The 142346-nt window shown below is 50.1% G+C and overlaps 2 protein-coding genes and 1 non-coding gene across 10 annotated transcripts; 2 read left to right on the forward strand and 1 right to left on the reverse strand.

Annotated features, from left to right (window-relative positions):
• Positions 1–25457: 25457 nt before the first annotated feature.
• Positions 25458–54026, forward strand: LOC143836516 (ammonium transporter Rh type A-like). 8 transcript variants are annotated; one of them, XM_077335882.1, is made up of 3 exons: positions 36264–36445; positions 40615–40689; positions 52193–54026. In XM_077335882.1, exons 2-3 carry the CDS (start codon positions 40684–40686, stop codon positions 53684–53686), a joined length of 1500 nt encoding a protein of 499 aa, XP_077191997.1. In that variant the 5' UTR covers positions 36264–36445; positions 40615–40683; the 3' UTR covers positions 53687–54026. The 8 variants fall into 8 exon arrangements, with proteins under 8 accessions (XP_077192004.1, XP_077191997.1, XP_077192002.1 ...); XM_077335885.1 differs by lacking the exon at positions 36264–36445 and adding an exon at positions 36537–36560; XM_077335886.1 differs by lacking the exon at positions 36264–36445 and adding an exon at positions 38973–39214.
• Positions 43549–43623, forward strand: TRNAV-GAC (transfer RNA valine (anticodon GAC)). Its single transcript has one exon. It is a non-coding gene; the product is annotated as a tRNA-Val (tRNA).
• Positions 54027–65725: 11699 nt separating the features above from the next.
• PRPF6 (pre-mRNA processing factor 6) lies at positions 65726–110294 on the reverse strand. Its single transcript, XM_077335890.1, has 21 exons — positions 110148–110294; positions 103901–104069; positions 101325–101443; positions 100389–100467; positions 98986–99162; positions 97783–97938; positions 97460–97554; positions 96578–96734; positions 93282–93444; positions 84342–84460; positions 81988–82206; positions 80082–80204; positions 78635–78756; positions 76936–77074; positions 75857–75976; positions 74728–74904; positions 72792–72925; positions 72255–72346; positions 68732–68846; positions 67488–67614; positions 65726–66841 (listed from the first exon to the last, which is right to left on the reverse strand). The coding sequence occupies exons 1-21, from the start codon at positions 110216–110218 to the stop codon at positions 66689–66691; spliced, it is 2826 nt and encodes a 941-aa protein (XP_077192005.1). The 5' UTR covers positions 110219–110294; the 3' UTR covers positions 65726–66688.
• Between the last annotated feature and the right edge of the window lie 32052 nt (positions 110295–142346).

Here is a 142346-nt window from a genome sequence, read left to right on the forward strand (position 1 = left end):
GGATCTCAGTATGGGGACCCAAGAGGCAAAACTGAATGGAAAAACCCCTCAAAAACCCGCAAATACATCCACTCACAAACCATGTATCTTCCCTCCAGAGTACGCTCTTGGTCAATTTGGGTTTAAACGGGCTGGATCCTGAAACCGGGAACTAGCAGCGCCTTGGTCAGTTAGATTCAAGTGGGTAGCCGTGTTGGTCTGCACAACAAAATCAGAGTCCGGTAGCACCTGAATAAATCTTTGTTGGTCTTAACGGTGCTATTGGACTCTGATTTTATTGGTCCGTTCTGTTGTCCACTTCTATCCTGCTTTGGACCTGAAGGTCGGTCCTCTACAGACTCACTAACAGAACCACAAACACATCAGGGTTCACCAGCTGAGACTGAATACTGAGTTTCTAAGGCACAGAAGCAAGCTTTAAAAAAATTATTTATAGAATCATAGAATCCTAGAGTTGGAAGGGGCCACACAGGCCATCTGGTCCAACCCCCTGCTCAACACAGGATCAGCCCTAAGCATCCTAAAGCATCCAAGAAAAGTGTGTACCCAACCTTTGCTTGAAGACTGCCAGTGAGGGGGAGCTCCCCACCTCCTTAGGCAGCCTATTCCACTGCTGAACTACTCTGACTGTGAACATTTTTTTCCTGATATCTAGCCTATATTGTTGTACTCGTAGTTTAAACCCATGACTTTCTGAGCACTTGGCAACCCCTGAATCAATGCTGGGGAAGGAGCTGCAATCGAATGGAGGGATTCTTCCCCCAGAACACAATTCCAGAAGGTTGGGTGGCAAAGCAGAGAGAGAGAAGGCAGTTAAGAGGAAAAAGGCTATTATAAAAACACACACAACACCCCCCCCCCCCTTTATATCTATGCTGGAATGCAGGAAACAATACCTTTTTTATTCCTCTCCTTTTCTGGAGGAACTCCTGAGTGTCACTCAGGCGTCGAAAAGGGTCACAAATGGACGGGGTTGGGAGCGGGGATGATTTCACCACCATTAGGACTCTACCTGCAGCTGTTTCGGGGCAGACTCTTCCTGGTTTTACGACTTCTGCGCTCCAAAGTGAGGCGCCTGACGGCCTAATGCAGGGAGAGAACAGCGCTCAGCTCTTAACAGGTCGTTACCGGAGAAAGATGGGGAAGGTATTGGGCAGGTACTTTTCTGAAAAAAAATATCGACAGAGTCATCTGGTCGACGGTTGTAAGAACGGTTAAGATGTGGGTGTAAGAAGGGGATTGGAACCTGTTTGGTTTCAGGGGCAGCTGTGCTGTCCTTAACAGTGTGGCAGAAAAGAGCCGCGGGGGTCCCCAACGGAGTGCCTGTGGGCGCCAGGACAACTGCCCACAACTTGCCTGCTGCCCGTTGAGTGTTTTAAAAACTGGATGTGGGCAGGTGGGACTTTTGCCCACTGAAGATTTGATAAGTTGGGCAGTGTTTCCCCCCCCCAAACATTCTTTTGGCAGCTGCTGCTGCCACAGCCCAAGGAACTAATCCTGCGTTGAGCAGGGGGTTGGACTAGATGGCCTGTATGGCCCCTTCCAACTCTATGATTCTATGATTCTATGGCCTGTATGGCCCCTTCCAACTCTATGATTCTATGATTCTATGATTCTATGATTCTATGGCCTGTATGGCCCCTTCCAACTCTATGATTCTATGATTCTATGATTCTATGGCCTGTATGGCCCCTTCCAACTCTATGATTCTATGATTCTATGATTCTATGGCCTGTATGGCCCCTTCCAACTCTATGATTCTATGATTCTATGGCCTGTATGGCCCCTTCCAACTCTATGATTCTATGATTCTATAACTTCGTGTGGCTGAAGGGCAGAGGTGGCAGCCATTTTGTGGCACGTAAGAACCGGCTCTTCTTCTCTTCTGACGACTGGCTGAAGCATGGCCAGAACCTGACGGAGGGATCCGGTTGGTTTAAAGTACAAGTGTCCAATAGTGCACTCTGGCAAGAACCATCTTTTGTCTGTGGTTTGTATATATTGGGATATTTTCTGGGGTGGGGTATTCCAGTTCAATTTGAGTTTGCTTGGACACTTTGAGCCGCGGTCAATAAAGAACTGAAATGAACTCACCATGTCTGTGCTTCCTGAACCCACAGATGTAGCAATGCACACGACAGATTTTGCATATTCCAACATTCTCAAGGTCATTTTCTCTGGGGAGGGTCTGTGGCTGCATGGCAGAGCCTATGCTTGGCACACAGAAGTCCTGAGGTTCAATCCCTGGCATCTCTAGCCAAAAGGTGAGGTGAAAGTCCTACACTTGGGACCCGGGGGAGCCATGGGTGGTCTGGGTAGACGAGCCGGATTTTGATGCACCAGAGGTCGGATTCTGTACAATACCATTTATCACATCTCCGGTGCAACACTTGATCTGCCGGACATCTAGGATGAAATTCACCAGGACTGTGTCCCTCTTTCCAAGGTTATCTCTCCCAACTTCCAAGCTGAGAGCCAGTTTTGTGTAGTGGTTAGGAGTGCAGACTTCTAATCTGGCATGCCAGGTTCGATTCTGCGCTCCCCCACATGCAGCCAGCTGGGTGACCTTGGGCTAGTCACAGCACTGATAAAACTGTTCTGACTGGGCAGTGATATCAGGGCTCTCTCAGCCTTACCCACCCCACAGGGTGTCTGTTGTGGGGAGAGGAAAGGGAAGGTGAATGGAAGCCGCTTTGAGACTCCTTCAGGGAGAGAAAAGCGGCATATAAGAGCCACCTCTTCTTCTTCTTCTTCTTCTTCTTCTTCTTCTTCTTCTTCTTCTTCTTCTTCTTCTTCTTCTTCTTCTTCTTCTTCTTCTTCTTCTTCAGTAATCTCAGGGCTCTCTCAGCCCCACTTCCCTCACAGGGTGTCTGTTGGGAGAGGAAGGGAAGGAGATTGTAAGCCGCTTTGAGACTTCTTCGGGTAGAGGAAAGTGGCATATAAGAACCACCTCTTCTTCTTGTTCTTCTTGTTCTTGTTCTTCTTCCTCAAATCGAATGTTCATTTCTGCACTGCCGAAGAACGGCAGAGGTCAAAGTGAAGCCGCTGTGATTCTAAATGTGAAACAGAAAACTCCTTACGTCCCTAAAACCCAAACCACACACAACACACACACACACGGATGTTTCAGTAACGTCAAACCCCAACTCTGTATGTTTTCTTGGCCCGTTGTGCTGGGCACATGCTGTTCCCATATGGAACTCTGACATCAGCCTCTGCTCTGAAAGGCCACTAAGAACACCCGTAAACCTGACCCATAATTGTTCAATGGAGCGAACACAGAGACCACACTTCCCACCCATGCACAGCCCGTGCCACATGCCCCAAGCACAGTGAAACGTAGGAAAGACACACAGTCAGATTGCCACGACTCAAAATCCGTCCTCAAGAAGAAGAAGAGTTGGTTCTTATATGCCGCTTTTCCCTACCCGAAGGAGTCTCAAAGCAGCTTACAATTGCTTTCCCTTCCTCTCCCCATAACAGACACCCTGTGAGGGAGAGGAGGTTGAGAGAGCCCTGAGATTTCTGAAGAAGAAGAAGAGTTGGTTCTTAAATGCCGCTTTTCCCTACCCGAAGGAGTCTCAAAGCGGCTTACAGTCGCCTTCCCTTTCCTCTCCCCACAACAGACACCCTGTGGGGTGGGTGAGGCTGAGAGAGCCCTGATAGTCCTGCTCGGTCAGAACAGCTTTATCAGGGCTGTGACTAGCCCAAGGTCACCCAGCTGGCTGCATGTGGGGGAGCGCAGAATCGAACCTGGCATACCAGATTAGAAGTCCACACTCCTAACCACTACACCAAACTGGCTCAAGGTTTCCTGCTTTCTTGCCATCAAGTAACAGCTGACGTGGTGGTAAAGAAGGCAAATGCAGCATTGGGCTGTAGCAACAGAGGCATCCCATCAAAATGCCAAGATATCGTAGTCCTGCCGTACGCCGCTTTGGTCAGGACAGATGGACAGAGGTTGATTGCCACAGCTTTCCTCTGCACAACCACCACAATTTTCCTTGGTGGTCTCCCATCCAGATATTGGCAGTCTTCAAGAAAAGGTTGGATGCACACTTTTCTTGGATGCTTTAGGATGCTTAGGGCTGATCCTGCGTTGAGCAGGGGGTTGGACTAGATGGCCTGTATGGCCCCTTCCAACTCTATGATTCTATGATTCTATATTCAACAGGACCAGCCGTGCTTAAATTTCAAAGATTTGCCAAAGAGCTGTTTTTTATACCCTGCTTTTCACTAAATGAAGGAGTCCCAAAGCAGCTTCCAATCGTCTTCTCTTCCTTTCCCCACAAAAGACACCTTTATTTATTTATATACGTTGATATACCACCCTTCCCAGAGGCCCAGGGCAGTTACCTACCTTGTGAAGTAGGTGGGGCTGAGAGAGCTCTAAGAGAACTGCTCTGGACTGGCCCAAGATTCTAGGGGGTTCCTTGATGGTCCCTGGCCCCAGGGAAGTCCATTTGGTCTCAACCAGGGTCAGGACGGTTTCAGTCCTGGCCACTATTTGATGGAATGAACTCCTGGAGGAGATCCGGTCCCTGTCCGAGCCGACTCAGTTATGCAGGGCCTGCAAGACGGAGCTCTTTCACCAAGCCGTTGGTTAGAACCAATGACCCTGTAATATCTATGCCCCCCCCCCTTTACAAAACACCCCCCACAGAGACATCCACCCTGGGCAACGGAGGGATGGACCAGAACCAATGGGATGAAATGAATCCAAAAGAAATTCTGTCTAAACTTCCGGAAGAAGTTCCTGACAGTGAGAGCGGTTCCTCAGTGGAACAGGCTTCCTCGGGAGGTGGTGGGTTCTCCATCTTTGGGGATTTTTAAATAGGCTGCATAGCCATCTGACGGAGAGGCTGATTCGGTGAAGGCTCAAGGGGGTGGCAGGTGACAGTGGATGAGCAATAGGGTTGTGAGTGTCCTGCATAGTGCAGGGGGTTGGACTAGATGACCCAGGAGGTCCCTTCCAACTCTATGATTCTAGGATTCTATGAAAAACCTACCAGCAGTGCCCAGTTTCTGGTTGATACGTTGATAATTGATGCCGCTAAACAATAGGCTTGAAAATATGGGACTGCTGTTCATGTTTTATTGTTGTTTTCATGGCTGTGATTGATGCACACACCCCTGAGCCAGTCTCGGGAGAGCAGTCTGGAAATTCGATAAATAATCATAATTATGATGATCTCCAGGCCCCACCTGGAGGTTGCCATCCCGAAGAAGAAGAAGAAGAAGAAGAAGAAGAAGAAGAAGAAGAAGAAGAAGAAGAGTTGGTTCTTATATGCCGCTTTTCCCTACCCGAAGGAGGCTCAAAGTGGCTTACAATCCTTTCCCTTCCTCTCCCTTGCAACAATAGACTTGCAACAATGGTGGGGCAGCCACGGCGACGTGGAGTTGAGACAGGACAGGGGGAATTCCTTCCCCAGCCTGGGAGGCTCCCTTCTTGTTTGACCCTAAACATGCCCCGTTGCACACGATCCCTTCTGTTAGCCTCTGAAACTCCCATCTCATCGATGCGGCCTGTGAGTGAAAGAGAGCAATCTGAACGCCAAAGTGGTTTCAGTTCTCGTTGGCAAATGCGGACAATGAATCAACAGGACGCGTCTTCGTCTTCTGACCGTGCTGAAAAGTCTAAATCGGTTGCGTTCGCAGGATTCATGTTGTCGAGGAAGACGGGCCGGTAAGATCCCGATTAGCAACCGTGTTCTTCGTAGGGGAACAATCGAGGCCGATAATTTATTCAGTGGAGGAAGCAACCGTTGCTGCTCGACGGATCACCTGAGCCGCAGATGTTTGCAAGGAGCTCGGATGAAGGCGAGCCAGAACACACGGAGATCCTCGAAGAGGCGGGGAAGACTATCCGCTGGAAACTGCTCCAGGCTGAAATCTCTGCATGAATTGACTATGGTGCCGCTTGGGATGGGTGGCGATGCTGGGCAATTCTACCCGCTCCCTCCTTCTTGCCCTGCACTGCCATGTCCTGCCCCAGTTCCATCTCCTCTGACCTTTCTGACCATAGGCCTGTCGGCAGAGAGGAGTTGGTTCTTAGATGCCGCTTTTCTCTACCCGAAGGTGTCTCAAAGCGGCTTACAGCAGTGGTCCCCAACCTTTTCGAGGCTGGGGACCGGCAGGGCAACTGCCCGCCTGCGCATGCCGTGCATGCGCGGCCACGCCCACACACCGTTCATGCGCGACCGAAATCGCGCATGTGCGGCACTTTCGCGCATGCACAAAAGTGCCGCTCATGCGCGATTTTGGTCGCGCATGGCACATGTGTGCATGTGCAGCGCAGCCGCACATGCATGATGTGCGGGCGCAGCCCTGATTCCCTCTCCCCCCTCTCCCGCAGTAAGAAGCTTCCCGGGCTGCAAGCTTGCGGCCTGGGAAGTTTCTTACTGCGGGAGGGGGGGCGGGGAGAGGGAGCCGCGACCCGGCGCCATGGCCTTCGCGGCCCGACACCGGGCCGCGGCCCGCAGGTTGGGGACCACTGGCTTACTGTTGCCTTCCCTTTCCTCTCCCCACAACAGACACTGTGAAGGAGGGGAGGCTGAGAGAGCCCTGAGATTACTGAAGAAGAAGAGTTGGTTCTTATATGCTGCTTTTCTCTACCCGAAGGAGTCTCAAAGCGGTTTACAGTCACCTTCTCTTTTCTCTCCCCACAACAGACACCCTGTGAGGGAGGTGAGACTGAGAGAGCCCTGATATTACTGAAGAAGAAGAAGAGCTGGTTCTTATTGCCGCTTTTCTCTACCCGAAGGAGCCTCAAAGCGGCTTACAGTCACTTTCCCTTTCCTCTCCCCACAACAGATACCGTGTGAGGGAGGGGAGGCCAAGAGAGCTCTGAGAGAAATGTGACAGGCCCAAGCTCACCGAGCTGGCTGCACGTGCAGAAGTGGGGAATCCAACCCAGTGGTCCAGATTAGAGGCTGCCGCTCTTAACCACGACACCACACTGACTCTCAAAGACAACGTATTCAGCTGATAGTTTTCCCCACATGGCTTGGAAGCCAGGGCCGGACAATGGAACCTCGCCTTCCTTGAACAACATGGGGGTAAATGCTGATGGGGGTAAATGCTGGCAACCACCCGCATTTCTGCTGGAGCCGACGGCCTGAAACCCATCAAGAAAAAGCTGGTCCGGGATATGATGGGGCCGTTCTGGGAAAAATTCCAGCCATCAGTTTTGAAGAACGTTCCTCAAATTAAAAAACACAACACACACACACACACACACAAAACACCCAACAGCCCTCTTTCTCTTTGGCTGCTCTCCATTGGCCGACCGTCCCATATGGAACTTATGTACATTTTTCCATCCGTTCTCTCTCTCTCTCTCTCTCTCTCTCTCTCTCTCTCTCTCTCTCTCTCTCTCTCTCTCTCTCTCTCCTTCTCTGTGTGTGCAATTTAAAGACGATGCCTCTTTTCATTCAATTAAGAAAAAGAAACCCCAACCTCACGCTGTGCGCGAATGGATAAAATAACCAGCAAGGGGGGATCGGACCCATCAGAAGGGAGTTCAGGGCTCTGGCAGTGCGTGGGACGGAGAGAACGCTTGAGCCGGGGTGGGACAGGTTTGGTGGTCCCTGCATCTGTCCACGCAGTTCCCCAAACCTTGGCGAGCGTGCCTGGGGGAAGCCAGCGATAGGAACACTTTGCAAGCGGGGAGCCAAGAGGAGCATGTGCGCAGACGGAGAAGGGTGTGAGCCAAGCTCGGGAGAACAAGGAAATGATGTGACCGGTGCCAGAGCTTTGGGGAGGGCGCTTGGAACGGAGGTGCCAGCTAGCACGCTAGCACTTCAGCCCAACGGCACCATTGGGGCCCGGTGCATGTCTTTGCCTTGTTTGGTCTCACGGTCTAGATCGGGCCACAGGGGAGCCAGCTGCATGACCGACGTCTGGGGCTATACAGTGCGTTGCGCATAACTCGTGTTTGCCACAGGGATGCACAACCCGGCTAAAGTTGTGACTTCCTGGTGACACGTGTGTTTATCAGTGGCACAGGGGCCTGATTCTGATTGGGACCACAGCATGGGGAAAGAGGAGGAGGAGGAGGAGGAGAGTTGGGGTTTATACCCCGCTTTTCACTGCCCAATGGATTCTCAAAGCGGCTTCCAATCGCCTTCCCTTTCCTCTCCCCACACCCTCTGAGGTAGGCGGGGATGAGAGAGCTCTGAGAGAACTGTGACTGGTTTAGGTTCACCCAGCTGGCTGCATGTGTCTCAAAGAGGTTTATAATTGCCTTCCCTTCCTCTCCCCACAACAGACACCCTCTGAGGTAGGTGGGGATGAGAGAGCTCTGAGAGAACTGTGACTGGTTCACCCAGTTGGCTGCATGTGTCTCAAAGAGGTTTATAATCGCTCTTCCCTTCCTCTCCCGACAACAGACACCCTGTGAGGGAGGTAAAACTGAGAGCTTTGAGAGAACTGTTCTGTGAAAACAGCACTATCAGGACTGTGACGAGCCCAGAGTCACCCAGCTGGCTGCATATGGAGGAGTGGGGAATCGAACCCAGCTCACCAGATTAGAAGCCACCCCTCTTAACCACTACAACGCTCCTGCCTCGGCCCTCCCCAAAGTCTTCCTCCAAGCCGAAAGAGGGCCGAAGGGTGTTATTTTCTGTACATGGAGGAGAAAGAGGGGAGTGACATAGGTCAGCCACGTCCTTATCCCACCCATCTTCCAAGGACCTCAAGGTGGCAGGCTGGTCTCCCCTCTATTTCAAGTTATCCTTGGGACAGTCCTGTAACAAAGATCAGGCTGCAGGGATGCCAGCCTCCAGGAAGGACCTGGGGATCCCCTGGAATTATAGCTCATCTCCAAACTACGGAGACCAGTTCTTCTGGCGAAAACTTCAGCTTTGTGGGGCGGACCCCGTAGCATTATACTCCATTGAGGTCACTCCCAGACCCAAATGCCACCCACTCCCGGATCTACCCCCAAAGTCTCCAGGTCTTTCCCAACCCAAAGCTGGCAACCTTATCAAGCTGAGATAGAATGGATGGACTGAGGTCATGCAGTTCACATCCAGGTTGAGCAGGGAATTGAACCTAGGTCTCCTTAGTTTGAGACCCATATCCTAACCATTATCTTGCTCTCCATACGCTAATTGTACCTAGATATGGCTGGCGGAGTTCAAATATGCAAACAGGGGTCAAGTATCAGGAAGCTTAAATGAATAAAACAGTTTCATTAAGAAGAGAAACAAATTTTGTATAGAAAGAGGGAAGAGAGACTCAACAGACTGTCTAACTGTTGTTCTGCATTCATTCAGTCATTTGTGGGGGCCAGCAGGGAGGAAGGGTGATCCAAGGAGCAGGAATTCTCCAAACCAGCCAATCAGGACACAGGACACAGACTATTTGAAAAATACCAGGAAGTTCCTAATCTAACTATGCTAATGACACATCTCCTCCGATCCCCCCTGTAGGGTTTTCTTCACATGCTTTTAAATCATGCACACTACAAATCTTGCATATTCTAACAGATGTTAATGGTTTCTACTGGGCTGAGAATTCCCAGGTTTATTAGACGTGCTGGGTCTCCTGCCAAAGCAAGTGATGCCTCACTGCCGGCCACCAATAATTTTTTTAATTGCCATGATGACAACATTGTGAAGCCATTTCTGGTTGGAACCTTTAGGATTCCAGAGAAACTGTACAGCCAAACTTGACAGCAAAACTCTATCTCCTGCGGAATCCTAGAGCTTACCCTGGAGTTTCCACAGAATCCTAGAGTGGCATGACATCACTTCCGGGTTTTGCCTGGAAATGATGCCACAATGGTTCCTGGCAGCCCCTCCTCCCATGTCTCTACCTTGTAGTTTCTTGCTGGTTTCTAACAGATAGAACATATGGGGAATTTGATCTGGCAAGATTTCAATTCATGTCCTGCCTTCTGATCCCTAGGTAGTCCAGAGCAATTTGCACTGTCAGCCTCAGTTGCCCATCTGTCAAATGGAAACAATCAACTTCAGAGAAAGGCTACCATATAGAGGATGGAGCAGAGTTGTTCTCTCTTGCCCCAGAGGGACAGACCAGATCCGATGGGATGAAATTAATGCGAAAGAAATTCCGTCTAAACACCCGGAAGAAGTTCCTGACAGTTAGAGCGGTTCCTCAGTGGAACAGGCTTCCTCGGGAGGTGGTGATTCTGTGAAGGCTTAAGGGGATGGTGGTTACAGTGGGCGAGCGATAGGGATGTGAGTGCAGGGGGTTGGACTAAATGACCCATGAGGCCCCTTCCAACCCTATTAATATATGATTCTATGATTCTAGAGGCTCTGTGGGCAAATGCTGCCAGTTTCTGAACATCCAGCAGATCCTGCATGGAACGTGACCGGTGCCATAGAGAACAGCTCAGCTCAGCCCACTCCAAGACGGTGGTGACCTCCCGTTCCCCCCTCCCCTGTCATGTTCCCTGTGTGTTCTCCCTGGGGGGGATCCCCACCCCAAAGGAGGCTTCTGTTTGAAATCCGGTCCGAAACATGTCTGGCAGCAGATGTAAAAACCAGACAAACCCACTCAACAGCCCGATCAGTCGGAGGAAACAGCATCTGTCGAATTTTGAAAGCATCAAAGCGGACGAGGGGGCACATCCTAAGGACCCCCCCCCCACCTCCAGGATGAGGCTCTCTGACTCTCCACCACACTTAGAAGCACCAGGCTTTTCTCATCAGAAAGACAGAACACAACTGCCTTGCAATATTCCTGACCGCTTCTTGGCCACAACAAAGCATTTCTACGAAACCGTGACTGTTTTGAGCCTCTTTGGTCAGAACAGATGTGACAGGATACACCTTGACCAGGATGGCCCAGGCCAGCCTCATCTTGTCACATCTGAGGAAGCTAAGCAGGGACCAACCGGGTTAGTACTTGGCTGGGGAGAGGAAGGGAAGGCAATTGTAAGCCACTTTGAGACTCCTTCGGGTATTGAAAAGCAAGGTATGAAAACCAACAACTTCTGAAGGTCTTGGCCTCTGTGCCCATTTGTTGTCCCTCCAGAGGAACATCCTGGTGTGAGACAGGAGGCTGGACTAGATGGACCCCTGGTCTGATCCAGCAGGGCTCTTCTTATGTTCTTAGGAAGGCCTCAGCCTCTCTGCCCTGTTGTTGGCCCTCCAGAGGAACTGGTTGGACACTGTGAGACAGGAGGCTGGACTAGATGGACCACTAGTCTGATCAAGCAGGGCTCTTCTGAGGTTCTTAGGAAGTTCTCGACCTCTATGCTTGTGAGCCCCTGCTTGGCATGAGGGAAGGGCCCTCAATCCAACCCTAGCGTTGTGCAAAACAAAAAGGAGAAAATATCCTGACCCAAATCAAAGTCAAGAACCCAACGAATTCAAAACATGGGGAATGAATTTAAGCTTCTGTAGGGTAGAACACAATTTTTAAAATCTTGTACTAATCTTTATTGAAGTCAAGAACCCAAGGTTTATTTCATAACCTCAATAAAACCAGCGCATCCATGCATTTTGTTGCCTCCACTGACTAGATGCGTTTCGGCGTTGCCACCCTTATCAACGGTCAGGCATGAAATAAAAGAGCAGGGGTAGTCAAACTGCGGCCCTCCAGACGTCCATGGACTACAATTCGCTGGCAGGAGCTTCTGGGAATTGTAGTCCTTGGACACCTGGAGGGCCGCAGTTTGACTACCCCTGTAAAAGAGCCTACATAAAACACAAGAATTCCAAGGATTGTTATAGAACGAATTTAGAGTCCAGCAGGGGCACCTTTAAGACCAAAGGTGGGGGGGGGGGGTCACACTGGGAGGGATTCTGGGGCTCTGGCCCCACTGGTGGACCTCCTGATGGCCCGTGGGTTTTGGCCACTGTGTCACACAGAGGGTTGGACTGGATGGACTGTTGGTTTGGTCCAACATGGCTTCGAACCAACAGAGAAAGGAGAAAAGAGTGGAACATACTCCATTTCTCGCAGTCTCTCCTCTCCCCCACTGTGTGGGGCTCAGCAACTGAAGCCCCTCCTCATGGTGGTGGTGGTGGTGGTGGGGCTTACAGACTGTTGGAGGGAGGGCCAGGGCATTGGACACTTGCTGCCACCCACTCCAGCGATGAGTCCGCACCAGCTTTCCTCTCCCCCGCCCCACTTTCTTCTGTTCCTCGAGCTGCAGTGGGAACCCAAACGCTCTCGTGTCCTGCAAAACTGGCACGGAAAGGAGAAGAGGGGTGGAAGCGTTCCAGATTGGAAAGCAGGCCTCAGGACCCCTTCCAGTCCCCCCCATACACACACACACACACTTCCCCCGTGGATCCTGCAGGGCACCCCCCACCCCCCCAAAAAACCAAGTAGGATCCAAGAAGACGGACAGAAAAATAGTGTTTGGGGCGCATTCTCCCCTGCCTCCCCCCCCCAAAAAAAACTTTGGGAACATTCAAAACCGATTAAGTGCGGTGGGGGGCATGGCGGAGCAGCTGGTTTTAATATCGTGCTCTTCCAATTGTATTTTTTTTATATTATTTCTTCTCTTGAGCCCTTTAAGTGACATGGTTACATGCATTTGATTAAAAAGCTGTAATTCAGCGAGCACATTTCCACCCGGCCCCCCTCCTCCCCCGGCAGTGTTCGAAATGGCTTAAAGACGTTTATGGAGGCTGGCCATGGATTGTGCTGTCTGGTTTCCAAAATAGGGGGGGGGTATTTATTTATTTATTTATTTATTTATTTATTTATTTATTTGGCAGGGCGACACCTCCCGCATGGATGCCCTGAACACCCCTTTGGTGCGGCGCAACTAACCAGTGGCAGGCCAGAGGGAAGGCACCATGACATGGTTGGAACATGCATGCTCAATCGGCCCGTGTGCATGCTTCAACAGCATAGGAAAAGTATCCTGCGGGGGGCAGTGGAGGAGAGGACTTTTTAGCATAGTTGGATCTGGAACTTCCTGCTGTTCTTGAAAGAATTTCCTCCTCTGTCCTGATTGGCTCAGGGGAAGACTTCCTGCTCCTTGGAGCACACTTCCCCCCTGCTTGCCTCTAGAACAGCGGTAGTCAAACTACGGCCCTCCAGATGTCCATGGACTACAATTCCCAGGAGCCCCTGCCAGCAAACGCTGGCAGGGGCTCCTGGGAATTGTAGTCCATGGAGATCTGGAGGGCCGCAGTTTGACTACCCCTGCTCTAGAAGAACAGTTAGTCGGTCAGACTGCTAGGGCTATCGCTCTCCTCTCTTACCCGCTAAACATGTTTCTCTTCTCAGCAGAACTTTTTTTATTATTTAAAGCAGCTCGTTCTTAACTCCTTTGCTCGTTTAAACTCTGTCTATCATCATAACCTCTGGGTTAACATGTGTGCTACTGTTCTCCAGACTAAGATGGCACATGGGTGGCAGTGCCTTCTGGTGCTCCAGGGTGGCTCAAGAATAATAGAATCATAGAAGGGACCTCCTGGGTCATCTAGTCCAACCCCCTGCACTATGCAGGACACTCACAACTCTATCGCTCATCCACTGTCACCTGCCACCCCCTTGAACCTTCACAGAATCAGGCTCTCTGTCAGATGGCTCTCCAGCCTCTGTTTAAATATCTCCAAAGATGGAGAACCCACCACCTCCCGAGGAAGCCTGTTCCACTGAGGAACCACTCTGACTGTCAGGAACTTCTTCCGGAGGTTGAGATGGAATTTCTTTTGCATTAATTTCATCCCATTCGTTCTGGTCTGTCTGTCCCTCCGGGGCAAGAGAGAACAACTCTGCTCCATCCTCTACATGGCAGCCTTTTAAATACTTGAAGATGGTTGCCAGATCCCCTCTCAGTCATCTCCAGGCTAAACAGACCAAGCTCCCCCAACTTTCCCTCCTACATCTTGGTCTCCAAACCCCTCTCCATCTGAACTGTCCTGGGACCCGGGGTAGCACGCCTGGCTTCGACCAGGGCCAGAGCCTTTTTGGTCCTGCCCCCTACCTGGTGTAATAAGATCCCTGAAGAGCTGCGGGCCCAAACGGACCTCTGGGGTTCTGGAGGGCCTGCAAAACGGAGCTCTTCCACTAGGCATTCGGATGAGGAGGGGTTGAGTTCTCAGGGTTATAAGGACAGGTCTCCTCCCCCCACCTGGCTCAGGATTGAGCATTAGACCTGCCCATAACCATTGGGCCATCTGCCCCTGCGTTACCCATTTTTAGTCATCAGTATTTTACACCATCGCCAAGGACTTGAAATGAGATTTTGTAATATGGTTTATATTGTATCGCCACTTGTTAATATTAATATTTTATTGTTAAGGTTTTATGGGATGGTTATGGGGGGGGAGGTTTTATGGCAGGTTTTTTATGGATGTGATATTTTGTGAGCCGCCGCAAGCCAGCTGTGCTGGGAGCAGCGGGATAGAAGTAGAATGAATGAATGAATGAATGAATGAATGAATGAATGAATGAATGAATGAGAAGATCGCCTAAGGAATAGGTGATCACATAATTGAAGGCCCCGGTTCGTTCCGTCTGTAATGTGGCTTATCTTATTTGATCGCATTTGAATCCTGCTCCCTCTCCCCTGAACTGCTAACAGCATCTAAAATGCACTCAATATTATTTTATTGTATGGTGTGTGTGCGTGTTCGTGTGTGTGTGTCCGAGGTTTGTCTGGCAGCCTGCCAAGGGATGTTCGGAGTTGGTTTGCCATAGCCTGCCTCTGCATGATTCCCCCTCGTGTCCCTTGGAGGAGCTGCCACCCAAATCCTTGGAGGTCTCCCATCCAAATACCAGCCGGGCTTGACCCTCCTTAGCTATTTATCTATCTAATGCAGCCTTTCTCGACTTTTTTTTACCACTGAGAGACCCCTAAACCATTCCTCTGGCCTCAAGAAACCCCAGAAGTGGCACCATCAGGCAGAATATGGTGGAGTAGCAGAGCTGTGGACACGCCCACCCGGGGCCCCTCCCCTTCCCACCCCCTCCAGGCCCATCACTGGCCATTTCGGGAGGGGGCGAGTAGGTTGACATGACCATATATGGTCATAACACCTGATAAATGTTTAACACATTTAAAAATTAAATTTGTTCATCCCCGCTTTCAAAAATGAAAGCTGGTTTTCAGGGGGTTCCTTTCCTGCAGGGCAAGTGAAGGGGTGATTCGGGTCTGAGCCCAAAGAGGCAAATTTCAGTGCAGAAATGGACAAAAACCTTGACCCTTTATAAATGCAAATCTGAACGATATTCCTTTGTGCGGAAATGGCAAGAAGGTGACTTCCACCAGGCAAAACGAGAAAAAGAAACACCAAATGGAGCCCTGTTCTCTTCTCTCTGCTTCCCCTCCATGTGTAATCAGGCAAATTACTGGAGCCCTTGCTGGTACCTTAGACTTTTACCTACTACTGGTCTTATGTATTGTTTTATAATTCATAATTTATGGCAGGGGTGAGCAAACCCTGTCCCTCCAGATGTCCATGGACTACAATTCCTATGAGCCCCCTGCCAGCATTCTAAGATTGCTACACTTGGATAGCCCAGGATAACCCGATATCAGAATCTAAGCAGGACTGGTCATAAGAACAGAAGAGAAACCATGTTGGGTCAGCTAATGGCTCATCCAGGCCAAGATTCTGGGTCACACGGGGGCAATTAGGAGGTGTTGGCAAGGGCTCATGGGAATTGTAGTCCATGGACATCTGGCAGGCCACAGTTTGCCCACCCCTGATTTATAGTTTGAACTTATATATATATGCATTTGATGATATGATGTTAACCACCCCAAGCCTGATTTTCAGGGAAGATGCAACTCTGCAAATTAAACAAACAAACAACTAAACATGAATAAAATGGTTACAAAATAGCATTTTACACGAACACGGCATCGTTCCAATTGTTGCAAACTCTTGCAAATCCCTAAGAGCAAACGTGCCTCTTACTTTCGAGATCTCTAACAATCTGATGATGATCGTCCGCTTCAGTCTGGCAAATGTCTCTCCCCTTATTTTGCAAAACCACAAATCATCAACTCATTCTTTGTACTTTCCCACAAAAAGTCAGCGGGGGGCTTCCAATTAGCAATAGACGAAGTTTCTCTCATCAAAGAAGGAAGTGTAGCGATCTCTGCAAGTTCCACTGTCAGCCAGATCTCTGCTGTGGGTGTTCTCGAAGTCTTCAGATTTTGAGCATCTATTTTGAGCCTGTTATTATAGGGTCAAAACAGAACCATTTCCGAGCCCTTGCAGATTGTTCTGGGGATCAACCGTACTCCCTGTTTGCCTATTTAATTGAGAGGTTTTCTAAAATTAAGCTCAGAAGTGATGCATGTGTTTCTGGGGTGGTGTCTCTTAAATGCACATGTGCAGTGATTCGATCACAGGAACTCTGAAGAGTTGGTTCTTATATGCCACTTTTCTCTACCCGAAGGAGGCTCAAAGTGGCTTACATTCGCCTTCCCTTTCCTCTCCCCACAACAGACACCCTGCGAGGGAGGTGAGGCTCAGAGAGCCCAGATATTACTGAAGAAGAAGAAGAAGAGTTGGTTCTTAAATGTCGCTTTTCTCTACCCGAAGGAGTCTCAAAGCAGTTTTTGTTGCCTTCCCTTTCCTCTCCCCACAACAGACACCCTGTGAGGGAGGGGAGGCTGAGAGAGCCCTGATATCACTACTCGGACAGAACAGTTTTATCAGGGCTGTGACTAGCCCAAGGTCACCCAGCTGACTGCATGTGGGGGAGTGCAGAATTGAACCCGGCATGCCAGATTAGAAGTCCGCACTCCTAACCACTACACCAAACTGGGTTTAAACTAAGTGTAGAATATTGGCTAGATATCAGGTTTAGCACTGGAATGGGCTGCCTAAGGAAGTGGGGAGCTCCCCCTCACTGGCCGTCTTCAGGCAGAGGCTGGACAGATCCTTCTCCTGGATGCTGGAGGCTGATCCTGCACTGAGCAGGGGGTGGGACTAGATGGCCTGTGTGGCCCCTTCCCACTCTAGGATTCTAGGAGTCTAGTTCAGCCGTGGAAGGGGCTGCCAAAGGAGGTGGGGAGCTCCCCCTCACTGGCCGTCTTCAGGCAGCGGCTGGACAGATCCTTCTCCTGGATGCTGGAGGCTGATCCTGCACTGAGCAGGGGGTGGGACTAGATGGCCTGCATGGCCCCTTCCCACTCTAGGATTCTAGTTCAGCAGTGGAATGGGCTGCCTAAGGAGGTGGGGAGCTCCCCCTCACTGGCCGTCTTCAAGCAGCGGCTGGACAGATCCTTCTCCTGGACGCTGGAGGCTGAACCTGCACTGAGCAGGGGGCTGGACTAAACAGCCTGTAGGGCCCCTTCCCACTGTAGGGCTCTATGATTCATTCCATCACTGACTAGGGGCTACACTACCACCTGCTCTTCTTAAACCTTTCCCTTAGGCCTTGCGTTGTCAGCTCTGGGCTAGGAAATATCTAGACACTTTGGGTTATGTGTGGCTAATTTCTTATTCCCGAAGCGACAGCTACCGAGGGCTGAAGCTTCCGGGAGGATGGGGTGTGCCCGAAGGACAAGCCGTGAGTTTGTGGCTGTGGGAAGATCCGAACCAGCAATTTCACGGTTCACCGTTCGGCCTCTCCCGACTCTGTTCGGCACTTCGCTGGCTCATAAATGCGGAGTTGTAAATTGTTAAGGAAACATCATTTGGAGCGTTCCCTTCATTCGAAACAGATTGCCAGCGGTTGTTTACATGGCTCTTAGAAAACGCTGGATCTGTAGGGACGGGAGACCCCCCAGAATTACGGAGGGGGTGTGTGGCGGTGCTGAAGTTGTCATGCATCGGAGCCGTGCACACCTTGCAAAGGGGGGTGTGTGTGGCTGCCAATCATCCGTTTCATCGGAACCAAATGCTTGTCTTCGAGGATGAGAAACGCAGGCGGGAGATCCCTTACGCAATTTGGGCCACCAGATTCCCACCCACAAGACGAGACGTCCTCCTGCCCTGCTGAGAAGAGAGAAACAGAGGCTGCGAAACAGATGGGGGAAATCGCCCAGGCAGAGGAAGATCCCCCACGAACACCACCTTGGTGTCCTCGTTTGCACCAAATTCGGCCCTAGCTGAGAGCCACCCCAAGGATCTAGCTCTGGGAACAGCCCCAGGGTCCAGGGATGAGTTGGGAAACGGGCTTGCCGGGCCGCTGGTCCTGGTTGCAATTAGCAACAGAATTCTTTCTCGGGTCAGTTCCAAGGGGTGGAGTGTGAAAAAAAGGCCCTCCCGTTTAGATTCTGGGGATGTTGTTCCTTACGGCCTGAGGATCGGAGCATCTGGAATTCTAAGGGAGCAAAGCATGTCAAATTTCTAGCACTGATGGGGGACCTTCAAAGTTTCAAAGAAGAAGTTGGGTTTTATACCCTGCTTTACACTGCTCGAAGGAACCTCAAAGAGGCTTACAATCGCCTTCGCTTCTTCTATCCACAACAGACACCCTGTGAGGGAGGGGAGGCTGAGAGAGCCCTGAGATTACAGAAGAAGAAGAAGAAGAAGAAGAAGAAGAAGAAGAAGAAGAAGAAGAAGAAGAAGAAGAAGAAGAAGAAGAAGAAGAAGAAGAAGAAGAAGAAGAGTTGGTTCTTATATGCCACTTTTCTATACCTGAAGGAGTTTCAAAGTGGCTTACAATCCCCTTCCCTTTCCTCTCCCCACAACAGACACCCTGTGAGGGAGAGGAGGCTGAGAGAGCCCTGAGATTACTGAAGAAGAAGAAGAGTTGGTTCTTATATGCCACTTTTCTATACCTGAAGGAGTCTCAAAGAGGCTTACAATCACCTTCACTTCCTCTCCCCACGCCCTGTGACAGCGGAGAGAGCTCTGACACGACTGCTCAGTCACAACAGCATTATCAGGACTTTGACTAGCCCAAGGTCACCCAGCGGGCTGCATGGGGAGGAGCAGGGAATCAAACCCGGCTCGCCAGATTAGAAGCCGCTGCCCATCCCCACCTACTTTCCAAAAATATTGGTGGCCAACTGGAACAGTTTCAGCTGGTGGCCCGGAGCCCACAGGCTCCATGGTGGGGAACTCTGCTTTTACCACTATATTGAAACATGAACAATTTAAAAGGCTTTTTAAAAAGAAGCAGACAAGGTCCCAAAATGCAAACCACTTGAAAATCATGGCTGGTAAAAGCTGCTGGGTGGGGAGAGGCATCATCTGGGCATGGGATTGGGGTCACTGTGGGTGGGCAGGTAGCTATGATATCCCTGCATTCTGTAGGGGGTTGGACTAGATGACCCCGGAGGTCCCTTCCCACTCTATGATTGTGCGAAATAAATGTCCTGCCCTTGGGGAACAGGTGGGTCCGGTAGGTCCAGAGGCACTGACCCCCAGGTCTGTAACAGCAGAGGCCAGTTTGCCCTTCAAATGGACCAAAGGATGGTCCAGTCTCTTTCCCTGAATCTGGCCAACGCATCCGCCCTTCCTTCCTTTCGAGTCAAATTATTTGTCTGATCAGAATTGCTCATTTTATTACCTTCTGGTTCTTTTAATAGGCTTTTTCCTAGGCTTGATGTCAGCAGTTCTATGATGTTTGTTGTCTGGGTTTCTACGTACGATTCTCTTTGAACTTGATGTATTTCTGGGGGGCGGGGGGGGGGCTCCATTTTTGCTGCTGCCAGTTCTGACAAACCTTACAGGTGTTAGGGCTGAATTTGGATGTTGTGACACAGTTTACTAATTCAACAGAATTGACTTTAGCTTTATATTCCCACTGTTATGATGGTCAGTTCTTAGTCTGAGGAAGAGTGCTTGCACTCGAAAGCTCGCGCCTTGAATAAATCTTTGTTGGTCTTAAAGGTGCCAGTGGACCCTGATTTAGGTGTCTCACAGGTAATTCTGCTGAGAGGCAGAGTCCTTTAAAAAACAACCCACTGGCCAATGACAGGGGTAGCCAACTTCCAGGTGGGGCCTGGAGAGACAACTGATCTCATGACTACAATCTTCCTGGAGAAAAAAGCTACTTTGGAGGGGAAACTCTATCGGAGGGGTGGCCAAACTGTGGCTCTCCGGAGGTCCATGGACTACAGTTCCCATGAGCCCCTGCCAACACCTCCTGATGGCCCCTGTGTGACCCAGAGACTTGGCCTGGATGAGCCATTGGTCTAGCCCAACATGGCTTCTCTTATGTTCTTATGTTCTTATGACCGATCCTGCTTAGATTCTGATATCCAGTTATCCTGGGCTACATCCTTGGTGGTCTCCCATCCAAACACTAAGCAGGGCTGGCCCTGCTTAGCTTCCAGGACTGGTTGAGATTGGGGGTAGCCTGTCCTGTCCAGGTCAGGGGGTATCATGAAATAGACACAGGCTAAAAATGAGATAGGTAGACTGAGGCACAGCAGCCCTGCGGGGCCTTCAATCAGCAACTCAAAGCCTTTGTTTTCCCTCCAAGCTACTATTATTGTTGAAGTTGTTGTTATTGTTATTATTATTGTTATTGTTATTAATTCAACTTCTTACCCGCTAATCCCAGGTGGCTCGTGGTGGGTTACAAAGTCTGTATAAAACCCCAGTGAAAACTTCCCCTTAGTACCACAGATATATTTTACAATCAAGTAAAATAAAATGAAATATGGAGGAAACCCAATTCTAGCCCAACTCAATCTACCATCTTGGACTTCTCTTGGAGAGCCAGCGTGGTGTAGAGGTTCAAGAGTGGCAGCCTTTACTCCGGAGAATCAGGTTTGATTCCCTACTTCTCCTCCTCCACATGCAGCCAGCTGGATGACCTTGGGCCAGTCACAGTTCTCTAACAGCTGTTCTCACAGAGCAGTTCTCTCTGAGCTCTCTCAGTCCCACCTGCTTCACAGGGTGCCTGTTGTGGGGAGAGGAAGGGAAGGCGATTGTCAGCCGCTTTGAGACCCCTTTGGACAGTGAAAAGCAGGGTATACAATCCAACTCTTCTTCTTCCTCCTCCTCATCTTCCTCCATGTCCTTTTCTTTCCTCTCTGTCCACTTGTGATCTCCAGCGAGAGACCTTCAGGCTCCCCCCTTCAGCTCCCAGGCTCCTGGTCTGTTGTCGACAGACTGTCTTTTCCCAGCCTTTGGGATCACCTGCAGTTCATTTGATTTATGAACGGAGAGCGCTTTTTCTTTCTGAAAAGTCTTTTGTTTTCTTTCGCCTGTTGTTTCAGTTGCTGCCCCGGCTTCCTGCCCTGCTTTGAACACCTCCGGCCAGCCTGAAGCCCACGAGAAGAGCTGGGGATAAACACTCAGGCTCCATCACAGGAGCCTGGCCCATGGGAGAGGAGGCGTTGAAAGGATCTGGCTGCCTCCACCTCCACCTCTGCCTCCACAAAGATCTGCTTCATCATCGCCGGAGCCCCCGGCCCCTCCTCCCTTCCCTATTGTCATGAAGTTTTTAATTTCTAAACAAGAGGAGCCAAACCTCAAACCTGCTTGGAGAGGAGAGGGAGGGCCCTTGGCTCAGTGCTAGAGCCTCTACTTGGCACGCAGAAGGTCCCCGGTTCAATCCCCACCATCTCCCCTTAAAAAGGACCAGGCAGTAGGAGGTGTGAAAGACTTGACCTTGGAGAGCATCTGCTTAGCACGCAGAAGGCCCCAGGTTCAACCCCCAGCATCTCCAGTTCAAACGAAGAGGTAGGAATTGATGTGAAAGACCCATGCATGAGACCCTGGAGAGCTGCTGCCAGCTGAGTAGACAATTCAGGCCTTTTTGAACCAGTGGTCTGATCGAAACCAGCTTCATTGTGTAAGATCCGGGGCTTAGTGGTAGAGCCTCTGCTTGGCATGCAGAAGGCCCCAGATCTTATCCCCAGAATCTCCTGTCGAAAGGATCAGGCAGGAGGCAATGTGAAAAGATCTCTGTCTAAGCTCCTGGAAAGCCACGGGGAGGGGCTGTGGCTCAGTGGCAGAGCCCGGCTCAATCCCCAGCATCTCCTGTTTAAACGATCAGGTAGGTGATGGCATGAAAGACCTCAACCTCATGAACTGCTGCCAGCCTGAATAGACAATACTGACTTGGTGAATCAGACTGTTCCTGGATCAGGGTCAGTATTGCCCACTCATCTTCTGTATGCCAAGCAGAGGCTCTGCCACTGAGCTAAGATCTCAGTCAAGGTCTTTCCCATCCCCTCCTGCCTGGTCCTTTCAACTGGAGATGCCAGGGATTGAACCTGGGACCTTTTGCTTGGCAAGCAGAGGCTCTGCCCAGGTAATACTGCCCTTAATGGACCAAGGGCCTGATTTGTGTGTTCAAATATTTGAGGGAAGGGGCTGAGGCTTGGTGGCAGAGCATCTGCTTGGCTTGTAGCCAGGTGGTCCCAGCCAGGTTCAACCCTTGGCAGCTCTGGGGAAGTGAATCAGGTTGACTTTCTGGCTTCATTGTCCCCGAACGGGACACAGCCTTCCACTGTCCACTATGGCAATTCACCTTCAGATGACCAAGACCCTTGGGGAAAGGGGCTGCTTTGATATGGGGGGGGGGGGCTCGATGGCCCTGGGCCCTGCTGAGACTCCTCCTCTCCCCAGATCCCGCCTGTCCCAGGCTCCATCCCCCAAATCTCCTGGAATTTCCCAACCCAGAGCTGGCAACCCAGAGCAAAGCTGGTCAGACGCAGGAGAACCCCCTTTGTGTGCTGGAGGGACTGTGTTGTCAAAGCGCCTGCCAGAGACCGGGATTTTTAACCCCGTTGCCTTTGCATGGAAATCATTGTTGGCCAGACAGGAAAGAGGAAACGACTGTATTAACAACCATGGAAACAAGGCCGTTTCACTGGACACTGGAGGGAACCAGGAAAGGGCTGGTCAAGAACGAGGCGAGCGAGCTCAAAACGCCCGTCAGAGCCAAAAAGCGGGCCTGGCTGCTCCATGGTTTCCTCCCCAACAAACAAAGAAGAAGAAGAAGAAGAAGAAGGAGAAGGAGAAGAAGGAGAAGGAGGAGAAGCAGAAGGAGAAGGAGAAGAAGAAGAAGGAGAAGAAGGAGGAGGAGGAGGAGGAGGAGGAAGAGGAGGAGGAGGAGGTTTTATAGCCTGCTTTCCATGGACTGCTTTCCATGGACCCAGCTTGCTGGGGGGTAAACGGTAATGACTGGGGAAGGCACTGGCAAACCACCCCGTATTGAGTCTGCCAGGAAAACGCTAGAGGGCGTCACCCCAAGGGTCAGACATGACTCGGTGCTTGCACAGGGGATACCTTTACCTTTACCTTCCATGGACTGAAGGCGTCTAAGTGGCTTACAATTGCCTTCCCTTCCTCTCCCCACAACAGGCACACTGTGAGGTTGGTGGGGCTGAGAGAGCTCTGGGAGAACAGCTCTAACAGGACTGTGACAAGCCCAAGGTCACCCTGAGAGCTGCATGGGCTCCCCAGATTAGAAGCCGCGGCTCTTAACCATGACACCAAGCTGGTTCTCCGAATTCTCACGCTTGTACTTTGGCAAAGGGAAGCTTGCCCGGATGGCAAGCATGAAGGTCCACATTTCTGCCACGTCTTAGGAGAGGGGCACGTGGTTCTCCTTGTCCCCATGATATTCCTGCAACAACCTAGAAGTGACAGCCTTCAGGAAGTGGCTGGAGATATCCTGGTCTCCAACTGGTTTCCAGACATTAAAGCTCAGTTCTCCTACTCTAAAGCAGGGGTGTCCAAATTGTGGCTGCCCAGATGTCCACGGACTACAATTCCCATGAGCCCCTGCCATCATGGGGCTCAAGGGAATTGTAGTTTGTCCACCCCTGCTCTATGGCTGTGGTAGTCAACCTGTGGTCCTCCAGATGTCCATGGACTACAATTCCCATTGTAGTCAGCGTTTGCTGGCAGGGGCTCATGGGAATTGTAGTCCATGGACATCTGGAGGACCACAGGTTGACTACCCTTGCATTATCCCCTGTTGAGCCCCTCCCATCCCCAAACCCCACCTTCTCAAGGCTCCAGCCCCAATATCTCCAAGAAGTTCCCCAGCCAGAGTCAGCAAGAGTACAACAACCCTGTGAGGTAGGGGAAGCTGAAGCAGACTGGTCGGCCAAAAGATTCCCAATGGCTGGGTGAGGGTTTGGACACAGGTGTTTGGGGTCCAAACCTAGTTATGCAATCGCCACACCCCAAAGGCAATAGAGCAATGGTGCGTCTCCAGATGTTCGTGGACTACAATTCCCATGAGCCCCAGTCAATTGGCAACAATAGCAGGGGCTCGTGGGAATTGTAGTCCACGAACATCTGGAGCGCTACAGTTTGGCCCACTGCAATAGACAGTCCTTGGATGGGATTCACCCTTTCCACAGCCAGCCGGTTTCCTCTTGTAACATCCTCCACCCCCCCCATGCTTCCCTTGTGTGTGTGTGTGTGTGTGTGTGTGTGTGTGTGTGTGTGTGTGTGGGGGGGGGGGAATAGGCAGGAATAGGACAAAATGCTCCCTCAGTCCTAGGACTGCCAGCTCTGGGATGGGAAATTCCACTGCAGTTTGCAGTGACAGAACAAAATTTGAGTCCAGAGGCACCTCTGAGGCCAACAAATTTTAATTCTGGACATGAGCTTTCCTGTGCATGCACATTTCCGTGGCACCTTTAAGACCAATGAAGTTTTATTCTGGGGATACGTTTTTGGTGTGCAACGCTCAGTTTTTCAGGTTTGCAGCAATGGTGGAAATGGTGCAAATATTGCTCCAGAAACAAGTTGGAGAGGAACGTTTTGGCACATGTTATTTTTTGCCTTTTCTATATATATATTTTCAGGCTGCGTTCAGCAAAATCCTGCTCCAGTTGACATCAGGTTTAGCTCATTTCCTGGAGCAGGAGTTTTTGCAGGCTTTCTAAATCTGTTCATGCTGCAGGATTTGTCTTTTTGTTTCTGTTGCGGCAAACTAATTGGAGGGGTGCAGTGCTGCACATGCTCAGCGACGATCTGGGAGATCTGGGTTCAAATCCTCACTCTGCCGGGTGACCTGGGCTGATTCTGCACTTACTTTGTTTTTTTTCCGTTATGGATCCTGCTGAATTCAGATCGATTTGAACTCAGATCTTCCTCTATCCCCCCCCCCCAATTGAAACAGAAAGTGTTCTGCACTTGGCTGGGGAAGCTCAGAACAGGGAGGGGAGTCAAGCGCAGCAGGAGTCTCTTTCTTTTCTTGAATGAGTGAGAGGGAGAGAATCGGAGACAGCAGAGGATGGGGAAATAACTAGCAGCAAATCTCTGCTGAGAGAAGTCAGGGCTTCTGGAGCACAGTCACTTTAAGACAAGCCTTGCAACCAGGAACCAGGAAGTCTTTGAACTGACACCCTGGCCAATCAGGGAAGACTGCTTTGCTACCAGGCATGAAGAAGGAAGTTAATTCACAAGAAGCAAAAATCTGCACACGTACTGATGGTAATTTTTCAAATATCAAGGGCCATATCCACTTCTGGATACCGTGGAGGAAAGTTAGGGTCACTCCGAATCAATCATGCATGCTGCAGAAGGAAAATTTCAAGTGCCCCAAATCAAAATGCAAATTGAATTCAGTGTAGACAGGAGGGACTCATTCGAACTGGGACTGGGTAAGAAGCACCGTGCAGACTACACCCTGGTGGCAGTCACTCTTTCTTTCTCACTCCATCTAGCCTACCTCACAGGGCCGTTGTGGAGATAAAACTGGAGAACCACGCATGCTGTGTAGAACTCCTTTGAGGAAGATCAAGATGGGTGAGTGTGTTAGTCTTTCTGTAGCCAGAGTCCAGGAGCACTTAAAAGACTCACAAAACCCGGGTCAGGAGAGGAACTCTTGAGTCACAGCACACATCTTCCAATACAAAATTTGCAGCAATAGAATGACACAGCATCCACTGAATCATAAAATAGAATCATAGAATCATAGAATCATAGAATCATAGAATCATAGAATCATAGAATCATAGAGTTGGAAGGGGCCATACAGGCCATCTAGTCCAACCCCCTGCTCAACGCAGGATCAGCCCAAAGCATCCTAAAGCATCCAAGAAAAGTGGGTATCCAACCTTGTGTATCCAAGTGAGCCACGACTTCCCCTGCCACAAATTTTGTTGGTCTTTAAGGTGCTCCTTGACTCTGGCACTTTCCTTTGAGGGTGGGGTGGAGTAAAAATGAACTCTTTTGAATGCAGCCACCCCAATGGAAGGTCGCCAAGCACACATTTCATGGAATGTTTATGTGACCTGGAAACTGCCAAGTGGAAACTGAGTCAGCTCTTCCTCCTCCCCTTGAACCGATGCTCTCATTTTTCCCGTTCAAGCAAGCCCTCTCGCCAAGAGGGCCGCCATCTTGGAACGTGTGACGACACCCAACAGGCCTTCGGCCTCGTTCCCCGAGGGCCTGGGTGAAGTTCCTGGCTGCCGTCTCCTTGCCGTATTCAGCGTTTCCTTCCCGGAATGCACTTCTTCTCCCCGGCCGCAGCCTTTCAACAACAACACCTCCCCACACACACACACACGCACAAACACACGAGACCCCCAACCCATCCTCCTTTCTCCTGGGGGTCCTCCTCTCCGGCACCTCCAGGATCTCTGGCTAGAAAACAGGAAGCCGTCCCCAGCATGATGCAGCGGAAAGGAGACAAAAACGAAACAGCCGCGAGGAAGCGGGCGGAAGCTGGCAGGATATTTGGAACGGGCCCTGTGAATTCTTGTGCTTATCTTTGTCCAGCAGAAGCCCGGCGATCTTTGCAAAACAGCAGTTCGCTGGAGCCGGGCCCACTGCGGCAGCTTTGGTGGGCTGGTGCTCGCAGGGCCTGGCACAGGGGAGCCGAGGTTTTCCCCTCCCGCCCCGGCGACTTCAGGCCACCCTGGGACAAGCGCTGGAACGAGACGTTATCCTCGAAACGAGGTCCTCTGGCCAGGCCTGGCTGCTGCCAGGTTGGGGGGAAAGCAGGATTTTAATCGTTTCAGAGGCACAAAGACTAAATCGGATTTCGCCATGTCGGTTTGTAGGATTGCTGGAAAAGACCACAAAGGGCCATCCAGTGCAGCCCCCCCCACCTTCTTGGGGATTTAAAAATCACACCCTCCTAACAGGTGGTCCTCTAGACTCCTCCAAACTACCTACCTACCTATCATCTATCAATCTACCTACCCACCAGCCTATCACCTGACTGCCTGCCTGCATGCCTGCCTATCTATTATTATTATTATTATTATTATTATTATTATTATTATTATTATTATTATTATTGGACTTATTGCCCGCCACTCTCATGTCTGACTCGTGGCGGGTTAAAACCCCATTTAAAACTTTACCGGACATATCAATGTACACAACAGACTCCAAACAATTAAAAACCATGTCTCTGTCCATCCATCCATCCCTCCCTCCCTCCCTCCCTCCCTCCCTCCCAGAACCCGGCTCGGGGCAGTTAATAGCATAAGATAAGTGACACAGATTTAAAACTATAAAACACTGACTACAATTAAGGAACAGTAAAACAAAAAAGATATATATCCTGTCGCAAACCAGTATCTAACACATGGCCAATCAGTATTCTTGGCCTAGTCTGCACACAATAGATAATGCACTTTCAATGCACTTTAGAAGTAGATTTTCCTGTTCTGCACTGGAAAATCCAGCTGCCAAAGCACATTGAAAGTGCATTATCCTTTGTGTGCAGACTAGGCCCTAGTTTCTGTGTGTGTGTGTGTGGGGGGGGGGATGTTGCAGGGTGGGCTCATGCAGATGCGCCTAGATTATCGGCCTCAACCCAATGCCTGGCGGAAGCGCTCCATCCTACAAGCCTTTTGAAACTGAGCTAACTCTTGAAGGGCCCCCACAGCTCTTCCGGGAGCTCATTCCACCAGGTAGGGGCCAGGTCAGGACCAAAAAGGCCCTGTCCCTGGTTGAAACCAAATGTACCTCTTGAGGGCCAGGGATCGCCGGCCTGTTCGTATTGGCTGAGTGGAAAGTCTTTCGGAGGGTGTATTCAGTCAGGCGGTCCCTAAAGTTACATGGGGCCCAGGCCACATATGGCCTTAAAGGTTAAAACCAAAACCTCGCTAGATAATTTGCCATCCTGTAGTGCTGGCATCTTGAGCATAATACCCTGATTACTGAGACGCCAGCAGTAAAGGACGGTAAAACATCTAGTGAGATATGTTTTACCAATGACTATGGCCCCAAAGCCCCCCGCCCCCCATTTTAATTACTAGTTGTTTGCCCAGGAAGCCCCAAACCCTCAGGACAGCCCTTGCCAAGCTCTAACTGTAGTCGTTTGGCCCCAGTCCTCAGTGATTACATGGCAAATATTCAGAGAGGCTTCAGACAATAATCTGTAGCAGCATTAGCAGAAGAATCATAGAATCATAGAGTTGGAAGGGGCCATACAGGCCATCTAGTCCAACCCCCTGCTCTACGCAAGAGAAACATTTTGGACAAAAATATGGGCCATTTCGCACGGCTTCAAAGTAGCAGAATGGTTGCTATTTGGAAACGCTACTAATTTGCCATAACCCACGACGTCGTAGACAATCTGCAACAATCCTGAAACCAATCAGCAAAAAGCGCCTTGTTGTGGCGCTTTCAGGGGAATCCAGAGGGCCTTTTCGCACAGGGATCTTTGTTGCAAATTGTTTGCGGAATGAAAAATCGCCATTTAAAATAGTGGAATTCGTCGTTATGCATACCTGCCTTTGTAGTGGAATCAGTTGCGTTTTTTAGCGTTTCCCACAGGCTTCCGGTCTCAGCAGAAATCGCTAGAAAGGAAGCGCTATTGCCAAGCTCGTCCCGCCCCTGGCCGCCAAGCAGCCAATGGGCAGCCGTTAGCATGCTCCCAAACAGCCCCTTTCCCTTTAAGAAAGGTTTAAAAAAAAAAAACGACCCATAGCAACGAATCTAGGTAGATTCGTTGCTACGGAGAGACCCATCCAGCTGCCTAATGTGAGCTGTCGTTTGATTGTATGATCGTTTGCACGCTGCCTCGAGTGATAAAAAAAAATCCCCCCCCCCTCTCACGGGCTCGATTTTCGGCTGAATTTATTTGTAAAAAATAAAGGGACTTTATTTCAGCAAACGGGCTTTTCAGTGGTTTGTGCTTAGTGACTAAAAGTGAAGGACTCAAGCCAGGGAAGCCTCTAAACAGAAAGAGGCTCGCCGGTGCGTTTATCCACGCTCGCTCGGAGAAAAAAAAATGGCGATCGCTTCGCCGGAAGTTTGGAGGAGAGAGCCAGGGGGAGGGACTTTGAAGAACCAGCAACAATGGTAACGCACAGGTCTTTAGCGCTACTGTTGCAGATTGGTTGCAGGAGTGTATCGCTATCCGGAGGGTGAATCCACTTTTCTGGATTCCCCTGAAAGCGCCACAACGAGGCGCTTTTTGCTGATTGGTTTCAGGATTGTTGCAGATTGTCTACGACGTCGTGGGTTATGGCAAATTAGTAGCGTTTCCAAATAGCAACCATTGTGCTACTTTGAAGCCGTGCGAAATGGCCCAGAAAAGTGGATTCACCCTCCGGATAGCGATACACTCCTGCAACCAATCTGCAGTTCCCAGTTCTCTCAGAGCTCTCTCAGGGCTCTCTCAGCCTCCCCTCCCTCACAAGGTGTCTGTTGTGGGGAGAGGAAAGGGAAGGCGACTGTAAGCCCCTTTGAGACTCCTTCGGGTAGAGAAAAGCGGCATAAAAGAACCAACTCTTCTTCTTCTTCAGTAATTTCAGGGCTCTCTCAGCCTCCCTTCCCTCACAGGGTGTCTGTTGTGGGGAGAGGAAAGGGAAGGCGAATGGAAGCTGCTTTGAGACTCCTTCGGGTAGAGAAAAACGGGGTGCAAAAAAGCAGGTCTTCTTCTTCCAGGATGTCTCCTCTCCCGAAATCTCATCTCAGGAAGGCCTCTCCTGCTGCCTCCATTCGGGGAGTTTGTTTACTACAAAGGAAATCTGCCCGGCCGGCTTTGTTTTTTTGCTTTTCCACACCCGCCTCTTGCAGGGAGAAAAAGGATGTTGCACATCTGGGGACGAAGGAAGAAATCTAGGCACAGACTTCCGATGGAGGCCATTGCTGCGCACCGGGGAAGGGGGGGGGGGGCGATGCCAGGTGCGTTTTAGGAGGTACCGCTGGAGCAGGGAGAGGGGGTGGGAGAGGACAAAACAGAGCAGGGAGAATAAAATGTAAATCATGACCATGGTCTTGTGCCGACGGCATTGTCTGATACCGCGGGACACGGCTGGGTTCGGCATCCTGTTGTTTTTCCCACCGTCGGCACCAGGAAAAAGCTGGGATTTGTAAATAGGGAACAACAAAACAACAAGACCCCCCCCCCTGACCTCCCCCTTCCCCCAGTCTTTCCGGCCCCCTTCTCCCCAAATCTCCTCTTCCAAGGGAAGTGATTTGTCACCCAGAGAGGATATGTGGGGTGCGAATTTCTATCCAAGGTTGGGATTATAAAGGCGCGGGTGAGGGGGGTGGGGTGTCCTCCCTCTGGCCTTCCCCACCTAAAAATGAACGGCAAACAGGTTGTGCCCCTCGGGAGCTCCATGGCCGCTGCACCTGTGCGCCATGCCCTTGAACGTTTCCTCGGGGGAAATGTTTGGGATATCCTGGAAAGATGCAAGGGGCAGGTGGCATCAAAGGAAAGCAGACTCCGGGGACAGGAAGCCCAGGGGTTGGTTTCCATCTCACGGTGAAGTTCTTTTTGTTGTTATTGATGTTTGTTTTGGATTGCAATTTGCGGTGGGAGGCAGGTGGCCGAAGGGGGCACGGCAAAAACAGCCTCGCTTGTGGGTTGGACTCTGTTGCGGTAATTGAGAGGGGGAACTCGGACAGGGGTTTGCTAAGGAGAGAGAATTGGGCCTGTGGATTCTCAGAGAATGAGAAGAGCATTTGCACCCTCTAAATAGCGGCCTTCTGGTTCACTTTTGAGCAGTTTGCGATGGAATGGCCAGAGTTTTACTGTGTGGAATGGCCAGAGCTGCTTGCAAATTTCAAACCGAATTGTTGTGCAAGTGTGAAAGCTCCCCTAGTAGATTTTCAGACCCTGCTTTCCTCGCAACATGAAAACATGAAGCTGCCTTATCCTGAATCTGACTCTTGGCCCGTCAAGGTCAGTACTGTCTGCTCAGACTGCAGTAGCTTTCCAGGGTCTCAGGCTGAGGTCTTTCCTATCACCTGATCCCTTTAAGTGAATCATAGAATCACAGAATCACAGAGTTGGAAGGGGCCATAGAGGCCATCTAGTCCAACCCCCTGCTGAACGCAGGATCAGCCCTAAGCATCCTAAAGCATCCAAGAAAAGTGTGTATCCAACCTTTGCTTGAAGACTGCCAGTGAGGGGGAGCTCACCACCTCCTTAGGCAGCCTATTCCACTGCTGAACGACTCTGACTGAGAAAACTTTTTCCTGATATCTAGCTTATATCGTTGTACTTGTAGTTTAAACCCAAGTGAAGATGCCCAGGACTGAAGCTGGGATCTTCTCCATACCAAGCTGATGCTCTACCACGAGGGGTGTCAGGCAGCCTGCTAGGATCAGTTTCCAGTAGGGCAGGAAGTTTCCTGTCGATTGGCTCTGTTGCCCACTGGCACTCCGAACTAGGGTTGCGCGGTGCGGTGCGGTCTGGGCTTTGATGATTGCCTAGGCAGCCGAACCGTGCCGAACCGCACAACCCTACGGAGAAACATAAGAATAAAACCACTGCCAGCCTCGGTGTTGTTATGTCACTTCCGGGTGCCACCCCAAAGTGCCAATGAGTAGCTCTAGGAATGGCCAGAAACTCTGTGGTTGAACCATAGACTTCTCTGTTATTCCTAGAGCTACCCACTTACTGGGCTGCACCCATCACATGCCTCTCACCATAGCTGTGACGCCAGCAATCCTGGGCAACTCTGTTGAGCATTGAGCCACAGCCCCTAAAATGGTATTTAAAGGGGGAAGGAGGGATGGAAGGAAGGAAGGAAGGAAGGAAGGAAGGAAGGAAGGAAGGAAGGAAGGAAGGAAGGAGGGAGGGAGGGAGGGAGGGAGGGAGGGAGGGAGAGCGAGAGAGACATGGATGAAGGGTGGGAGGGAGAGAGACAGGGAGGGAGAGACGGAGGGAGAGACAGGAAGGAAGGAAGGAAGGAGGGAGGGAGGGAGGGAGAGCGAGAGAGACATGGATGAAGGGTGGGAGGGAGAGAGACAGGGAGGGAGAGACGGAGGGAGAGACAGGAAGGAAGGAAGGAAGGAAGGAAGGAAGGAAGGAAGGAAGGAAGGAAGGAGGGAGGGAGGGAGGGAGGGAGGGAGGGAGGGAGGGAGGGAGAGCGAGTGAGACATGGATGAAGGGTGGGAGGGAGAGAGACAGGGAGGGAGAGACGGAGGGAGAGACAGGAAGGAAGGAAGGAAGGAAGGAAGGAAGGAAGGAAGGAAGGAAGGAAGGAAGGAAGGAGGGAGGGAGGGAGGGAGGGAGGGAGGGAGGGAGGGAGGGAGAGCGAGAGAGACATGGATGAAGGGTGGGAGGGAGAGAGACAGGGAGGGAGAGACGGAGGGAGAGACAGGAAGGAAGGAAGGAAGGAGGGAGGGAGGGAGGGAGAGCGAGAGAGACATGGATGAAGGGTGGGAGGGAGGGAGACAGGGAGGGAGAGACGGAGGGAGAGACAGGAAGGAAGGAAGGAAGGAAGGAAGGAAGGAAGGAAGGAAGGAAGGAAGGAAGGAGGGAGGGAGGGAGGGAGGGAGGGAGGGAGAGCGAGAGAGACATGGATGAAGGGTGGGAGGGAGAGAGACAGGGAGGGAGAGACGGAGGGAGAGACAGGAAGGAAGGAAGGAGGGAGGGAGGGAGGGAGGGAGAGCGAGAGAGACATGGATGAAGGGTGGGAGGGAGAGAGACAGGGAGGGAGAGACGGAGGGAGAGACAGGAAGGAAGGAAGGAAGGAAGGAAGGAAGGAAGGAAGGAAGGAAGGAAGGAAGGAAGGAAGGGGGAGGGGGGAGGGAGAGAGGGAGGGAGCAGGAGAGAGGGACAAGAATTGAGCCCATTTCATGATGAATGGATAAACTTGTGCTGGCAAGCTGGAGAAGAACTATTGGGCCTTGAAATGGCAAGAGGCAAGACTCTTCGTGGTTATTACGTTTTCATGAATCCACATTTCTACAGATGTGGTGTCCCTTCTGCACCGAGCTGCAAAGACTCTCCAACTCTTGAGTTCTGATGAAGCCACCAACGCATGGGAAGAAGTGAAGGAGGGGAGGAATTCAAAGTCCGTCTCTTCTCCTGCCTGCTCAGCCCAGCTCTCTCTCTCCGTGGGGGTTTCCTTCACACATGTGTGCGGTCCCCTGGCCTCCATATGTTATGTTACCAAAATGTGCTAACAAGATGGGAGCGTTTCCTTGGCTTTGGGATGTGAATCTGGGTGTTTGGACCAAACAAGGGGTGTTTTTACTTGGTTTCCCCGAGGCCTTGGCCATCTGCTTGTTGTTTGGCAGCCGTTGTGAGCCTCCATGCCTATGCAGGTGCCACAGACTGTGCTCTTTAACAATGTAGACACGCTGCACGGACAGATGAAGGACTGCGAAAGGTTAATTCTTCACAGAAACAGAGAGCCTTGGGTGACCAGCTGATCCGATTTTTTGTTATTTTTATGCAGCAAAGTGTTGTCTACTTCTGCAATTCCTGGCAAATAGATGGGGAAGAAATGGAGGTAGTGACAGATTTTATTTTCCTGGGCTTCAAGATCAGTGCAGATGGGGACTGCAGCAAAGAAATTAAAAGATGCTTGCTCCTGGGGAGGAAAGCTATGGGAAATCTAGACAGCATCCTAAAAAGCAGAGACATCACCCTGCCAACTAAAGTGCGTCTAGTCAAGGCTGTGGTCTTCCTAGTTGCAATGTATGGCTGCGAAAGTTGGACCATAAGGAAGGCCGAGCATCAAAGAATTGAGGCTTTTGAACTCTGGTGCTGGAGAAGACTCTTGTGAGTCCGTTGGACTGCAAGGCGAACAAACCGGTCAGTCCTAGAGGAGATCAGCCCTGACTGCTCCTTAGAAGGCCAGATCCTGAAGATGAAACTCAAATACTTTGGCCACCTCATGAGAAGGAAGGACTCCCTGGAGAAGAGCCTAATGCTGGGAGCGATTGAGAGCAAAAGAAGAAGGGGACGACAGAATGACACCAGGCAAACAATCCCATTTGGGTAAAACAAGGAATCTGATTGGGTAGCATCAGTTGAGCAGAGCGAGAGACTTTAGAATTGGATGCTGAGGAAGATTCAGTGATTCCAGCCCCAGCTGAGAAGAGTTGAGAACTGACAGTTACCTGGTTAGTACTGGCAGAAGGAAGGTGGCCAGCTCTGGTTGGGAAATGCCTGGAGATTTGGGGGGCGGACCCTGGGGAGGGCAGGATCCGGGGAGTGAAGGAATCTCAGTGGGGTACCCAGAGCCCAAATAAACATCCATTTTCTCCAGGGGAATTGATTCCTATAGTAATGATGGGATATCTTCAAAGGTCCAGTGTAGGTTGGTAGTCCTAGGCAGGGGGGCTGTGGGTGGGGATATGGGGGCTCCATGATGCCAGCTGTGGCTAGGTTTGCCAGGTTCCGCTGGGTATCCAGTGGAGAACAGGGGGGTGGGCTTATCAGAAGCAGAGAAATTCATCCCGCATCGAACAGGAGGTTGGACTAGATAGCCTGTATGGCCCTTTCCAGCTCTAGGATTCTGTGATCCAACATTTCATGGCCATGTGACTCCAACATGATCCAGAATTGGTACGTTGGGAATATTGGGGTGACACTCTGGTTTTGGGACAAAAACTCTACGGTAGAATTAGCTTCTACCATAGAGTTTTTGCCTCAGAACCAGAGTGTCACCACAATGTTGGATACACACTTTTCTTGGATGCTTTAGGATGCTTAGGGCTGATCCTGCGTTGAGCAGGGGGTTGGACTAGATGGCCTGTATGGCCCCTTCCAACTCTATGATTCTGTGATTCTCTATGATTCTATGATTCTATGTTGGGGTACTTGTGGACTAAGCTACATATGAGCAGACAGTGTGATGTAGTGGCAAAGAATGCGAATGCCATTTTGGGCTGTATCAACAGGGGCCTCCATGCCTATCACATCAAAATCACATCAAAATCACAAGATGTCATAGTCCCATTGTATACGGCACTGGTCAGACCACGCCTGGAGTACTGTGTGCAGTTCTGGAGGCCTCACTTCGAAAAGGATGTTGTCAAAATGGAGAAGGTGAAGAGTGGTGAGGATGATCCAGGGGACCAAGCCCTATGAGGAAGGAGACTTGGGAATGTTCAGCCTGAAGAAGAAGAAGAGTTGGTTCTTATATGCTGCTTTTCCCTACCTGAAGGAGCCTCGAAGCGGCTTACAATCCCCTTCCCATTCCTCTCCCCACAACAGACACCCTGTGGGGTGGGTGAGGCTGAGAGAGCCCTGATATTCCTGCTCGGTCAGAACAGCTTTATCAGTACTGTGACTAGCTCAAGGTCACCCAGCTGGCTGCATGTGAGGAAGTGCAAAATCAAACCCAGCAGGCCAGATTAGAAGTCCCCACTCCTAACCACTATACCAAACTGGCTCTCTGGGAGAAGAGGAGGTTGAGAGGGGACAGGATGGCTGTCTTGGAGTATTTGACAGGTTGTCACTGGGAGGAGGGCAGCGAAAGGTTCCTGTTGGCAGCAAGCAAGAGGACTTGCATAAATGTGTTTACACTTCTTGTAGAACGGTACTGGCTAGCTATCAGGTAAATAATGTTCACAGTCCAAGTAGTTCAGCCATGGAATGGGCTGCCTCAGGAGGTGGGGAGCTCCCCTCCCTGGCCGTCTTCAAGCAGCGGCTGGACAGATCCTTCTCCTGGATGCTTGAGGCTGATCCTGCACTGAGCAGGGGGTGGGACTAGATGGCCTCTATGACCCCTTCCTACTCTAGGATTCTGTGAGTCTAGTTCAGCAGGGGAAGGGGCTGCCTGCGGAGGTGGGGAGCTCCCCCTCACTGGCGGTCTTCAAGCAGCGGATGGACAGATCCTTCTCCTGGATGCTGGAGGCTGATCCTGCACTGAGCAGGGGGGTGGGATTAGATGGCCTGTAGTCCCCCTTCCCACTCTAGGATTCTATTCTATATCCAAACTCTGCCAACACCTTTCATCCTTCCAGAATACAGAGCCCTTCTCCTGTTTCCAAAAATGTGAGGCCTCAGGGCCGGGAGAGATCCATTCTCTATCATCCCGGGTCAAGAAGGACAACCAGCAATGTCTGCTTGAACTCGCAGAAGGGGGAGCGAGATTCAGTTGGGTCGCCACATGGGTCTGAAGCAGAAGGACAAAGTTTGCGTCCAGCGGCCACTTTAAGGCCTATCGAGTTGAGTTCTGGCTGTAACCTTTCATGTGCAAACAACTCTTCCTCGGAGTGTGAGAGATTCTTTCTCTCAACTGTCAAGTGTGGTTTACGCCCGGAAGAACATTCCGGAGACGGGAGAGCTCACGAGTGGTTGGCGGCTGGTCAGCGAGAACCTGTCTAACTTGACGGGACATTTAGGGAAAGGGCCCCGGGGGAGGAGAACCGTGTGGGGGAAACAGGTTCCGTTCCTTAACCATTTCCCCCGGCCCACTTCTCCGAGGAGACAGCAAGGAAACTGAGAAGAGGTACGTGCCCCTAAAGGGTTTGCTTGGCAGGGAGGCCAGACAGTTAGAGTGCCAGGCTAGGAAGGGGCTGGAAGACTCGGATTCGAATCTCCGCTCTGCCACGGGAGCTCACCAGGTGACCATGGGGCGGTCGTGGGCTCTCAGCCTGGCCTGCCTCGCAGGGGTGTCGTGACAGTGGCATGGAGGCTGTTGACTACAGGTGGGGACGTTCCTGGAGGGGAAGGTATGGGGAGGAAAGAGAGCTCAGTGAGGTACAGTGCTGTGTCGTTAGGGTCGGGATTAGGGTCGCCAGCTCTGGGTTGGGAAAAACCTGGAGAATTTGAGGGTGGATCCAGGTGTGGGTGGAATTTGGGGCAGGAGGGACCTCATTGGATGATCATGCTATGGAGCCCACCCTCCAAAGGAGCCCTTTTCTCCAGGGGGGCTGATCTCTGCAGTCTGGAGAGGAGCTGCAATTCCAGGAGATCCCCAGGTCGCACCTGGAGGCTGGCATCCCTCAGTCCCCCTCCCAAGCAGCCCTTTTCTCCAGGGGAACTGAGCTCTGCAATCTGGAGAGGAGCTATAATTCTAGGGGATCCCCAGGTCCCACCTGGAGGCTGGCATGCCTAGTGGGATGCCCTCACATGTTTGGGAAATTCTTGGAAGACTTGGGAGGATGAGTTGGGGGAGCTCAACGGGGATTGCTGCCCTCTAGATGCCACCCTTCAACACAGCCATCTTCTCCAGGTGTAAAGGTAAAGGTATGCCCTGTGCAAGCACCGGGTCATGTCTGACCCTTGGGGTGACGCCCTCCAGCGTTTTCATGGCAGACTCAATACGGGGTGGTTTGCCAGTGCCTTCCCCAGTCATTACCCTTTACCCCCCAGCAAGCTGGGTACTCATTTTACCGACCTCGGAAGGAAGGAAGGCTGAGATCTGGCTTTTTATGAATTAGTGTAAATTGCAGGTCACTTTTTCATTTATATTATAAGCCTTAGCTCTCCTGCCTGAGGGTGCTTCTAATACTTTTAAGCTTAAGATCGGTCTTAAGCCCACCTGGTATGAACCATTCAGAGTAGAGTTATAGGAACAATACGAACAGTTCTACCCAGAAGCAATTGGACGTGGCTCTAGGTCAACAGTCTCTCCGGTGCGCAATTATTCTTTTGCAAAGAAGGTGCTTTGATGAATTTAAAGACTGTAGGTTTAGGGAGCCAGGACGGTGTCATGGGGCCAAGTGGGGTTGGGTTCTCCGCTCCTCCCCATGCAGCCAGCTGAGAACCCTACAGATCACCCTTGCAATTGTCATTGACCTGCTATCGGCATTCAACATCTGAGATTACTCCGAACTCCAGGATATAAGGACAGACGGGCTCCCATTCGAGCTGTATCTGAGGAAGTGAGCAGCGACTCACAGAAGCTCCTCCCCTGCCACAAATTTCACGTGTCTTTAAGGGGCTCCTGGACTCTGGCTCTTTTTCTACAGCTACAGGCAAACACGGCAAGCCACCTGGATGTGACAAGCGTACAATTTTGCACACCCCGGATTCTGTTGTTCTCTGTCTCACGCAGACGCACAACGTCACAAGAAATCTTCAGCATTCAGAAATGTCTTAACCAGGTTTCGGAAAAAGTGTTGATTGCCTTTCTTATTTTTTCATATAGATTCCTGTAGTTCTGAAGAAGCTTTGTGCTTCCTGCTTTCTTGAGAGCCAGCTTGGTGTAGTGGTTAGGAGAGTGGATTTCTAATCTGGCGAGCCGGGTTTGATTCCCTGCTCCTCCTCCACATGCAGCCAGCTGGGTGACCTTGGGCTCACCACGGCACTGATAAAGCTGTTCTGACCGAGCAGTGATAACAGGGCTCTCTCAGCCTCACCCACCTCACAGGGTGTCTGTTGTGGGGAGAGGAAAGGGAAGGTGATTGTAAGCCGCTTTGAGACTCCTTCGGGTAGAGAAAAGCGACATTTAAGAACCAACACTTCTTCTTCTTCTTCAGTAATCTCAGGGCTCTCTCAGCCTCACCCACCTCACAGGGTGTCTGTTGTGGGGAGAGGAAAGGGAAGGTGATTGTAAGCCGCTTTGAGACTCCTTCGGGTAGAGAAAAGCGACATTTAAGAACCAACACTTCTTCTTCTTCAGTAATCTCAGGGCTCTCTCAGCCTCACCCACCTCACAGGGTGTCTGTTGTGGGGAGAGGAAAGGGAAGACGACTGTAAGCCGCTTTGAGACTCCTTGGGGTAGAGAAAAGCGGCATTTAAGAACCAACTCTTCTTCTTCTTCAATAATCTCGGGGCTCTCTCAGCCTCACCCACCTCACAGGGTGTCTGTTGTGGGGAGAGGAAAGGGAAGGCGACTGTAAACCGCTTTGAGCTGCTGCTGCTCCTTCTTCCTTCTTCCTTCTTCCTTCTTCCTTCTTCCTTCTTCCTTCTTCTTCCCCTTTTCTCTTGTAACAATTACTGAAATCCCTTGCCACTGGATTTCCGGAAGAACATAACTTTACCCCAGTCACGAATATTGCGAAGTCACAGGGAGTTTCGTCCCCCTCCTCCCCCCCTGAAAGAGATGCCTGGCTTGTATTCTGCAAGCTTTACTTTGCCTTCCAAAGATCCGGGGTTAACATTTCAAAACTATTTCCATAACTGTTCGGTCCGGAATTCGCAACGTGGCTTGTTCAGCTGATTTGTTATTGTAGCTATGAACTTTATGAGGGCTAGTTTACATCTGCAAGAGATTGAAGGCTTAAAACCAGAGACGACGGTGAAGAACGGCAGGGGGATCTCCACAAACGGGGTGAGTGGGCGACCGTGTGGCAAATAAAGTTTGTTGGATCCCACTGTGTACTCTACCAGAGGATCCCTTGATCCCATGGAAGGGAGGACTCCCAAGGATCGTCGATGGGGGCCCAGGCATCAGAGAAACACCCCCCCCCATCTGTAAACAGGACTGAATCTGCTAGTTCAAAGAGAGCTGCTTTGATTTTCTGAGCATCTGAGCAAAATGCACTGCATATCTTTATTCCAGTTTTTATTTGAACAGTTAGACAAAGCCAGTGTTGAGTGTCTGAGGTTTGACAATTGCTGGAACACAACACTGGAACAGAGAGCCAGTACGGTGTAGCCGTCAACATATCGGACTGGTTTCCGGAAGATCTGGATTCAAATCTCTGTCATGCTCTCTTGCAGCCTTACCTTCGTGCCAGGATAGTTGTGAGGGGGAAATGAGAGGATGCCCATTTATGCTTTTTGGGGGAAAGGGAAGAGCAGATCGACCCAGTAGCCTAATTCTACTGGGATTGAAAGGGTTACTCAAGGCTGTCCTTCTGACGGAAGTGGAGAGTCTTGGCTATTATCCGCCAAAGTCTCAATGAGAGACTTTGCCCTTCCCGCCCGTCTCCTAGACAGAGAACAGGTAAAGAAGATACCTTTTCATTCCGTTCCTTTTGTTGTTGTTGTTGTTTTGAATTCGACATTGAAATTCCAGGAAGGACAACCCCCTCCAGAAGAGAAGGCACATATTTATACAGTTTGTGAATCGGCTCCACAAATATAACACAGAGACTTCCTGCAGAAGACAACATCCCCATGTGAAGGTTTGGTCCAGGGCTGATGGAAGACCCAAGACAGGTGTGGAGGTCAAGGGAGGGGCCGGGGGAGGCAACTCTGCTCCCTTCCCATCCATTTCGGTTGAACCTGGAATGTTGGTGGTCTGCACAGAACAAATATCAAATGTATAAAGGGGACAGCTGGCGTCTCTGGGATCCGTTATTTTTTGGCCGTTTCAACGGCATCTCCGAAAGACCGTTCTTCTGTGTTGACGGAGTTTAAATATGCCAAGAAGTGGCAGAGCACCAACTGCTTACAGAATAAAATAGTTGTACTGAGACGATAAACGATTGTATTTGCAAGGGAGGGGAGAGAGAGTCCTAACAGTCTAACTGACTATTATTATTATTCTGGAAGCCAGCAGGGAGAAAGCGGGCTCAAAGGAGCAGGAAGTCTCCAGTTGAGCCAGTCAGGACCCAGGAGATTATTTGAAAAACATCAGGAAGTTCCTAATCTAATTATGTTAACTTCTCCTCCAATGCTCCCTGTAGGACATTCTTCTTATGCTCTTAAAGCATGCACACTTGAGATCATGCGTTTTCCAGCACTTTATACCATATCCCCACTACTTTCCTTCTTATGTTGCAGGTCAAAAACAATTGGAGGTGGCTTTAGGGGGAAGATCTCAGAATTCCCAAAGAGGACGTATTTTCGGAAATGCAAGTAAGGGATGGAATGCAGAGGGATGCTCCAGACATGAGACAGGATGAGTCCTTGTGTAGGATAATGTGGTTGCCATCTTTGGCTTGAGAAATGCCTGGAGAATTTAGGGGTGGAACCTAGGGAATCCGGGATTTGGGGGAGGGACCTCAGCAGAGCACAATCCCCTTCAAAATCAGTCACTTTCTCCAATAAAGTGGGGAATCAAACCCAGTTCTCCAGATCAGAGGTTTTCATACCCCACTTTTCACTACCGGAAGGGTCTCTAAGCGGGTTACAATTGCCTTCTCTTTCTCTTCCCTGTGAGGGAGGTGGGGCTGAGAGAGTTCTAATAAAGCAACTTTGTGAGAACAACTCTAACAGGACTGGCCCGAGGTCACCCAGCTGGCTGCATGTGAAGGAGCAGGGAATCAAATCTGCTCTCCAGATTAGAGGCCACCTCTTTTAACCACTACACCAGAAACTGATTTCTGTTGTTTTGAAATCAGTTGTAATAGTGGGAGATCTCAAGGTTCCTCAGGAGTATGGCAACTTCAAGGATACAGCATTTTGGTGAACCGAAGCCAGTAGGCAAATCAGACCAAAGACTAGGGTTCCCAACTCCTGACTGGGGAATTCCTGGAAACTTTGAGGATGGAGCCTGGGGAAGGCAGGGTTGGGAGAGGAAGTAAAGCTCGTATAATACCCTAGAGTTCACCATTCAAAGCTGTAATTTTATCTAAAGGAACTTTGTTCCGTTACCTGGAGATAATTGCAAGTCTAGGAAATCTCCAGTCCTCACCTGGAAGCTGAAAACCCAAACCCAGACCCCTCCTTTGCCCATAGTTTACCTTAGGTCTTCAAGCAGGACACAGACACCAAGCGGAAGGACACTACTTTAGCCATTATGACTTCTGACAAGATGTTGAATGACAGCAAAGGGAATCAATCTAGAAGTTACATGAACACATGAAGCCGCCTTATACTGAATGGGACCATCAGTTCACCAAGGTCTGTATTGTCTACTCAGACCAGAAGCAGCTCTCCAGCATCTCAGGTAGAGAAAGCTCTTTCACTATTGGGAGGTTTTGTAAATAGCAGTTTTGCAGCAGAATCATGCTGGGCCCATAACCTAATTGGAATATTTGGTTAATATAGTAGATTTTTGCTCAGTCATAGAAGCTTGACTCTGAGTGCAGTAAATAAATCTCTTGCAAAAAAGGCAAACTTAACATTTGTTCAAGTAGATCCAGTTCACTTTCAAGTTGCAGCCGAAAGGAAAGGAGAAAAAGAAGAACTGGTTTTATGTACCCCACTGTTTACTACCCGAGGGAGCCTCAAGGTGGCTTACAATCGACTTCCCCTCCTCTCCCCACAACAGACACCCTGTGAAGTAGGTGGAGCTGAGAGAGCTCCAGAAGAACTGCTCTGCAAGAACAGCTCTATGAGAACTGAGCTGTAAGAGAACTGCTTAGGTCACCCAGCTGCCTGCATGAGGAGAAGTGGGGAATCATACCCAGTTCTCCAGATCAGAGGCCACCACTCTTAACCACTCAACCAAGCTGGCTCTCAAGAGAAGAGGTTCTAAATATCAGAATGAAAAGGCAGCTTCTCCACCTTCCTTTTATCAAAAAACCTGCCTGTCAGGTACACAAGCAGGTACACAGGTGGCTCTGTTTGGGTAGAAAGGCAAGACGTAAAAATATTGTACATTAAAAAAGCCACCACCAATACCCCCTTCGGAAAGGAGAAGCTTATCGAACGCGTCCTTTCCCTATCACAAATGACCTGCTAATCCAGCATGCCGTGTGTGGGAGTATGAGGGCATTGCCTCTACAGAAGGGACCGGCAGAGAAATGGGCCTTTGTGGAAAGCCCTGTGAATAAAGGGAGAGGACAAAGGGAGAGAAGAGATCAGAGGGCAGTTCTCAAGTGATGACAGAGCCAGTCCATGCAAAGAGACAGCACCTACACACCCTTACAGTGATGTAGCGCCCCCTGGTGTCTAGGCATGCTGAGCTGCTCAGTCCAAGATTCTGGGCTTGAGTTTGCCTGCAGCTTCCCTCATCCTTTCCCTCCTCTGCGTAAGGGAGGCAAATGCGGGCGTAGGCCACAAATGCATCTCCAGGGTTGCTTGGGTGTTTCTTGCAAATGTGCAAATTAGGAAATGTCAGCCATGGTGCCGGTACGAAGCCTGTGGCACAAGGCAAGTACGTGTCACATGGCCACAGCACTGGCATTCTGGTAGGGCACAGACCTATCTAGAGAGGGCTCAGAACACGCATACTCATGCACACGTGGTTTTGCATCCTTTCCAGACTGAAGAGCAAAGCATGTCTACAAACCTGCAAGGGCGGGGGGAGAAATGCGGTTCCTTGATGCATCCCAGTCTAGCCCAGGTTAATGTATAATGCCACCAATCCCAGATAAGAATCCGTGAAGAGTAAGGTTCAGCCCAGTGCAACAAACCTGGAAGTTACCAGACCGGTTTTGCTCAAGAGCCTTCTCCAGTGATAGAGAAGAGCCTTGAGGCTAGAGGAGGCTTGGTGGCTGATCAACAGAGCCTCTGCTTGGCATGCAGAAGGTCCCCAGTTCAGTTCCCAGCACCTCCAGTTAAAAAGGACCGAGCAGTTGGCCATGTGAAAAACTTCGGCCTGAGACCTTGGAGAGCTGCTGCCAGCCTGAGTAGACAATACCGACCTTGATGGCCCAACAACGGTCAGACTCAGTAGAAGGCAGTTTCACGGGTGCTCATTGGAAGCACACATTTTGGGGAGGGGCTGTGGCTCAGTGGAAGAGCCTCTGCTTGGTTCGATCCTCAGCAACTCCAGTTCAAAGGGCCAGTCAGTCGGTGATGGGAAAGACCCCTGCCTGACAGCCAAGGGGAGAGGATGTGGCTCAGTGGAAGAGCCTCTGCTTGACATGCAGAAGGTCCTGGGTTCAATCCTCGGCACCTCCAGTTCAAAGGACCAGGCGGGAGGTGAGTAGACCAGGCAGTCTGAGTAGACGATGTCCAATTGGAGGGACCAAGGGCCGGATTCTGTAGAAGGGAGCTGCAAGTGTTTGACGCTGTTATCTTGGCTTTCTCTGCTAGGAGGAGGGAAAAGATGGGGTATAAAGGAAGTAAAGGCATTAGGGGATGTGAAATTCCTCTTCATGAGACCCTGGAGAGCCATGGCCAGCCTAGTAGCAATACTGATTCAGTATAAGGTAGCCTCATAGGTTCATAGGCTGCTATTTCATTTTGTTGTCACAGCCTAACACTGAACTGCAGAGGTTCATGAGGGGCTACTAGCCACAAGGAATAGATGAAACATTCTGTCTGGGGCTGTCTTCTTGGAGCTTGGGGGGCCACAGTGGGAGGGCTTCTGTTGTTCTGGCCCTGCTGGTGGACCTCCTGATGGCCCCTGGATTTGGGCCACTGGATGGTGGACTGGATGGGCCACTAGCCTGACCCTACATGACTTCTCATGTTCTTATATCTGGGGCAGGAATGCCCTGCATTCTTGTTGCTTGGGAGGGCCACAGTGGGAGGGCTTCTGGGGTTCTGGCCCTGCTGGTGGACCTCCTGATGGTCCCTGGATTTGGGTCAATGTGTAACACAGAGTGTAGGACTGGAGGGACCATTGGCCTGTTCCAACATGGCATCACTTATATGGGTCAGGAGGTCTACAAGAAATATATGGGACACTGTCTGGGGCAGGGATGGGCCCTTGGCCTGATCCAACATGGCTTCTCTTATGGTCATAGTCCCATTGTATACGGCACTGGTCAGACCACACCTGGAGTACTGTGTGCAGTTTTGGAGGCCTCACTTCAAGAAGGACGTAGATAAAATTGAAAGGGTACAGAGGAGAGTGACGAAGATGATCTGGGGCCAAGGGACCAAGCCCTATGAAGATAGGTTGAGGGACTTGGGAATGTTCAGCCTGGAGAAAAGGAGGTTGAGAAGGGACATGATAGCCCTCTTTAAGTATTTGAAAGGTTGTCACTTGGAGGAGGGCAGGATGCTGTTTCTGTTGGCTGCAGAGGAGAGGACACGCAGTAATGGGTTTAAACTACAAGTATAACGATATAGGCTAGATATCAGGAAAAAAATTTTCACAGTCAGGGTAGTTCAGAGGTGGAATAGGCTGCCTAAGGAGGGGGTGAGCTCCCCCTCACTGGAAGTCTTCAAGCAAAGGTTGGATACACACTTTTCTTGGATGCTTTAGGATGCTTAGGGCTGATCCTGCGTTGAGCAGGGGGTTGGACTACATGGCCTCTATGGCCCCTTCCAACTCTATGATTCTGTGATTCTATGATTCTTATGTCTGAGGCAGTGATGCTGTGTCTTCTTGGTGCTTGGAGGGCAACCGTGAGAGGGCTTCTGGAGTTCAGGAGGATCTCCTGACAACACCTGGATTTTGGCTACAGAGTGTCGGATTGGATGGGCCGCTGGGCTGATCCAACATGCCTTCTCTTATGTCCTTATGACGCAACTATGCTCTGGAATTATTTCCCAACATAATTTCCTTGCTATGCCCTATAATATAGAGGAGCGGTCTTTGATGCCTCTGGGTGGGTCATTATGCAACGTTTTACAAGTTTTTTTTTAAGGGAAACACATCTGGCATCCAAAACAGCTGTGCCCGAGTCCTTGGTTTGCACGGTGAGGCCGGGCCCATTGGCGCTGGCGGGGTATTCAAGGGCTCTGCACATGTGACCTTCTTGCCCTGGGCTGCAGCTGGCAGGACCGGCGGAGGAATGTGACAGCTCAGCAGCCAAGCCCTTGCTCTGCACACAGAAGGTCCCAGGTTCAACCTCTGGCGTCTCCCGTTAAGGGGACTCAGGAAGCAGGTGGGAGGAAAAACCCATTCTGAGCTGCAGGTCTAAAAGAGAGGCGATCTCTAGATGGGTCTTTAACTTGCTTAAAAATATATTATTTTATGAAAACAGCAAGAGTACACAGAAGAAAAGGGGATGGATTGGCCCGTACGATATTTGTCAAAGACAGTTGTGGAGTGGATAATGCAGGGTTTCCCAACCAGGGTTACATGTCACCCGAAGGTTACTCTGGCCCTCTGGAGAGGTTACGCTGATTGGGGGAGATTTAATTAACACGGTAGTGTTAACTTATTTGGACAGGTTGACCCGCCCCCTGCCCAAATAGCCAATGGTGGCCCTGGAAAGGGCGGGAAGGGGCGGGACCCCGGCCATACAAACCTTTCCTGGCCTGGGCTCCTCTACCATGGTCAACCTGCTGGTGGCAGCTGGAGTCCAGTGTGGTGAAACCTCTTGGGATTGGTTAGTGTTTTGTTTTTACTTTGGAGGGCTGGAGGGAGGGGCCTACCCCAGGCTCGGCGGTGCAGGTCACTGGGCCGCTTGGGGTTTGGGGGCAAGCAGGGACCTAGCTCTCATGCAGTAGCTGCTCAAATTCATTTACATTGCTTAGAACTCCACCTTGAGTACCCCTCATCTCCTTTAACCTTGAGACTAATTGATAAGAGAGCAGCCACGGACTATTTACACCTTCATCTTTGATATCTTGCCAGCACTTGATTTTCCTTGGAGTGTTTGTCCTCATGCCGTATTTTACGGGTGGGGATATAAGCAAAGAGTTTGAGCGGCTCAAATTCCAGCACATAAACATAATCTTCCAAGTTCATCCCTGATCACAGGACTTGTTTCTTGTTTATGGTCTTTAAGTCAATTTCTTAATCCATAAGTAACTGTGTGGGCCTTTATCAAGATCTGTTAATTCTAATTTCACTATTCTTTGCCTTGGGTTTTTAATTCAGTCCACAATCCACATCAGACCTGCTGCTTGGTAATATAATTTCTTTCTTTCTTTCTTTCTTTCTTTCTTTCTTTCTTTCTTTCTTTCTTTCTTTCTTTCTTTCTTTCTTTCTTTCTTTCTTTCTTTCTTTCTTTCTTTCTTTCTTTCTTTCTTTCTTTCTTTCTTTCTTGTTCATTTGTTCATTCACCACCACTCTCAGACCAGGTGGCTCATGGTGGTTGACAATAATGAGCATAAAATATAATAAAATTCCCACATTCCCATAAAACTCTCCCAAACACATAGTCTCCCTCCCCCCATCCCCAACCGGCTTGACGGACCCTTTGACCCAATGCCTCAAGATGGGTGTTTGAAGGAAGAACCCAAGCAGATCTTCCTTGCCCTGGCTTCAACCAAACACCTGGCGGAAGAGCTCCATCATACGGGCCCTGCGGAACTGGGATCGCTTTGACAGGGCCCTCAGCTCTCCCGGGAGCTCATTCCACCAGTCGGGGCCAGGACCGAAAAGGTCAAGGTCAGGCATATTTCCCATGGGCCAGGAATCGCCAACCTATTTCCGATTCACAGAGCAAAGAGCTCTCCGAGGGGCGTGAGGAGTTATACAGTCCCTCAGAAACGCTGGGCCCAGTCCCCAAATGGCCTTGGGTTTTTTGCAATTCCATATACAATGTACAAATCATCTGTCTTTGCCACTCCTTACATATCTGTTTTATATGGGTAACATGGGCAACCGCAAAAAATTAATTTTGCAGCACATTTGTTTTAATTGTAGAGATTTTCCCCATCCATGAGGTTTCTAGGGGTTTTTTCCCCATCTTGATAAATCTGTTTAAATCGATTTCCAAATTTTCTGATGGCTATTTTTTTTTAAGTTTGCAATCTTGCCCAATCAGATTTATTCCCAAATATTTAATAGAACTGTTGAGCACTTGTGTTCTTTATAATCTTCTTATTCTGTTCTAATCTTGTTGTTTTCCCCCTCCTTTTTATAGGGATAGGGATAGGATAGGATAGCCTGAGATAGGGATCAAAATTCGTCAATATGTAAAATTAAATATTGCAACGGTTTCTGGGGATGCAAAACCCCACGTTGTCTGCTTAAGTTTTCATTTTGAACTCTGCACCATCCACTTTGATTCCTTTAATGATGTCGCCTTATCTAATCTTTATAGCTAAAACCTCTATTGCCAGTGTAGTGGTTAAAGAGAGGCAGCTTCTAATCTGGTGAGCCGGTTTTGATTCCCCGCTTCTCCCCCACATGCAGCCAGCTGGAGGATCTTAGGCTAGTCACAGCCCTGATAGAGCTGTTCTGACCAGACAGTAATATCTCACAATGGGCCTGTTGTGGAGAAAAAGAATGTAAGCTGCTTTACGACTTTAAAGAAGAGAAAAGCAGGGTATAAAAATTTCTTCCATCTTCTTGGATGCTCAAGTCAGCATGCATATGCTTGGTGTAGTGGTTAATAGCGGCAGCTTCTAATCTGATGAGCTGGGTTTGATTCCCCTCTCCTCCACATGCAGCCAGCTGGGTGAGCTCGGGCCACTCACAGTCCTGGAAGAGCTGTTCTCACAGAGCAGTTCTGTCAGAGCTCTCTCATCCCCACCTACCTCAAAGGGTGTCTGTTGTGGGGAGACGAAGATGATTGTAAGCCACTTTGAGACCCCTTCGGGCAGTGAAAAGCAGGGTATAAAACCCAACTCTTCTCTTCTTTTTCTGACCAAAAAGGATTAATATTAATAAATTAATAAATTTTAATATTATAGCTTGCCCTTCCCCTGTTCTGATAGGTAGGCTCAGGACATGTAACAAATATTCAGACATTCTAATAACATTTCAACAGATAACAAGAGGACAGTCCGTATGGGTGGAGCTATGTGGGCATAGTCTCCAGCTGATTTGGTGCCTGGGGCGGTTAGGTGGGTGTGGCTTGGCGTCATGGCAACGGGGGAATGCCCAGGCTGGCTCTGCAGCTGGAGGAGATGCCCAGCCACCACGGCCCCCGTGCTGCTAGGTCCAAGCTGTCCTCGTGCCCGGCCAGCCCACCTGAGCCTTACCCTCACGTCCACTGCTCCTTGCCTGCAAGCCCCTTCCCCCGGGCGTTCCCCTCCCTCCGCCAGGTTCACCTGGCACCAGCCCTCCTTGCCTCATTCCTCCCCCTGCCCTCTGCTGGAAGGGGCTGGCCCAATCTGACAGCCTCCTCCCCCTCCCGGGATCGCCTGTCACTCTGCTCTCCTGCACCAGGCCCAGGACCTTCTGGACTCTCTGCCTTGGGCTGCTTCTTCCCGACTCATTGAGTGGTTCCCCCCCTGGTGCAGAGGGAGGCTCTTCCTGGCCTCTGCCGGAAATCCAGAAGCCCTCCCACGGTCCCCCTGCAAGGCAGAGCATCCCTGCCCCACACAGAGTGCTCCTTCAATGTATGGCAGCGTTCCACTTATAGTTAAACCTCCTCCACAGCCCCAACGTACCTTGAGACTGCATTCCTCCAATCAGAACAGAGTAGCCTAAGTGGCCTGGACGAATGGCCACCTCGGGTCTGGGGCTATTGGCTCCGGCCCTCCTGCCGACGGGAAGAGACATCTGGAAGGGCAGCATCTGGAGGCCACATGTGATCCGCGCCGCCCCTTTAAATTCTTTATAGGCTGCTTTCCCACTGTTCAAAGTACCCTAGAACATTTGCAAACAACGTAGGTTAACAACCCCAAAAAAACCCACCAACGGCAAACAATCTGCAGGCAAAACAGCCTTCCCAGAACGGCGCCGCTAAACGAAGCCAAGCCCTGCCAAGGCAGAACAAGGACTCACGGGGCAAGCGCCAAATAGCCTTACGTTCCCAAGCCCCCTGGGCTGACGTCACCATTATAATGTTTCACAAGAAAGGACCTGCAGTGCGGCCTTTGCCATCTGTGGCTGCCAAGAGTCCCAGTTTGCCAGCCTTTATTTTCTACCAGACTCCAGTTGCACCTCTGGGTGCGTGAGCTTTCGGGAGTCAAATCGCCCGTCCTCGGATGTAAGTAGGATTGGAGATTTATTTATTTTTATTTATAATCCCCCTTGTACGACGCCGCTCCCAGCAAGCTCCCGCGTGGACACGCAGGAAGCTGCCTTATACTGAATTAGACCTTCGGAGCATCAACGTCTGTATTGCCTGCTCAGACGGCAGCTGTTCTCCAGGGCCTCTGGCTGAGGACTTGCATGTCTCCTCCTGCACCTGCCTGCTCAGGCACTCTAGAGCAGGGGTCCTCCAGATGTCCATGGACTACAATTCCCATGAGCCCCTGCCAGCAAACGCTGGCAGGGGCTCATGGGAATTGTAGTCCATGGACATCTGGAGGACCACAGGTTGACTACCCCTGCTCTAGAGTGTGCGTCCCGTCACAGTCCAGGCTGCAGGTCTTGGGGGTGATGGCAGAGTTTGGATAAGCAAAGACGGACATAGCACTAGGCCCCTTAAAAGAATAAAGTGGTTTTACATAGATGAGTAGCACATTTTGTTTAGAAAGCGAAAAGACGACTGAGAGGGGATCTGATAGCCATCTTCAAGTATTTAAAAGGCTGCCATGGAGAGGATGGAGGAGAGTTGTTCTCTCTTGCCCCAGAGGGCTGGACCAGAACCAATGGGATGAAATTAACTCAAAAGAAATTCCCTCTAAACCTCCGGAAGAAGTTCCTGACAGTCAGAGCGGTTTCTCAGTGGAACAGGCTTCCTCGGGAGGTGGTGGGTTCTCCATCTTTGGAGATTTCTAGACAGAGGCTGGAGAGCCATCTGACAGAGAGGCTGATTCTGTGAAGGCTCAAGGGGGTGGCAGGTGACAGTAGATGAGCGATTGGAATGTGAGTGTCCTGCATAGTGCATGGGGTTGGACTAAATGACGCAGGAGATCCCTTCCAACTCTATGATTCCTGTCTGTCCTGTTCAGCAAGCAAGCAGGGAGGAAGTGTGCTCCAAGGAGAAGGAAGTCTCCCAGTGAGCCAATCAGGAGGAGATGATTTGAAAATTATCAGGTAGTTTTTAATCTAACTATGCTAAAGACATATCTCCTCTGATGCCCCCTGCAGGACACTCTACATATTCTGTTCAATCATGCACAGTACAACATGGGATTGTTTCAGGTTCGGCCCTCGGCATCTCAGACTAAAAGGACTATGTAGCCAGTGACACAAAAGTGTGCCCAAGAATTTGGGAAGGAAACCAGGTTATTTGCTTGGGCAGGCTGTGTAATGGGAAGTAGTCGTGAGTCTCCTCTCTTGGGTTCCCTTGAAACTTGATGGTTTGGGGTGAGATTCCTGTGATGTGGCCCCCAGCACTTGGGGTTACAGAGCTGGACATGGAGTTGAGGGGTTCCATTTTGGATAATTCTCCACCCACCTCCCCAATCAATAGAACACGTTCTTTTAGCCTGTCCTTTTTACGAAAATTCCTGGGAATCGTTCTCCTTACAGACAAACACCAGACTATGGAGAAAGTTGCAGAGTATTGTACTAAAGCGAGATCTTTCTGAGCCTCTTTGGAGAAACGGAATGCACATTGCACTTCATTCATTCATTCATTCATTCATTCATTCATTCATTCATTCATTCATTCATTCATTCATTCATTCATTCATTCATTCACTTTTATGCCACACTTCCTTGAATGCTCAAGGGCAATTTACAGGGTTAAACCCACAAAAAATACATCATCATCACTAATAAAATTGTTAAAAACATTAAAATATCTAAACATAACCATTTGCTGCATCCTTCATTCCTCTCGCAAGCCCTGCAGTACAACTTGAGTTTCTGCAGGGCTCTGATATTGTTCAACAGAGCGTTCCACAGGCCCCGAGAAGGCCCTGGCCTTGGTTGAGGCAGGTCTCGTTTCTTTAGGACCGGGGACCCTAAGCGGATTCTGCTCACTAAACTGTGGTGCTGTCAGAGAGATGGGATGGGAGAAGCGATCCCGTAGATACAAGGGTCCCAGCCCACTTAGGTCTTTAAAGTTTAAAAGCAAAACCTCGAATCTGTGGTCTCCTATCTGGAGCCAATGCAGCGGGGAGAACATTATTATTATTATTATTTATTATTTATTATTATTATTTAATTTATTATTACTACTACTACTATTATTATTATTATTATTATTATTATTATTATTATTATTATTATTTAATTTATATACCGCTTCTCCCCGGAGGTTGGATAGGCACTCTCCATGAATTCCAGGAAGGATTCTTAGTATAGAAGTCTGTAGCGTTGCATTTTCAATCTTAATGTTTACTGTATTTCCACACTTGGGTGGAGATGGATGGAGCCAACAACAACTGGGGAAATATTTGCCATTAATTACCAACGTAATTAATGTATTTTGTGTGTGTGTGTGTGTGTGTGTGTGTGAACTACAGCTGAACTCAAAAGGACTGGCTGTTTGGCAAAGTATTATCCTATGGCATCATATGGCTTAATTTGGATCTTGTGCCACAGTTTACTAATTTGCCATAATTTGCTTTGGCCTTATATCTCCCCAGTTATGATGGTTGTTCATTTAGTCTGAGGAAGAGTGCCTGCACTCGAAAGCTCACACCTTGAATAAACCTTGGTGGGTCTTAAAAGTGCTCCTGGACTCTATTTTTGTCATGCTACTTCAGACCAACTCAGCTAGCCACTTGTATTTTTTGCTAGTCGTCCAAAGTAACCAATCTGTCAACCTTGGACTTGGTACGGACTGTGCATTCCACCCATTCGTTGCCTCTCGCCTTTTTCTCCTTGCAGGATCACCTCAACAGTCCACGGGACAGGATGTCCAAGGTCTTCTCTACCAGCCTCCGCTGCCGATTGCCCGTCCTGCTGTTCTTCTTCCAGGGTGCCCTGCTGGTGCTCTTTGCTCTCTTTGTGACTTACGACGAACACACGGACGCTGCTTCGCAGCCTCCTGATGCCGATCCAAGCGCCAATCAGCTGTACGCCATCTTCTCTCTGTTCCAGGACATCCAGCTGATGTTGCTGGTGGGCCTGGGCCTCCTGCTGGCGTTCATGAAGGGCTACGGGATCAGTGCTGTCGCCTATAACTTCCTGATGGCCAACTTTGCCACTCAGTGGGCCCTGATTGTCCAGGGCTTCGTATACCACTACCACCAGGGGAAGATCCACCTTGGCCTTTACAACATCCTCACTGCTGAATTTGCAGCTGTAACCGTTCTAATCTCGGCGGGGGCGATCCTGGGCCACACGAGCTCCCTCCAGCTTCTCCTCATGGCCCTGTGCGAAGTCCCCCTCTACGTGGCCTGCGAGTGGTTGACCGTAAGTCACTTCCGAGTTGTGGACATCGGAGGAACCATAACGCTCCACATCTTTGCTTGCTATTTCGGCCTAGGGGTCTCCCTCGCCCTGTACCGGCCAGGCCTGCAGGAAGGACACCCAAAGGCAGTCCCCTCTTATCTCTCGGACTTCCTTTCCTTGGTGGGAACCATAATCCTTTGGGTCTTCTGGCCCAGCTTCATTGCCGCCCTCATCCGGCAAGGTGACGCCCAGCACAGAGCAGTGCTCCACACGTGGATCACCCTCAGCGCCAGCGCCTTGACCTCCTTTGCTACCTCCAGCCTCCTCGATAAGAAAGGCAAGCTGACCTTGGGCCACCTGCAGAATGCCACGTTGGCCGGAGGAGTGGCCATTGGTGCTGTAGCAGACATGGCTATTACCCCCACTGGAGCATTTGCCATGGGCATCCTTTCTGCTCTGGCCTGTATCCTGGGCTTCCAATACATGACCCCCTTCTTGGCCTCGAAAATCCGCCTCCAGGACCACTGCGGCATCCACAACCTTCATGGCCTGCCAGGTATCATTGGCGCCATGGGGGGAATTGCAGCCATCTTGTTAATACCCGATGAGAACTACGGACTCCAGCTGTACCAGGTCTTCCCTCCACGGGCCCCACCTCTAGACAACACCACCATGGCCGAGGCGGCCTCAACGGGGCAGGAACTGGGAAGGACGGCCTCACGGCAAGCTCTCTACCAGGTCGCTGGCCTCGGATCGTCCTTCATCATATCCCTCGCCGGGGGATTCCTCACTGGGTTGGTTTTGAGGCTCCCCTTCTTAGGCCAGCCACCCGACGACCTCTGCTTTGATGACAGTCTTTACTTTAAGATCCCGAGACTGACGGAGGCCTTGCATGCCGGCCCATCTCATGAGGACCTTCAAATGCCTCTAAAAGATCATGATTATCAGCTGCAGGACTCAACAGTCCAAATGTCTGCAAATCTCTAGTTGAACAAATAGGGAATGACTATGCGGTACTGCCGGCATATGAACATCGAGGTAATAAATATCGAAAGGTTGATGGCCAGGATGTTTTTTTCTTTAACCCACCCAGCGCTAATGTCTCTCCCCAGTGATGTTATTTTCTTTCAGCATGAATTGCCACAGGCTTCAGGCTGATTTCACGCATTTGGTTGGGGCCAGGGCAAGGAAGATCTGCTGGGTCCCTTCTCTGAACAGCCTCCCTGATGGGTTGGCCCTAAGGAGCCATTGAGTCTGTTGGGGGGGTGGGGGAGACTATTGGTCTGTGGGAGTTTTATGGGTAATGTGGGGAGTTTTAATTCTTTTATCAGGGGTAGTCAAACTGCGGCCCTCCAGATGTCCATGGACTACAATTCCCAGGAGCCCCCTGCCAGCGTTCGCTGGCAGGGGCACCTGGGAATTGTAGTCCATGGACATCTGGAGGGCCGCAGTTTGACTACCCCTGGTCTTTTATGGTTATTGTAAACCACCGCAAGCTGCCCAGACTAAGAGAGGCGGTCCATAAATATATAATTAATAGATTGGATATATTTACACGGATCTTCTCGCGAACTTAACGCTTATCTTTGAGACTGATACGAGCTCAGTCATCCAACAATAAACGAGCGTCTGAAGAGCCACGTAAACAGAATGGACTGAAAATTAGCCTGAAGCCGGTGGCAGTTTATGTTGAAAGAAAATAACATCTTTCGGGAGAGACAATGGCACTAGTTGGGTTGAAGAATAGAAAACTATGGCAATCAACCTTTCAGTACGACAATTTATTACCTTGAGGTTTGTATGCGAACGGTGCAGGATCTTTTTATTTCTACGGCAAATCTCTGGCGACATCCTATTGTAGCACAGGCACTATTTTTTAACCACAGGGTATGAATTTTCTCACATCGGCCTATTACACATCGGTGTTTTCTCTCGCTTTCACTGAGCATGTCTGTCAGGGTTTTTTTGTTTTTTGGTCATCCTGCATTGATTCACACGCATGAAGTTTGCACATTAAAAAAAGGGCTTTCCAGTTGCCAGGATCATGTGGATTCTTGACATTCGTGTTTCAGATAAACCTGGGCCAGGAGAGGTTTAAAGATTTTTAAGGCCTCTGGCACCAGAATCAGTTTGAGGATTTGCAGGGCCCTAAAGGTAAAGGTATCCCCTGTGCAAGCACCGAGTCATGTCTGACCCTTGGGGTGACGCCCTCCAGCGTTTTCATGGCAGACTCAATACGGGGTGGTTTGCCAGTGCCTTCCCCAGTCATTACCATTTACCCCCCAGCAAGCTGGGTACTCATTTTACCGACCTCGGAAGGTTGGAAGGCTGAGTCAACCTTGAGCCGGCTGCTGAGATCGAACTCCCAGCCTCATGGGCAAAGCTTTCAGACGGCTGCCTTACCACTCTGCGCCACAAGAGGCTCTTGTGAATTTTCACTCCGTGTCATTGGGAAAAGGGGGGATGAAAGAGGCTATAGCCCTGATTCATGGGAGGAAGGCATCATATGGTGCCCCTGGAAGTGCAGTGCCCGTAGGAAGCTTTAGGATGCTTTGGGCTGATCCTGTGTTGAGCAGGGGGTTGGACTAGATGGCCTGTATGGCCCCTTCCAACTCTATGATTCTATGATTCTATGGCCTGTATGGCCCCTTCCAACTCTATTATTCTATGATTCTATGATTCTATGGCCTGTATGGCCCCTTCCAACTCTATGATTCTATGATTCTATGGCATGTATGGCCCCTTCCAACTCTATGATTCTATGTACTACATGTGCTACCTAGACAAGCCAGCCCTGGGCTGGGCATGTGGCTAGGTGGACATTATGGGAATAGCTCACTAACTTTGGACAGCAGTCCTAAGAGCTCTCTCCTGGAAGTAAACCCATTGACTTGATAGGCTGCATAGCATGACAGAGAGGCTGATTCTGTGAAGATGCAACGGGGAGGCAGTTTACCGTGGATGAGGGCTGTGAGTGTCCTGCATAGTGCAGGGGGTTGGACTAGATGACCCAGGAGGTCCCTTCCAACTCTCACAGAGAAGTAGGATTCTGATGACCCCTGCTTAAGCCGGCACTCTGGCTGTACTCATTACTCGATAGTCACTTTGCTGAGTGATGCGGCAAAGAGCTGTCAGGTTGCAGCGGACTCTGGGTGGCCCTGCAGGGCAGGGGTAGTCAAACTGCGGCCCTCCAGATGTCCGTGGAGCCCTCCAGATGTCCGCATTCGCTGGCAGGGGCTCCTGGGAATTGTAGTCCACGGACATCTGGAGGGCCACAGTTTGACTACCCCTGCTGTAGGGTTTTCAAGACAGAGATGCACAGAGGGGCTTTGCCATTGCCTGCCTCTGTGTACCAGACGTTCAGAGGTAGTTTGCCATTGCTTGGCCCTCTGTAGCGAGCCTGGATTTCCTTGACAGTTTCCCATTCAAGGGTTAACCAGGACTGGCCCCACTTAATACCCAAGACCTGAGGGGACTGGGCTCCGGTGGGCTATCCACATCAAGGCAGAGTTCCAGATCCATTTTCAAGGTTACGGTTTTAACCTTTAAGCCTTCATGTCGTCTGGGTCCTTTATATCTCTGACTACGAGTCCCGGAGAGCACTGCGATCCTGTAATACCAACTGGCTAAGGATCCCTGGCCCGAAAGAAACATGCCTGGCCTTGACCAGAGCCACCACCTTCATGGCCCTGGCCCCTGCGTGGTGGGACCAGCTCCCAGGGGACATCAGGCCCTGCCTGAGCTCACTAAGTTCCACAGAGCCAGCAAGACGCAGCTCTTCTGTTGTGTTTATGGTTGAGGCCGGCCAGGAAAGGACACCTCCAAGAACTACCTGGCCTTTCTCCCATCCCTTCTTTCCTACTCCTCCCGCCTTCGTCCATCAATTTGGCCCCTGGATGCTGAAAATTCTGATCTTTTTAATGCTTCCAATTGTGATTTCAACGCTTAGATTTTCTTGCTGAATAGTTTTATTGCATGCAATGATTGATTGTTGCTGGCCAACCCCAGACAAGTGACCAAGAGGGGTGGTATAGAAATCCATTAAGCAAATGGACAGACAAATGAATAAATAAGTGATTTGCCGTGGCCCCCCTCTGCGTGGCAACCCGGGACTCCCTTAGTGGTCTCCCATCCAGGTACTAACCCAGACCGACCCTGCTTAGCTTCCAAGGTCTGGAGAGAGTCATAGCCGTCGGTCATGGGGTTTCCAAGGCAAGAGACAAGCAGAGGTGGTTTGCCATTGCCTGCCTCTGCACAGCAACCCCGGTCTTCCCTCGTGGTCTTCCCTCCAAATATGAACGTGGGCTGATTCGGCTTAGCTTCCAAGATCTGATGAAACTCAGCTAGCCTGGGCCATCCTGGTGAGAGCAAACGTTCGGAGATGGTTTGCCCTTGCCTGCCTCTGCGTAGCAACCCTGTACTTGCTTGAGGGTCTCCCATCCATGTACTAAGCCCTGCTTGTTTTGCAGATTTGAAGGGATGGGGCTAGCCTGGCCAATCCAGGGTGCAGTCTGCACGGGGCTTTTTACCCAGCCCCTCCCGTCGACACTGACTTCGATTTGCATTTTGATTTGGGACGCTTTAAATTTTCCCTCTGCAACAGGCATGATTGATTCAGGGTGACCCTACCTTTCCCCCGCAATATCGTGGAGCTGATATAAGCTTTGATAGTTCAACAACCACCATCAGAAAGTGTGCAGCTCTCTGCTTTTTGCGAATTAACTCCCTGCCTCATGCCTCCAAAGTTGTAGCAAAGCAGTCTTCCCTGATTGGCCAGGGCATCAGTTCAAAGTCTTCCTGATTCCCGGTTGCAAGGCTTTCCTTAAAGTGACTGCGCTCCAGAAGCCCTAACTTCTCTCAGCATAGATTTGCCTCTTGTTATTTCCCTCTCCTCTGCTGTCTCCAATCCCCCCTATTTAAGAAAAGAGACTCCTGCTGCATTAGACTCTCCCCCCCCCCCTTCTGAGCTTCCTGAATCATGTGCAGAACACTTTTCTGTTTCAATGGGGCCGGAGGAATAGAGGAAGACCTGAGTTCAAATCGACCTGAATTCAGCAGGATCCACAACGGAATAAGCAAAGTGCAGAATCAGCCCAGGTCAGAGCAGAGAGACAAACAGAGGAAGTCTGCCATGGCCTGCCTCTGCGTAGCAACCCTGGGGTTCCCTGATGGTCTTCCAGCCAAGTACTAATTGGGGCTTATCCTGCTTAACCTCCAAGATCTGAGAAGCTCAGGCTAGCTTCCCACACAAAAGATATTTGTGGGTGGCTCTTTGGGGAAAGAATATGAAGCTTGGGACCATGTGGAAGAAAGCTTGTGGTCGTTTGAAGGCTTGGGATGGAGAGCTTCGGTCACTGGTGGCTGAGCCGTTTCTCCTTCTGCTGGGAGGCAGAGGACACCAGGAGGGCTGTTTCCCACAGCTTCTGAGAAGCTCCAGGGAGCGGCCGGAAGACACGCCGGCGCCCTCTCCGCTCAGCAGGAGATCCGGACCGTCCCGCTTCCAGATCCACCCCATGCATGGAGCCAATTGCGCCACTGGGAAGCAAGGACTTCTGGAAGGCCCGCCAACCGAGCCGTCTCCTTGGCTTGGCCCGACACCAGCGGCTCCGGGATGCCCACGAGCAAAGCTGGGGGCTCGTTAAAGCCAATAATCACCAACAGGCTCCGGCGGGGCCTGTGTTTTCTTTGCTAATTGTCCATGCGCAACATGGTTCCGATTCTCACAAAGGAACACCAGCTTGGAAAAACTGACTCCGTCCCTCGCTCCGATCAGGGGGGAGCAGTCCGGCTTTTTCGGAGCAGGCAACAGGGGAAGGAGAAGCAGCTCTTTTGGGGCCATGGACTACCGTTACCATGAGCCAGCGCAGCCGGTTGGCAGGGGCTCATGGTAATGGTAGTCCATGGACCTCTGGAGAGTCACAGTTTGGCCACCCCTGCTCTGTGGGGTGACTGTCATTTGACTGTAGCTTGACCAGGATGGCCCAGGTGAGCCCGGTTGTGTCAAATTTCAGCTGCTAAGCAGGGTCACCCCTTGAGACCTTGAGGGTCATTGCACAATGGCAGACCACAGTGAACCCCCTCTGAATGTCTCCTGCCTCATAGACACTATGGAGGTCACCATAATTTGGCTGCTAAAAGGTAAAGGTATTCCCTGAGCCATGTCTGACCCTTGGGGTGACGCCCTCTAGCGTTTTCATGGCAGACTCAATACGGGGTGGTTTGCCAGTGCCTTCCCCAGTCATTACCGTTTACCCCCCAACAAGCTGGGGACTCATTTGACCAACCTCGGAAGGATGGAAGGCTGAGTCAACCTTGAGCCGGCTGCTGGGATCGAACTCCCAGCCTCATCGGCAGAGCTTCAGACTGCGTATCGGCTGCCTTACCCTGCGCCACAAGAGACTCATAATTTGGCTGCTACTTGACAGCAAACTGTTTTGAGCTCTGAGCAGTATGGTGCAGGCTAGTCTGACCTCACAAGATCCTTATTTATCTTTCTCTCCTTTCTTTACTCTGAACCATTCAGCGTCCCCAAACGGAGTACAAACAGCGGCACCTTGGTTTGTACAGAGCGACCACATCCGTTTGACTAAACGCGTTGGCCCTCCCACATTCTGTAGGGCTTTCCGTGATTTGTTGTGTTCCGTGCAGTGAAAAGCTTTCTTGTAAATAAAGCAGATGCATGCATCCAGCTGATATTCCTGTGGCATCGTACCCGTCCCCAAATCCTGCCCTCTCCAGGCTCTACCTCCACCCCCCCCCCAGCCTCCAGGAATTTCCCAACTGGGAGCTGGTCTCTGAATGGGGGGGTCCCCGTCAGTTCCCGTGGCCAGCGGCCACCGATAGGCCAGCTGGCCTAATGCCCATTAGGGCCATCTACACCAGCACTGAACTCCCTTCTTTAATGACTCATCCAGTAAAGAAGTACTCCCTTTTGCCAGTCCTGCCCTTTTTGCTCATCCACTGCATTGGGTGCCTTTCCAAAAAGTTAAAAGAGGGGCAGAAAAAGCACCATCTGCTTTCTCTTCCCCAGGCATGATGCTGTAAGCTTTGATCCTGCCATGTGCACACACACACACAAGAAGAAGAAGAAGAGTTGGTTCTTATATGCCGCTTTTCCCTACCCGAAGGAGGCTCAAAGTGGCTTCCAGTCGCCTTCCCATTCCTCTCCCCACAACAGACACCCTGTGGGGTGGGTGAGGCTGAGAGAGCCCTGATATCACTGCTCGGTCAGAACAGTTTTATCAGTGCTGTGGGGAGCCCAAGGTCACCCAGCTGGTTGCATGTGGGGGAGCGCAGAATCGAACCCAGCATGCCAGATTAGAAGTCCGCACTCCTAACCACTACACCAAACTGGCTCTCACCAAACTGGCTCTCTCACACACACACACACACACACACACAAAGAATTCCTTTTTTGTTATTTCCTAAACAGAAAAATCCCAGACTCTCAAATTTTTCCGCATCGGAAAGGGGTTCCAGCCCCCTTTATGAGGGGGAATTATACCCCCCTCCCAAAAAAGAGTTCTAAAAACTAGCAAACAACCACTACTCAGGACCCCCAGCTCCAAAGTAGTAAAACTGGCCTCAGCCACAGCTACGGCCTTCTCAGTCCCGGCCCCAACCCGGTGGAACGCTCTCCCCAAAGAGATCCTGCAGCACTTCCGACAGAACTGTTCCGCCAGGGCTACGGCCGAGGCCAGGGAATTAATGCCGAGAAAGGCAGCCCTCCCTACCCACAAAACAGCACACCACACTCCCTACACGCAAAACACCAGCAGCCCAACATATAACTGTGCTGTCTTTATAAGACGAATAAGGCGGTCGAAGAATACCATTAAATATAACTTAATTGATATGTTAGTGTTCGCTTATCTGTTTTATCAATGTGAGGTGAATTGTAGGGTTGGTCAAACTGTGGCTTTCCAGATGTTCACGGACTACAGGGGCTCATGGGAATTGTAGTCCGTGAACATCTGGAAAGCCAGTTCGCCCACTCCCTCCGGATTCTGTCATTACTTGCCCTGAGCCAACTGAGAAGGGGGGAGAGGAGATAAAGAGCTAAGGAGGTGGTGAGCTCCCCCTCACTGGCAGTCTTCAAGCAAACGTTGGACACACACTTTTCTTGGATGCTTTAGGATGCTTTGGGCTGATCCTGCGTTGAGCAGGGGGTTGGACTAGATGGCCTGTGTGGCCCCTTCCAACTCTATGATTCTATGATTCTGTGAAAGTAGAACATCATAATCTCAGTCGCCCTCCTCTGCACTTTTTCCCTTTTTGAGAGCAACCTGAACTGCGCCATGTCATCTGACTGAGGCCACGCCAATGGGCTGCTGATCTTATAGGTCTTGTAGGCACGAGAGGGGTTTATAAAATGACACATGTGGGTGGAGAGAGCAGACGAAGAGAAAAATATTTCTCCCTCTCCTATAAGAGTAGAACTCGAGGGCATCCAACAGAGCTGATGGGCAGTAGGTATGGGGCAGACACCAGGAAATGCTACTTTACACACTAAGGGGTTAAAAGGTGGACTTTGCTGCCAGAGGATGTAGCCACAGCCGCAGGAAGAAAGACCATGAAAAGATTAGAGAGATTCATGACGTAGACGTCGGCCAATGGTCTGCTAGCCATGGCGGCTAAGGGGAACCTCCACCTTCAGTGGCACTAAAGCTCAATCCCAGAGCCAGGAGGCAACATCAGAGGAAGGCCTCGGCCTCCATGCCCTGTTGCTGGCCCTCCAGAGGAGCTGGTTGGACATTGTGAGACGATGCTGGGCGAGATGGAGCACTATTCTGATCCAGTAGGGCTCTTGTTATGCTTGCTTGTTTGTTGTTTAATTCCACTTCTCCAGGAGAAATAGCTGTTTTGGAAGGGCGATTGTGTGGCATTTTTCTCTACTGAGGTCAACTCCCCTCCCTAAACCCTCCTTCCCAGGCTCTGGCCTCAAGTTTCCAGGTATGTTCAGACTTAGAGTTGGCATGGCTACGGCACCATGGCTTTTTGAAACAGACCACTTTGTAACTGGGCCCCCAAACGGCTGCTGTAGCAGACACCAATGCTGGGTGGAGCAAGTCCCTCGGAGTTGTTTGCAAGAGGGTGCTGGTGGGGTAACCCAGCTCTCTGCCTCTGTCTCTTTTATGTTATATATAAAGTCTGCACGAGGACGTGAAATATTCTGATTTTGTTACAGTTCCCTGATGAAGTTAAACGAAAACGAGGCTAATCGTACCTAGGAACTCGTCCTGTTGTTTGAATAAAGTTTTTGCCATCGCCAGCTTGAAAATTACCTTTCTTGTCTACTCATCTTCGACCGAGTCTACTCTGCTTCTCTCTCTTTTTCGGCTATTTTTGTCGCTCTCCCGGCCGGTTTCCTTTTTCCGCTTGTTTTGCTCTGATCCCTCCCCCCACCATTTGCAGCAGTCTTACTTTCCCCTTCTCCCCAGGCTTTGCTCTTTCCTTCCTTCCTTCCATCCTTCTTTTCCATGGCATCATCTTTCCTCAAAAAACTTAAACTCTTTTTTTTTCACACCCTTTCAGGGCCAAGCTGGACAATACGCGGGAGAGGCACAAACCGCCTCCCGCCTCTTGAAACGGAAAAGGGGCCAGAGAAAGAGCACCACTGGGCAAAGTGTGTGGGCATGTGTGCATGCTCAGTCCTCTGCCTCTCCAGTTTCTTTCCAAATCACTCCCAGCCCCTATTCTCTTCCTACATCTCTGGGGGAAACCCTCTACCCTTTTCATCGCAGTGAGGGCCAGCTCCGTTCTCCCGTTCTACCCAATGTTTCCCACTGTGTCATGGGTGCCACTGCCGCGTGTCAAGAATCCAGCCAGGAAGGCCAGTCTCCATGTGGGACCTGAGGATCCCCCGAATTGCAGCCCATCTCCAAACGACAGAGATCAGTCCCCCTGGCTCATGGGAATTGCAGTCCACGGATATCCGGAGAGCCACAGCTTGGCCAGCCCTGCTCTAGGGCCTTCCCTAAACTCTATGGTAAAAACCACTGGATTTGTGAGGAATCCTAGAGCCCTCAGGGAAGAGCAGTAGAGGAATTTAGTGATGATGTCACTTCTGGGGTCGTGCTGGCAGTGATGTGGCGATATATTTACACGTCTGGGTCCCCCCATCCACTTCCCACCCTCTCTAGGCCCGGTTTGCTCATTCTCCAGGGTCACTGGCTTCAATGCTTTAGGATGCTTAGGGCTGATCCTGCCTTGAGCAGGGGGTTGGACTAGATGGCCTGTATGGCCCCTTCCAACTCTATGATTCTATGATTCTATAAAGCATCCAAGAAAAGTGTGATAGCCCACTTTAAGTATTTGAAAGGGTGTCACTTGGAGGAGGGCAGGAGGCTGTTCCCATTGGCTGCAGAGGAAAGGACACGCAGTAATGGGTTTAAACTTTGAGTACAACGATATAGGTTAGATATCAGGGGAAAAATTTTCACAGTCAGAGTAGTTCAGAAGTGGAAGGGGCTGCCTAAGGAGGTGGTGAGCTCCCCCCCACTGGCAGTCTTCAAGAAAAGGTTGGATATACACTTTTCTTGGATGCTTTAGGATGCTTAGGGCTGATCCTACGTTGAGCAGGGGGTTGGACTAGATGGCCTCTATGGCCCCTTCCAACTCTATGATTCTATGATTTAAGCGAGTTCAAAAAAGGCAAAAGCAGACTTGGGCTATATCAACAAAGGATTTCCTAGCCCCACTGTATACCGCATAGGTCAGACCCCACCTGGAGTCCTGTGTGCAGTTCAAAAAGGACGTGGACAAAACGGAGAGGGGCCAGAGGAGAGTGACAAGGATGATCCGGGGCCTGGGGACCGAGGGAAGTCTGAAGGACTTGGGAATGCTCAGAAAGGGGGGAAAGAGGTTGAGACAGGACAGCATGGCTCTCCTGAAGTATATGAAAGATTGCCACTTAAAAATCATAGAGTTGGGTCCTCCAAGGTCATCTAGTCCAACCCCCCAGCAGAACGCAGGAAATTCACAAGTACCTTGCCCACCCACAGTGACCCCAACTCCATGCCAAAATGATGCCCCCCGCAAACCAGAATCTCTGATTCTATGAAACAGAATGCTGAGTTAGATGGGCCATTCATAGGTCTTTATGATAAAACCCTTTCCCAAAAAAGGGCCAGGTTTACCAGAGCACCTTTCCTTGCTTTGAGCCACAGGGCTGACCCCCTTCAGAGCACTAATTACAGAAAGACGGTGATTGAGATAGGACATCAGCTGCAGGAAGGCTCTGGATGTGTTGTTTTTAAGTGCTCTTGTACATGTTCAGTTCAAAATGGAGCTTCTGTATCTACAGATTTCTATGGTGCTGCCAAAAAAGCAAGGCAGAGTGCTGGTCACTGCTGCCCCCTTGTGTCCTCTCTTGGACATACGTCTCACACTTGTCCATTCAGAACCCAGTTGGAATTCAAGGGCACTTTTACAATCAACAGGCTATTCAAGGTATAAGCTGTCGTGTACATGCATGCTCCCCCAGGGAGTGAAGAAGAATCATTTTGGGACGCTCCATATCTCATCCCTTGCACAAAGACTATTCAGAAGGAGCCCAAAAGGGTTATCTCTCTGTTTTGTACAGAAGGCACCAGAGAATCAGAGAATCCTAGAGTGGGAAGGGGCTACACAGGCCATCTAGTCCCACCCCCTGCTCTGTGCAGGATCAGCCACCAGCATTCAGTAGAAGGAACTGTCCAACCGCTGCTTGAAGACGGCCAGTGAGGGGGAGCTCCCCACCTCCTTAGGCAGCCCCTTCCCCTGCTGAACTGGACTCCTAGAATCCTAGAGTGGGAAGGAGCCATGCAGGCCATCTAGTCCCACCCCCTGCTCAATGCAGGATCAGCCTCCAGCAACTTGTGTTGGAGATGGTTTCAGGGTTTTTTGGGGGGCTGGTCTGCAGTAGAACGGCTAGATTAGAGTCTATTAGTGCTCTAGAGAATCCTAGAATCCTACAGTTGGAAGGGACCTCCTGGGTCATCTAGTCCAACCCCCTGCACTGTGCAGGACACTCACAACCCTCTCGCTCACCCACTGTCACCTGCCACCCCCTTGAGCCTTCACAGAATCAGCCTCTCCATGGCAAGTGGAAAACGGCTCTCCTTGCTGTGCTCGCAACACGGCTGTTTTGTTTCCATCCTTTGGTTCCTCAACAGGACAACTGAGCTTCGGAATCTCTCTGAGAAGATGCTCCAGCCAAGGAGCGCCCCATCTGACCCAGTTTGGCAGCTGAAAGCCGCTAGGAGCAGAATAGAGGAGAACCGACAGGCGACGGTGAACAGAACAGAAATGTATTTTAAAGCTTGGGACTTTGTACAGCCATTGTGGGCAAAAGCAGCTATTCCAGCGAAGATGCCGCGCGGAAGCGCAGGGCTTCCTTAACACGCAAATACAGTTTTGCATCCGGGGGTACAGAGGGGGGGACAGGTTGTTTCACCCAGGAACGGAAAGTCCTGTTGCACTGGGAGGAGGGGGGGGGGAGGAAATACAGGACATGACATAAGTGGGGGAACAGAGCGTTAAAACCGGGAATGCATTTTTTAAAAAAACATCTGTACAAGGGTGTGTGTGTGTGTGGGGGGGACTTTCTCACAAGCAGAGAGAAATCCCCTGAAAGTTTCTGAGCAAAAGGGAGGGGGGGGGTGGCCAATTAGGTATTAAGTGACCCCTATGCTGCACCCAATCATTTGAACAAGGCTTCTGCCGCAGGGGTTCCAGGCAATTCCTCTCTAGCTCTCCAACAGGCAGCTGGTTCTTCCCCACCTTGGAGCGGGAAAAGGGAGGCTCCCTTGACAAAGGAGCTCCCAGGGAGTTCCTATCTAGCCGAGGCCCTCCAATAAGCAGCTGGATCTGCACCTTTGGTGTGGGCAAACGTGGACTCCCGTCGCTAATAAGGTCTCTCTCTTGTTTCTAAGCGCATTCAACATTTAGAGCAGGGGTGGCCAAACTGTGGCTCTCCAGATGTCCGTGGACTACAATGACCATGAGCCCCTGCCAGTTGGCAGGGGCTCATGGTCATTGTAGTCCATGGACATCTGGAGAGCCACGGTTTGGCCATCCCAGATTTAGAGGTACTCTCCTCCTTGAAATGAAGACCTAATTCCCCCATTTCTAACATTCTGGTGGCGGGGGGGAAAAAACAACCAGCTGTTTTCCAAAATAACCACTCATTCGGAATTTCATGAAAATCCATTTAGGCAATTTGACGAAGTTTCGTTCTGATGCCCCAAAGGGGCCGCTCCAGTTTGGACATCACCTTCTTCTGCCTGTTTCCTCCAGTCTCTGTTCTCCTTCTCCCTTCTCCTGTTTGCTTTTGGGGCCTGTATCCAGCCGTGCCTACGATGCTACACCCTAAACTGGTTTCGGGTTCATGGCTTCCCACTGAGAATCCAGGCAGGTGCCGCTTGACAGTCTGTGTTCCCTTTTGCTCACAAAGTGGAGCAGGGCCAAGACACTCCCGTGGGGGGACAAAAAAATCACAGTTCCCAGGAATGTCTACAAAACACCACAACTTGTTCAAAAAAAAAAACAACCCAGCTCAACTCTTCAGTGTAGAAACAGACCTGGGGCTCACTGAAAACTAAAAAGCGACCTGATTCTTGCTGGAAAAGAGACAGGAGTAGAGAAAACAGGGAAGCTACGGGATCGAGTTGTTGACTGGATGGTCAAGAGGGAACCTGGTGTCAAAACGACACCAGGAGTTGGGGCCCTGGAGTACCAACGAAAGCTGCCAAGCTGCCCTTCCCGACTTATTGCCATTTCAGTTCCGGGACTGCCAGCTTCCAAGCGCCTGTGGAAATGTCACTTCGTTCCTTGCTGTCACCAATCCAGCGTGGGGAAAGGCCTCCTCTGAAAGGCTTTGCCAGCAAACCTGGCCCCGTCCGTTCTCCCCCCTCCAAAACGCCCTGCTTGCTTCTGAAAGAGACAAAGCCCCCGATGAAGGGAAAGACCCCCCCGAGTCCCACAGCGCTGCTCCAGGCCCCCCAGGTTCTAGAAGGTGTTTTTGATTTTGGCCGCAACCAGCATCAGGATCTCGCCGATCTTCCTCTGCCAGTTGCTGATGTCCTTGGAGACCTCGCACCACAACTCCCCGTGGCGTGGCTCCGCGTTCTCGCAGCGCTTCCGTACCTCTTCCTGCTGCTCCTGCAGGGAGGGGGAGACACGGGGGAAGGGGAGAGTGGCATCCTTTGAGGAACGATATTCTTCTACCCCGTTCCCCTCCCTCTTTCCGCACGACCTGCAAGGCAGAGCTCTTCCGCCAGGCATATGGTTAAGCCGGTGCGCCTGGAAGAAAGGAACAACATGCGGGGTCTCCCCAGTTTGGGGGGCTCCTCCTGCATCAGCTTTTCTTAACTTTTTTGACCCTTGAGAACCCCCTGAAGCATTTTCAGGCTACGAGAAACCCCAGAAGTGGCGCAATCATGCAGAATGCAGTTCGGAAGCAGAGGTGTGGACGTGCCCACCTGGGGCCCCTTCCCACCCTGTTTTAGGAGGTGGGAGGTGGGTTGATATGTGGTCATATCACCCAATAAATGTTTAACAATTTTAAAAATATGTATTAAAATAACTAGCTCCCACCCATTCAGGAAAGCCTTCCAGGGCTATCAAGGATCTCCACCCCCTCTAAAATCTCTATTCAAGATTCCAGGGGCCGTCTTAGTTTCTGCATATTTGGATACAGAAAGGGGCTCCCTGTCCTTGCAGCCGCTGACGCATCCTGGTTTCTCGGCACTATGAAATCCGCCGAATGGGTTCCGTTAGGCAGCCAGATCGCTCCCATCCCGATTACCTCCGTGCCGTGCTGAAGCTCAAACTTGTAGAAGAAAGCCCAGGCGTCTCCCAGATCCGAGTCGATCTTCACCGTCCGATGGAACCACTCGCGAGCCTTGGTGATTTTACGCTCGCTCCAGAAGAGCCTGGCAGAGGGAAGGGTTAAGCAAAGGAAGAGGGGCTTACCACTGGGCCATGCATGGGCCAAGCTCTGGAAACGCCTTGAGCGACTGGGGCATTTGCCCTCAACAGCTGGGGGAAGGCAGTGATGAGAATAAAAGGAACCCTCTGGAAGCAGCTAGCCCTGAAATGTTATTTCAATCTGCCACAGCCAATTGGATCTCAGGCAGCAGCCAATCAGAAGCCCTAAAGTGGGTAGGACTGGCCTCCAATAGAGCCCCAATCTGGTGGAAAGCTCTCCCCAATGAGACAGGGGCCCTCCGGGACCTTCAACAGCTCCAGAGAGCCTGCAAGACAGAGCTCTTCCACCAGGCCTATGGTTGAGGCCAGGAAATTAGCACCGAGGCAATGCTGGCCTCCTTCCTCAAAACACCCCATCCTCAAACTAACTGTCCAGCAGGAACGAAGCTCTCCCCCTCTTTCACATGACCCCAGTAAAGGTGGTCTAATCGCTTAATGATATAATTGAATATATTTTAATAATTTAATCTGGAAAGTGCAATTGTCATCAACTGCTATTAATGTAGATTCAAATGGGTAGCCGGGTTGGTCTGAAGCAGCACAACAAAACAAAATCAGAGTCCAGGGGCACCTTTAAGACCAACAAATCTTTAGGACAATAAATCTTTGTGGGTCTTAAAGGTGCCACTGGACTCTGATTCTGTTCTGTTGTGCTATTAATGTAACTTCATTGCATGCGCATGCCTGTTGCTACCCGCCTTGAGCTGACCAGCAAGGGCGGGCTAGAAAAAGAAATAATGATAGTAATAATTGATGATAAAACAGAGGGCACCAGTAAAGGTGTTGGGGGGGGGGGGGACACTGTGGCGCCCACGGGCACCAGGTTGGGGACTCCTGTGCTAGGCATTCAGGTTTCGCTGCCTGCACATGACGCTGCCTTGCGCTGAATTGGGCCTCTCCTCTCTGGCTGGCAATGGCTCTCCAGAGTCTCAGCTCTTCCCCCTCACCTGCTACTGGAGGCGCCATGGACTGAGTTGTAGGACCTTCTGGGTGCAAAGCAGGCATCTCTCCTAGGGGCAGGGCCCCGCCGTCAACAGGAAACTAATGTGCGAAGATACTCACTTGGCCACGGCCAGGAGGACATGGGGGTCGTGCTCACACTTCTTCAGGGCGTCCACGCTTTTGGTTTTCCTCTGGGGCCGGGCCTCAAGGAAGATCGCTTCTGACCACAGGATTCCTAGGAGGAAAAGAGGCGGAAATCGGTATCTTGCAATGACTGCTGACCATTGTTATTACCACTTGGACAGTTCCGCAGGGCCTGCAAAAGGGAGCTCTTCCGCCAGGCATTGGGTTGAGGTCGACCTGAACCACCCCTTCCCACCGGCCTGCCCCCAGAGCCTCCCTCCTAGGGCACCCACTGCAATTCCGCCCAACCCACTGGGTTAATTTAATGTTCTCCATATTATTCTATTGTTCTACTATGTATGTTGCTTGCTGTTATCACTGCATTATTGTTATGAACTGAATTATCTACAGCGTTTCTGTTTCATGTAAGCTGTCCTGAGCCTTCGGGGAGGGCGGTATATATTGAATGAATGAATGAATGAATGAAAAACTGTAAAGAAACCAGATGTGCTGCAGGTGCTAAGCCAACAATCCTTCCCCGCAGAGAAAGAATTCTCCCTCCTGGTTCCAGCCTCCACTGCACCTGCAGACTGCCACATAAGCCCACTGGATACTGGTGGCACATCTTGCCCTGTGGCCTATCCTACTGGAACTGGCATTCTACAGAAAGCAGCTAAGAGCTGCAGGGGACAGCTTTGACCATGCAACAAAACATGACACACTGAAATCAAGAACAGTTGTGCTCCTGATTGAAGATACACCGGTAAGGAGGGGACTGAAATATTTGAACGGGAACCCCCCCCCCTTCCCTTAAAGACCCTCTCATTTTTTCCAAAGGCAAACTTGGACATTTTTCCCCCTCCAGTTCCATGTAAACCAACCTAAGCCTCAGAGGAAGGCGACACGTATGAATGAATGAATGAATGAATGAATGAATGAATGAATGAATGAATGAATGAATGAATGAATGAATGAATGAATTTGGAGGAATGTTGAAAAACAACACTCATCTGTTTATGGAATGAGTGAAATGCTTTTTATTCATTCAAAAACTGCTGCTTGCTCCATCTAGCTGGAGATGCCAGGGATCGAACCGGGGGTCTTCTGCATTCCAAGCAGAGGCTCTCCCCTTGAGTTGGGGCTCCCTCCTAAACTGTTCTTACTCCATTTAGTTCCCAGGTGCCCGGGACAGAACGGTCTGAAGCATCCGACTCGTCATTCGGGAACGTTTCCCCCATCATCCCACACCCATGCCTCACCCCCCAAGGTCAAATTCAGGGACAATCCTCTCCACAGGAGGGAGAAGACCGATGCCAAGGCGGCTCCTGGCACTCAGCCGTGGACACCCCGGCAATTAATCAAGGCCCCACGGATGCCTGACAAGAAAAGCCAGGAGGTGTGGAATTTTAATTGCCAACCACGGGCCCACGCAAAGTCTCTTCCCACTGTCGGCTCTCATCTCTTCAGCGATAAGCGAATGAGACCAAGTACGGCTCTCCGGAGAGACCCCGTGTTGGAGAAAAGGAGCGGGCACCATCTGGAAGCTGTCTGGCAAGCTTCGCAGCAGGACAAGGGGCTGGCTGTAGACCGGGCCTTAGTGGACCGAGAGGGAGACAGAAGGGCGTGAGCCCAAACCCAGGAAGGTGCAGACGGAGCTCGTCTATCCAGAGGGACCAAGCCCTATGAAGATAGGTTGAGGGACTTGGGAATGTTCAGCCTGGAGAAAAGGAGGTTGAGAGGGGACATGATAGCCCTCTTTAAGTATTTGAAAGGTTGTCACTTGGAGGAAGGCAGGAGGCTGTTCCCGTTGGCTGCAGAGGAGAGGACACGCAGTAATGGGTTTAAACTACAAGTACATCGATATAGGCTAGATATCAGGAAAAAAATGTTCACAGCCAGAGTAGTTCAGCAGTGGAATAGGCTGCCTAAGGAGGTGGTGAGCTCCCCCTCACTGGCAGTCTTCAAGCAAAGGTTGGATACACACTTTTCTTGGATGCTTTAGGATGCTTAGGGCTGATCCTGCGTAGAGCCGGGGGTTGGACTAGATGGCCTGTATGGCCCCTTCCAACTCCATGATTCTATGATTCCGTGTTTTTTGGGAGGCCCGTCATTTTGGGGCTTTGCCTATGTTTTTAACTTTTGAACTCTGTGCTATGAACATTAACATAATTTTATGGTTTATATATTTTGTGACACCTAACCATTCAGGTCTTAGCTATGTGTCAGTTAGGTTTGTTGCTTTCTGCAATGCTATCCCCCCTTTCTGGTTTTCTCCCCCCCCCCCCAAATCATTTAATAAAACAGAATGAGGAGCCAGTAACCTAAACACAAAACAGTTAAACTCCACCTTGCAGACACTTCTGAACTGGGAAAGTTCCTGTTGGGGCTGCAGCTCTTCCGAGAGCCAGTTGGGAGCCATGCCCTGTCTGAGGCCAGGAATGCTTCTCTCAGGCCAGGAATCACCAGCCGGTTCATACTGGTTGAGCAAAAACGCTCTTTAGGGGGTACAGTCAGCTAGGCAGCCCCTAGCTTCAGAGTCTTAGGAGGCCAGCTGTGTAGGTCTGCAGTAGAAGAGCTGGATTCGAGTCCAGTAGCACCTTCAGAGCCCAACGAAATTTTTGGAGTATCAAGTTTTGAGACACGAAGCTTCCTGAATCAGAAAATGTCAAAAGAGCCCTGCTGGATCAGGCCCAAGGCCCATCACGTCCACAGTTCTGTTCTCATAAAGACTGACCAGCAGCTGCTGGGAAACCCAGCTAATTAAACAAACTTCTTTCAGTTCATGTGGTTCACTCTCAACTCCTCAGAGCCAGTTTGGTGTAGTGGTTAGGAGTGCGGACTTCTAATCTTGCATGCCAGGTTCGATTCTGCCCTCCCCTACATGCATCCAGTTGGGTGACCTTGGGCTCGCCACGGCACTGATAAAACTGTTCTGACTGAGCAGTGATATCAGGGCTCTTTCAGCCTCACTCACCCCACAGGGTGTCTGTTGTGGGGAGAGGAATGGGAAGGTGATTGTAAGCCACTTTGAGCCTCCTTCGGGTAGAGAAAAGCAGCATATAAGAACCAACTCTTCTTCTTCTTCTTCAGTAATCTCAGGGCTCTCTCAGCCTCCCCTCCCTCACAGGGTGTGGGGAGAGGAAAGGGAAGGTGACTGGAAGCCGCTTTGAGACTCCTTCGGGCAGAGAAAAGCGGCATATAAGAACCAACTCTTCTTCTTCTTCTTCAGTAATCTCAGGGCTCTCTCAGCCTCACCCACCCCACAGGGTGTTTGTTGTGGGGAGAAGAATGGGAAGGCGACTGTAAGCCGCTTTGAGCCTTCTTCGGGTAGGGAAAAGCGGCATATAAGAACCAACTCTTCTTCTTCTTTTTCTTCTTCCTCTCGTGCTCCCCTAAGGTCAGGGTTTCTGCACCTGAAAGTCTTATCATCATTTATACCCAAAAGCAAATCAACACCCGTCATGCTTGGGTTCTATGGCCCCCAACCAATTTTGTGTGAGAAGGAAAAGAATGGCATTACCAGAATTGGGGCACTCCTGCAGAGCTTTGGCCATCAGTGTGTTTGCGATGTTCTTCAGTCCTGCTCGGTATTCCAACCGGACAGACTCCAGCCTGAATTAGGGAAGAACATCAAAGCGTGACGCATATGCCATGAGAATCACCTTAAGATTTATCATTCTGGGTACCGCGCTTCAGCCTAAGAGTGGAGGACAGGTGGAATTCACTGCTGCAGGAAGTGGCAGCTGCTGAAAATCACAGACAGCTTCCAGGGATTGGATAAGCAGATGGAGTGGAAGCCCATGAATGGCTCTTAGCCACAAGCAATCAATGGAATACTCTGGGCTGTGACAAGGATGCTCTGTGCTCCTGGTGATCGCGGGCCAAGAATGGGAGGGCATCTGGAGTTCTAGCCCTGCTGGTGGACCTCCTGATGGCCCCTGGGTTTTGGACACTGCGAGACACAGAGTGTTGGGCTGCATGGGCCGTTGGCTTGATCCATCACGGCTTCTCTTAGGTTCTGAGAAAGAGTGGCCCCTCCCTGGTGCTTTGCACTCACCACAGGTCTTGGTTCTTGGGATTCTTTAACCGGGACTTCTCCAAGATGGCTCTGGCTCGGGTGAGCTGGCCCACCTTCTCCTCCAGCCTGGACAGCAGGAGCCAGAGGGGGATGGAACCAGGACACTTCTTCAGCTGTGGAAAAGAAGAAGAGAAGGTGGGTCTTATATGCTGCTCTTCTCTACCCGAAGGAGTCTCAGAGCGCCTTCCGATCGCCTTCCCCTTCCTCTCCCCACAACAGACACCCTGTGAGGTGGGTGAGGCTGAGAGAGCCCTGAGATTACTGAAGAAGAAGAAGAGTTGGTTGTTATATGCCGCTTTTCTCTACCCGAAGGAGTCTCAAAGCGGCTTACATTCGCCTTCCTTTTCCTCTCCCCACAACAGACACCCTGTGAGGGAGGGGGGGCTGAGAGAGCCCTGAAAGAACTGCTTAGTTAGTGCAGCTTTATCAGTGCTGTGACTAGCCCAAGGTCGCCCAGCTGGTTGCATGTGGAGGAGTGCCAAATAAAACCTAGTTTGCCAGATTAGAAGTCATCGCTTCTAACCACTACATCAAGTTGGTGGGATGTTTAAAAGCAGTCAACAGTTCTCTCAGAGCTCTCTCAGCCCCACCTCCCTCACAGGGTGTCTGTTGTGGGGAGAGGAAGTGTAGGCGATTGTAAGCCGCTTGGAGACTCCTTCGGGGAGTAAAAGCAGGGTACAAAACACAGCTCTTCTTCTCTGTTCGCCCCTGACCTTGCTCTCTGGACTGATTTCCTTACATTTGACCAGATCCTGGCCTCTTAGACATTCTGCCTTTGGATTCTCCTTTTGATTTGAAACTGTGAGTTACGTCTAACTGGTATCTGGCTCACGGAATGCCTTTCGGATGAACTCTGAACTCGAGAGACTGCCTCTGCCTGTCCGCTGAGGTCTGCAATCAGGACCCACCTCCTGCATTGTGCAAGGGGTGGGACTAGATGACCGCTGGAGTCCCTTCCAACTCACCATCCAGGGAGAAAAAGGAGAGAGAAGACCAAGTCTGTCCCTTGCTCATTTCCCCACTGGGCACAGGCGAGTCCTGTGATTTATTACCTCGGTACAGATGAGCCTGCAAATTGAGTCCCTTTCCCGGCACAAGTGATTAATCTTTGCAGAGAGGTAAGAGCAGAACACGCAAGAAGGCTGGGAGGCCTGTTGGCACAAGTGGTCCGTTTGGGGCAGTTTGCCGCAAAGGGCTTATGCCGAGCCAACAGTTCCACCTCATTTACCCTTTTCCTGCTAGGAAGCAGCGCTGTGGACACGCCCACCTGGAGACCCTCCCCTTCCCGCCCCCTCCAGGCCCATCAGTGGCCATTTGCGAAGGGGTGGGTGGAATGACGTGCACATATGGACATATCACCTGATAAATGTTTTAAAAATTTAACAAATATTTGAAAAATTAATTAACTCCCACCCATTTGGGAAACCCTTCCAGGGCCATCAAGAACCCCTGTTCTAGAGAGATCTCAGGGAGGGAGGGAGGGAGGGAGGGAGGGAGGGAGGGAGGGAGGGAGGGAGGGAGAGAGAGAGAGAGAGAGAGAGAGAGAGAGAGAGAGAGAGAGAGAGAGAGAGAGAGAGAGAGAGAGAGAAAGAAAGAAAGAAAGAAAGAAAGAAAGAAAGAAAGAAAGAAAGAAAGAAAGAAAGAAAGAAAGAAAGAAAGAAAGAAAGAAAGAAATTCATGCACACATGCATGCATTCATATATATATTGCCCTCCCAGAAGGCTCATGGCGGTTTACACGAAATGGGATCAATACAACCAACTCACTTTATAATAATGTGGTAGCAACAGGAACAACAACAATATAATGATAACAGCAAACACTGTAGAACGGTAGAATACCAGAAACATGGATTATCTTCTGGGCAGGCCACTCCACTTCCACGGCGCCCGTGTCGGTCCCACCGCAGGCTTACCCCTTGGTTGTAGGCCTCCCGGGCCTTTTCGATCAGCTCCTGCTGCTCCTCGATCTGCCCCTTCATCATCCACAGCTTGGGGAAGTCCTCGTAGTGACGCAGGGCTTCCTCGCAGAGGTCCTGAGCCGCGGCAATGTTCCCCAGCACCCACTCGAGCTTGACGGATTTCATGAAGACCTGAAGAAGACAACGGGATGCAGCTGGGTAAGGGGGATGTTCTGCACAGTTCAAAACGGGCATCTGTGGACCCCGTTGGGGCTTTACGGCCACTATCAATTGATAGTGGAAAGTCCTGTCAAGTTGCAGCCGGCTTACAGCCATCCTGTACGGATGTTGATGTGACAAAGAGAGATGGCTTGCCCTTGCTTGCCCCTGCATAGCAACCCGGGATTTTCTTGATGGTCTCCCATCCAAGTACTAACTCAGGCTGACCCTGCTAGTCTTCTGAGATCAGGGTGTAGCCTGCATAGGGCCTTCTTACCCAGCCCCAGTTTGAATGTATATCACCCGTCTACACTGAATTCAAATTCCACTTTGATTTTGGGCGCTTTCAATTTCCCCTCTGCACCATGCATGATTGATTTGTGGTGGCCCTTCCTTTCCCCCGCGATATCCTGGAGTGGATATAAGTCTCAATATTTGAAAAACAGGATGCTGTTCCTGTTGGCTGCAGAGGAAAGGAAGCGCAGTAATGGGTTTAAACTACAAGTACAATGATATAGGCTAGAGATCAGGGGAAAAAATGTTCACAGTCAGAGTAGTTCGGCAGTGGAATAGGCTGCCTAAGGAGGTGGTGAGCTCCCCCTCACTGGCAGTCTTCAAGCAAAGGTTGGATGCACACTTTTCTTGGATGCTTTAGGATGCTTAGGGCGGATCCTGCGTTGAGCAGGGGGTTGGACTAGATGGCCTGTGTGGCCCCTTCCAACTCTATGATTCTGTGACACACGCACAAGAACCAAGTCCCAAGTTCAATCCCTAGCATTGCCAGTCCAAATGTTTCAATGCTTCAGGCCTGGGAGAGACCCTTGCCCTGAGCCAGAGACTCATGGAGCAGACTTGGCACAAGAGACGTCTTTCACGTGGGGCCTGGTTGAGCGGTGACGGCAAGAACAAAACACGTCCAGCTTACCCGGGCTGTCGGGGCGCTGCTCCGGGCCTTGGCCAGCAGCCTCCTGGCCCTTTCATATTCGTTGTTTTCGGATTCCAGCTTGACGGCGGCCAGCCAAATCTCCTCGCTGTTGGGGTTGGCCTGAAGATTCGCGGAACAGGCAAGACAGAAGGGACAGGATTTAGGTCTGGCTCATCTTGAGCTGCTTTGTCAGACCAGGCCAGGCTGCGTAATAAATCCGCAATAAATCCGTTTTGACAACAGCTCAGAGAGAGAGTCACTACGCCTTAAAGTTCTCAGCAATCCCTCTGCCAGCGGAGACCTGAGTTCAAATCCCTGATGTCTGTCTAAATCAAGGGTCCCCGTCCTTTGTGAGTCTGACGCGGCACGGTGAGCACTGCGATAAAATGGCTGCCGCAACTTAAAATTTGGTTAATGCAGCTTGTCGATCCTGGTGCCACAGTGGCAGCAGCTGCCAAACAAATGCTTTTTAAAAACTCTGTACAGCCAATCGAATTGGCCATGGCTGACCAGAAGTCTCTGGGAAAGGACAGGACAGAAACCTAATAATAATAAATAATAAATAAACATCAAGCCCATGAAATCAGAGTCCAGTAGCACCTTTAAGACCAACAAAGATTTATTCAAGGTGTGAGCCAGGGGTAGACAAACTGCGGCCCTCCAGATGTCCATGGACTACAATTCCCATGAGCCCCTGCCAATGGCAGGTGCTCATGGGAATTGTAGTCCATGGACATCTGGAGGGCCGCAGTTTGACTACTCCTGAGCGCAAGCACTCTTCCTCAGACTGAGGAAAAGTGAGGAAGGCTGACAAAGAGTGCATGCGCTCGAAAGCTCACGCCCTGAATAAATCTTCGTTGGTCTTAAAGGTGCTACTGGACTCTGATTTTATTGTGCTACTTCAGAAAACACGGTGACCCATTTGACTCTATCCAGGAGGTCCCCTCCAACTCTATGATTCGTGGAAAGGACTGAGTATTTTGTTGCTGCAAGATCTCCCAATGCAGGGGAATGCTGCCACCCCGGCACTTGCCTGAATCCTCTCCTGCAAAAACCATGCTGGACAAACTGCGCCTCACCTGGAAAGCCAAGGCCAAAATGCTCCTGGCCGCGGGGACGTCTCCGGCGAGCCACTTCGACTTGGCCCCCATGAGCCAGAGGACTTCTGCTTTGGGGCAGTGGGCGACCGCCCTTTGTAGGAGCGCCTCCAGGGATTCCCTACAGCGGGGTGGAGGAGGGAGGGAGGAAAGCAGCCACGGTTAGCAAATCCCAGCTCCCAGGCCCTTGGTATTTATATCCCGCCCCTCACTTGCTTCCTGGTGCAGCTAGCAAAATTTTCAGATTACAATATAATAAAACATTATTAAAGGTATTCCCTGTGCAAGCACCAGGTCATGTCTGACCCTTGGGGTGACGCCCTCCAGCGTTTTCATGGCAGACTCAATACAGGGTGGTTTGCCAGTGCCTTCCCCAGTCATGACCGTTTACCCCCCAGCAAGCTGGGTCCTCATTTTACCGACCTCGGAAGGATGGAAGGCTGAGTCAACCTTGAGCCGACTGCTGGGATTGAACCCCCAGCCTCATGGGCAGAGCTTTCAGACTGCATATCTGCTGCCTTACCACTCTGCGCCACAAGAGGCTCAAAAACCATTATTAGGGTTAATAAAACAGTTCCATTAAAAATATAGGCAGTGCGACAATAAAACATCCAGCAGCTGATAGAAACAGGGTGTCATCCTCCTTGGTCCCATGGGTGGGAACAGTTTATGATTCTGACATGGAGAAATTGGTTGTGGGGGGGGGGGAAGTATATAGGGGAAGGCCCATGAATCAGTTTGCTGACAGCCAAGGGCTTGGCAGAAGAGCTCAGTTTTACAGGCCCTGCAGTACTGCTGGAGTTTGGGGAGGGCCCTGATCTCACTAAGGAGCTCATTCCACCAAGCCAGGCCAGGGCAGGGCAGAAAAGGCCCTGGCCCTGGCCGAGTCCAGACACACCTCTTTGGGGCCAGGGACCGCCAGCCTGTTGGCATTGGCCAAGTGTAAGGCTCGTCAGGGGGAATACTCAGATAGGTGGTACCTTAGATTCACCCACTGGTGGATAGCCTTAAAGGTTAATACCAAAAACCTGATTTGGAATTCAACTAGGAGCCCATGCAGCTGCCAAAGGATCGGTGCCATTTGGATCCTCTCCAAAGCAGGGATAGTCAACCTGTGGTCCTCCAGATGTCCATGGACTACAATTCCCATGAGCCCCTGCCAGTGTTTGCTGGCAGGGGCTCATGGGAATTGTAGTCCATGAACATCTGGAGGACCACAGGTTGACTACCCCTGCTCCAAAGTGCTTGGTGGGGACCCAGGCAGCTGGATTTTGGACCAGTTGCAGTTTCCAGAGTAGGGAATAAGGGAAGGCCCGCACAGATGCCATCAGACAATACTAGGCATCATGACTGTTCCGAAATCCCATGCCACCGATGGCCTGGTGGGAAAGAAAATGATTGCCACCTTCTGATTGATCATATAGGCATTAGAAACTAGGGGCCAAGCCTCCAAGAACACGGCATATAACACGACGTAACCCTATTGTTCTCTGTGTAGATTTGGGAATTCCCCTGTGTCAATATTTTTTCTGCAGTAAAAATATTTAAAAAGGTTTTTCTCTCAGTGTAATTAATTGGGGGCTGGGCCAAAGAACCCGAATCAGGCCGTTTGGCTATCTCCACGGCTTTTTGACCAGAAAGAGGTAAATAAATTCTAGGTTGCCCACATGCCACGCCCTACCTGGTTCCGTGATTCTTTTCGAAATAAGCTGCTCGCAGCCAGACGCTTTTCTTGCTGGGGAAGACTTGCAAGGCGTACGCGTAGATGGCCCGGGCGCACTCCAGAGCATTGTGAGCGACACACTGTGGGACAGGGAAAAAGGTTTGAGCCCAGCGGCACCCTTGAGGTCACCCCAGTCTCATTCCGGGTTCAGGCTCCCGTGGGCATGCATGTCTCTTCCGATAACAGGGGAAAGGGACAAAGGGAGGGTAAGGTAAAGGTATCCCCTGTGCAAGCACCAAGTCATGTCTGACCCGTGGGGTGACGCCCTCCAGCGTTTTCTTGGCAGACTCAATATGGGGTGGTTTGCCAGTGCCTTCCCCAGTCATTACCGTTTACCCCCCAGCAAGCAAGCTGGGTACTCATTTTACCGACCTCGGAAGGAAAAGGGAGGGAAGGGATCTTAAAAAATAGTAAGATTAGGAAGGCAAAAGGGGTCAGTGCATGCCCACTCACAGGGTTGTAAAACTGACTGTGTAGACTCAAGAATGATTTCTTAGGGGAGGGGCCGGGGCATGGTGGAAGTTTCCTGGCTTTGCCTGCAGCTGGTTCCAAGTTCAATCCCCCACATTTCCGGTTGAATGGGCTGGATTAGGGGTAGTCAAACAGCGGCCCTCCAGATGTCCGTGGACTACAAATCCCAGGAGCCCCTGCCAGCAAATGCTGGCAGGGGCTCCTGGGAATTGTAGTCCATGGATACCTGGAGGGCCGCAGTTTAACTACTCCTGGACTGGATGGTAGGTGATGTCAGAGGACCTCTGCCTGAGACCCTGAAGGGCTGTTTCCAGTCTGAGTAGACCAGCCTTTTTCAACTTTTATATGCTTGAGAAACCGCGGAAACGTTCTTCAGGCTTTGAGAGACCCCAGAAGTGGCACGATCGTGCAGAATGTGGTGGGGAAGGATAGCCATGGACACACCCACCCGGGGCCCCTTCCCTTCCCACCCCCTCCAGGCCCATCACTGGCCATCTTGGGGCTTGGGTGGCGGTAGAAGGGTTGATAGGGCCATATACAGTCGTTATCACCCAATAAATGTTTAACAAATTAATTCCCATGCATTTGAGAATTCCTTCCAGGGCCGTCAAGATACCCCAGGATTTCACAAAACCCTGGCTGAGAAAGCCTGGAGTAAACAATACCGATCCAATACTGAATTATGTAAAAAGCAGCTTCATATGTGTTTATGGGGGTTCTGCAAATCAGTTAGCTACCCAATGAGGTTAAAGAGCGATGTTTCCCCATCCTGTCAATGAAGGACTGGAAGCGATGTAACTCAGCATTGTAACTCCCATTAACAATCCAGAGCTGGGCCCCACCCTCAGGTTAGTGACATTGACCCTTCGACACCCTACTCTGGACAGCAGCACCCTGACCCCTTTCGGTCCCTATGCTCAGGACAGGGACTCACGCTGTCGGCGTCCTCCATCCAGGTGTGCTTCCGGTCTTCCTCCTCGATCCCGATGCCGATCACGGCCCTCATGATTGCCTGGCACGTGGCCACGCTGCCGGCTTTATCGCACTCCTCGGCATCCTAAAGGAGACGGCGCATTAGAATCATAGAATCACGGAGTTGGAAGGGACCTCCTGGGTCATCTAGTCCAATCCCCTGCACTGTGCAGGACACTCACAACCCTCTCGCTCATCCACTGTCACCTGCCACCCCCTTGAGCCTTCACAGAATCAGCCTCTCCGTCAGATGGCTCTCCAGCCTCTGTTTAAAAATCTCCAAAGATGGAGAACCCACCAACTCCTGAGGAAGCCTGTTCCACTGAGAAACCGCTCTGACTGTCAGGAACTTCTTCCGGAGGTTTAGACGGAATTTAGAATCATAGAATCATGGAGTTGGCAGGGACCTCCTGGGTCATCTAGTCCAACCCCCTGCACTATGAGGGAGGTGAGGCTGAGAGAGCCCTGAGATTACTGAAGAAGAGGAAGAAGAAGAGTTGGTTCTTATATGCTGCTTTTCTCTACCTGAAAGAGTCTCAAAGAGGCTTACAGTCGCCTTCCCTTTCCCCTCCCCACAACAGACACCCTGTGAGGTGGGTGAGGCTGAGAGAGCCCTAATATTCCTTGCTTGGTCAGAACAGCTTTATCAGTGCCGTGGTGAGCCCAAGGTCACCCAGCTGGCTGCATGTGGGGGAGCGCGGAATCAAACCCGGCTCTCCAGATTAGAAGTCTGCACTCCTAACCACGACACCAAGCTGGGTAGTGAAAAGTGGGGTGGAAAAACCAACTCTTCTTTCTCTATCCAGGTCAGGCTCTGCCTCAGGGGCAGAGCATCTGCCTGGCATGCAGGTTCAATCCCTGGCATTTCCAGTAAAAGGGCCTCTCTGCCTGAGTCCCTGAAGAGCTGTTGCCGGTCTGAGTAGACTGTTCTGACTTTGATGGACCCGGGGTCTGACTCAGTGAATGGCAACTTCATGTCTGTCCATGAGTACATGCACAGTAGCAGTGAACGTCCGTTGCTTAAGATCTTTACAGACCAAGGATCTCGAGCACTGTGGCTGGGAAAGACCTCTCTTCCTGAATCCTTGCTCTTTTCTACTGGCCTTAAAGGCTCTTCTCAACTTTTTTACTGTTAAAAGCCCCCTGAAACATTCTTCAGGCTGCGAGAAACCCCAGAAATGGTACAATCGTGCAGAATATAGTTGGGAAGCATAGCTGTGGACACGCCCACCTGTGGCCCCTCCTCTTCCCACCCCCTCCGGTTGCGGGATCTGAAGCGGAACTGGCTGGCCACTGTCTGAGACAGGATGCTGGCCCAGATGGACCACCGGCCTGACCCAGCAGGGCTCTTCTTACACTGTTAAAACTAAGATGCTTTACAACTCAACTTCTCCCTCCTTTCTGGTTGCCAGAGAACTCCCCCCCCATCCCACCCCCATCGATCATTGCACATCTACGGCAAGGGTAGTCAACCTGTGGTCCTCCAGATGTCCATGGACTACAATTTCCATGAGCCCCTGCCAGCAAATGCTGGCAGGGGCTCATGGGAATTGTAGTCCATGGACATCTGGAGGACCACAGGTTGACTACCCCTAATCTAAGGCATCTGCGTGGCAAGTTCCAGAGAAGCAGCGGTTTTAAGACTAAGGTTACCTGACAGTCGGACGTACTTATTTATGACCAGAGCTTTTGTGGGCAGACTGTGAAACGCACAAGCATCCATCAGATACTTTCCAATAAAAATTACTGTGTCCACCCAGAATGGACTTGCCTCATAAGAGGAACCCTGAGCACAAATTACAGCTTACCCCCCTCTCCCCCCGGTCCCCCTCCAATAGGATCCCCGAGGAGAAAATGCAAACAAGCACCTGGATCCACTGTTCCCGGTTGATTTCCACCCCGTTAGCCCGTAACGAGGTGATGGCTCGGTCAACGATCTTCTCCACCATCTGAGTGTTCCCGTTGGCCTCCTCCAGCTTGGCAGCTGTGATCCAGATGTGCCGGTCCGTGGGAATGTTCTCCCGGGCCTTGTTGAGGACTTTGCGGGCGTTCTCGTACGTCTCCAGCCTCGCCAGAGCCAGCCAAAGCTACGATGCAGGAGGAGAAAAAAGCCCGGCATTAACACAGCTTCACTCACCCCCCGCAAGAGTATCTTCCATAATATTCTTCAAAACATCCAGGCTTCTCCCCCCCCCCCGCCGCCCCCAAAGTGAAACTGATTATAATATTTATGTATTTATTTCTTCAATTTCTTACCCGCCACTCCCGAATGGCTCGTGGCGGGTTACAAAGTCTGTATAAAACCCCCAATAAAGCTTCCCTTAAAACACCAGACATAAAATCGAATCAAAAGAAATAAATGAAATAAGATACGGCAGAAAAAAGATTCCAAACTAACTCAATCCTATACCCCACCCCAATATAATCTCATGAGGGAGGAGGGAAGAGGGGGCAGATGAAACCCTTGACTGCCACACACATAGCTCTGTCCTGAAAGGAGGGTCATACAGATATTCCTTAGCATGCCGGCCTCCACCACAGACCTGGACAGTCGGAAGCAGGAAAATCCACTGTGAAATCATCAGACCCAAGATCTCTAAAATCAAATATTAATAGTGGCCCCCAAAGTGACCAATTACGGCAAACTCTGGGATAGCGCTTTGTCAGCTTGTAACATAGTATAATGGGTTACATCTGAATGTACAGAGAGGCAGCATGGTGTAGTGGTTTAAGAGTGCCAGCTTCTAATCTGGTGAGCTGGGTTTGATTCGCCGCTCTCCCTCCTCCACATGCAGCCAGCTGAGTGACCTTGGGCTAGTCGCGCTCCTGGTAGAGCTGTTCTTACAGCAGTACTTTTAGAGCTCTCTCACGTCACCTGCTTCACAGGGTGTCTGTTGAGGGGAGAGGAGCGGAAGGTGATTGGAAGCCGCTTTGAGACTCCTTCGGACAGTGAAAAGTGAGGTATAAAAACCAACTCTTATTATTATTATTATGGAATTTATTAACGGTTCTCCAGATTAGATTCTACCACTCTTTAACCACTATACTACACTGGCTCTCAACACACAGAAGGTCCCAGGTATTTTTGTACCCTGATTTTTACTACCTGAACAAGTCTCAAAGTGGCTTACTGTTCCTCTCCCCACAACAAGAAGAAGAAGAGTTGGTTCTTATATGCCGCTTTTCTCTACCCGAAGGAGGCTCAAAGTGGCTTACAGTCGCCTTCCCTTTCCTCTCCCCTCAACAGGCACCCTGTGAGGGAGGTGAGGCTGAGAGAGCCCTGAGATTACTGAAGAAGAAGAAGAAGAGTTGGTTCTTATATGCCACTTTTCTCTACCCGAAGGAGTCTGTCCAGCGGCCAGCCAATCATCTTCTGTCCCTCACCCCTGACCACCCCTCCTCCTTCCACTTCCCTCTGAGGCTCGGAGGCTGCAGATCCCTGCTGCATGAGAGCTGCCCCTGTTGTTAGGTTCCCTAACAGCTGCCTGAAGCCTTTCCAGGTCCTGGGGGGAGGGAGCGGCCATCGGTAGAGTTCTTCCACCACCACTCCCAATCTAGAGCCTGGTGTATTCCTTAATGCAAGTGCATGAGAGAGTACCATAAAAGTCATGGGGGCTAATTCAGCCTGGGATTGTGACCTGGGAGGGAGGGGCTCCTCGTTCCAGAACACCATTTTCCAAGACGAAACGGCCGGGGTGGGTGGGGGGGAGCTTTCTGCCCTGTTTTGGAGCTGCACATGCGCTCCCCCCGCCATGGGGGTCCCGAGTCGAATTAGGCCCCCGCAGACTTCTAAAACAGACGTTCCCCGCAGCTGTTGCGCGGCTAAAGAAAAAAAGAATTGGGTCCGGCCCAGGATTGTATTAAAATGTATTAAGTGGTTTCGACTTGTGTGTTTTCAAAGGACGCCACAACTGCAGTGGATTGAAGGGGTAGGGGTGGGGGGGGGGTCTTCCCGAGCAGGGGCGGCCAAACTGTGGCTCTCCAGATGCCCATGGACTACAATTCCCATGAGCCCCTGCCAACTGGCAGGGGCTCATGGGAATTGTAGTCCATGGACATCTGGAGAGCCACCGTTTGGCCGCCACTATCATAAAGCAAGATCAGTCTGGCTTAATAACGACTACGCATTATGAATACTTCGGAGCAGAACACCCGATACGACATAAGCTTTCTTACGGGGCTTTCTGCGGGCGCAGGGGAAGTAAAGGAATCACGAACTTACTTCCACGCTGGTGGGGCAGCATTCCACAGCCCGGCTGAGCATGATCCGCGCATCCTCAGGCTCTTCCAGCTCTACCGCTGCCTTCCACAAGCGCACCGAGTTCGGGACGTGCTCTAGCGCTAGAGAGGAAAGGCAAAGACAGCCACATTAGAAGGGGTTTCATTCAGGGAGAGAGCAACACGCCTGTTATTGCCGCTGGAGCAAAATGGGAGATTCCGTGGATGGGCAAATCGTTTGCTTGACCCGTTAAAAAGTGAAGGGAGAAAGCATTTATAGATGGGATTCTAGAAAAGGACGAGAAGGAATGCAGGCAGAAAGTTGCATTCGACAACGTACAGATAGAGGAGCTGGTCTAAGGCAAAAGGACATCCAGTCTTCCACAACTACAGAATGTGCATTCAGGTATTTCCAGTACAAATATATATCTGAAAGAAACCGGTATTTTTTTTTGTTATGTTGGGTTTCCGGAACAATATCCAGAACTTTCAGAGTACTGACAGGCTGGGTCCCTCAAAATTCCGGAAACATTTGAGGCCAGCATTTTAAATCATTTATTTTATTTTTAGATTTCTACCCCGTCATTCCCCAGTGGGCTCAAGGCAGCTTATAACAAAATTTAAAACACAATAATTAAATATAATACCAGTTTTAAAAAACGGTTTGTTTTCATAGAATCCTAGAGTTGGAAGGGGCCCTACAGGCCATCTAGTCTCAACCCCTGTTTAGTGCAGGATGAGCCTAAATCATCTCAGAATAAGGATCTGACCAGCCATTGCTTAAGGACCGACATTGAGGGGCTGCTCCCCCTCCACTGCTGAACTAGACACAGAATCCTAGAGTGAGAAGGGGCCATCCAGGCCATCTAGTCCCTCCCCCTACTCAGTGCAGGATCAGCCTCAAGCATCCAGGAGAAGGATCTGTCCAGCCGGTGCTTGAAGACGGCCAGTGAGGGGGAGCTCCTCACCTCCTTAGGCAGCCCATCCCACTGCTGAACTAGACTCCTAGAATCCTAGAGTGAGAAGGGGCCATCCAGGCCATCTAGTCCCTCCCCCTACTCAGTGCAGGATCAGCCTCAAGCACCCAGGAGAAGGATCTGTCCAGCCGGTGCTTGAAGATGGCCAGTGAGGGGGAGCTCCCCACCTCCTTAGGCAGCCCATCCTGCTGCTGAACTAGACTCCTAGAATCCTAGAGTGGGAAGGGGCCATGCAGGCCATCTAGTCCCACCCCCTGCTCAGTGCAGGATCAGCCTCAAGCATCCAGGAGAAGGATCTGTCCAGCCGGTGCTTGTAGATGGCCACTGAGGGGGAGCTCCCCACCTCCTTAGGCAGCCCCTTCCACTGCTGACCTAGACACACAGACCCCAAAGGTGGGAAGGGTCCATCGAGGCCATCTAGTCCCACCCCCTGCTCAATGGTCAGCCAGCAACTAGTCTTATGATCTGACCTTCTTTCCATCCCTCCATAAATAGAGGAAATGAGAGAGATGGAGCAGTTTTCTGGACTTTTTACTGCCATGTTGTTTGGGATTTATTGTATTTGCTGTCCATTTTAATGGGTTTTTTACTGGGGATTTTATTGGACGTCTGTAGCCTACCACGAGCCGGCTCGGGAGTGGCGGGTAATAAACTGAAGGAAGAAATAAATAAATATAAACAATGCAGGACCAGCCTAAAGCATCCAGTAGAACTATCTGCCCAGCCACTGCTTAAAGACCAACAGAGAGCGGGAGTTCACTGCCTCTTCTGACTATAGCCAGTACTGTTTTAAAATACAGTTCGTTCCATTATAAAAATCTATGGCCGCCTCATTTTCATAGAATCACAGAATCATAGAGTTGGAAGGGGCCATAGAGGCCATCTAGTCCAACCCCCTGCTCAACGCAGGATCAGCCCTAAGCATCCTAAAGCATCCAAGAAAAGTGTGTATCCAACCTTTGCTTGAAGACTGCCAGTGGGGGGGGGGGGAGCTCACCACCTCCTTAGGCAGCCTATTCCACTGCTGAACTATTCTGACTGTGAAAAATGTTTTCCTGATATCTAGCCTATATCGTTGTACTTGAAGTTTAAACCCATTACTGCGTGTCCTCTCCTCTGCAGCCAACGGGAACAGCATCCTGCCCTCCTCCAAGTGACAACCTTTCAAATACTTAAAGAGGGGTATCATGTCCCCTCTCAACCTCCTTTTCTCCAGGCTGAACATTCCCAAGTCCCTCAACCTATCTTCATAGGGCTTGGTCCCTTGGCCCAGATCATTTTGCATAAGCAATTAAGATGGACTACTGGCTGGGCCCATATGGAATACCTGAGTCGTGCCTGCATGTGGGCTAAAGACCAGGGAGGCCAGAATCTTCTTGATGTTATTACTGGCCTCAACCATAGGCTGGTTTTTCAATTCTAGCAGGCCTGTTCTGCTTCAGTTCAAAAGGTTCGGTTGGGCTTGGAAAAGGGTCCAACTTAAGTTGGTTTGGCCTGGATTCTCCAGTTGGATATTGGCTGACAGCTTCAGTGGGCTTGGACTGGGTTTTCTGGTCTGACATTGTTGCTTGTTGGACTTGTTGGTTCTCTCTACATCTGGAGGGATTTGCTCAGTGGTTATTCCTCTCTGTGTGGCTATTGGGTTTTTTGCCCTAGAGGAAATACAGAATCCCACCCACCCACCCTCCTTAGGAAACACTGGGGGAAAGTAGGGGACATTTGTCTGAACAGCCGAGGGAATGGGCCTCTTGATCAAATTTGGCTTGAAACCTGGGGTGGGCGATCTTTGAGATTGTTTCTATTCTACTGTGGGGTTTTTAATGTTGCAACCCGCTGCGAGCCAGCTTTCTGGGAGGAGTGGGTAAATTTTTAAAATAATAATTAAAAAATAAATATTTGAGAACCCAAATCACCTAGAATAGTAGCATGAATGCCCTTCCTGAAATCCAAATTTGAAAAATTCTGAATTTTCTTCCAAGGGCACATCCCTGAACATCACCTGAAATTCTGCTGGTATCAATCCTGTATCCTACTTATTTTCTAAGAGCCAACTTGGTTAGCAGTGCGAACTTCTAGAGTCGGGTTTAATTCCATACTCCTCCCCCACATGCAGCCAGCTGGTTGACCCTGGGCTCACCACAGCACTGAGAAAGCTGTTCTGACCAAGCAGTAATATCAGGGCTCTCTCAGCCTCACCCACCTCACAGGGTGTCTGTTGTGGGGAGAGGGAAGGGAAGGCAACTGGAAGCCACTTTGAGACTCCTTCGGGTAGAGAAAAGCGGCATCTAAGAACCAACTCTTGTTCCTCAGTAATCTCAGGGCTCTCTCAGCCTCCCCTCCCTCACAGGGTGTCTGTTGTGGGGAGAGGGAAGGGAAGGTGACTTAAAGCTGCTTTGAGACTCCTTCGGGTAGAGAAAAGCGGCATCCAAGAACCAACTCTTCTGCTTCTTCTTCTAAAAATTATCTCCAGCGTTCTGAATATCCAAAAACTACCTCTCAGGGCATCATGAGGGACCCATACCTTTTGGCAGCTGCAAAAATAGACTTTAACAGCACCCAATTTTCAGGGAAGCGGCTCTCTGGCTTCCTTGTTACAGTCCAATTTCAACCAATCTGTTTTGCAGAGGGTTAGTCCAGGGAGGCTTCCTCCATGATCACGTTACGATTTAAACTGCAGACAGAAGTGCTGTTTTCTCACTTTCTTTATAAATGGGGCTTTGCTCTGTTTTACACGCTGGCTGAAGAGGCTGTGGTGTTGTTTTCATCAATCAATATTTAATTTTCACCACCATGGATCAGCCAAGATTGATACACGCAGAGAGTCCCAAGCACAAGTACTTCATCTTTGTATCTATTTCCCAAGCCTGTCCCCATCTGCGGATATCAGAATCTGCAAGCTGGGGCCACGCTTGCAATTAACAGATTCGGGTGGGTCGCAGTGTCAGTCTGAAGCAGCAGAACAAATTTCGAGTTCAGGGGAACCCCTAAAATCAACCAAGTTTTATTCAGGGTATATAAACAGCTTATATATACCCTGTATATAATAATAGCTTAAGAGCTTCTTGTGGCGCAGAGTGGTAAGGCAGCAGACATGCAGTCTGAAAGCTCTGCCCATGAGGCTGGGAGTTCAATCCCAGCAGCCGGCTCAAGGTTGACTCAGCCTTCCATCCTTCCGAGGTCGGTAAAATGAGTACCCAGCTTGCTGGGGGGTAAACGGTAATGACTGGGGAAGGCACTGGCAAACCACCCCGTATTGAGTCTGCCATGAAAACGCTGGAGGGCATCACCCCAAGGGTCAGACATGACCCGGTGCTTGCACAGGGGATACCTTTACCTTTATAAATAGCTTATACAGTTCCGCAGGGCCTGCAAAAGGGAGCTCTTCCATCAGGCTTTTGGTTGAGGTCGACCTGAATTCAATCACTTCCCATTGCCCCTGAGCCCCCCTTCCCATGAGAACCACCCCCGACATGTCCATCCTACGGGGCCATCAGTAAGTTACAGTTAAAACTGGATGTTGTCACCATGTTTGTTCCATTATGTTACTGTTCTCCTGTTTTGACTGTTTCACTAGTGTTCAATTTATCATGTTATCTATACTGTTTTTTTTTTATTATTCCAGTTCCATGTAAACTGCCCTGAGCCTCAGGGGAGGGCAGTATATAAATATAATCGATACATCAATAAATCAACCCATCAATCAACAAATCAATACACTTTCGTGTACACGCGCACGTTTCAAATATCTTCACGCAGCTGAAGAAGGCTGCATGCACACAAAAGCTTACTTCTTGAATCAAACTTGGTTGATCTTCAATATAAATATAATAAATAAAATAAATAAAGTTGAAACTGCACTAAATAGGTTAATATGACGCTTAAAAAAAAATACATGGGAGAGTGTCAATTCCCCCCCCCCCTTGTAAAATAGCATTGTCTGTACATGGGCAGAGAACAGAATGGTCTTTACTACTAATCTCCTGGGGGGCCAACAAAGCATCCCAGGGGCCACATTGGGACAGGCGGAGGCAGGAAAGCAGGCCAGAAGCTGCACCGGATGCAGAGGCAGTTCGAGGAGAGTCCGGGCCCAATGCAGGATAAACCGACCTTGCCGGAGGCTTCTTTGCCAAGCATCAGGAGGCCCGGACAGTTCTTTTCATTCTCCCCCCCCCCCTCTGCTTGGAATGTGTTTCGTAATGGGACCACACAGCTCACTCTTTGGCCCTTTAAAAGACTTGCTGACAGTATCGTGGGCATCCTTTCCAAAAAGCAATCGCTATAATACTCCCCCTCCCAGATTTAAAAGAAAGAAATGCTCAAGGCCTGTTTTTAATGAAGTGAAAGCTGCTGAGCCTGAGGTTTTTTCTTCCCCCCCGTCATACAGAAGAGCCTTTTCCATTTAAGCTCCATCCTGCCCAAGTAGAGAAGATGAATTCTCAGCAGACTGGGAGGAGCGACACGCCAAGATGTTGGCCCTCTTAGTTAAATCTCCAGAACTGAAATTAAAAGACTGCAATTCCTACAACGCTGCAGCCTCTGTAAGAGAAAGCTTTCGCCATATGGGTAGCCACAGACTGAGGTTCTCCAGATGTCCGTGGACTACAATTACCATGAGCCCCTTCCATTATGGTGCTGGCAGGGCCTCATGGTAATTGTAGTCCATGGACATCTGTAGAGCCACAGTTTCCATCTGCATAAATTCAAATGAATAGCCGTGTTGGTCTGAACTAGCCCAATAAAATCCTACTCTTATGAGGGTCAGTTCATAGTCTGACGAAGAGTGCTTGCACTCGAAAGCTCACGCCTTGAATAAATCTTTGTTGGTCTTAAAGGGGCCCGATTGGACTCTGATTTTATCATGTCTGAATAAGGCCACCCTCTCCCATTTGCCCCTCACCTTCCTCTTCTGCAGCCCCCTCCCGCAGACAAGAAACAGATAACTGGAAGTGCAGGCAGATGGCACCTCCCCATCCCCACCCAGAGGGGCACAATCTAGGTCACCAGATGGTGACCTTTTAACATATGCAGAACTCTACCAATTCGATTGGGGAACATCCCTCAGCTCGCATAACAAAGGTTTTTCCAAGTGGCAGGAGAAAAAGAAGGGGACAAGTCACTTTTGCCAGCAAAAGCGGCTAAGAAGGGTATGGTCGCAGGTATGGGGTGGCAAGCCAAAGGCTTGCAATTTCTTTCTCACTCCCGTCTCAAATGTCAAGCTGGCATTGCATCTTTAATTATAATTATATTCCGCAGAAAGATAATGATTTTGTTCTCCTCGGAGTTGGCAGACGATGCTTCCTAAAAATTTAACCCAATAAGGTTCTGTCTATCTAGTCAGCCCTCCATTTATAGGCATGGCAGGGGGGTCCTTGGAGTGAGTTTCTCAATGCTTAATTAAGGGACCCAAGGACAGCAGTGAAAAAAGTATTGGCAATGATCCATCTGTGTTGGCAGAATTTGATGGCATGGGTCTTGCTAGGGGGCCCTTAAGAACGTAAGAAGACCCCTGCTGGATCCATCAGAAAGACCCAACATGGCAGTTTTAGGCTGATCCTGCACTAAACAGGGGATTGGACTAGATGGCCTGATGCAGGGGTAGTCAAACTGTGGCCCTCCAGATGTCCATGGACTACAATTCCCAGGAGCCCTTGCCAGCATTCGCTGGCGAATGCTGGCAAGGGTTCCTGGGAATTGTAGTCCATGGACATCTGGAGGGCCGCAGTTTGACTACCCCTGGCCTGATGGGTCCCTTCCAACTCTATGGTTCTACTCTACGGATGCTTGAGGCTGGTCCTACATTGATCAAGGGATTGGACTAGATGGCCTGATGGTTCCCTTCCAACTCTATGGTTCTATTCTATGGATGCTTCATGCTGACCCTGCACTGAGCAGGGGGCTGGACTAGATGGCTTGTGTGGCCTCTTCCAACTCTAGGATTCTATGAGTGTATTCTATGGATGCTTTAGGCCTGTCAGAATAATGGCCTGTCAGGCCCCTTCCAACTCTATGGTTCTTCAATTCTGTGATCCTGTTAAAAAGAGCTGCCTGAAATGCTGAAGAATTGCTATTAGAATTGTGCATAATCTCAGTCCTGACATTTTACAGTTGGCGGGATCAATTCCAATACTTTTTCCAATGGTGTCAACTTTTCCTATCCTACAGGTAATATATATAAATAGAGCCCCCGCCCGCCCAGCTCTATTAGACTTAAACCTTATTCTTCAGAAATAATGAAGTTGTTACCACGGAGAAATGGAAAACGGAGATGAATAATGCAAAGACCCCTTAGGTTTGGCTACTGCCAAATCAGATACGATCTGATGAACTGCTGAAAGAAATAGATTATGAGGAAAATTGACAGAAGCTGAAAAGTATTATAACGGGGAAGGAGGAAGGCCTCTGATATCAAAGACTTATGGGATTTCTATATACAATTGAGAAGGAAATGGCATGTTATAAAGAGAACTGACAGAAGCGGAAAGTATTATAAGGAGACGAAGGAAGGCCGCTGATATCAAAGACTTATGGGATTTCGATATACGATTGAGAAGGAAATTGGATGCGATAAAGGGAGACATTTTTGAGAAGTCACTCAGAGCCGAGGAGTTTTTTTTTTGGAGAACAGGTCACAGTTAAGATTCAGGAAAGAGCCATTGAAAAGATGCTGGAGTGGGCTCTCGCACCATGTAAATATCGTTCTCAAAATTTTAAGGCGTTCCACAGACCTGACCAGGATGCCCCAAGTTGACCCAACCTCATAAGGTCTAGGATATTAAACTGGGTTAGCCCTGATTAGTAGTTGGATGGGAAACCAAGGAAATCCAGGGTTGCTAGTGCACTCGAAAGCTCACACCTTGAATAAATCTTTGTTGGTCTTCAAGGTGCTCTTGGACTCAATTTGTTGCGCTGCTTCAGACCCACACGGCGACCCACTTGAATCCTTCCCTACGCCAGGCCAGCTTGGCGCATCAATTAAGAGCAGCGGCTTCCAATTTAGTGAGCTGGGTTCCCACTCCTCCTCCACATGCAGCCAGCTGGGTGACTTTGGGCTCATCAAAGTCCAGATAGTGCTCTTCTTACGGAGCAGTTCTGTCGGAGCTCTCTCAGCCACACCTAGCTTCACAGGATGTGTGTTGTGGGGAGAGGAAGGGTAGGCGATTGCAAGCTGCCTTGAGATTCCTTCGGGTACTGAAAAGCAGGGTATAAAACCAAGCACTGCTTCTTCTGTGAAGATTCAAGGGGGTGGCCGGTTACAGTGTGAACGATAGGGTTGTGCGCGTCGGACATGGGTTGGACTAGAAGACCCAAGAAGACTCCTCCAACTCTATGATTCTAAATTCTGTCTAAACATCGGGAAGAATTCATGACAGTGAGAGCGGTTTCTCAGTGGAACAGGCTTCCTCGGGAGGTGTTGGTTTCCCCATCTTTGGAGATTTTTAAACAGAGGTAGCCATCTGACGGAGAGGCTGATTCTGTGAACGTTCAAGGGAGTGGCAGGTGACAGTGGATGAGCGATGGGTTGTGAGTGTCCTGCACAGTGCAGGGGGTTGGACTAGATGACTCAGGAGGTCCCTTCTATGATTCCATGATTCTATGATTCTCTCTGTTTAAACAGAGGCTGGAGAGCCATCTGACAGAGAGGCTGATTCTGTGGAGGCTCAAGGGGGTGGCAGGTGACAGTGGAGGAGCGAGAGGGTTGTGAGTGTCCTGCATTAGTTCAAGGGGTTAGACTAGATGACCCAGGGGGTCACCTTCCAGCTCTAGGATTCTATGATTCCACTGAGCTACAGTCCCTGCCACCTGATCCTTAACTGGAGATGATTGATTCCTGAGATAAGAGCTACTGGAAATATTTTTTCTTTCCAAGGGGAATCGAACACCCAACAAGAGTAATTCCCAGAAACAACCCAGGGGCCCCTACAAGCTGTTTGTTACCCGCCTCTCGCACCGCTGGGGGAGCGTCTCACCTTTCCGAAGGACTCGCTTCTTTGCCCGGATGTCCGTCTCCAGCTCCGCCGCTCGGATATAAATCCGGACCGACTGCGGGAGGTGCCGAACCGCCTGGGCTACCACGGCCTTGGCAGTGTCCCCGGGTTGCAACCGGGCAGCTTCCAGCCAGACGTCTTCACTCTAGAGAGGCGGGAGAAAGCGGGAGTCATTAGTGCCAAACCCTTCTGCTAGGAGAACCCTGAAGGGATGAACGCTTGTTTTGACGGGGGACCCAGGCATGCATGGTGAGATTATTGAATTACAATATGTATGCTTGTAATTACTACAGGCCCTTATCTGGATGGCCTGGTCTAGCCCGATCTCATCAGAATCTCAGAAGCTAAATGGGATCAGCCTTGGTTAGCCTTTTTACTATTTATTAATGATATCAGAAGAGCCTCTTGTGGCGCAGAGTGGTAAGACAGCCGTCTGAAAGCTTTGCCCATGAGGCTGGGAGTTCGATCCCAGCAGCCGGCTCAAGGTTGACTCAGCCTTCCATCCTTCCGAGGTCGGTAAAATGAGTACCCAGCTTGCTTGCTGGGGGGGAAACGGTAATGACTGGGGAAGGCACTGGCAAACCACCCCGTATTGAGTCTGCCATGAAAACCCTGGAGGGCGTCACCCCAAGGGTCAGACATGACTCGGTGCTTGCACAGGGGATACCTTTACCTTTACCTTTAATGATATCATTCAATTTCTAGGCCGCCGCTCCTGGCCGGCCACCTCGCGGCGGCTCACGACATGAAAGTACAATCTGTCCCGCTATATAATTCTGGTAAGGCCTTGGAGGAGGAGCTGGCTTAAGTGCCACTCAGAGCTTCACATCCACTCAGGGCGGCTGTCCAGCCCGAGTGCCTCCTCCTCCTCCAACCAGCTTGCCTGTCTGTCCAGAGGCCAGCCAATGGCCTTCCTTCCCCCATCCTGGACCACTCCCTCCTCCTTCCACTTCCCTCTGAGGCTCGGAGGCTGCAGATCCCTGCCGTGTGAGAGCTGCCCCTGAGTTCCCTAACAGCTGCCTACAGCCTTTCCAGGTCCTGGGGGGAGGGGGAGGCCGCCTGCAGAGTTCTTCCACCCCACCCCCCTAATCTAGAACCCGTTGTATTCCTGAAGCCAGACAAGGTCAGCCCTTGCTAATACTTGGATGGAAGACGACCCCAGGAAATCTAGGATGGCTCTGCAGAAGCAAGTAGAATCATAGAATCATAGAGTTGGAAGGGGCCACACAGGCCATAGAATCATAGAATCATAGAGTTGGAAGGGGCCATACAGGCCATAGAATCACAGAATCCTAGAGTTGGAAGGGGCCATACAGGCCATCTAGTCCAACCCCCTGCTCAACGCAGGATCAGCCCTAAGCATCCTAAAGCATCCAAGAAAAGTGTGTATCCAACCTTTGCTTGAAGACTGCCAGTGAGCAGCCAATCACCTCTGCTCTTTTCGTGCCTTGGAAATCCTACAGCCGGGATGGCCAAATTGTGGCTCTCCATGGACTACCATTCCCATGAGCCCCACCACCTGGCAGGGCTCATGGGAATGGTAGTCCATGGACAGCTGGAGAGCCACAGTTTGGTTACCCCTGTCCTACAGGATACACACAAAGCTGCCTTATACGGGTCAGACCCTTGGTCCAACACTGTCTACGCAGCTCTCCTCTCTGGAGTTACTGAGGACCAAACAGATGCGCTCTGCCCCTAAGCCAAAGCCCCTCTCCCTCGGCTGTGACCTGACCGTGCTCCCCAGCACCCTATTATTACACACAAACGTAGACTGAACTCAGGCAAGATCAAGTTGGGTTGCCGGTTGCAGGAGAAAAGGGCAAGAGTTCGATTGGGAGACATAACAGACTTTGTTTAAGGAAAGAGAAATTATTAGCTCATCATGGGCTTCTTGCCAGGATTGGAGACAAGGACCCCCTTATCAACCTGGAGCACCACACCAAACCGTTAAGGTGTGAAAGCATTTGTTGATGAATTAGCCCGACTCAAGGTCCGGGGAAGATAGTAACCCTGGCAACGGGACTAGGGATCGCTTTTTGGCACAGGAGGAAACCAGCTACATTCCAGAGACACAACATCTGAAAAGCTCTGGGAAAAGCTCTTATCTATCACGGCAGCGATACAAACCAGGACGGAATAAAGCAGATTACAAAGAGGAGACAGGGCAAACATCTCTCAGGATTTTGACACCTGGAAGATTAACAAAATTTGTGGCAGGGGAGGAGCAGTCTGAAGAAGCGAGTGGTGACTCACAAAAGCTTCCAAAAATTGTGTTGGTTTTTAAAGTGCTACTGGACTCCTGAGCTTGGCAAAGAAATACAAATTTTGAAATCTTTCCTTTTCCCTCTCTGACTGTAGGTCTCAGGTGACTCTTTAAATATACCGTTTCCGCTCCAGATGAGCTTTCCTAATGTCCGTGGAAACAAGGAGCATCAACCATAGCTTTCAGGAGAGCATGATATCACCATTGGAATAGGAAACTTCTACACTGGGCCTTATCAGGTAATAGCTAAAGGAGTTGGGTTTTATATACCGCTTTTCTCTACCAAAAGGTGTCTCAAAGTGGTTTATAATTGTTTTCCCCTCCTCTCCCCCCAACAGGCACCCTGTGAGGCAGGTAGGGCAGAGAGCTCTGAAAGAATCATAGAATCATAGAGTTGGAAGGGACCTCATGGGTCATCTAGTCCAACCCCCTGCACTAAGCAGGACACTCACAACCCTACTGCTCATCCACTGTCACCTTCCTCCCCGTTGAACCTTCCCAGAATCAGCCTGTTTAAAAATCTCCAAAGATGGAGAACCTACCACCTCCCAAGGAAGCCTGTTCCACCAAGAAACCGCTCTAACTGTCAGAAACTTCTTCTGGATGTTGAGATGGAATTTCTTTTGAATTAATCTCATCCCATTGATTCTGGTCCGTCCCTCCGGAGCAAGAGAGAACAACTCTGCTCCACCCTCTACATGGCAGCCTTTTAAATACTTAAAAATAGTTATCAGATTCCCTCTCAGATAGAACCGCTCTGTGAGAACAGCTGCAACAGGACTGTGACTAGCCCAAGGTCACCTGGTGGCAAATCGAAACCAGCTCACCGGCTTAAAGCTGCCGCTCTTAACCACTGCACTAAGCTAGTTCTCCAAGCTAATCACAGGTGCTAATTGCCTCCTCATGTCGAACGAGGCAGGAGGTCCTCCATCACGCGAAGCCATGGCATTCATGCTGAAAGTAAGAAGGAACCAGTGTGGACCAACCCCAAGCACAGCACAGAGACGGGCCTCACCTTCGGACACATTTCTGTCCCCTTCATTATGAGGTTGCGGGCGACTTGAAGCTTGCCGGTCACCTCCTCCAAGCGCGCAGAGGCGATCCAGGCTGGCGGGTGGTGAGGGTTAGTCTCGCGTACGGACTTCAGGAGCAAGCGTGCTTTCTTGATGTCGCTGGGGGAGTAGAGAAAGGACGTTTCGTGACCTCCTGCTCCACCATCTAGTTACGATGCACAGCATACTGCGCATAAACACCCCTGAAATGGGGTGGAAGGGTTGCACAGAAATATATTTTAAGAATCATAGAGTTGGAAGGGGCCATACGGGCCATCTAGTCCAACCCCCTGCTCAACGCAGGATCAGCCCTAAGCATCCTAAAGCATCCAAGAAAAGTGTGTATCCAACCTTTGCTTGAAGATTGCCAGTGAGGGGGAGCTCACCACCTCCTTAGACAGCCTATTCCACTGCTGAACTACTCTGACTGTGAAAAACTTTTTCCTGATATCTAGCCTATATCGTTGTACTTGAAGTTTAAACCCATTACAGCGTGTCCTCTCCTCTGCAGCCAACGGGAACAGCATCCTGCCCTCCTCCAAGTGACAACCTTTCAAATACTTAAAGAGGGCTATCATGTCCTCTCTCAACCTCCTAAATAATTAAATAATAAACAGATTACTTTGGGTTGGATTCTCCTTTTGGAACAGGGATGGGCCTCGATTTAGTCTCTGCCTTGCTCTAAGATCTTGACTGTTCTCCATTTCGTAAGCGAAGGCTGGCGACCTGCCCACATTCTATTCATGCCTAATCAATGAGATGCACCCGCCCCTTTAGGAGCGGCCCTCATCGGGAACAGAATCTGACAGCTCATGGAACGCAGACCTCGGTGCTTGCCGTCTTACTTGATATCTCCACCGTGCGTGGGTATCATGGAATTCAAGTCGGTCAGATAGCCCTTGGGATCCACCACGGTTTGGCCGCTCACAGAATCAGATACCTGGGAAGGAAGCCCAACAGTGAGCAGAAATAATTCAATATCGGCAAGAAAAAGAGAGAAGGTGAACTTCACCTCATCGTCCCCCCACCCCCGGGGGAGATGGAAAGTACAGCCAATTTCCTGCCTCCAGGGATTGTGGGAAGAGGAACCCAAGTGTGACAGAGTGTCCTCCCACCCTCCTTAAGAGAGTACAGCAGTTCCCATGGCTTTTTGCTCTTTGCCCCGTACCTGGCTCAGTCTCATGTCCATCAGGGTGTTCCTGGCTTGGCCGATCTTCCTCATGTCCAGCTCCCCTGTGCCAGGCGTCATCAGCCCAGGGGTCATTCCACCTGGATAAGGAGTGTTTAAGCCCCCAGGGTAGGGCGTGTTCAGACCTCCAAATTGCTACAGGGAAACCAGAGCGAGCCAAGTCATTGAAAGTCTCTGACGCAAGAGAACGTGCTCAATTCTCGGTCACAGCAAGAGCACTCAGTTTAAAAGCCACACACACACCCCTTGTGCAATTCCCCTTGACTGCAATACACATTGTACTTCTGCATCATTTATAAGCATTCTTTACAACACCCCGCCCACCTTCTGACTAGGATACAAGGGACTCAGTTCTCTTCTCTGACAAAGGGAGATCTGACACCCGAAAACTTATTTCCACCCCCCAAAAGATTTGTCTGTAAGGTATTACTGAACACAAACGTTAACTGTCTTGCTGCAGACTGATACAAAGAAAAGGAAGAAAGAGCTGTTGTTTTGTACTTGCTTTTTACTACCCAAGGGAGTCTCAAAACGGCTTCCAAGGGCCAAGAGACCCTCGGGAACAACTTAGTGGGCGTATGCAGTTCTAGGGAGTAATTAGCAAAGAATCACCACCCTTGCGCATAAGAAGAACAAGAAGAAGAGGAAGTAGAGGAGGAGTTAGTTCTTATATGCCGCTTTTCCCTACCCGAAGGAGGCTCAAAGCACCTTACAGTCGCCTTCCCTTTCCTCTGCCCACAACAGACACCCTGTGAGGTGGGTGAGGCTGAGAGAGCCCTGAGATTACTGAAGAAGAAGAAGAGTTGGTTCTTATATGCCGCTTTTCTCTACCAGAAGGAGTCTCAAAGCGGCTTCCATTCGCCTTCCCTTTCCTCTCCCCACAACAGACACCCTGTGAGGTGGGTGAGGCTGAGAGAGCCCTGAGATTACTGAAGAAGAAGAAGAGTTGGTTCTTATATGCCGCTTTTCTCTACCAGAAGGAGTCTCAAAGCAGCTTCCAGTCGCCTTCCCTCTCCTCTCCCCACAACAGACACCCTGTGAGGGAGGGGAGGCTGAGAGAGCCCTGAGATTCCTGCTCGGTCAAAACAGCTCTATGAGTGCTGTGACTAGCTCAAGGTCACCCAGCTGGCTGCATTGGGGAATCAAACCAGGCTTGCTAGATTAGATTTCCTCTCTCCTCACCGTCTGTCTGGGATCAACGGAGGTGTGGTTCTCCCCGGACTGCAAGTGCTTGGCGAAGAAGCTGTCGGGAACAGGAGTCAGCTTCTCGTAGCGTGGGTTCCTTTGCCGCTTGTTCCTCGCATCACCAACTTCGGGGATGCTCAGCCATTCCTCCTCGGTGACTTCGGCGAGTTTTCTCTACCGAGGACAGAGATTATCATGACGTTAGAATTAGGTGACATCTTAGTATTTATTTTATTTATTCATTTTTGGACTGATATACCGCCGCTTCCCAGCAGGTCTCGTGCCGGTTTACATAATAAAATATTAAAAATACAATAACACCCCATAAATTTACCCAATTAACAGTAAAACAATACAACGATATAACAGGCAGCAGTGGACATCCTCTATAATCGATTCTAATCCCATCTTGTTCAGCCTGAGGCCCTACCAGCCCTCCAGTGAGAGAGGGAGCTGGTCCGATAGACACTGGGATCCAAGCTGGAAACCCGGGACTCTTTAGGATGCTTAGGGCTGATCCTGCGTTGAGCAGGGGGTTGGACTAGATGGCCTGTATGGCCCCTTCCAACTCTATGATTCTATGATTCTATGGCCTGTGTGGCCCCTTCCAACTCTATGATTCTATGGCCTGTGTGGCCCCTTCCAACTCTATGATTCTATGATTCTATGGCCTGTATGGCCCCTTCCTACTCTATGATTCTATGATTCTATGGCCTGTATGGCCCCTTCCAACTCTATGATTCTATGATTCTATGACTCTGCCCTGGCCTCAACCGTACGCCTGGCGGAAGAGCTCCATCTTGCAGGCCCTGCGGAAGGCTGGTAACTCCGGTTGGGCCCTCAGCTCTTCTGGAAGGTCATTCCGCCTGCATGTTGAATGTTGATCTGTTTGGAACTCCCTGTTTTTGAAGAATGTTTCAGAAAGAAACTGTGTTGGTCTGCAGGAAAACTAGGGCTTTGGAGCTTAACAAGATTTAGAGGGGTATAAGCTCCCATTGGAAAATGTCTTTGACTCTTGAAAGCTTATACACCACACGTCTTGTTGGCCCCTAAGGTGCTACTGGGCTTAAACTGAGCTGTACTCCCTGCTTTCTGGCCGTCCAGACAACCTCTGGTCTTGTAGTTTCTCCACCCTTTATTTCCCTAATAATAGATGCCTAAAGAAAGCTCCAACCTCCATGAAAAATGAAAATCCCACAATGCAACATCCACCGGTTTCCTCTTCTGTCTTTCACTTGTTTGGGGAGGGAAGTGAGGCAGGAACAGGGGAAAGAGCTGCTGACAGCTTCTATGCATAATGCTCATGCGACATGCCCAGTCCCTACTCTGCAACACATCTCCTTTGGAGGAGGGAGAGAGTCCGTCCTTGGAATGTGAAACAACAACAAGTCTTGCCTTACTTTCAGATCTGAAAACTGCTGCTGGATTTTGGGCCGTTCCATTCGGTACTTTTCAATCTCCTCCTTCTCACGCTGTTCTCTAGAAAGCAAACAGGCAGGGGCGTCAGCGGTGCCGGGACCTACCCCCTCTTTCTAAAAAGCAGACAACAAATACATTTACAGCTGGGGAACCAGATCTTGGACCACGCAGTCACGCTGGAAACACATGAGTGCATCTTGATTATTACTATTTGCTGGTATAACTTTCAAACTCTGGTTTATTAACCAAATATTTGCGCCCAAAGTGGTGTACATCTATACGGTATTCAAGGAGGTAATTCTCAGCGAGGTCTGAGTCCAGGCATGATGGAAGGCCACTATTGAGTTCGTTTATAGACCTGCCTTTCTCCCCAAAGGGAACCCTAGGGGGACTTACATAATTTTCTTCTTAATTTTATCCTCATAACAATAACCCCATGAGGTAGGGTTAGGCTCCCTCTGGCCTCCCCCTGACATCCAGGTTCCAGATACCAGCACGAGCTTATAATACACTAGATCAGTGGTCCCCAACCTTTTTATCACCGGGGACCGGTCAACGCTTGACAATTTTACTGAGGCCGGGGGGGGGGGGGAGGCGTAGTCTTTTGCCGAGGGACGTCGCCTCCACCTGAGCCCCTGCTCCGCTTGCTTTCCCACCAGTGCCCCTGACTTCCCGCCGCCCGCTGGGGGGTGCTGCCAGCAGCAGCTGCGCAGTGCCACGCCGAGGGGGAGCCCCAGCCATGGCGGCCACTGGAGAGCACCAAAGGTGAGCTGGCAGCAGAGTGGCAGGGCAGCCCCCGGGGCAGCAGCCGGGGAGGTGGACGAGAAGGAGCTGCGGCCCGGTACCAACTGATATCCACGGACCAGTGCCGGTCCCTGGACCGGGGGTTGGGGACCACTGCACTAGACAACCCCTACCGTCTCTCCTTTCTTCTTTCATCCATCCTCTTATCCAGAGCAGCATAGATTGCATCAGCTTCTTCGTCATCTTTTTCATAGGGCCCACTCGAGAACAGGCTCCCGGCATAGCCGTTGAACTAAAAACGACAAAAAAGGTGTCAAATTTTAACCACCCTTCTTCCCACTTATCGTGTCCTTCATTTGTAGCCTATCTTCCTTATGGTGGCCCAAGGCAAATGGGGGGGGGGGGTTGTTAACAGCTCTCAAGTTTCTTCTGACTTAGGGAAATTGGACTTCCAAAATGTCCTCTTGCTTAGCAGCCGTATTCAGGCCTTGCAAACCTTCCTTGGTGGAGTCCACCCACCCCATCTAGGCGAATTACTAAATATAAAAAGGTTTCTTAAAAGTTCAGAATGCCATGGGGATTCCAGAACTGAGAAACAGGGGAAATGATGGGAAAGGTGGGGAAAAAAGACCCTGTCTTGATATGACAGGCTGTTAGCCACCAAGTAGGTTGCAGGGGTAGAAAACAATGTAGCCAAAGGTACACATCCATGATGCATCCATGAGATTTCATCCTAATAAATCAAGATGGGTAGCCAAGTGAGTCTGTCTGTAGCAGAAGAAACGAGCAAGTGTGCAGTAGCAACTTAAAGAGTAACAAAATGTGTGGCAGGGGATACGTTTTCATGAGCCACAGTTCCCTTCTTCAGCTACAGCCAGAATATGCGTCCATCTCCCCTTATATCTTGGCGTCAAATGACAATAGAAGGCATGACTGGACGATGTGTGATCTGCAGAGGAGTAAGCGTGGAGAAATCAGCATCAATGGGATGGGAAACCTAGAACTCGATTGAGTCCAGGAGGCTGCATTGTCTTGATCTGCATTATCAGTTGAAATTCAGCAGTCTCTCTTCCTAATCTCCCTTTGAAATTCCTTCGTAAGAGAACTGCTATTTCTTAGTCAGCAACTGAATATCCGGGAAGGTTAAAATGTTCCTCCACTGATTCCTTGTGGTTTCTGATGTCAGACTTACAGACATTCAGACTTTGTCCTAGGGACTGGCTGGTTTGTCCAATGTAGACAGTGGAAGGGCACTGCTGACACGTGATGGCATAAATCACATTAAAAGGTGAGCAGGAATATGAACCTGAGAAGGTCCTGGCTGATGTTGCCAGGATGGTGTTCCTAGCATATCTATGAGAGTAAAGTGGGCATCTTGATCTGTTGAAGGCCTTGGTACCAGAATCCACATTACTGTTAAGTAGTTTATTATTCCGGGTCAACACTTGTTTCACATCAGCACAAATTTTGTCAATCTTTTAAGGTGCTGCTGGACTCTTGGCTCTCATCCTCTTAAGTCATTTAATCGTGCATTTTAGTATGGCAAAGAGCCATAGCTCATTAGCACAAGCCAGGCTTTCTACATAGCTGGGTATGCCAACAAGCCAGGGGGAAAATGTTCTGGATCTTTTATAGAGGCTTAACATGGGAAGAAAGGCACTTGAGGTTTTTCAGGAGTTTCAGCCCTTCTCAACCTTTATATCATTGAGAAACCTCTGAATTATTCTTCAGACTTCGTGAAACCCCAGAAGTGGTGCAATCGTGCAGAACATGGTTGGGCAGCAGAACTTCTGAGAGCTAGTTTGGGGTAGTGGTTAGGAGTGCAGACTTCTAATCTGGCATGCCGGGTTCAATTCTGCGCTCCCCCACATGCAGCCAGTTGGGTGACCTTGGGCTCAACACAGCACTGATAAAACTGTTCTGGCCGAGCAGAGATATCAGGGCTGTCTCAGCCTCACCTCCCTCACAGGGTGTCTGTTGTGGGGAGAGGAATGGGAAGGCGACTGTAAGCCGCTTTGAGCCTCCTTCGGGTAGGGAAAAGCGGCATATAAGAACCACTCTTCTTCTTCTTCTTCTTCTTCTTCTTCTGTGGACACGCCCACCCGGGCCCCCTCCTCTTCCTACTCGAAGCCCATCACTGGCTGTTTTGGGAGGAGAGGCTGGGTTGACATGAGTGTGTATCACCGGTTAAGCATTTAACAAATTTAAAAATATATTAAAAATTAATTAACTCCCACCCATTTGAGAAACCCTTTCAGAAAAAAAAACAGGGTTTTGTGAAACCCTGGTTGAGAAAGCCTGGTTTAACAGACTCACATAATCAATAACATCCTACTATGTCAGTGGAACAGGTTTCCTCGGGAGGTGGTGGGTTCTCCATCTTTTTAAGCTTTTAAGCGGAGGCTGGAGAGCCATCTGACGGAAAGGCCGATTCTATGAAGGCTCAAGGGGGTGGCAGGTTACAGTGGACGAGCGAGAGGGATGTGAGTGTCCTGCATAGTGCAGGGGGTTGGACTAGATGACCCAGGAGGTCCCTTCCAACTCTATTATTCACCATTAAAGGGAGACGTATTTTTTCCCTATATACTGAAAAGTTCCAACACCAGCATCTCCAGAAGCAGGGTGGAGAAGATCTTGTTTAACTCATTAAACAGTACGAAGCCAGATGGAACAAAGGCCCATAAGGATACCGAGGCAGCTTCCTGCGTTCGGGTCTCAAGAGTCAGCCACCAAACCACGGAGGCATCACCTCATCGTAATTGGTGTCATTCAGATCTTCGTCGTCATCGTCAGCTGCCTGGTTTTTCTTCATCTGATCCCCCACGGTTCTCTTCCCTGGTGGCGCATGGCGATCATCCACGGGGTCATTGGCATCTCGAGCGGGACCGATATCCGAGCGAGTGGTAAAACCTGTTGCACTAGAGAGAAAGAAAAAGCCATGTATTCAATGCAGAATAATGTATACCTGTCAACAGGATTCTTAGCCACTGGTCCCTCTTCCAAATCACTCCCCTAATCACATAGAATCATAGAGTTGGAAGGGGCCATACAGGCCATCTAGTCCAACCCCCTGTTCAATGCAGGATCAGCCCTAAGCATCCTAAAGCATCCAAGAAAAGTGTGTATCCAACCTTTGCTTGAAGACTGCCAGTGAGGGGGAGCTCACCACCTCCTTAGGCAGCCTATTCCACTGCTGAACTACTCTGTGAAAAAGTTTTTCTTGATATCTAGCCTATATCGTTGTACATCGCGCACTCAAGCAGCCAGATTCACATCAGAAAGCGTTCCAGGGATACTAAAAGGGCACAGCTATAGCCACAGCTACCCCTGCAACTGTGTCACAAACCGTAGGCTGGTCCGGCTGACCAGAAGAGACCCCCTCGTAAAAAGCTGCTCCAAACACATGCGGTGCAAAAGAAGTCAAACTTTATTTAAGGGTTCCCTGAGGTTAAGCAGGACAAAGCATGGCAAGGACAGGAATACTGACAGAGACAAGCACTGATGGCCCACTCAGGTCTGCGTATTGGGGGGATAGTTTAGGCGGGGAAAATAGTTCCCATAAGTTAGGCTTTTGATCTAAAAGGCACGAATATAGGAGACCCCAAGTCTGCTTTCGGGCAGTAAATTTTCAACCCCTCTGTGCAAACCAAGGACGAGGATAGCTAAGGGAGAACTTCGCAGCGGGGGAGAGAGTCTCTACAGGTCATAAACTGTTGAATGGAGGAGCGAAGGTACAGAAAAAATGAAAGGAACCTGGGATCTAGGGAGGGGTGAAGAAGGACCTTCAGGTCCATTGAACCTTGAAGTCAAAACTCCCAAGGAGTTTAGGAAGGCGAACATGTCAAACTGTTACAGGTGTGTGGGGGAAATAACTGCTCCTGAATCCGCACACCCTACACCAGGGGTAGTCAACCTGTGGTCCTCCAGATGTCCACGGACTACAATTCCCATGAGCCCCTGCCAGCAAATGCTGGCAGGGGCTCATGGGAATTGTAGTCCGTGGACATCTGGAGGACCACAGGTTGACTACCCTTCCCCTACACAACCAGCCTGTGCCAAACGCCCCAGCAAAAGGGTGGGCACGCAGCCTGCCTCCAGGGATAAGTTTGGCACCTGCCAAATATCTCACAAGACTCCCTGAAGTTGCCTTATATACTGAATCAGATCTTTGGTCCATCAGGTTATTGTGTGCTCAAACCGGCAGCAGCTCTCCACGGTCTCAGGCAGAAGTTTTTCTCATTGCCTGTCACCTGATCCTTTTAACTGGAAACACGGGGATTTGAATCAGGGGCTTCTGCCTGCCAAAGCAGATGCTCTGCGCCACGGCCCCTCCCCTTCGGCCCGATTGAGCAGAGCTGTTTCATCTTTTCTCCTGGCCTGCCAGGGCCGCCAAAACATTTGGGAACTAGGAATCGTCTGCTTTCTCCCCACAGAATCCTTGCAAACGCAATTTCACAACTAGTTCAACTGCAAAAAAACGAATCACAAATCTGGTGTGCTAGAAGCCGGAGTGTTGTGCTTTATGTAACTTTCATGAAAACAGCAGATGCCGAATATTGCACTGGGGGGGGGGGAAGGGGGAGGGCTTTTCTTCGCTCAAAATTAAATATGCCTTAAAACCCATAGACATGATTGAGACTTCTCTTGCATTCTGCCCTTTCTTTCCAATCCCCCCCCATTTGCAGTCCGTGGAGGAAGGCGGAATAATGTGTCACAGCAGATTGAAGAGCTAAAATCTGTTGATGCCGACTGAACGTTCAACAGAAACAGCAGGGCACAAAGCGCTTAAGAGGAAGAAACATTCAGGGAAAGAAAATTGCTCTTCCTGGCTTGCAAATCCTTACACGTGGTTTGGTTTCATGTGTGCATGCTGCAGAGTTGCCGGGGCGGGGCTCACAGTGGGCCCAGTGAGGCAACACTTGTGTGGGACAAAATGTGCAACGGCTTCACACATTTCCCAATGCAAAGATGCTTTCCGAATAAAGTTAGAGAGGAGAAATAATGATTGTGGTGTGAAGAAGAGTTGGTTCTTAGATGCCGCTATTCTCTACCCGAAGGAGTCTCAAAGTGGCTTACAGTCGCCTTCCCTTGCCTCTCCCCACAACAGACACCCTGTGAGGGAGGGGAGGCTGAGAGAGCCCTGATATTACTGAAGAAGAAGAAAAAGAGCTGGTTCTTATATGCCGCTTTTTTCTACCTGAAGGAGTCTTAAAGCGGCTTCCAGTCGCCTTCCCTTTCCTCTCCCCACAACAGACACCCTGTGGGGTGGGTGAGGCTGAGAGAGCCCTGATATTCCTGCTCGGTCAGAACAGCTTCATCAGTGCTGTGACTACCTCAAGGTCACCCAGCTGGCTGCATGTGAGGGAGCGGGGAATCAAACCTAGCTCTCCAGATTAGAAGTCCGCACTACTAACCACTATACCAAGCTGGTGTGACATGACAGAGGTTTGCAAAATTATAAACGGGACAGAGGAGGGAGGGAGAGAGCACCCCCCCCCCCATTTCTCACAATACAAGGACTCATGGCCTCTCAAAGAGACTAATAAGACGGAGGCTTGGAAAAGGTTACAGGAAATACTTCCCGTAAACAGGTGGGATTCCCTGCTGCAGGGAGTGGGGGCAGCTACAAGCACAGACAGCTTCAAGAGGGGACTGGAGAAACAGCTGGAGCAGAAGCCCATGGATGGCCATTTGCCACAAGGTGTAGATGGGACAGTGAAGCTCTGTTTTCTTGGTGCTTGGGGGGCCACAGTGGGAGGGGGTGTCTGGAGTTCTGGCCCTGCTAGCAGACTTCCGGGCAGCATGTTTTGTCCACTGTGTGGCCCAGGGACCTGGACCGACTTGTCCATTGGCCTGGCCCAACATGGCTTCACTTAGCGTTTAAAGGGGGGGAAATGTGTACAACAGCTTCATTTGAGTCCAGCAGAACCTGAGAGTTTGACAAGCATTTCAGGGTTAAGCTTTGGAGAGTTAAAGCTCCCTTCAAGAGACAGGAAGTTTGACCCTTGAAAGCTTGGACTCTCTACAGCTGATACCCCAAATATTGCTGGTCTCTATGATGAAAACGGACTTGAGTCTGTTTCACTGCACACCAGTCATATGAAAAGAGGACGGCGAGTAGAGATGGCAGATTTCGAGAGGCTCAATAGCGAATCTGGGGTTGCCTCTGCAAAACTGAACATTGCGGCAACAGGTGACCCATCGGATCGCCAAGAGTCAGACACAAATGAGTGGCTAACATCACTGTCATGTGCAGGATAACCAAAATCAGCGTGAAATACGGATTTGCACTCAGCAATATAAATGCTAAACGCAAAAAATATCACATCGATCAGCATTATAACACAGAGGTTCCATTTAAGAACATCCTAAGAGCCCTGCTGGATCAGACCAGGGGTCCATCTAGTCCAGCTCCTGTCTCCCACATAGGCCAGACAGTTCTTCTGCAGGGCCAACAATGGGGCAGAGAGGCCAAGACCTTCATAAGAACACCAGAAGAGCCCTGCTGGATCTGTGGTCCATCTAGTCCAGCATCCCATTTCACACAGGGGCCAGCCAGTTCCTCTGGAGGGCCAGAAACAAGGCAGAGAGGACTGATACCTGGTAGGCAAACAGTAAAGGGATGGAGAGGCAAAGGTTCGAGGACCGCAGCAAGCTCCCCCACCATTAAATTATTTAATCCTCCAATACATTTTATTGGTGTGTTTACCCCTCCTTTCTCCCCAAGGCAGCTTACATCATTCCCCTCTCCTCCATTTCTTCCTCACAACAACCCTGTGAGGTAGGAGGGGCTGAGAGAATATGTCCAGCCCAAGGCCACCCATGAGAGGGGATTCAACCCAGCGTCTCCCAGATACTGAGTTTTGCCACATGCATGCTGGCAAACTAAAAGCTGTGTGTGTGTGTGGGGGGGGGGGTTATCTTTCATTCACATGCAAGTTACAGTTGTGTCCAATAACAATGGTGTGTGGCACGTATGTAGTATTTTAACAGGATCATCTTCCATGAGTGGCTTTCCTGGATGGATGTGGGGTGACCCCGGAAAAGTCATGCTGGAAGCCTAAGCTACCTCACAGGAAGGAAATTGGGAATCCAGCGGCACCTTTAAGACCAACAGAGTTCAATTCCGGGTGTCAGTTATTGTGTGCATGCACACTTCTTTGCAGCAACAGAATAAAGTTGAAGTCCAGTGGTACCTTTAACACCAACAAGGTCCATTTTGGGGTATAAACCTTTGTGAGCATGCATACTTCATCAGGTATCTGAAGATGGGAGCCTACACATGAAAGTTTATACACTGAATACAATTTCATTGGTCTCAAAGGTGCCGCTAGACTCAAATTTTGTTCTATTGCTTCAGACCAACATGGCTACCCACCTGGGGAGGGCAGGAGGCAGGGTTAAAGTTGTTAGATCCAGGCTGGAAAACTCATAGAGATTTGGGTATGGAGTCTGGGGAGGGCAGGGACCTCAGTGGGGTACACTGCCAAAGCATATAAAGAATCCATTTTTTTCGGGGAACTGATATCTGTAAAATTGAGATGAACGGCAATTCCTGGGGATCGGCAGGCAAAACCTGGGGGCTGGCATCCCTATACCCGCCTGAATCAACCTCACAGGATTGTTGTGGGGATTAAAAAAGAGAGGCGACCAGTGTGAGCACCTTTGGTCCTGGAGCATGATAGGGAATAAACAAAGTGAGAGTAAATTCATGGGGGGGGGGGGTCTTGATATATTCTCAAAGGCAAGAACAAAGTTGTGTTCAAGATATAAGTTTTGGCAGGCATGCAACCTTCTTTAAATAAATGAAATGTGTGTGCACACAAAAGCTTGTATATCTTGAATAAAACTTGGTCTTGTTTATATTCCGTGTGAACCGCCCTGAGCCTCAGGGGAGGAATGTATACAAATATAATGAAATAAAATAAATAAAATAAAGGTGCCCTTGGAGTCAAACTTTGTTGTGCTGCTCCAGGCCAACGCAGGTACCCACCTGAATCTATCTGAAGACATGTGTGATCCCCAAAATTAAACTTTTCTTGGTCTTAAAGGTGCTGCTGGACAACAAACTTTGTCCTGCTGCTCCAAACAAGGCTACATATCTGAATCTCTATTAAAGACAAGGCTTTTGCTGTACTTGTTAGAAGCGGCTTTAAAATGCTGCTTTGAGACCTCTGGCCTCCATCTCCTCCCTTTAAAAGCACACACACAAACTGTTCGGGGGGGGGGGGAGGGCTTCTGCACATGCCCAGAGGCTTTTTGGAACACAAATGACTCTGTCCAAGACCAGAGGCATTGGGGCAAGCCCAAGATCAGAGTTATCCTGCCACGCTGAGCACTCCATCTATGACCAGAGGCACCCTGGCAAGCCAAGCACACTGCCCGTGACCAGAGGCATGTTGCTCTGGAGTGCCCTTACGGTGTGCTCTGGCGCTGAAGGCTGAAAACTCTGCACCTGGCCAGAGGCACATTGCCCCACCAAAAACACTGCCCACGGCCAAAGTCATCTGACCACACCAAGCACTCTGCGCATGGCCAGAGGCACATTGCCCCACCAAAAACACTGCCCACGGCCAAAGGCATCTGACCACACCAAGCACTCTGCGCATGGCCAGAGGCACATTGCCCCACCAAAAACACTGCCCCGGCCAAAGGCATCTGACCACACCAAGCACTCTGCGCATGGCCAGAGGCACATTGCCCCACCAAAAACACTGCCCACGGCCAAAGGCATCTGACCACACCAAGCACTCTGCGCATGGCCAGAGGCACATTGCCCCACCAAAAACACTGCCCATAGCCAAAGGCATCTGATCACACCAAGCCCTCTGCCCGTGGCCAGAGGCCTTTCGCCACGCCGGCCAGGGCCCTGGTGTGCCGCGGAGTTCCGAGGCCGCGGCCTAGTCCGTGCGGCGGGCGCCGGGCTCCCGTGGAGGCCCACCCCGGCGAGGCGCCCCCCCGGCCCGCCCTGCCTCCCACGCGAGCGCGGTGCTCACCCGCGGCCTAGGCCCGGCACGTAGCCCAGCGGCGCCGGCATGCCCAGGAAGGGCTTCTTCTTCCTGTTCATCGTCCCCGTCAGCGACGCCGTCAGGCCCGAGGCCCCCCCGCCGCCTCCGCCTCCGCCGCCGCCCGGCCCGCCCGAGCCCCCCGGAGCCCCCGACCCAGCCCCGCCGCCCGAGGACGGCGCCGCCGACGCCATGATGGCCGCTGAGGAGCAGCAGCAGAAGGAGGCGGAGGGAGAGGCCGGGCCGGCCGCGCTCGCGAGAGGAACGCCCGCCCAGGCCGCGCCGCGCAGCCTCGGGAGGGGACACCGGCAAGGCCCACCCAGTTAAGCCCGGGCAGAGGCTTCCGTGCGCGTGGAGGCTGGGGGCGCCACGAAGAGCGCACCGTTTCAGTCCGGGGAGAAGCTTTGGCGTGCATGCACAGTAGTGGCACCTCGAAGGCCCACAAAGTTTACTCCTGGGAAGAAGCTTTCGTGTGCATGCACACTGCACTCTGATGGCAGCTTTGAGACGCACAAAAAATACACTTTCGCATGCGTGCTGCATTCTAGTGGCACCTCGAAGGCCCACAAAGTTTAATTCTGGGAAGAAGCTTCCTCGGGAGGTGGTGGGTTCTCCATCTTTGGAGGTTTTTAAACAGAGGCTGGAGACCCATCTGACGGAGAGGCTGATTCTGGGAAGGCTCAAGGGGGTGGCAGGTGACAGGGGATGAGCGAGAGGGTTGGGAGTGTCCTGCACAGTGCAGGGGTTGGACTAGATGACCCAGGAGGTCCCTTCCAACTCTATTGTTCTATGATTCTAAATTCCACCTAAACTTCTGGAAGAAGTTCCTGACAGTGAGAGCGGTTTCTCAGTGGAACAGGCTTCCTCGGGAGGTGGTGGGTTCACCATCTTTGGAGATTTTTAAATAGAGGCTGGAGAGTCATTTGACAAAGAGGATGATTCTGTGAAGGCTCAAGGGGGTGGCAGGTGACAGTGGATGAGTGAGAGGGTTGTGAGTGTTCTGCATGGTACAGGGGGTTGGACTGGGTCATCCCTTCCAACTCTAGGATTCTATAAGCTTTCGTGTGCCTGCACACTTCCTACTAGGGTCACCATGAAGACCTACAAAGTTTAATTCTGGGAAGAAGTTTTTGTGTTCTTGTGCACCACACACTAATGGCAGCTTTAAGAGACACAAAGAATAGACTTTCATGTGTGTGCGTTTAATTCTGGAACTAAGTTTCCTCGGGAGGTGGTGGGTTCTCCATCTTTGGAGATATTTAAACAGGCTAGAGAGCCATCTGACTGAGAAGCTGATTCTGTGAAGGTTCAAGGGGGTGGCAGGTGGCAGTGGATAAGTGAGAGGGTGGTGAGTGTCCTGCACAGTGCAGGGAGTTGGACTAGATGACCCAGGAGGTCCCATACAACTCTAGGATTCTATAAGCTTTCGTGTGCCTGCACACTTCCTACTAGGGTCACCTTGAAGACCCACAAAGTTTAATTTTGGGAAGAAGGTTTCGTGTTCTTGTGCACCACACACTAATGGCAGCTTTAAGAGACACAAAAAATACACTTTCATGTGCGTGCGTGCTGCAGTCTAGGGTCTCCAAGGTGACCCACAAAGTTTACTCCTGGGAAGAAGCTTTCGTGTGCACGCGCACCGCACTGTGATGGCAGCTTTGAGACGCACAAAAAATAAACTTTCACGTGCATGTGTACTGCATTCTAGTGTCACTTTGAAGACACACAATGTTTAATCCTGGAAAAAAGCTTTCATGTGCGTGCACACTTCAGTCTAGTGGTACCATGAAAAGCACAATGTTTAATTGTGGGAATAAGCTTTTATGTGCATGTGCACTGCAGCCTTGCGCAGGTTTTTCCCAACAGGGGTTTCTTGATGGCCCCGGAAGAGTTTCCTGATTAGGTGGGAGTTCATTAATTTTTAATATATTTTTTAAAGTTTGTTAAACATTTATCAAGTGATACGGACAAATGTGGTCACCCAGTTCTCCCAAAATGGCCAATTATGGGCCTGGAGCAGGGGTAGTCAAACTGCGGCCCTCCAGATGTCCATGGACTACAATTCCCGGGAGCCCCCTGCCAGCAAATGCCTGGAGGGAGCTCTTCCGCCAGGCATTTGGTTGCGGTCGATCTTAAGCACCGTTTCCCACTGGCCTCCTACGACAGCTACCACAAATCCGCCCACCCCACTGGGCCTCAGTATGAATTGAACTGATGCTTTTTGCAATCTCCACCATTCTTTAATGTTATTGTTGTTATTATGTTAATGTTATTGTTGTTATCACCTTGTTGTAACTATACATGGAGTTACCTGTATCTTGTTTTATGTAAACCGCCCTGAGCTTTCGGGGAGGGCGGTATATAAATACGATAAATAAATAATAAATAAAATGAATGGGAAGGGGAGGGGTCTTTACATGCGACTCTCTTCCACCTATCAATCCATCCAGGCAGCCAATCCCCTTTCTCCATGCTTTAAAGGTCCTGCGATGCCTGCTAATTTTTTCTTTAATTCATAGTTCTCCGTTTAAACGCCTATATGCATATAACTTTTAAAAATTAATCTTGTTCCTGATTTAGGAGGGGGGACTTTAGAGAGACATGCTTTGTGTTATAACTTTGGGGGGAAGGAATTTATTTCAGGCATTGCCTGCACGCTTGTCCACCTATTCGTTGCTCCAGTCAGTTAGCCATTTTTTTAAAGATGTCCCCATCCCCAGGAACAAGGGAGAGGGAAGCAGGTGCGAGGGTGGGATGAGGCAGGCGCCTTCAGCACATTTGAGCATCCATACCTTCCCTGTGCTGGTTGCCTGCTGGTTACTCTCTTGTAAAGGTAAAGGTAAAGGTATCCCCTGTGCAAGCACCGGGTCATGTCTGACCCTTGGGGTGACGCCCTCCAGCGTTTTCATGGCAGACTCAATACGGGGTGGTTTGCCAGTGCCTTCCCCAGTCATTACCATTTACCCCCCAGCAAGCAAGCTGGGTACTCATTTTACCGACCTCGGAAGGATGGAAGGCTGAGTCAACCTTGAGCCGGCTGCTGGGATTGAACTCCTAGCCTCATGGACAGAGCTTCAGACTGCATTTCTGCTGCCTTACCACTCTGCGCCACAAGAGGCTCTGTAGCTCGCGCTAAATAGGTTGGGAATACACTTGATGCGAATCCCCAACTAGCGCTTTAAAATGGAGGATGTAGCCGGCTGGTTGCTGCTCGGACACTTGATGCTGGCGACATCATATGGAGGGGCCGGAATATAACGACTACATAACATAAGCATTTCACTATATTTAAAGAGTGCGGAAATGCCCTATGAATTAACATCCTCCAAAATGGCCTATCTCTAACACATGTTCTCAGGTCCTGCAAAAATTCCTTGGACAAATTATGAGAGAGAGTGGTGCATAGTTGGATTGGACCCTGCTATAGAATTTTGCTTCCAGTGCTCTATCAGGCTTTATGCGCTGTGGTGTTTCCTTGTTTGTGACTTTCACTGTCCATGGAATCTGCAGAAGCATTCTCCAGCACCGGAGTTATTATATAACCTCTAGGTGAACATTCCATGACAGGTAGTCAGGTTAGTCTTTCTGTAGCAGCAGAAAACAGCAGGAATCCAGGAGCACCCTTAAGACTAGCGACATTTCTGGCAGGGAACGTGCTTTTGTGAGTTACTGCTCCAGACACCATGATGGGTGGCAGTGTGTGCAGCAGTAGAAAAGAGCTAGAGTCCAGGAGCACCTTCAAGTCTAGCAACATTTGCAGCAGGAATGATCTTTTGTGAATTACTGCTCACTTCTTCAGAGCGTTTCCATCTGAGCCTCGGTGATTTCAAGCCCCAGTGTTATGTATTTAAAGTTAAGAGGCCAGATGGGAGCCGGGGGGCTATAAAAATCCAATAATAAACAAATAAATAAGAGCATGAGTCCAGTAGCTCCTTAAAGACGAATAAAATTTGTGGCAGAGTAGGAGATTTTATGAGTTACCCAGAGTATCTCAAAAAGTGTGCAGCAACTCACAAGAGCTCCTGTCCAGTCACGGATTTTGTTCGGGTTGGGTTTTTGGACTAGATGTGGCCTGGTTATAGGTTATCTTTTCTGGATTAAGCACAGGTCCAGACTCACAGCACGTTGAGGTTTAAAAGGAATAATCTTTATTAGAAAAATTACAGAGAATCACTAAAAATAATGAAGCTGAAGTTGACAACTCAGTCCCTATCTGATTGGCCCTCCTTTGGGGTATGCTGCCAATAGGGAGAGAGCACTCTGCCAATAAGGGCTATATTAGTTCAAACTGCATGCAGGTAGGGAGAGAGCACTCTCCCAATGAGGGCCAATCATTTCAAATTGCATGCAGGTAAGGAGAGAGCAATGTACTAATGAGGGCCAATCAGTTCACATTGCTTGCAGATAGGGAAAGAGCACTGTCCCAATGAGGGCCAATCAGTTCAAACTGCATGCAGATAGGGAGAGAGAGCACTGTCCCAATGAACGCCAATTAGTTCAAATTTGCAGATAGGGAGATTCTATCTTGAGATCCCCCTCCCTTCCCTCTCCCATCTTTCTTTTTCTCTTTCTTTATCTGTCTTTTTCTCTCTCTTTCATCATGTCTTTGTGTCTCTCGTGTTCTTGATAGTTTCCAAGACCTCACCTGGAAGTTGGCAGCCCAGCTGGTTGCATATGGAGGAGGAGTCAGGAATCAAACCCAGCCCTTGAGATTAGAATCTGCTACTCTTTAACCAATTCACCAGAGATGGAGATCAAGATCGAGCAGGGAGCAAGAGGTAGTGGTGGTGAGGAGGGCCAGAACCCAGGAAGGTTACAGTGCAGGTATATGTGCTGGTGCCAGTTGTATTCCTGGGTGCAACGGGCTTTGCCTCTAGTATATACCATATTCATCTGCTTCATTCTCCTTATTGAAGCAGGGCACTGAATCTTAAAAGCAGTTACAAAGAAACACACTGCAAGCCCCAGTGGCTGGTTGAGCAAGCAGGACTACATGCCCACACATCAGCAGGTTGGGAGAGCTGCAAGCTTAATGGAGGATTGCTTCCTCCTCGGAAGCAGGAGTCTTCCTGAATAAAGAGGAAGTAGGCGGTGGCCAGCTCTACCAGCCATGGGCTAGGAAAATCCCACCCTTCATGGCTGCAATCCCAGCCGGCACCATTTGGTGTCACTAATGAGCACACAGGTGCCCAATGATTTTTTCCACCACCAAGCAAATATAGGCAGGATCGAACTGGTATTTCCAGCCACAGATTTCAAATGGGAGAAAGGGCTTTGCACATTCTCATTAAAATCAATAAAGCATTACAGTGCATACCAGTTTGGTGTAGTGGTTAGGAGTGCAGACTTCTAATCTGGCATGCCAGGTTCGATTCCGCGCTCCCCCACATGCAGCCAGCTGGGTGACCTTGGGCTCGCCACAGCACTGATAAAACTGCTCTGACCAAGCAGGAATATCAGGGCTCTCTCAGCCTCACCCACCCCACAGGGTGTCTGTTGTGGGGAGAGGAAAGGGAAGGCGACTGTAAGCCGCTTTGAGCCTCCTTCGGGTAGGGAAAAGCGGCATATAAGAACCAACTCTTCTTCTTCTTCATACCATTTCGCTGTTTTGGGGGCATGAGTTTGCATTCTCTTCATTCACATGCACCCCCAGACACCAGCTCCACTGGAGTCTTGTGTGGCTGTACGTTCAGTGTGCAAATTCAGTAACATACGTACACTCTGGAATTGCACGGATCCATCAGGTGTGTTTTGGTATTTCCAAAGGCCAAGGCCTCCACGAACAATTCATACCGAAATAAATAACACTGTGAACCTCTAGAAAAGGGGAGAGGAATTTCTCTAAAAAGTCCGATCCCTGCCTGGAAGTGAGGCTTCATTTCCCAGCAGATGGAGTTCTTAACACATCCAGCTTTCTCCCACCGCCCACCGCCCTCTTGGCAAGTAATTTTTTCGATATACAGCAATAGATGGTGAAAAAAGCAAAAGGTTACTGTCTGGGGCTGTTCATTTGCTATGCCGGCCCAGTTCCCTGTGCTGAGAACGTGAAGGTTCCGTACCCTTTTATTGCTCTCTCTTTCTCCCTCTCTTCTTCTTTTAAGAACCTCTGACCGAAATTAATTCAGCCCCCAAGGCCACGAGTACTTCCCAGCCCGAGCAAAATCCTACACACTTTTCAATCAAGCAATCTTAGCGGGGCTTTACCAAACCGACCACACGGGAATCTCATCTGAGAGACCTTTATGGGGGGGTGGGGGAATCAATATCATGTTTTTGTCCGTCTGTGTGAAGCTTAACTTTAATCGACGCGGGTGAATGGGGGTGGGAGGGGGTGGGCCCTTGCTAATTTTAAGGAGTGATATCCGTAACGGAGGAGCATGCAAACCAATAAACTGAGCCTGCCTTTCATTAAGCGGAAGAGGAAAGGTTATTTAATCGGGCAGCGCACCTCAGTTCTATGTGGTTAAGTATGCGCCCTTGCCGTGAAATTGATGCTATTGTAAAACGAGAGAGCAATTTCACAGAAATATTCCAGTTTCAAGAGAAGGTGCGAAGGGACCACTTTCCCCCTCCCTGTTTCAAATCATAATCCCAGAAGACGGGAAGGGGGGGCAACTGAAGCAAGGCATCCCAAGAGGTTTGTGGTCGTTGGGCAGGTTCCTGAGTGAGCTGGTAGTCCTTTGCATATGTTGGTCTCAGAACCATACAGGGCAGAGGTGGCCTATCTGTGGCTCTCCAGATGTCCATGGACTACAATCCCCATGAGCCCCTGCCAACTGGCAGGGGCTCATGGGAATTGTAGTCCATGGACATCTGGAGAGCCACAGTTTGGCCACCCCTGCCATGTAAGGTTTTGAAGGTCAAGAATGAGCCTTCGGGAAGGGCAGTATATAAATATAATAAATAAATAAGTAATAAATAAGAACTGATCGACCTAAGAAAATAAGTTAAAAGGGGATTGAAACGGGGTACCAAGTGTATCAAACGAAGAGCATAATCTTTTTCTTTCTGTATCAATAATGTAGATTATTTGCATTGTATTATCTTTAAATATTACAAAAGGGGATTGAAACGGGGGACTAAATGTATCAAATGAAAAGCATAACCTTTCTTTTTCTGTATTAACAATGTAGATTGCCTGTATTTCATTATCTTTAATCTTGGAAAACAAAAATAAAAATCTTATAAAAAAAAAAAAGAAGGATTCAAGTGGATAGCCATGTTGGTCTGAAGTAGCACAACAAAATTTGAGTCCAATGGCATCTATAAGACCAATAAAGATTTCTTTAAGGCGTGAAAAAAGAAAGAAAGAAAGAAGAATGACCCCCCCCCCCTAAATTGTACCTGGAATCAAATTGGGAGGCAGTACAGAGCAGTTTTCTAAGAGCTCTCTCACAGCTTTACCTGTTGCGGTCAGGATTTGGGGTGAGGGACCTCAGTGTTACATAATGCTATGGAGTCCACCCTCTGAAGCAGCCATTTTCTCCTGGAGACCTGGGCCTAGTCTGCACACATGAGATAATGCACGTTCAATGCACTTTAGAAGTAGATTTTCCTGTTCTGCACAGGAAAATCCAGCCGCGAAAGCACATTGAAAGTGCATTATCTATTGTATGCAGACTAGGCCCAGGTCTCTTTAGCCTGGAGAGGAGCTATAATTCCAGGAGATCCCCAGGTCTCACCTGGGGATTGGCATCCCCATTCCTCCCTCCCTCCCTCCCTACCTCCCTAAGGTTGCTAGCTTTGAGTTGCAAATGCCTGGAGATTCCAGGGACTCTTTAATGATTAGAGAGCCAGCATGGTGCTGCAGTTAAGAGCAGTGGATTCTAATCAGGAGAACTAGTTCTGATTCCCCTCTCCTCCACATGCAGCCAGCTGGGTGACGTTGGGCTGGTCACAGTTCTCTTAGGACTCTTCTTGCTGACCTGTTCTCTCAGAGCTCACTCAGCCCCATCACAAGGTGTCCGTTGTGGAGATAGCAAGGGAAAGGTAAGCCACTCTCGGGCTCCTTTGGATAGTGAAAAGCAAGGTTTAAAAAAACGGCGTGGTGTACTGGTTAGGAGCATCTGCTTCTAATCTGGCAAGCCAAGTTTGATTCCCCGCTCGTCCACATGCAGCCAGCCGGGTGACCTTGAGCTCGTCACAGTCCTGTTAGAGCTGTTCTCACAAAGCAGTTCTGTCAGAAGCTCTCTCGGCCTCACCTCCCTCGCAGGGTGTCAGTTGTGGGGAGAGGACGGAATTGTAAGCTGCTTTGAGACTCTTTTGGGCAGTGTAAAGCAGGGTATAAATCCCAATTGGAGGTTTTTATCTATAAGTCATTTGTGTATATGGGGGGGACACCCATATCAGGCTGGGAGAACCAAACACAATGGCTGACGGCAGTTTAATGTTTTTTTAAACCCTCAAGAAACAAAAATATCAAGCACATGCGCACGAAAAATCACAGAAAACATCCCTGGCTCCAAGTTCCCCACCACCACCACCGGGCCAAATGGAGGGATGGGAGAAGAGAAAAACAACAGGGGAACATCAGAGAAGGTTTGAATGTCACCGCAATGAGTCGGTGCTCTTGGCTCAGGACTCGGAGCGGTTTGGAGAATTCATTTGTTCTCATCTCTAATCAGTGACAGTCGGATTCCCGATGATTTTCTCAGGGCTGGCCAAGAGCCCCGGACTTCCCAGCCAAAGCGTTAAGGCCTGGAACATCCATACACAAGTGATGTTTCCCTTGGCCCAACCCCACCCCCCTCCGGAGACGAAGAGAGAACTAGGATCCGGATTGAGGGGTGACATGAGAGAGGTTTACAAAATTAGGCTTGTGACCGAGAAGGTGGAGAAAGAACGACTTTATTCCTGTTCTCACAAAGCAAGCACAGGGTGGGGGGTGGGGAGTGGGGGCAGTCGATGAAATGCATGTGCAGGAGGCTTAGAGCAGAGAAAATGCAGTACTTAGAAACATAGAAGAGTTGGAAGGGGATCCCTAAAGGCCATCTAGTCCACCCTGATAAGACGCATAGGCGTCTAAATGGAGAATTATTAATTTTTTAAAAAAATTGGTGGGCATCGCAGGACCTTTCAAAAAAGGAGAAAGGGGATTGGCCGCCTGGCTTGATTGACAGGCAGAAGAGAGTCGCATATAAACTGTGTTGCTCTCTTCCTTCATTTCCAGCAGGGCGTATGGAGGTTAAGAAGCGACAGAAGAGACAGCACAAAGGTCTCCCCGCAACAGACACCCTGTGAGGAGCTGAGAGAGTTCTAAGAGAACTGCTCTGTGAGAACAGCTCTAAGAGATTAGCCCAAGGTCACCCAGCCAACTGCAAGTGGAGAAGGAGTGGAGAACCAAATCCAGCTAGAGGCCACCGCTCTTAACCACTATCCCATTCTGGGAGAGGGTGACTCGGCCAAGATATCTGTGCAGCCTTGGTCCTCTTCCTGATACTTTATCGGACTTTAAATTCCCAAAAGGGTTCGTTGACTATCAAGAAGACAAGAGAGGCTGAGGTTAGGGCTAAGTCTGATCCGAGCAAGTTTTTTAAAAAAACCGCTGTTCGCTCTGCTCCATAAAAGCCGCAACGCCGGAAAATAAATGCAGAGGGAGAATAAACACATTTCTCGCTGGCAGGCTGCTTACCGCTAAATCAACTTAAACAGTGCCACTTAGCTCCTGATGAGAGCTGGCCTGTGAAAAAGGGCCAATTTTCTCTCCGACAAAAGAAAAGAAAGACACCCAGATAGATTCCCCCCCCCAGACGGAACAAAAGGCGTGCACTCGCGTTTCAATGACTTCAGATCTCCTTTTTGCTGATGAATTAGAAAGCCTGCTGTTTTTTCCCCCCCTGCATTTGCAATTAAGAAGCTGGGCAGATGGCAAGATTCTCTGTTGTGGGTTTTTTTTTAAAAAGGGTGTCGTGTCGGAGATTTCTTCCCTGCGAGATCAATAAGTGCCACGTGGCTGTCCTTGAGAAATTACTGAAAATGACAGTCGTGAATACATGACATTTATTATTTATTTATCCGTTAGATTTATATACCGCCTAGTCCAGCACAGCTGGCTCACGTGAGGTTATAGCAATGTTGCCAAACTCCAGGGGACGGCTAGAGATTTCCTGGGATTAGAAGAAGAAGAAGAAGAAGAAGAAGAAGAAGAAGAAGAAGAAGAAGAAGAAGAAGAAGAAGAAGAAGAAGAAGAAGAGTTGGTTCTTATATGCCGCTTTTCCCTACCCGAAGGAGGCTCAAAGCGGCTTACAGTCGACTTCCCTTCCTCTCCCCACAACAGACACCCTGTGGGTGGGTGAGGCTGAGAGAGCCCTGAGATTCCTGCTCGGTCAGAACAGCTTTATCAGAGCCGTGGCAAGCCCAAGGTCACCCAGCTGGCTGCATGTGGGGGAGTGCAGAATCGAACCTGGCAAGCCAGATTAGAAGTCCGCACTCCTAACCACTACACCAAACTGACTCTCTGCTGCCCAGGCGACAGAGATCAATTCCCCAGGGAAGAAATGGACTCTGTAAGGTGGGCTTCACGACATTATACTCCACTGAAGTCCTTCCCACCCCTAACCACACCTTCTTCAGGCTCCACTCCCAAAATATCCAGGCATTTCCCAACCCAGACCGGGCAACCCTGGCTTATAACGCTGAAAAGCTGGGGAAGGAATTTAGGGGCCTCAATCCAGAAAGAATGTTCTGCATTTGATGGATGGATGCATTGAGTTGCTGCACATGATGTACTGGTCAGAATGACTGTAAATAGAGAGCCAGCTTGGTGTTGTGGTTATAACAGGAAGATCAGGGCTCTCCCAGCCTCACCTCCCACACAGGGTGTCTGTTGTGGGGAGAGGAAGGGAAGGCGAATGTAAGCCACTTTGAGCCTCCTTCAGGTAGGGAAAAGCGGCATCTAAGAACCAACTCTTCTTCTTCCTCAGTAATCTCAGGGCTCTCTCAGCCTCCCCTCCCTCACAAGGTGTCTGTTGTGGGGAGAGGAAGGGAAGGCAAATGGAAGCTGCTTTGAGGCTCCTTCAGGAAGAGAAAAGCGGCATCTAAGAATCAACCTTCTTCTTCTAAATACAGCATTGTTGTTGCACATGATGTTTTTGAACAGCGGTTTCAGGAGCAGACTGGAATGGAGAGCCATTGTAGTGGCTGGAGCAGGGGTCCCTACTGTAGTGCTTACAAGGGACAACCTTTCAGATACATCAAGAGAGCCATCTTGTCCCCTCTCCACCTCGTCCAGGCTGAACCTTCCCAAGTCCCTCAGCCTTTCCTCACAGGGCTTGGTCCCCAGGCCCCGGATCATCCTCATCGCTCTCCTCTGCCCTCTCTCCATTTTGTCCACGTCCTTCTTGAAGTGAGGCCTCCAGAACTGCCTTTCGTCCCAAGAAATTGCTCAGGTGCTTTCTCCCTGCGCCCTGGATAGCACAGCAAAGAAACCCTGCTTTAGGTTTAGGGAAACGTTTGAATAAATAGGTACATGGATCCCAGGAGATTAAATCCAATCCCTTACATTTCTTTGTGTTGAATTACAGCTTCCAAACATTGTCAATAAAGGAGCTGGAACGAGGTCATCTCCCCGCGGATTATTTCTGCCCATCTGTTCCTCGGCCCCACCAAAATGTGACGTACAATTTTTATTTTCCCCTCCTCCACGTTCCCTGTCTCATGGAGGGGTTTTAATACACAGAGAGACAATGGCACCAAAGCTGTCAGATTCCTCCATGCAGGTGGGAGGTTGTGCTCATATTTTGGGGGAAATATATCCTTTGGGGAGCTCTCTAATTCACAGCCCTGTGTTTATGTGTGTGTGTGTGGGGGGGATTAATCTCCCTCCCTCTCTTTTAAATTATGGACATCTTCGAGCAGTTTCTGAGCCTTCGGCCTAATTAAGTCTTCAAGCAATTTGATTCCTTACGGCGGCTCTCCTGCAGGTTGTTCAGAGGTGCAAACACTTTTAATTTCCGGCGGGGGGGGGGGGATGGGGGAGGCGTTTCTTTGTTCGTTTATTAATTAATGAATTATATTTGTATGCCACCCTCCCTGAAGGCTCGGGACGGTTCACACGAAACAGAACAGAAACAATATAGATCACTTAGGTTAATGAATGAAGTGAAACAACAAGCCACATGGAACCGTAGAAAAATTAAACATTAAATTAACGCATACTGATAGCCCAGTGGGTTGGGCGGAACTGCAATGGGTGCCATAGGAGGGGGCTCAGGAGGAGGGCCCTTGGGAAGTGGTGGTTCAGGTCGGCCTCAACCAAATGCCTGGCGGAAGAGCTCCCTTCTGCAGGCCCTGCGGAACTGTTCGAGGGCCCTGACCTCCTCTGGGAGCTCCTTCCACCAGGTGGGGGCCAGGACAGAGAAGGCTCCGGCCCTGGTTGAGGCCAAGCCAAGGACCACCAGGACGTTTCTCTGCTGCTGGCCCATCAGCTGTCATCCCAGGAGATTTCCAGCAATCAGCTGGGGCTGGCAGCCCTATAGCGCTAATGCCCATTGTTGTGTCTGCACCCCTGCCCAGGGCCGAGCTGGAGGTCCGAAGCAGGATCCTAGCCCCCTTGCAACTGACCCATGCGTGGCTAGATCCTGACGGCAGGATCCAGTCAGTTTAAAGTTAAACTGACCAATAGCGCACACTGGTGGGAAGATCTACTGTGGGGCTTGGGTATATAGGCTGTGTGTGTGTGTGTGTGGGGGGGGGGGGTTGTTCAGTTCGTTCACAGTTGTACTATGTCTAAGATCTTAATAAAAAGAGCTGCTTGTACACCCAGTGGCCTGGCTTCCTTCGAACCCATGGAATTAATACCCGTGTTCTCCGAAACGGACCTTCTGAAAAAGTGAATAAATCGAATCAGTCTCTGCCCTCTATTTGAGATCACTAAAAGCTTTTTAAGGATGGACCGAAAAAGCAGCATGTCTCGGGGAAGCAAAGCTGCCCCCCCCACATAGACCCAAGATTTTTGACAGATAATGTTCATCTTTCATGCCTCACATTGATCCAGTCCACAAGAGCCTGTGGGTTTGGTGACGGTTGACCTTTCCTTGCGTTTGGAGGATCGATCACCTCCAAGATACACGGCTCCCCTACGCCTCCCGGCCAAATCGGGATTTATATACATATCCAACTGCCTCAGGCCACGCCCCCTAGACACATTATTGGTTGTTAACACACCCTTATGATTGGCTGCTAAACACGCTCTGCCTGTTTACGGTTGGCTGCTTGAAACAGTCTAGCCATGGAGGGACAAGGAGCCTGGTCCTGGCAGGGGCTCAGATACATGGACTCCGTTGCATGAACAAATATCCACATGCAAAACACCGAGGGGAACTCCCGGGAGAGATAACTGCACCTCAAAAACTGTACTGAGAGTACAGATTCGGGTAAGGTAATCAAAGGTACTGGCTAGATACGGGGGGATTATCACAATCAGAATAGTTGAGTGGTGGAATGGGCTGCCTGAGGAGGTGGGGAGCTCCCCCTCACTGGCTGTCTTCAAGCAGCGGCTGGACAGATCCTTCTCCTGGATGCTGGAGGCTGATCCTGCACTGAGCAGGGGGTGGGACTAGATGGCCTCTAGGGCCCTTCCAACTCTAGGGTTCTAGGAGTCTAGTTCAGCAGAACCCTGGAGAGGAAGGATTTGAGGAGCAGAAAATCCTTCCTGGGAACCATGCCATCTGGTCCACCCTTCAGAGCAGGCATTTTCTCCTGGGGAATTGATCTCCGCAGACTGTAGACCAGCTGTCATCCTGGGAGATCGCCAGGTCCTGGCTGGAGGTTCAATCAAGAAATGAAATCCAATGGAAAATTGCAGTTTTATTATTAACTGTGGTCTAGAAAACTGATCAATGTATCAGCAACCAAAACGGTGGCTCAGGTATTTTTCATCCCGCTTTCATCTTCATCAGTGGTTGCAAATTACAAATTTCATTAATTGTCTTAAATAGCAAAGGTATTATGATTTGTTGGGCAAAGCTCTCAGTCTCCAAAGTCAATAAAGCATATAACTTGGGCCTTCCTTTTGGTTGCTGATACACTGGTCAGTTTTCTGGAACACAGTTAATAATAAAACCTTTGAGAAGGCACCACAATTCGCCATCTGATTCCGCTTCTTGATCGGACTGCATTTACTAGAAATCTCCGGTGTTTTTTCCTGCCTGGAGGCTGGCAACCTTACAACACAACGGCCCTCTTAGGACCCTGCCATGATTTCACGTGGAATCCGTTCCCACGTATCATCCAGCCGGCAGGACTCTTGGAAGCTGCTGGAGAAGCTGTCAGTAAAAGGCCGATGTGAGAAATGCGCTTCTTAACCCCTCTCCGCCCTTTTATTTTAGGATGCTGAGGGGCAGCCTTGAATCTCACCCGGCTGGGGAGAAAGGAGGACACGTGAGCAGTCGGCAGAAGACTCTGAGAGGCCTCCGGGACTTGTGTTAATAACTTCCTTCATTTTCTCAGGTTGTAATTTGCTGCAGTGCTGAAACCTAGCCCCAAATATTATCTGGCCTCAGGGAAGTAAAACTCCTTAGTGGGGCATCCCGGAAAGAATCCAAAGAGGATTGCCAGCTCATTTGATTCCAAGACTCTTGGCATTTCCTGGCAGGGTAAATTGGCCTCAGGAATCTCAGGGAGGGGGCCATCCATTGGAAACCCCCCCCCCCCTTTCCTTCTCTCTCCTCCTTATCCTCACCACAAACACTCTATGAGGTGGTAAAGATCACAAGTCCGGCAGCTCCTTAAAACATAACAAAATCTGTGACAGGGTATCGTGGTTAAGAACACCAGCTTCTAATCCGGAGAGGTGGGTTTGATTCCCTGCTCCTCCACACGCAGCCAGCTGGGTGACCTTGGGATAGCCTCAGTCCTGTTAGAACGGTTCTCACAGAGCAATTCTGTCAGAGCTCTCTCAGCCCTCACAGGGTTCCTGTTGCGGGGAGAGGAGGGGAAGGGGATTGTAAGTCCTTTTGGGGACCTCTGCGGGGTAGAAAAACCAACCCTCTTCTTCTTCCTCCTTCTCCTCTTCCTCTTCCTCTTCCTTCTTCTAGCTGAACATTCTATTCAGAATACAAGACTTGTCAAATCTCTCTGCGTTTTTCATATGTCACCCCTGGTAGTTTTTCGTTTTTGGTTCCTGGTCTCCTGCATTTTCTCTTTCGTTTTTTAGGCCAACGGGGATTGTCGTGAGCTGCTTTATACGCGGCTTAAGCAAAAACAGGGTGAAAACCGCATTGATGGAACTGGGCGGAAAATCGGTGCTAGGAAACCGAAATTGGTGCGAAAGCAAACGAAAGCACTCACAGGTTCAAACCGCGCACGGGGGGGGGGAGAAGCGAGAGGAAAACCGAAAAAGAATTTCCATGGAAAGCCGGCCCCTCCCCGTTAATGGCCGAGTGGCACAAACAACGGGTGAGCCAAAGTAAATGTGCAGATTTATTATACATATTCCGGGGGTGGCCAGACTGTGGTTCTCCAGATGTCCATGGACTACAATTCCCATGAGCCCCCTGCTGCGGTCAGAACAGCTTTCTCAGGGCTGCGGCAAGCCCAAGGTCACCCAGCTGGCTGCATGTGGGGGAGCAGGGAATCAAACCCAGCTTGCCAGATTAGAAGTCCGCACTCCTGACCACTACACCAAGCCAATCCTGACCTTGGTGGGCAAAGAGTCTGATTCAGTAAAAGGCAGCGTCCTGATGCGCTGAATTCTGGAGGGGGTGGAGGGTGATAGTAGGTGGGCTTCTCTTATGTTCTTATCTCTGGGGCAGGGATGCTCTGTCTTCTTGGTGCTTGGGGGGGCACAGTGGGAGGGCTTCTGGAGTTCTGGCCTTGCTGGTGGACCTCCCGATAGCCCCTGAGTTTTGGTCACTGTGTGACACAAAGAGTTGGACTGGATGGGCCACTGGCGTCTCTTATGTTCTAAGGCGAACGCTCCATCCATCCACGTTATCTGCACAACAACCCTGTGAGGCAGAGAGAGAGAGAGAGAGAGAGAGAGAGAGAGAACTGGCCCAAAGTCCCCCAGCGAGCGTCCATGCCAAACTCAGAATCTGCACCCGAGAGCCCCAGATCCTAATCTGCCACTCTCACCACCACACCCGACCGGCTCCCCGTGCATCCACGAACATCTTTCAGGCCCCTGTGGTTTCGTGACTGCAGCGTTGAGCAGGTTTGGCCTCTGATCTTGGAGGGCTCCTCTTCCCCCCCACTCCCGTTCCTAAGAATCAGGACAAATGCACCAGACAATCCAGAGCCGAATCAATCCCACTTTCTAAAACGCGCATGGAGGGGGGGGGAATACATTTCTCCCCCCCCCTCCCTGGGCTTCCAAATGTGAAGGATGTGTTGTAGCCCGGAGGATCAATATGTCAATGGGAGTGATCCAGCTCCTGCACCCAGATAAAAAGAAGACAGCAGGTCTCCCAGGCAATTTATCTTCCTTCAGGCTGGCCTGTCATTCCTTACAGGTGGGGGAGAATCTATTTTGATTGCCTGTCTGTCTCCGCTTCTGCCTGCCGCTTGCGAGATTGATGGAAGGATCTTAAATTTTTCGAAAGCATCGAGCCGGTTTTTCGGGGCCTTTCTCTTTGTCTTGGTTAAGACAGAATAAAAACAGCCAATGTACAGCAGGCGCGGGGAGGGGGGAGAACTCATATAGGGAATGAGAGAAACCATTGCTTCATTTGAACCGACCCAGAAACGAAAGGTAACGTGCGAGCTTCCAGGCTCGACAAAGCTCTTATTCGGAAGAAACAAAAGAAAAAGAAGAGGGGGAGGGGGAGGGGGAGAGAAAGATGTTGTCAGGTGCATTGGAAGCATCAGCCTGCATTTTGTCACAAGAAGAAGGAGAAGGAGAGGAAGGAGAGGAAGAAGAAGAGGAAGAAGGAGGAGGAGGAGGAGAGGAAGGAGAAGAAGAAGGAGGAGGAGGAGGAGGAGGAGGAGGAGGAGGAGGAGGAGAGGAAGAAGAAGGAGAAGGAGGAGAAGAAGAAGGAGGAGAGGAAGAAGAAGAAGAAGAAGAAGAAGAAGAAGAAGAAGAAGAAGAAGAAGAAGAAGAAGAAGAAGAAGAAGAAGAAGGAGGAGGAGAAGGAGAAGAAGAAGAAGAAGAAGAAGGAGGAGGAGGAGGAGGAGGAGGAGGAGGAGAAGGAGGAAAAGGTCACCCAGCTGGCTGCATGCAGAGGAGCAGAGAATCAAACCTGGCTCTCCAGATTAGAGTCCGCTGCTCTTAACCACGCCCTCAAGCTGACACCCAATGTGAGGCCTTTTGCATACCAGGCTAGAGACGCCAGCTTGCCGCTGAATCTTTCCCAATATTACAACAGAGATCTGTACCCCCCCCCCCGGGTTGAACGGCAGCTCTGGGTGGGGGAATCTACAGAATACCCTCTGGCAGTCCTGTCCCTCCTCCATGCTCAACCTCATTTATTTGTTTGTTTATTAGATTCTTATACTGCCCTTCCATATGGCTCAGGGCAGTTTGCATATAACATCACGGGGGTATACATGGAATCAGGAGTAGTCAACCTGTGGTCCTCCAGATGTTCATGGACTACAATTCCCATGAGCCCCTTCCAGCAAACTCATGGGAATTATAGTCCATGAACATCTGGAGGCCCACAGATTGACTACCCCTGCATGGAATGACCTAACATATCACATCGTAAAATACAACAACAGTAATCTGACAGTGGTTCTGAATAACACAATTTCAGTTATCTTAAACAACAACAACATTGTTTGTTTGTTTGTTTGATTATTTATATACTGCCCTCCCCGGAGGCTCAGGGCGGTTTACACGGAACGTATGAACAATACATTAAACAATCCCATAATCCTTCTCCAAGTTGACCTCTCACTCGCAAAATCATGTCACCACCACAAGCTTCTGCCTTGTAGTTTCCATGCGTGGAATTGTTTGTTTCTTTTATTCTTTTTCTTCCGCACGTTTATGTTATGGACTGTCGAGGCATGTGACCCCATGTCCAGGAGTGTCAGCGTAGGGTTCGCCAGGGCAGGGGAGACATCAATCCAGAGCTGTTTGCATGTCTGCATATCTCTCTGACCTTGAAACACAGCCTTGCCTGCATAACTTTGGTTTTCATGAAAAACGGTGAGGGAGGACTTTTCGTGCCAAATACCGAGGGCGCGGGGAGTCTTAGGGGAATGGCATGATAAGGGGAGGGGGGGCGTAGGCCATGGGGAATAAGACCTAGCCCCACCTATCTAACAGGATGTCTGTTGTGGGGAGAGGAAGGGGTTTGTGTAAATTGCTTTGGGACCCCTTCAGGTAGTGAAAAGGAGGGAGGGGTATGAAAAAACAGCTCTTTATCTCCTCTCATGTCAGGGAATATCTTTCCTCTCCTTGTGGACTCCTCTCTGGTTTCTCCCACATCGCATTCTGGCCCCACTTCAACACCCCATCACCTTTTCTCTTCTCTCTGGGTTGTTCTGCTCAGATTACCATGGCAGGAAGGGCATAATTTGGAGCTTAAAGATAATGTTAATTGGAATTCACAACTACCTGCCCACCCACAGTGACCCTAATTCCCTGCCCAGATGACACCCCCCCCCCACACACAAAAAAAACCCAGAATCTCTGGCCAGTCTGGCCTGGAGGAAATCCCTGGCGATTGGCATTTCCCTGGGCATGCAAGAAAGGGCCATAAGAGCCAAGCACGGGCACAACCCCTTCTGCCCACCCACTCACCATCTGCCTACGTTCACAGAATCAAGAAACTATATTTCAAGAGAGGCATAAGAATCCAGAGCTTGCTTGGAAGGCAAGGCCAGAGGCTAGAGATATCAAAAGAATAACAAGGCTAGCAGTTAATGAGCTCACAACCTCCTCCCCCCCCCTCATTCTACCAGCGTGGTCTAGCCGATCATGGAATCATAGAGTTGGCAGAGGCCAGACAGGCCATTTCATCTGATCCTGGTCAAGACAGAATCAGCCTAAAGTATCCAGAAGAAGTCTCTGTCTACCTACTGCTTGAAGATGGCTAGTGGAGGGGAGGGGGAGCTCCCCACCTCCCGAGGCAGCCCGTTTCACAGCTGAACTACTCAGACTGTGAAATTCCCCCCCCCCTGATATCTAGCCGATATCGTTTTCCACATAGTTTAAACCCATTGCTGTGAGTCCTCTCCTCTGCTGCCAACAGGAACCTTTCCCTGCCCTCCTCTAAGTGACTTTCAAAACAGCAATCCTGTCCCTTCTCAACTTCCTCTTCTCCAGGCTGAACATTCCCAGGTCCCTCAGCCTTTCCTCCTAGGGCTTGGTCCCCAGGCCCCGGATCATCCTCGTCGCTCTCCTCTGCCCCCTCTCCATTTTGCCCACCTCCTTTTTGAAGCGAGGCCTCCAGAACTGCACATGGGAATCCAGGTGTGGTCTGACCACTGCAGTATAAAGCAGGACTACGACATCTTGGGATTTTGATGTGATGCCCCTGTTGATACAGCCCAAGTCTGCCTTGGCCTTCTTTCCCACCGCATCACACTGTCTGGTCCTATTTAGCTTACAGTCCACAAGTACCCCAAGATCTCCTTCACCCACACACAGCTCCCCAGAAACACATCTCCCATCCAGTGTGCATGCTTCTCATTTTTGTGACCCAGATGTGGAAATTTGGGGATGGAGCCGGGGAGGGGGCAGGAGGACTGGGACCTCAGCAGGGCATGTAACCTCCAGAACTGCACATGGAAATCCAGGTGGGGTTTGACCAATGTGCTATACAGCAGGACTTTGGCATCTTGCAATTTCAACCTTTCCTCAAAGAGGTTGGTCCCCCTGGATCATCCTCGTCGCTTTTTAAGAGAGCCAGTTTGGTGTAGTGGTTAGGGGTGTGGACTTCTAATCTGGCATGCCAGGTTCGATTCTGCACTCTCCCACATGCAGCCAGCTGGGTGACCTTGGGCTCGCCACGGCACTGATAAAACTGTTCTGACCGAGCAGTGATATCAGGGCTCTCTCAGCCTCACCCACCTCACAGGGTGTCTGTTGTGGGGAGAGGAATGGGAAGGCGACTGTAAGCCGCTTTGAACCTCCTTCGGGTAGGGAAAAGTGGCATATAAGAACCAACTCTTCTTCTTCTTCTTCTTCTTCTTCTTCTTCTTCTTCTCCTTCTTTCCTCTGCGCCCCCCTCTCCATTTTGTCCACGTCCTTTTGTAGGGCAAGCTGTCGGATGGTTCTGGGCTAGAGTTAGGAAACGCACAGGCTGACGCTGGGCGAGGACCGTGCATGCCCCCAAGTCTTCCTCACATGCAGCAAAGAACGGGAATGTCTCCCGTCAGCTTCTCCAACAGCTCAGCTGTAAGGGACATTTGCTTTGATTTCTGCTGCATTATGAATGTTGCCCATGAATGCTGATGTATCCCTTCCTGCTCAACCATACGTTGTAAATAAACAGATATTCACGAAGATGCCGGCAGTCTCTCCTTCAAAGGAGATGCACTCTGCAATGGCTGTCAAGAAATTATTGGTGCTTAGAGGGGAAGAACAAGTGGAGAAGGACTGTTTCCGCACTAGCAACATCACCCGGGTTTGCATTTTTAAAGCGTCGACTTTTTCATCCGTTTCTAAACTAAAATTTTGATTCTTCAGACACCGGCCTGAATTGCCCCCTCAATGGCCCTGCAGTGAAGGAATCGCCAGTAAACCTGATTTCATCTTTTCAAGTGGGGTCTAACAGGGTCTGATTCGGGGCTGCCCAATCCAATCAGGTTTATCCCTGAGCAGGTCATTTTGAGTAAATTCGGACCCCCTCAAACTCTATGGCTGTATGATTCTATAAAATGTAAAAGGTAAAGGTATCCCCTGTGCAAGCACTGGGTCATGTCTGACCCTTGGGGTGACGCCCTCTAGCGTTTTCATGGCAGACTCAATACGGGGTGGTTTGCCAGTGCCTTCCCCAGTCATTACCGTTTACCCCCCAGCAAGCTGGGTCCTCATTTTACCGACCTCGGAAGGATGGAAGGCTGAGTCAACCTTGAGCCGGCTGCTGGGATCGAACTCCCAGCCTCATGGGCAGATAGCTTCAGACAGCATGTTGCTGCCTTACCACACTGCGCCACAAGAGGCTCTATAAAATGTAACCACACACAAAACCCCATCGGTCTATCATATCCCCTCCTCAGCCATCTCATTTCAAAACCAAATTGTCCCTTGCTCTTCATTGTTTCCTCACAGGGAAAGTGTCCGATACTCTCCTGAAAAAACAAACAAACACCTACGGAAACACCGCTGTGAATTCTCCCAAGGGGAGCAAAACCCCTTGTCGAATGTGGGGAAAGCAAGATACGAGACACAGAATTTAAAATGTGTCATCGGAGTGCTAAGCTGCCAAGTTATGACCTTTGATTTCTTTCCCATCCTAGCTCCCAAGATGCCGTCCTGCCCTTTACGGTTGACGTCTCTCTGTGCCATTTCCGAAGTGCTCCTTCAGCCTTTTAAAATCTTTCCCACAAAGCTCAGATCCGAACTTGAAAGTGTCCGCCAACCGAGGCAAAGTTAAAGGGTCTCCTTTCATAAGGCTCGTAAAAAGGTCTCTTGCACTTCTCTTGGTTTCTACTTCAAAACGGTCCGGTTTGCATTGAGAAAGGCACAACCTGCCAGAAATGGTAGAGAAAGCGATGGGGCAAAAATCCACGGCCACCTGGATGTGACATCGGGGGTCTCCTTTTCAACATACTGGTATTTCAGTAGAAGTCACGAAGTGGAATCATACAGCTGGAAAGTCCAAGGAATGGGAATACAAACCATAACAGAAGAAGAAGAGTTGGTTCTTATATGCGGCTTTTCTCTACCCGAAGGATTCTCAAAGTGGCTTATAGTCGCCTTCCCTTTCCTCTCCCCACAACAGACACCCTGTGAGGGAGGCGAGGCTGAGAGAGCCCTGAGATTCCTGAAGAAGAAGAAGAAGAGCTGGTTCTTATATGCTGCTTTTCTCCACCCAAAGGAGTCTCAAAGCAGCTTACATTCACCTTCCCTTTCCTCTCCCCACTACGGACACCCTGTGAGGGAGGGGAGGCTGAGAGAGCCCTGAGATTCCTGAAGAAGAAGAAGAGTTGGTTCTTATATGCCGCTTTTCTCTACCCAAGGGAGTCTCAAAGTGGCTTCCATTCGCCTTCCCTTTCCTCTCCCCACAACAGACACCCTGTGAGGGAGGGGAGGCTGAGAGAGCCCTGAGATTCCTGAAGAAGAAGAAGAAGAAGAAGAAGAAGAAGAAGAAGAAGAAGAAGAAGAAGAAGAAGAAGAAGAAGAAGAGCCAGTTCTTATATGCTGCTTTTCTCCACCCGAAGGAGTCTCAAAGCAGCTTACATTCACCTTCCCTTTCCTCTCCCCACAACAGACACTCTGTGAGGGAGGCAAGGCTGAGAGAGCCCTGATATGACTGAAGAAGAAGAAGAAGAGTTGGTTCTTATATGCCGCTTTTTTCTACCCGAAGGAGTCTCAAAGCGGCTTACAGTCGCCTTCCCTTTCCTCCCCCACAACAGACACCCTGTGAGGTGGGTGAGGCTGAGAGAGCCCTGATAGTCCTGCTCGGTCAAAACAGCTTTATCAGTGCTGTGGGGAGGCCAAGGTCACCCAGCTGGCCGCATGTGGGGGAGCGCAGAATCACATCTAGCTCTCCGAATTAGAAGTCCACACTCCTAACCACTACACAAAGCTGCTGGAGCTGGGAGCAGCCAAGAGCAGATACAAGCATATCCGGATGCTGAGACCTGTTACTAGGCAGTGTGTGAGAGGGGGAGCTTTCAGGACCCCGGAGAGCTCCCACAGATCGCATACTTTGCTCTGCTAAAGAGAGGCAAACAAAGCTCTTTGGTGCGGTGGGAGAACATCAGAAGAGCCCTGCAGGACCAGTGGTCTATCTAGCCCAGCATCCCATCTCACAAAACGGCCAACCAGTTCCTCTGGATGGCTATCAACACAGTACAGAAGCCTTCCCCTGATGCTTTCTTCTGGCATTGGGATTCAGAGGCTGAGTGTCTCTGGATGTGGTGATTCCCTTTAGTCACCCTCCATGACTGGAGAGCCAGTGTGGTGATGTGGCTAAGAGTGCCAGCCTGTGATCTGGAGAGCCAGGTTTGATCCCCCACTCCTCCTCCCTATGCAGCCCGCTGGGTGACCTTGGGCTTGTCACAGTTCTTTAGCAGTTCTATTGTTCTCTCAGCCCCACCTCCCTCCCAGGGTGTCTGTTGTGGGGAGGGGAAAAGGATGGCGATAAAGTTCTTTGAGATTCCTTCAGGAAGTGAAAAGTGGGGTATAAGAACCTCTTCTTCTTAATACAGAGAAGGAAGAGAGATCAGATCTGGGTTCTCAATGGGGAACGAAAGCCAATTCCCAATATGATCAATTAGAAGATGGTAGCCATTCCTCCTGCGGGACAATGATTATCGTCTAAGGCCGCCCACGGGGCCGAACCCCTTCAGCGAGCTGCCTGAGTCTTCTGCTCTGCTAACAGACAAGTCCAATTGTTTCCTTTCACACCTCTGCCTGGCAACAGAAGGCACATCTGGAGGCTCCAGGCAAAGATTTAACCTCTAGCAAGATGTGAGCTGTCAGACAGCTGAAGGATTTGGAACGTTTCAGTTTAGAAAAGAAACTGCTAAGGCTGGGGAGAGGCATGATAGAGGTTTTATAAAATTACTCACAGGGTGGAGAGAGTGAACAAGGAGAACTTTTCCTCCCTATCCCAAAGTACAAGAATTTGAAGGCATCTGATGAAGCTAATGGGCAGTAGGTTCAAGACAGACAAAGGAAACACCACTTTACAGAGGGAGGGATTAAAATGGGGGATTTACTGTCAGAGGACGGAGTGGTGGTCACAGTCCTGATTTTATTGTATATCCTGTAAACTGCCATGAGCCAGAATTTCTGGGAAGGGTGGTATATAAATTAAATTATAAAAAAAATAAAATAAATAAATAGACAACTTCAAAAGGGATTTGATAGATTTATGGAGGAGAGGTCTGTCAGTGGCAAGAAGAAGAAGAAGAAGAAGAAGAAGAAGAAGAAGAAGAAGAAGAAGAAGAAGAAGAAGAAGACTTGGTTTTTATACCCCACTTTCCATTCTCAGATTCTCAGAGCAGCTCACAATCACCTTCCCTTCCCCTCTCCACAACAGACACCCTGTGAGGCAGATGGGGCAGAGAGAGCTCTGAACAGCTCTAAGAGGACTGTGACTAGCCCAAGGCCACGCAGCTGGCTACATGTGGAGGAGGAATGGGGAGTCAAACCCAGCTCTCTTCACCACTACACCAAGTTTTCTCTCCAGGGGAATATAAAAATCTACTTTTCATCTTTTAATCTTTCCATTAGGAAAAAAAAAAAGCAAAAGCATGTTAACAAAATTTATGGCAGGGGATGATCCCCGCCAAGCAGAGGCTGTGCCCCTGAGCCAGAGATTAATTGCCCGACCTTAATTTTCTTCATTGACCTGAATGTGCATTTCATTTTCGAAACCTTCCATTCCCCGTTCGCAACATTCACAGGTGGGTATATATAGAAGAGTTCCCAGTGATGATTCACCTGCTTGTGTGTGAAGATACCCTTAGAAAATTTGTTCCAATCACACGGCCCTGTTTTAGCATACTTGGAACAAGACCGTGCCTGTTAAAACAGTCACGTGTTAGGAAGGGGGAAATGCTGGTGCATAATTCTGTCTTAGATGCACCCTGTGTTTGTCCAGCCTAGAATTAGTTCATTAAAGCAGAAAGGGCTTCAAATCAGGGGATGTAAAATCTCTCGACAAAATAAAATCAATATATTGTGAGCCGCCCTGAGACTTTTTGGCGAACGGTGGCATATAAATCCAACTATAAATATAAATGAATGAATGAATGAATGAATGAATGAATGAATGAATGAACCATGTGCATTAAACAAAAATCTTGCTAATTCCAAAACAAAAACAGGACCTGCCATGGTGATGGAGAATAGTGTCCACTTTTGGAGACTCCTTCAGGGTTTCAAGGCAAGAGGGGTTCAGAGGGGGGTGGCCGTCTGCCTCTGCGTAGGGAACCTGGACTTCCCTAGGGCAGGGGAAGTCACCCTGTGGTCCTCCAGATGTTCATGGACTACAATTCCCAGCAAACGCTGGCAGGGGCTCATGGGAATTGTAGTCCATGAGCATATGGAGGACCACAGGTTGACTAGCCCTGCCCTAGGGGTCTTCCATCCAAGTAGTTAACCGTGCTTAGCTTCTGAGATCCAATGAGATGTGGCATGTCTGGACTGGGAAATAATAAATTAATATTGTATTTGTAAATCAACCCATGCTTGTTAGCTCTGGGCAGTTAACAAAACAAAAATAGTATTTTTGAAAACCGTATATGATATACAACGATGTATCAGCTTCATGTTCATATTCAGGGCCTTTTTGCACCTGTTAAATGTAGCAAAATCCTTGCCTTAGGTAGTTGTTATATTCTGGCTACTCCGTATGATGTTGCCAACATCCAGCATCCAGGCAGCAAACCTCAAGCAACATCCTCCATTTTAAAGTGCTAGCTGGGGAACCGCATAAAGTGGATTCCTCAACCTAAAAAGTGGCAGCAAGAGGAGAGCAACCAGAAATATAAAATAAATGTAAGGAGGAGAAGAAGCGCTATCTTCACCTCCAATATCCCAGCCTCGCGCTCGCCTCCCTCTCCCTTCTCCCGGGGACGAGAGCTTTTTTCTTTTTTAAGACAACTGCCTGGAGCAACAAATAGACATACAAGTGTTCAGGCAAAGCCAAAAATAATTTCCCCCAAAGTTGTCACACAAAGCATGCCTCTCTAAAGTCCCCCCCCCCACACACACACACAAAATTCAGAAATGAATTTTTTTTTAAATTATCAAGACTCGTGATTCCATAATGGGTGGCAATATAAAAAGTACTATGCATCTATGATTAGATGTATAGGCATTTCAACAGACAAGTACTGAATTTTTTAAAAAATTAGCGGGCATTGTTGGCCCTTTAAAACATTGAGAAAGAGGATTGGTTTCCAGGATTGATAGACAGGCGGAAGAGAGTTGCGTGTCTGTTATGGGGAGAGGAACGGACGGGTGTTTGTAAGCTGTTTTGGGACTCCTTGGGCCAGTGAAATGCGGGGTACAAAACCCAGCTCTTCTTCTTCTTCCCTGGTGCCTACCATGTATTTTTAGAAAGTGGGCAAGACAAGGTGGGGGGGGGGTTGCCTAGCAAGGCTTCTAACTGGCCTCTGGAGATTTGACTGACAGTGCAGATTCTGGAAGACATTCCTTTGGCGGAAGCTACCCCCACAGCACACAGGATTTCACTGTGGGACTGAAGGGAAGCTGGGGCAGCCATTTTGTAGTTGGCTCTCCTTCCTGCAGCTACCATTTTGTGGCAGCCATTTTGCGGCTGTGCCCACCGTGCTGTATCAAAATTCCAGAGGTGCCTACAGGCTCAAAAACATTGGGGACCCCCAGAGTAGAAAATGCCCCCCAAAGAGAATAGAGGAGGAATGATACAGCTGCTTTCCAACAGCTCTGCCCAGTCAGTACAAAGTCTTTTGAACAGATAAATAGAGTAGTTTCTCAGCAGAACAGGCTTCCTCAGGAGGTGGTGGGTTCTCCATCTTTGGAGATTTCTAGACAGAGGCTGGAGAGCCATCTGATGGACAGGCTGATTCTGTGAAGGCTCAAGGGGGTGGCAGGTGACAGGGGATGAGCGAGAGGGCTGAGAAGAAGAAGAAGAAGAAGAAGAAGAAGAAGAAGAAGAAGAAGAAGAAGAAGAAGAAGAAGAAGAAGAGTTGGGTCTTATATGCCACTTTTCTCTACCCGAAGGAGGCTCAAAGCGGCTTCCAGTCACCTTCCCCTTCCTCTCCCCACAACAGACACCCTGTGAGGTGGGTGAGGCTGAGAGAGCCCTGAGATTACTGAAGGAGAAGAAGAAGAGTTGGTTCTTAAATGTCGCTTTTCTCTTCCCAAAGGAGTCTCAAAGGGGCTTCCAGTCACCTTCCCCTTCCTCTCCCCACAACAGACACCCTGTGAGGTGGGTGAGGCTGAGAGAGCCCTGATATTCCTGCTCGGTCAGAGCAGTTTTATCAGTGCCGTGGCGAGCCCAAGGTCACCCAGCTGGCTGCATGTGGGGGAGCACAGAATCGAACCTGGCATGCTAGATTAGAAGTCCGCACTCCTAACCACTACACCAAACTGGCTCTCCGTGAGTGTCCTGCAGAGTGTAGGGGGTCCATTCCAGCTCTTTGATTCTATGAATCTTTGATTCAGATGCAGTATGTCCAAGGAGGTCTGTCTACTTCTTGCCAGAGTGAGTTCATAAAGTCCGTCCAACACAAAGGCATCCGAGAGATGGCAAGTCAGAGCTGCTGCTGAGACAGCAGAGGTGACCTTACCTGTCGGCCAAGACGGGGAAAGTGGGAAATAAATTAAATTGGCGAGCCGGAGTGAGGCAGAGAATCTGCCGCTGTGCATTAGAGACTCTCCGGCTGGTGTCCTAGCCGCCTTGTTAAGTTTGACGGAGCAAAGGACTTAGGGGAGATTTCTCGCTCCTTCAAGCCAATGGATCTGATCAACATGCTGTCTGGAGAAAATGACAAATGGAGGGCTTGAAATCTCTGGGAAAAGGTGGTGGCCAGAAGGGTCACTTGCGCACAGAATGGCCCAGGAGATTCCGATCTCATCGGATTTCAGAAACCCTGGTACAGACTGGGGTGGGAGCCCAGCAAGAAGTCTGGGGTTGTAACGCAGAGGCAGGTACTGACAGACCACCTCTGTGATTGGGCCCTGGGTGTAGTCTGCATGGGGCTTTCTACCCATTGCCAGCTCATACCCCTGCCGTCTACACTAAATTTGATTTGCATTTTGATTTTGGGCGCCTTGAATTTTCCCTCTGCAACATGAATGATTGATTTGTGGTGATCCTACCTTCCCCCCCCCCCAATATCCTGGAGTGGATATAAGCCTTGATATTTCAAAAATAGGCATCAGGAAATGTGCAGCTCTTTGCTTTTTGTGAATTAACTTCCTGCCTCGTGCCTCCAAAACTGTAGCAAAGCAGTATTCCCTGATTGGCCAGGGCATCAGTTCAAAGACTTCCTGGTTTGCAAGGCTTGTCTTAAAGTGACTGAGCTCCAGAATCCCTAACTTTTCTCAGCAGAGATTTGCCTCTTGGATTTATTTCCCCTCCTCTGCTGTCTCCAATCCTCCCCCCGCCCCCCTCATTCAAGAAAAGAAAGCTGTGCTTTCCTCCCCTCACTGCTCTGAGCAGAATTGGGGGGGGGGGATAGAGGAAGACCCGAGTTCAAATCAATCTGAATTCAGCAGGATCCACAACGGAAAAAACAAAGTAAGTGCAGAATCAGCCCAAGTTTGGACTTAGATGGGAATTTCTGCCTCTGCAGGGCTCTGAACAAAGAATTCTCTGCTATCCCTGTGAACTGATGTTTGAAATTCAAAGTGCACCAGAAACCCTGCAAGTTGCTACTATATTGATGCTCTGTATTCTTGGTGCTGGGGGGGGCAAAAGTGGATGGGGGCTTCCGGAGTTCTGGCCTTGCTGGTGGACCTCCGGGTGGCCCCTGGGTTTTGGCCACTGTGTGACACGGACTGGATGGGCCAGTGGCTTGATCCAGCATGGCTACTTGTACATTCTTATGTGATTCTGTGAAGGCTCAAGGGGGTGGCAGGTGACAGTGGAGGAGCGAGAGGGTTGTGAGTGTCCTGCATAGTGCTTGGGGTTGGACTAGATGACCCAGGAGGTCCCTTCCAACTCTTGTTATTCTAGGATTCTAGGATTCCTGGAGCTCTCCAGACCCCAAACAGAGGCTCCCAGCCCTATATCTGGAAACAAAGATAGCAGGGAGGGTGCCTTTGTCCATCTCTTGCTGAATCTCCACAGATGAATCACAACTTGGCCGCCCAGCCAGGCCAGTGTCAGAAGAAGTGGGGCATTTGTTACCAGGCCTCTGCAGCTTGCCCAAGCCAAGTGGTTGCAAGATGTGATCCGGATCAGGAGGGTGCCCATTTCTGGAGCTGGCTGGGCCTTCCTCCTGGACCTGGAGATCGGCCCACCCAATCCTTTTCGGCCGTGACGCTCTCCCAGCCTCCCCCCCCCCCCAACACCAACCAACCCTCCCTGGAAGGCAGGCGAACCAAACCCCAAAGCCAGAAGAGAACTTGGCAGACGGACGGAGGGCAGGCGGGATCCAGGGAAGGCAGGGTGAAAAGAGTCATGCGGCCGTCCGCCTGCACAATGGCCACCCTGTCTGGAACAAGCTCTCCTCTCTGGCTTTGACAAATGCCCCCATGCAGGCTGGCTCGGGTGTCGGGCGCCGTGCCCAGCCAGAAGATGCAGGATGAAATCGGGTGCCTTGAAGGGCAAAACCCTAGGGGGGATCAGGAAGAATTTCTAAATTCTTTTTAAAAATTTATGCTTTATCTCCTGCCACTTTCAGCAAGTGACTCATGACTCATAATGATCGTCAGTAATAATAAAATCCCTCCCCTTTGGCAACGACAGTTCCCACCCCTTGCCTCGACTCAACAGACCTTGGGGTGCCTCTGCAGGGGTCCCCGATGAACCAGCCGGACACTGGGGGGGCAACCAAAAACCTGGTGGAAGAGCTCCGTCCTACAGGCCCTGCGGAACTGAGAGAGTTCCGTCAGGGCCCTCAGCTCTCCTGGGAGTGGATTCTAGCAGGTTGGGGCCAGGGCCACAAAGGTCTTGGCCCTGGCTGAGGCCAGGTGAACTTCCATTGGGCCAGAGACGTCCAACAGATTCCTACCCACAGAGCACAATCCCCTGCAGGGGGCATAAGGAGGTAGACAGTCCTGCAGATATGAGAAGTCCAGACCGCAGATGGCCTTGAAGGTTAATACCAAAACCTTGAACCTGATCCGGATCACATCTTGCAACCACTGCAGCTTCTCAGCACAGGCTGGCTATGGGTCCTCCAAGATGTTCCAGTGAGGAACCTGCCTTCTGTAGAAAACCTCTTGCAGCGGGCTTCCTCAAAGGGCTTGGGGGAAGAAGGGGCCTTTTTCTCTGGGGCTTTCCTGAGACCTAGGGATCCCCTGGGATTACAGCTCATCTCCAGGTGACAGAGCTCAGTTCCCTGGAGAAATGGGCTGCCCTGGAGGGTGGACTCCATAGCATTATACAACAATGCCAGCCTCCAGGTGGGACCTGGGGATCCCCTAGGATTCCAATTCCCCTGGAGGAAACGGCCACTTTTGGGCACCCCAGTTGAAGAGGGATGCAGACAAACTGGAGCGTGTCCAGAGGAGGGCAACAAAGAGGGTGAGGGGTTTGGAGACCATGATGTATGAAGAAAGGTTGGGGGAGCTTGGTCTGTTTAGCCTGGAGAGGAGACGACTGAGAGGGGATCTGATAAACATCTTCAAGTATTTAAAAGGCTGCTATATAGAGAATGGAGCAGAGTTGTTCTCTCTTGCTCTGGAGAGACGGACCAGAACCAATGGGATGAAATTAATCCAAAGGAAATTCCGTCTAAACATCCGGAAAAAGTTCCTGACAGTGAGAGCGGTTTCTCAGTGGAACAGGCTTCCTCGGGAGGTGGTGGGTTCTCCATCTTCGGATATTTTTAAACAGAGGCTGGAGAGTGATCTGACAAAGAGCAGAGGTAGTTAGGCGTGGCAGCTGCTAATCTGGCAAGCTGGGTTTGATTCCCCGCTTCTCCTCCTCATGCAGCCAGCTGGGTGACCTTGGGCCAGTCACAGCCTTGATAGAGCTGTTCTCGCTGAGTAGGAACATCAGAGCTCTCTCAGGCCCATCTACCTCACAGGGTGCCTGAAGGGAAGGTGATTGGAAGCCGCTTTGAGACTCCTCAAGTGGGGTATAAAAAACAACTCTTCTTCTTCTGCCATGGGAAGAGTTGGCATTCAAACCCGGGTACTTTTCTCTGACCTTGCAAACTTCTCCACCTCTTCAGCTGTCTCCATTTAAACCCGAATGCGTTTAGAAATCCACAACCGACACGGGCTTCGTCCTTGGAAGCCTTTTTTCCTACTGCTTTTCTCAGGTTCATTAACGGCTTAGAAACAGGACGAAAAGCGCCAAAACGAAGGATTCTTCCCGCTTTTCTCCATTGGCCTCTGGCTGGAGACCAGCTGCGCACCGGCCTCCAAGAAAGAGCTTCTGGGGGGAAATGGCAGCCTTTCCTGGCACTTGGTGGAAACAGCTTGGCCTCGAGATCAAAGGCGGCCTAGTTGGGCTGGCAAGGCCCTGCCTTTGTTCCTTTCTGCATCGGGCAACATGGCCAGCTTTCCCTTTCCTGTGTTGTTTCCAAAGAACATTATACGGTGCTCCAAGTAGAGAGAGCCACTGGGAAAGAGAATCAGAAACACACAGAGCGCTGGAAGAGACCACCAAAGGCCATCCAGGCCAGCCCCCCCCCACCTTCTAGGGCAGGGGTAGTCAACCTGTGGTCCTCCAGATGTCCATGGACTACAATTCCCACGAGCCCCTGCCAGCAAACGCTGGCAGGGGCTCATGGGAATTGTAGTCCATGGACATCTGGAGGACCACAGGTTGACTACCCCTGTTCCAGGGGACTTAAAAACCACACGCTCCCGACAGGCTCAAAGCTTCCAGCAAAGGAGACTCCACCACCCTCTGATCCAGCCTATGCCATCCATGACCCCCCAGGAGTTTCCCAATTTAGATCTTCCGCCAGGCGTATGGTTGAGGCCCGGCTGAGGTCCCGGAACTATCATCAAGGTGTCAGGATCAGCTTCTGCCCTTGACACAAGGGATCCCCTAGAGCCAGTGAGATCAGGACCCTCGCTCCTAAGGAAAGAGCTCCAGATCGCTGGCTGGATGGGGTGGAGGGAGGATGGGGTGGAGGGAGGGAATTAACACCAACAAATAGCCATCTTTTAATGTGTTTTAATGTGTTGGGGTTTTTAAGGGTTCTGTGTTTTTATTGTTTTACTGTAAACCGCCGTGAGTTTTTGAGAGCGGCGGTATATAAATCGATGAATGAATGAATGAATGAATCCCCCTTGTTCCCCCATCCGATGGTGGCTACAGGGCCTTGGCTGGCAACCCCGCCCACCAATTGTGAGAACCGCTTCTTTCCGGCCCAGCAATGTTTCCGCGTGGAAGGCGAGGGGCTGTTTCTCCCAGCCTGTTCTCCCACTGGGCTCTGTTCTGTTTTTCTAGCATGCAAAACCTCGCCCCATTAACTTTAAGGTAAGCCGAGAAGGAAATTTTTGTT

Source organism: Paroedura picta, chromosome 4 (genome assembly GCF_049243985.1).
Source record: "Paroedura picta isolate Pp20150507F chromosome 4, Ppicta_v3.0, whole genome shotgun sequence".
Taxonomy (NCBI): domain Eukaryota; kingdom Metazoa; phylum Chordata; class Lepidosauria; order Squamata; family Gekkonidae; genus Paroedura; species Paroedura picta.

Bases quoted from the DNA above. Each gene is read 5' to 3' on its own strand.
- PRPF6 (XM_077335890.1), bottom strand. From the start codon at position 110,218: ATGAACAGGAAGAAGAAGCCCTTCCTGGGCATGCCGGCGCCGCTGGGC. The intron at 99,163-100,388 runs GTAAGGCAAGAC...TGTCCTCGGTAG, and splicing joins AGCAGTTTTCAGATCTGAAA to AGAAAACTCGCCGAAGTCAC. The intron at 93,445-96,577 runs GTGAGGCCCGTC...CCGCCTCTCTAG, and splicing joins GGACAGAAATGTGTCCGAAG to AGTGAAGACGTCTGGCTGGA.